We start from the raw sequence: 105419 nt of genomic DNA on the forward strand, positions 1-105419 counted from the left end.
ACCTGAGAAATATCCAGACTAAAATGATTCATAGAAGGACAGCTGTATAATTATGTGTTACAGCAAACTTTTACTATAGTGGAAAGTATATTACCAAGAATTAAAACGAAAATGGGAAATTAACAACCAACAAATTAATTTGCATGGTCGACAAGGGATGCTCACTCCTCCTTGGCACCTAATCCCACCTCTTATGTTGTTGGAGGTCCACGTTCGCGCTGCTCCCCATTTGTAATGTTTTAATTGAACTTTGAACCTAGTCTGTTTGAAATCTTCTTATCTCAGGGTAAACTTTTACAACTCCAACGCAAATAAATAAATAAATGTACATGAAATTCAATTTGTTACTTTCACCAATCTTAAGTACAATAATTGTACTTTTGCAGTACTATTAAAATTTCTGTAACACCAATAAAGTTACTGATAAAGTGTTTCAGTATTATTATTCAAATCTCTGTAACACAGTGAAAGATCCTGATCCACAGATTTACAGTTTAATCGTCTCCTTTGTCTTTTTTCATTTTTTCCTTCACGCCTGACAAGATTCCTTTTATCTGTTCTCGTCTCTGTGGAAACAAAAAATAAATAACCTTTGTTGAGACTGATTATTCCTTAATAATCATTACACAAACGTAACTTTCCTTTTATCATGAATGTACTAAATCATACTTGCTTGTATATATTCCTATATCTTGAAATTTGAATTTATTTTTCTCTTCACAGAAAACGAAATCTCTTACCCCCCACATGACAGCTCCACATCCAACGAAAGCGATGACGACGACGATGATTGTGATGATAACCCCTGTTTTGAGGTCATCGTCAGCCACTTCTGTGGGGTCCACTTTCTTGGGTTTCGCCTTGGGTCCATTTTCTTCTCCAATTATCACGGCTTTCTGGTTGACATCCGTTTTCTTGTTAGCATATATAGATTCTTCCTGAAAAATAATGATTATGACTATGCCTTTAGCATTTCTTGATTTTTAATACCTTTTTTCTAAAGCATTTGTTTTTTATTCGGCTTGCTTGTTATGATTCACAATGTGTTTTTCTAAGAACATTAATTTAATTTCATTTATTGGGGTCCAACAAACTTTAAAAAATGTTAAGGTTAATTAAATCGACCGGGATTGATTTTGACATGACATGGTGACAACAAATTATGTTGCCGAGTGCCTCTTTTAACTTTCTCCGATTTTAGGCGGAATACCCCATACTTGATTCAAACATATATAATACCAAAAAATGAGTAGAGTACTTATACATGTTATATGTATTTCTATATAACAACAATATTCTGATTTCTCTACCGTATCATTAGAGTCTTTGGTAGAAGTTCCTGCAGTGGTGACATTTTGGGGGACATCATGCTTCTTCGTGTGTCCTTCCTTGCGTTTCTTCGTGGGTTGTTCGCTGTGTTTCTTTGTGTGTTTAACGTTGTGCGTGTATGTGGGTTGTTCGCTGTGCGTCTTTCTGTGCCTTACGACTCGTCTTGCAGCCCTTTTCTGGATAACTTTTAGTTCATCATCATCATCATGTCCAACTGCGTGATATGAACAATTTAACATATACCAAGAAAGACAACCTTTGCTATATATCAAATATCCTTTTAATTTCTAGTCAAATTTCAAAAAGAAAATGTATTCAACTTACGTTTCTTAACTGCTGTTTCAATTTTCTACAAAAAATATTTTTTTATTAAGGTCATTTTAATAACGGTCATCAACAACAAAAAAGTTCATGCGTGGCTTCGTGTGCAAAATTTAGTAACTTACTGAATAATAACTTACTGAATAAAAATTACTTTTTGGTATACTAGGATTCTTTCCCACTTGAGCTATTCGAACTATTTTAGACGATGGATCTCTATCTTAGTAGCTGCTATTTTTGTAATGTCAGGGCTTAATAACCCTGTACCAATTGAAAATCTACTATTTTTTTTCCAAAAATTAAGGTAAAAAATTCTTCTCTTGTTAAAACAAACTTGAATTTTGAGATTTTATTGATTCATAAAGATGTAAATAGGAAATAAGCATTCAAAGTACCCGGTAACTCTTTATTCGTCATTTTAAAAAAGTAAATGATCTCAATATTTCCAAATTTTGCCACTATTTCGATTCAAAATTTCCAATTGGAAGGGAACAGGACCTTGTGCCAAAAAGGGTCAGTTAAGCTCTGAATGTTTCATTTCCTTAGATTTCGAATTTACTAGGCCTACCATGTCAATACCCTGGTTATTACAGTTACATGTATCTGTGTTTGTTAGTATACTGCACTGACCTGTAAAACTATTTTCTAAGTTTCTTTTGTATCTTATTTCCTGCATTAGACGAAGTATTACGTTATTATTGTCGCTACCAAGTGCTGTATGGCATACTTCCGTCTACACCGTCTACACCGGTGTCGACTGATTACACTGAACAGTGACTAAGTCCTGTCCTTTATATAGGGGTCTGCAGATATAGCGAGAATCCGAACAAAAATGGCGGACACAACCCTTTTACGAATCGTGTTCAGCTTTAAGGGATAGTTTCAATGAAGAAAATGGTTAAGCTGGAATGCTTATGCAGATTTTTTTTTAATATGAATGAAGAAGGGGTTTTGGAGGGGGCTGCAACTCTCATTTAGTAGACCTAATTAAGTCCAATTATAAAGAAGAAAATGTTTACCTGGCTCTCGGTTTCTTTACTTCCAGCAGATATATTTACGTACAAACACACAACCAATACGCAGGATATTCCTTCAAAATAAAAAAAAAATATATCTTTTCCGTTTATAATCGGAATCAAAAATCAATAAGTAATGACTGATATAGAGGGGACACAGTCTGCAGAAATCAGTCATCATTAAAATCTCCTTATCCTTAACGGTTAATGCTCTTAAAACTCAGACAAATCCGACAAATTGCCAAGATATAACGGATGTCTGATCTACCTGCAGCTTTTCTAATAATACGCTCACTGTTTCAAGGTTAAATCACAAGCAACAAAACAACACTTACCTATCAAATTGCATACTTTTATGTATGTTACCATTTCGTCTGCTCTAAGCAAATGTCAGCAACACACTGGAAGACATTCCAGTAAACTAAACGTAAACGATATACGGAAAAAGTAAAAATCCCGAAATAAGACATTTTAGGGTATAAGTGTTTTACGTAAACTTTTATAAATTATTAAGGAAAATATTTGAAATAGAAACTAAAGATCAATATCTATACAATAGAACATATTTGATTGAGTTGACTATATAAAATGGTCCTCATTTGTAAATGTCATCAGAAATTTATCTTACTTAGAGGGATATTACACCTCAAGTTAATTTAGAAACGAAGACTAATGTCCACCCATCTCCAACCCAACAAATCCTCCCAATATTTTTTTTTCAATTTTAAAAATGAGAAACTTTGTTTTTTGAAAGCTTTCTTTAAACGTAAACAAGACTGTTGACATCCTTGCTTCATCAACTTGTTGGTAAATAACTTGCCTGTGTTAAAAATCATTCGTATTAGATTAAAGCAGGTATTTATATGTACGTATCGACAATACATCGTTGATAAATCTAAATGCCGAGTTGAAGACCACAGAAATTTTTCTTCTTCTTTTTATGTAAATAAGTTTTTAAAATAAATTCTTCTTTATATAAATACAAAAATAGATATGTTAATAACGGGGCGGAATTGGTGCCCATGTGAATTCCGACAGAGTGTTGGAAGACTTGATCTCCAAAAATTACATAGATATTGTAAATCGGAAACTCTAGGTAAAACACTTGATAAGCTAGCTCCCTATATACATAGCGAGGCAGCATCAGTACCTTATAAACTGTCCACTACAATTCCTCCTCTCAGGGAACCTTTGTCCTCAAGCCAAGCATGAATTCTCTCTAAGTGCCTGAGGACTCTTCTGTAACTAGAGCCAATGCCGTCCACGAACACCAAGTCCGAATATGAACGCTAAGTCCTACCACTAGACCTTTCTGAAACAGGTCAGTGACTTTTTTTTCAGCAACCTCTCGTTCACACAAACGAAGTCTGCAAATGGACACTTAAGTCCTAGCTTCTTGGCTTCCTGAATCACGAACACATGCGGAATCCCACCACTGCAACCAATTTTGTTACATGTAGTGGTCGGTTATAACCATTGCTTAAACTTGCCTAAACTAGAGGGAGAATCTATCACAACACAGATAAGCTAGCTCGCTAGCGAAACGGTACAAGTTTCAAATATCCTGTCTGCTACACTATCAATTTGATGGGCGGTTTAACATTGTCAGTCAACTATTCCTGTTGGCTGTAAGATGGTCTTTACAGAGAAGGTCCATTAAGTCCAGATCATGCAACATTGTGGGTTCAACATTGTTTTTACATTAAAGGTCAATCAACTTCGTGAAGGAGTAATATTACCATTACAGTGAAGGTCAATGCATGATTGGATGAGAAATGTTTGAGCTATTGTAAAAAAAAATAGGTTTACAGGCAGAAAATGATACGACCCCAAAACTGATATGAACAGGTGATAACGGATAGTGATTAATTCCATCTACGATACAAATTCAGAACATGGCATGGACTGTTAGAAACTCCTGAGGTGGGATCAAGTGCCTACGATAGTAAAACATCCCCTGTTGACCAATCACACTCAATGTTAGCCCTGTGTACTGATCAGATAGAAATTTGGTATTTATGAAACGCAGACTCTGATTGTGGTTGTTTGTTGAAATCTCTGCGACATCAACGTATTTGTAAGTTGCCTGCTTTGGTTTTTTAACTGGTCATGGTTAGATGTTGCCCTTAAGTTTAGAACAACTTGAAAGACATAAACACCATATGCAGGTAAACATGGAATATAATCCTCTATAGTACAGTACGCCTGGATGGTACCTGACAGTGATTCCTTTTTGAATACATGGTGATTACGCACATGTATTTCAGAGATGAATTTAATTTTTGAAGATTCATGAGGTTATGAACTACGACGCTTCACGCCAGCATAGTTCATGAAGCGTGTTAGCGCTTCATTATAAATATGCATGCGTGAAGCGTTGTAGTTCATATACCTCATGAATCTTCAAAAATTAAATTCATTTCTTATATTTACATTTTTTTTATGACTTGCCATAAATTTACGCCATTAAACTGTCATTTTTAAAGCAAAACAGTGTGCACTATATTTTTTGACGTCAAGAGCGGTACATGCATTATGAAATTACAATGAAGATATTCATGCTTATTTGTGGTACATACGTAATGTAGTTCTTGAGAAAATGAACTGCATTTTTTTTTTGTAAAGAATCATAGGGGAAATTTATTGGAAATGGAAATATAATAAAATATATGATGTGAACGGCCCCTATCTAAATGTAATAATTGGTGGAACTACTGAGGCTCCAAAGTTCTTCATAAAGAGGCTACTTATCATCATAGTAAATATAATCCTTCCTCCAATTAGCTTAATTGAAAACAACGCATTGTCAATTTTGAAATTAATTTTTATTGCCCTTAACATACATACTGATAACTTATATATATGTACACCAATAGTAATGATGCATATGAAAAAATATATAATAAAGGCATTCATAACCTATTAAATACCAAGGGCCATAGTAAAACATTAAAAGTTACATTTCTGACAAACATAAGTCTTTAGGAGGGGGAAGCACCAATACAAAGTCCAATGCTATGAGTGATCTCCTCCTATTTAATGTTATAGTATATACTGTGAGGTTCAATGGGAGATAACCTACTCGTCTATTTCTTGAAAATGTATGATCCATGCATTTAACAAATCATGATTCTAATTTTATGATTTTGAACATCTAGTTTCACCCTTCTCCATAGATCTGTTGTTATTATTAGGTGCAAATATATAAAATCAGATGTTTTGAATCAAAAATATTATTTTACAATCCATTCAAATAAAAATACAATTTTAAAATTGGCGGCAATGGCAGCAGATTTTTCTTCAAAACGTCATTACAATGAATAACAAAATAGTTTGGAGACTAAAAACCAATCACCCAAATGATTAAAAGCCTTATTGACGTTTATATGGACTATGAAATCCTCCTCTGGCTATTAGAGATGACAAGGGGAACATGAGAGATTACTGTGTACAACAGAGCAGTGTTAACTCAATGTGTGATATTGATGTGGTAATAATTTATATTTCTTGAACACAATTCTACATCTTTAACACTGCATGGCAAGTATGTAGTTTACTGGACTTGACAATTTACAAACAAATACAAGTCATGTTTGTAAAACAGCTGACTCCAACACATCGTGTTAAAAAAATCCTTTTCTTTTTTGCTTAAAGGGAGGTGTCATTTTCTCTGATAGATGGTCTTGTGATGCAACTGAGCAAAATAAAATAATCCCAATGACTTGACAAACAGAATTCTGCTAACAGATTACAAAAGTAAAAGCTGGATATTCAATACACATTCCAATTCATTTATGGCATTGTACAGAACAGTGAATAACACACACTAAACTGGATAATTTAAATAATTACAACATGAAACAATTGGAATATCAACAAAAAAATACTTTCTTTTTTTTCTTTTAAAGGATGTACATATCACAAATTCAGCATGTTTAGTATGACTTATTTGATGATGGCTACTACTAAGGACAATTTTTCCAGATAGAGCTACATTATACAGCATTGCTTGTGTCCGTTACCGCGCTGCTTCAATCGAGATTTAGGACGGTAGTGTTCCAGGAACATTAACTGCTTGGCATTGATGGCTCCCCGTCTCTTTCTACAAGTCAAAAATCAAAGAATGTGTACTTCAATAAATCTTATTACTGTAGATCAGCTTATTTTGTGAGATGTTTGTTTTGGCTTTATAAGCCACCAAAATGTCATCAGTTTTGGGTTGTTTATATCATCTTGAGGAGTACTGATACACATACAAGTATTCAAATATGAGAATGAAAATTTCTCAAGGAAAGCCTCATAATCACATTACCTTAGGAATAAAGATCTTGCAAATGAAAAATGAGTTTACAGAATCAGTTTACGAAAGTGCATTCTTCAAAAAATTTGCATAAGGACTCCTCAATAGCATCATCAGAGGTCACAACAAAATATCATAGAGCAACTTTTCTTGTCAGTCTCTCTGTATGCATGATCAACCTTTGTGACATATGTAAGCATCTTAATTAGAGAGACACAATTTTCATTTTATAGAAAAGGAATGGCCACTTTCAGGCATGAATTCCATTACTTAATGAAAATGAATGACATTTTTATGAGGACAATCAGTGCAAATAATCAAGCTATATCTTGTTTTCCAATAATAAGAATTTTTGTTATTTTTAAAATGCATTTTCAGTCTTAGACCTTTCCTGGGCAAAGTATATTGACTTTGAGCCAAATAAAATCTATTTATGATGACAGTTTAATTGGGGACTTGGTACTCTTAAAGGCATGTTTATATTGATCTGTTTTCTATGTATACATGTGCAAAAAGATTTTTCGAAGGTTAGTACAATTAAATGATTTTTACTACTGGTATAAGCTCAACATGGGTCATTTACAAGGAGGAAATGTAAATAATATTTATTATGTCTTATCAAATTACATAAACTTTAAACTATGACCTCACACCTGTGACTTATCTTGTGGAAATAAAATAAGGCTATAAATTCATGAGGATTCTATAATTTTGTACTAGGACAGATCATTCCACATTATAGAAATATACAATCAGTTTGTCTACTAGGTATCCAAGAAAACAGAATTTTTAATAGAAAACATTAAATTTCAGTGGTTGGTCCCATACCTTTGACAAAAGAAATAGATCATTAAAGTCATTTACTCATGGGCATACCACTGATGAAAACTTGCTCATAACTTACTCTCTGATTAATTCAACTGCATCTTCATATTTCATTCCACATTCAATCAGTGCAAGGGCTACTAAGACTGGAGCCCTGCAAAAAAAAATCATAAATCAAAATCAGTCAACAAATAAACAAATTTCTAAGATGTTTTCAAGATCTTTTTCTATGAATCACAAAATACTTTTCCCCAGCCTCTTACTTTACAACACAGCTGCTTTAATTAACATTAGCCCCTCCTTTATATGTTGAGCCCCTCCTTTATATGTTGAGCCCCTCCTTTATATGTTGAGCCCCTCCTTTATATGTTAAGCCCCTCCTTTATATATTGAGCCCCTCCTTTACATGTTGAGCCCCTCTTTTATATGTTGAGCCCTTCCTTTATATGTTGAGCCCCTCCTTTATATGTTGAGCTCCTCTTTTACATGTTGAGACCCTCCTTTATATGTTATACCCCTCATTTATATGTTGAGCCCCTCTTTTATATGTTGAGCTCCTCTTTTATATATTGAGCCCATCCTTTTTATGTTGAGCCCCTCTTTATATGTTGAGCTCCTCTTTTATATGTTAAGCCCCTCTTTTATATGTTGTGCCCTTCCTTTATATGTTGTGCCCGTCTTTTATGTGTTGAACCCCTCTTTTATATGTTGAGTCCCTCCTTTGTATGTTGAGCCCCTCTTTTATATGTTGAGCCCCTCCTCTATATATTGTGCCCCTCCTTTATATGTTGAGTCCCTCCTTCATATGTTGAGCCTATCTTTATATGTTGTGCCCCTCCTTTTTATGTTGAGCCCCTCCTACGTATGTTGAGTCTATCCTTTATAAGTTGAACCCCTCCTTTATATGTTGAGTCCCTCCTTTACATGTTAAGTTCCTCCTTTATATGTTGAGCCCTTCATTTATATGTTGAGTCCCTCCTTTATATGTTGAGCCCCTCCTTTATATGTTTAGTGCCTCCTTTCTTAGCTGAGCCCCTTCTTTATATGTTGAGTCACTCCTTTTGTAGTTGAACCCCTCCTTAAAATGTTGAGTCCACCTCCTTTACATGTTGAACCCCTTCTTTATATGTTGGACCCCTCCTTTATATGTTGAACCCCTCCTATATATGTTTAGCTCCTCCTATATATGTTGATCCTATCCTTTATATGTTGAGCCCCTCCTCTATATGTTGACCCCATCCATAACATTGAGCCCCTCCTTTAAATATTGAACCACTCCTTTATATGTTGACCCACCCCCTCTTTATATGTTGAGCCCCTCCTATATATGTTGAGCCCCACTTTATATGTTGAGCCCCTCTTTTATATGTTGAGTCCCTCCCTCCTTTATATGTTGAGCCCCTCTTTTATATGTTGTGCCCTTCCCCTCCTATGTATGTTGAGCCCCTCCTATATATGTTGAGCCCCCCTTTATATGTTCAGCCCTTCCATTTTATGTTGAGCTCCTCCTTTATATGTTGAGCCCCTCCCCCTTCCATTATCATGTTCAGGCTTACCTCCCCAGACCTGCCACGCAGTGAACGGCTACACAACAGCCGGGTTCTTCCTTGAAGCGGGTCTTGAGCAGATTGAACCATTCATCCACCACTTCTCCTGGGGGCGGGTTACCGTCATCAAACTGCCAATCCTACAATCAGAGGCAAAACTGAAATTACTGCTCCCCATAGCTGTTACTGGACTATAACAATACCCCAGTACAGGTATCTCTTAATAGGACTAGAACAATACCCCAGTACACGTATCTGAAAAGAGGAACATTTACATACAGTTGAACTTTTTTCAAATACAATTTCAAATATTGATATCTTGAATATACAAAGGGTATGCCAAACTGATGTGGAAGTCCACTTTTTGTTTTTGTTTTTTTTTTCTGTATTTTAGCCTCAACATGCTTAATATCTCAAATCCTAAGATATCTCAAAGCATTTTCCAAGTCCCCTTGAGTTCGTGACACCAAGGTTGGCCTTTGTCATTTAGGATATCACATTCAAAGTTCCCCTACCATATTGAACACGAAATAGAAGTTAAGGAAATTGTCAATGACCTTGATGCATTAGTTGATCAGTTGTTCTTAACACAATTGAAATGGTTGTGCACCGGTTTTGTAGTTACTTTTTACAATTCATTACAATTGAAAGATGTAATAAAAAGAAACTCTACAGCTGTGATACTCCTATATCATGTTCTTTATGCTCCAGTCTAATGACCCAACACCAGCTCTCAGGGCATTGAACTTCTCCGCATACTATTGACTGATTTTACATGTTTTATACTTTACATTAAAGCATAAAAATAAAATACATTTACACATAACCATAGAAATTCAAACCCTGGAAGATCAATTTGCTAAGGCTCATTGCCTTCATGTTATTACCAGACAGATTTTTTGTTGGTGGGAATTTTATTTAATCAATACATTCTCTGAATCAGAATTTCTCTTTGGAATAAGCCCAGGTGTATAAGAAAGACTTACAAACAATTAAATGTCTGAGGTTAAATAGGGTAAATTAGGCCTTGTCTCTCCTTTACTAATCCTTTCCCTGCAGTCGATTTAAAGTCTGAACTTCCAATTCTTGTCAACTTGACAACCAGACTTAGCGGATTCTTGTTCACTTGTTACCTAACATCTACCACACAAAACTTTCAAAAAAGAAAGGGACTTAATCTTAAATAGAGCACTGCTCATTACGTCTGATGGCTGGACTTACATATTTTTATAACCTCTTGGTATATCATTTGAGAACTCTCTTTTTCCTGATCCTACACATTCTTTATTACCGATACTAAAATATCTAACAACTGGATATAAAATTTCAAGGTATACTTTAAACGTCTTGAAAAGACTGGCTCTCACTTACTGACTTAGCAGGGCTATATACTGCACTATCATCATAGCCATCCGTGATTGGAAGCAAATTGTAAGGGGGGAGGGGGTAAGCTTCAATTTTCAATGCATATATATGTCTATCTTAATTCTTTGCAAAAAAAAAAGTGGGGGGGGGGGGGACTTTTATTAAAGTTTGTAAAATTTTTATTGAAATATGAAAAACAAAATTTGACTTGCAGATGCATAAAAGGATCTACCATTTTTGCTCTGAAATTCAGGTGTTTGATAAGTATTTTTTTGTTTCTAATGAGTAGCCAAAGGTTTGTTCCGGGTGAAGAAAGATTAATCTGCCTAATTCCTAATCAAGGACAGGTGATTGTGTTTTAATCTCCTTGACAAGTCTGGGTGTAGCTGGCTCGTGTACCCTAGACAATCAATGCCTGCACATCCAGAGACACAGATCTGTCCTCAACAAGGAAGAGTTTAGTAAGTATGCCCTGGTTTTGTAACGTCTATTTTTATCTCTGTTAAAGTCCCAGTAACTTATTAACTTATTTTAAGTGTCCTTCTACATCTCCTTGGAGTCTTTGAAATCCCCTTGTTTTTACACAATCTAATCTACTTCCTTGGCAAACTATGCATTTAAAAACTGTGTACGTAAAATACATGTAATCACTGAGTGTCAATGACATATCAGATCAATACCAGTGTTTACGAGTCTGACACAAACACACGAGTTTGTGTATGGGATGAGGAGGATAGAAGGGAATGTACACATGTACAATGATCCAAGGGCATTCTCAGGTTTGATGAACATTGCTTTCACATTGACTAATTTGTACATACTATCTGAATATATTCTTTGCCTGACCAAAACGTATTCAAAATTTACTTTAAAAAAATATTGAGTAGTCACTGACCACTGGGGCATACTTAATACTGAAATTACACTACATCCACTGAACTTTGCTCAATATAGTCCAATAAATGAGAGTCATAAGGGTTGCTTATACAATAACAAAAATCTGAATCAATTCCCAGGTATTTGGATTCAGTTAATCCTGTAACTCTACATCTGGAAATCCAACTTATACTCACAGCTCACTTTCTAAGGATGAAATTCCTCAAAATCACATTCAGTCTTGAATATGTTAAACATTTCAGTCAACCAAGATGAATTAAATCTACCCTACCTCTACTGGATTCTTATCTTTATAAAATCCTTACAAAACATACATTGCTGGATACAGCAAATGCCCTTTCCATTATTCCTCATGTCTGTCTAAGCCATTTCTTATTTGTATGTTCTACTGTCTAAAGATTAAAAAGGCCAACTAACAATTAAGACTCCAGCTTCCCCATCATAACTTTTCCTATGCAGTATTAAGGTAATCGGCTATCACTTGCATATAGAGTTTACATATCCCACTAACTTGATACTCCTGATCAGCTTATTCCTCCGTTTCTTTGACTACAGAACATTCCATCTGCCTGTTCAATACATAGGATTCATGCTAGGTGTGACTGGACAACAGGGAATGCTTACTCCTCCTAGGCATCTGATCCCACCCTTGAAGTTTCCCGGGTCTATGTTTTATGTCCCTTACACAGATCTATGTTTTGTACATGATGTATCTTTTAAGTCGATCACGGTTCATTATCTTCACCTTTTTTCATTAATAAATCCACAGAGTAAAAGGATGTAAACCTGGGATGGCAAGGCTTTTTTTGGAAATCACAATTTCTTTACGGTCTATTCTAAGCTCCCTATGTGGTCAAAACATGAATAACACATTAGCAAAGCATGCTTTTAGTATAATCAACATGATCAGTAACCACGGTAACTCACCAATACTCGAATTCCCTCTTGCACTAGTTTCTCTGTTTTATAAGTTGGTTCACAAACTCTAACTACATCTTTAACTCTCCTCTTCTTCAGTTCCTGTAATATAAATGTTACATTAATTTATATATTACATACAAAATCTGATCTTCAGTCTTTACAACTATACATGCATAACAGGCACATGAAAAAGACTGCTATCTTGATCATATTTCACTTCCTTAGAGATGATTAGATGCAAGCAACTCCACTTCCTTACAAGCTTTAACGATATCAATTTACAAGTATAATATATTGATGCCTAAAATCAATTTCACAAATAACAACCTTGCTGTCCTTCTGTATTTTTGATTAAGCCAGTGACTCGTTCCTGTAAGCTTAAATTTACAGCTAAAAGAATTCTCACGAGATTTTCTTTAGGGAAAACATACATGAGGCATACTGAAATAATGAATATTGCTTTGAACCATATTTTTGTACCTAGATATCTTGCAACTAATGTACAATTGACAATGTATACCAATGTGACTTGAAAATGAAGACAAACCTCAATAAACTTGTCCATTGTTGCGTCAGTCGGGCGATCCATGATCAAGAAACGCATGTTCTTGAACTCGATTTCAGCGGGTTCTGGGCGCCGGGCCTTCATGGCGGTCATTTACAAATGAGATTTTACTCCAAATCGAAAAATAAATAAAAGCTGTTCAAGTGCAGCTGACAGTGCTATATAACTTTACATGCAAGAAATCTTGTGTCCAAGTCACTCGAAAACCACACAGATGTTCTGTATGGATGTGCGAGATTTAGGCAACTCCCATAATGTTCATGAATTTTTTTTTCTAGATGAAAGACAAATGGGTGGAATCCAAAGTCCCCACAGTAGCTTGCTCAATTACCCCATCAGTGTTTGACAAAACAAAAGTGATCCACAAAATAGTAAAATGATGGGCTGAAGCACCGAGAATTTGGCAGCCACTGAACGATTCCTAATCCTCCTATGAATTATACGTGTTGAGCCTGGCAATAGTCGCCACTGTTTGTGACAAACTCCATATATGTGAGACCAAATTCACTTTGGAACTGCAAGACAGAAAGAAAAAGCATTTATATATACTGAACATGAAATTTGTAAATGTACAAAGTTATTTCTCTTTGTCTTCTAACATGTTTAATCTACCAAAACTATTGTTTTGCATGTAGTCAAAGGTCTCTGTTCAGATGTAAACTCATTTATTTTTATTTCAGTATTTGAGGACAGACAGACACCACCTATGTTACAGTCTAACTCATCTTCTTAACCTTGGAGAATGTTTTAACAACATAATAACAGGGTTTATAAAAATCCTGCTGCTCTGTAATCTGTGTCATTACTAGTGAAGTAGGTGACACCCTAGTGCTAGATCCCCATTCAGGCTGTCTCTGTAATAGGCCCAGGTCTCTCACGCAGTGCAAGACTCGGATTTCACATACACTCCTTATCACTCTCCTTTGTCGACCACCTTGTATTTTACGTGTTCCCACACACTCAGTCTACACTAGACACCCTCTTATCTGTCTACAATAGCCCTGTCTTAGTCTGGCTGCTTTATTGCTTCATACCAGACTTAATTCAGTGATGGCTCTACGATGACAAGGCAGAAATATGGAATGTACCAAAGCTCCCTAATTATATTTTACTGCAAACACCAAGCTTTCTGCTGAATAATGTTTTATCTATAGAAGATTTTCATTTTTTTAAAAATTAAATTGCATGAAACACACTTCAAAAACAAGTGGCATGATTATAGCATGAAAAGTTCAAAGTAAAAGTGACCTTTCTGCACTCAGTTCAAACATTTGAATGTTACGAAAATAATAACAAGAGGCCCATGGGCCTTATAGGTCACCTGAGCGTCATGCAACAACTTTACAACGAACGACTTTGGTTCATGTTTTAAACTAGACGTCATGGCATTCACAATTTTGAAAGACGCACCATTGCTAATCATAACTAAACACTTAGCATGTTTAGTTTGGTTACTTAATACCCATAGACAGAGTAGGGGAACAAAAAAATGCATTTCGACTAATCAGTAATATTCAGCAATAATCACTATAGTGCCACTACCACACACGAACCCCTGACCCTTGGTCCACACATTTCACAAATCTGGAAAAGGCACCCTTGCTTATCAAAAATATTTGATTGATACAAAGAAGATTTCAATCAATTAATTCATTTTCAGTATATAATTAGAGCCCCCCCCCCTCCTTGTATGGTACCCCTGATCCAGGGGCCTTGAAATTCACAATTCAGGAAGAATGGCCCTTGCTCATCAAAGCTATATATAGGTAGTTCATCTGGTTAATACCCAGGAGCAGAGAAGATTTTCAAACAATTTCTGCATTTTCTCTATATAACTAATAGAGCCCTGCCCTAACCACAGAATCCCTGACCCTGCGGGCATAAAATTCACAAAGGTTTTCTTCCACATCATAACTATGTACTTAGTTAGTTTATCTAATACCCAGGAACAGAGAAGAAGATTTTTAAAGAAATAATGTATTTTCACTATATAATCAATTGAGCCCCGCCCTAACACCAGAACCCCTGACCCTGGGGCCATAAAAATTCACAATTTTGGAAGAAGCATTCTTGCTCATCATAACTATATACTTAGTTACTTTATTTAAGAGGCAGTCCACCGAAAAACTAGGCAGTATTGTATTAATAGGCGGCACATCGAATGTGAGGAATATTTGATATTTTATGAAAAACAATATCAATGTAGTCCAAAAAGAATAATGTAATTGAAGATTTATTTAAAAATTGCTTATTCATTAAAATATCCGTGTGTTTTGTGTTTTTGACTTCCCCTATATAAACCATTGAAAGTAGGTCAGAAACAAAGAACTGTAATTTCCAATACAATTTTAACAGGACTATAATTCACACTGAAATAAATCTTGAAATATTTCATCTTTTTGTTAAACAAATAAAATCATTGGGAAAAACACTTTTAATAGAAGTTTTCTGGCAAAATATATAGACGTTTTTATGAAAATTTGCGATGCAAGAGTTATCTCCCGTGGCATCAGTAAATCTGCTAAACACATTTTAATCGGAATCCTAGTGAAATATTTAGAATCGATACACTAAAGAAAATTATTAAACACAAAATAAATAATTTATTTTCAAAATATAATTCATTTTCGCCTCCAAACATAATATTTAGATTAAAATTGGCTATAAGATTCAGGTTAAATCCACGTTTCCATTGATGTATCAGTGACGTCATAATATTGCGTCACAATGAAATAGTTACAAATTTTCCAGACAAGTTTGTAAATTCTTTGCGTAAAGTGTAAAGAAAAATATTTTTTTAAAAATGATTTCTCTTTTTCTGTTAAATACTCTTCAGAGTGCATTATACTAAATGTTAAATAATATTTTAATATCAAAATGTATTTTACACAGTACATGTACACGGGCGGCGTCTCGGCAAGATGACGTTTTGATAAGTAATTTTATACATGACCGAGAACTAATTTTTTAAAATTGATTTACCAGGATATACGTTAAAATAATTAATGAAGTTTTTAAAATGATTCAGAACATTTCTTATAAATTTGGGAATCAATGATGAATGTTTTAGATTTACGCAACATTTAATTCAACGAAGTTCGTAGATGTAAAAACTAAAACTTAAATTAAATACATTTATCTATGCAATGAAATCAAAATAAATGATCTACAGTACGATTAAAAATGAAAAAAAACCTGAAAAATAAGTTATAAAAATATTACTGCTGAACTCCCGACTATAATTTGGCACTATAACGGAAGGTGGTTTAGTGAAACATTTTTTTTTTAAATTTTATTTCTTAATTTTTATTCGGCGATTGAAACAATCACACGCTCATCTTTAATATGGAGTATAAACCTGTGACTATGTTGACCAATACTAAAATGTTTTCACGTTCATGTCACCATTTTAAAAAAAATAATTATGCCATGACCCCATACCCCCCCCCCCCCTTCCGCGCTTCTTGCTTGCGATTTATCGGCTCTTGAATACTTATAATTTACATGAAAGAACTTATTTTTTTATTTATATAAAATCAAATTTTGTAAAAGATGAAAAGGCTTTACAGATGACAGGTAAGAAAAAACTTGGATAAAGTAGAGACTGTACACATAAAAATATTTCTTGCATTTAGGCAATTTTAATTTCGCTACTGATAGAATTTACTGTTTAATTCCTGAGACAAATAAAAAAGAAATTTTACTTGGAAATGAGATGAATAATGAAGCTAGAAAGTTGTCTGCTCTGGTTGTTGCATAATGCATGCAAAAATTATTTTTTTTTAAAATCCCTAGTTTCGATTAAGAAATCAATCAGATTAGATGTTTTACATGTAATCTTCATGTAAGTAAAAAGACATTGGTAATTTAAATAATATATACATTTGAATCTATGGTTACACTCATTTAAAAACAGTAAACTGACTGAAAAGAAATAACAGACTAGCATTTTTTTCTGAGAAATTAACATGAAGAGCCAAATTTAGGAATTTTTTCAAAATTTACGGGACGATTGAAATAAAAATGTCGAAAATAATGCAAAATTAATAAATTTTTCAAACTAAAGGCACCTGCCACCTATATAATATGTTAAAAAATAAATCAAGTAATTTCTTAATCATGTTACAACAAAAGAGCCAAATTTGACTTTACTATCTTAGTATTTTCTTCTTTATACAATTCCGGTCGGGATCGGTTTCATTTGTGAAAACTATAAAAAATAAGTAAATTTGACTTCTTTTATTTCTTTCAAAATACCTTTTCCCAATAATTTTATTGAATGACCCAAAAGTTTGTACTTTGTATTCATAAAAGCATAAGTAAAGAAATGTGTCCTTGTATTGTATTGGGTTTTATAACGTAATTAAAATTGGATACTGAATTTATAAACTTTTACTTGTTAAACTCAAATTTGGACCAGATAATTTTTTCTAAAGAAGTATAAATTGAAGTCTTATTCATTCATAAAATAAAAGATAAAAGTCTATTCTATAAATAATATTCATCGGCACATCCACCTCTGGAGTATCTGTTACATATAAAACAAAATAAAAATGTAGTATTTTTTTTACCCTCATGTTGACCTTTTTGCACTTAAAATTAAGCATTTACCAAAACTAGGACTAGAGGAGCACTATAAAATTTCTTGATGTTGTCATGTTGAAACACTTGCTTTAATAAGTCTACATGCAAAAAATAATTAAAATCCATGACATGCGATGTGCCGCCCATTGCCTGGTTTTTCGGTGGATAGCCTCTTAATACTCATGAGCAGAGAAGACTTTCAGAGAATTAATGTATTTTCACTATATAATCAATAAAGCCCCACCCTAACACCAGAACCCCTGATCCTGGGGCCATGAAATTCACAATTTTGGAAGAAGCATTCTTGATCATCATAACTGTATACTTAGTTAATTCATTGAATACCCAGCAGCAGAGAAGAAGATTTTCAAACAAATTCTGCATTTTCTCCATATAATCAATAGAGCCCCACCCTAACACCAGAACCCCTGACCCTGGGGCTATAAAATTCAAAATTTTGGAAGAGGCATTCTTGCTCATTATAACTATATACTTAGTAAGGTTGTTGAATACCTAGCAGCAGAGAAGAAGATTTTCAAACAAATTCTGCATTTTCTCCATATAATCAATAGAGCCCCACCCTAACACCAGAACCCCTGACCCTGGGGCCATGAAATTCACAATTTTGAAAAAGGCATTGTTCCTCATCATAACTATGCACTTAGTTAGTTTATTTAATAACCAGGAGCAGAGAAGAAGATTTTTAAAGAAATTCTGCATTTTCTCCATATAATCAATAGAGCCCCATCCTAACACCAGAACCCCTGACCCTGGGGCCATGAAATTCACAATTTTGAAAAAGGCATTGTTCCTCATCATAACTATGCACTTAGTTAGTTTATTTAATACCAAGGAGCAGAGAAGAAGATTTTTAAAGAAATAATGCATTTTCACTATATAATCAATAGAGCCCCGCACTAGCACTAGAACCCCTGACCCTGGGGCCATGAATTTCACAATTTTAGTAGAGGACTCAATGGTCATTACATTCATGCTAACAGTTTGACTGCTTGATATCCAGGAGTAAAGAAGAAGATTTTTAAAGATTGCACTAATTTTAGTGGTTTTGGCCCCACTCCTCAGGCCCCAGGGGGGCAGGGACCATGAAATTCACAATTTTTGTTCCCCTTCACCCATGGATGCTGTATACCAAATTTGGTTGAAATTGGTTCAGTGGTTGCAGAGAAGAAGCTAAAAATGTTCAAAACTCAGGATGTTTACATTACTGTTTCATAACTTCACTTGCTACAGATAAAGTAATAGATGGATGGTTAATTAGAATTTTGGAGTTTATGATTCTAGACCTACACTGCCTACCTCAGTCTGACAAATGTCTGTGGCTCTAGACCTATGCTGTCTTCCTAGTTTGAGTGCTGCAGTCAGTCAGTAGAGATGGACATAGGACAAATGTTTGTGGTTCTAGACCTATACTACCTACCTCAGTCTGAGTGCTGCAGTCGGTCAGTACAGATGGACATGGGACAAATGTTTGTGGTTCTAGACCTATACTACCTACCTCAGTCTGAGTGCTGCAGTCGGTCAGTACAGATAGGACATGGGACAAATGTTTGTGGTTCTAGACCTATGCTGTCTTCCTAGTTTGAGTGCTGCAGTCAGTCAGTAGAGATGGACTTAGGACAAATGTTTGTGGTTCTAGACCTATACTACCTACCTCAGTCTGAGTGCTGCAGTCAGTCAGTAGAGATGGACATAGGACAAATGTTTGTGGTTTTAGACCTATACTACCTACCTCAGTCTGAGTGCTGCAGTCAGTCAGTAGAGATGGACATAGGACAAATGTTTGTGGTTCTAGACCTATACTACCTACCTCAGTCTGAGTGCTGCAGTCGGTCAGTAGAGATGGACATAGGACAAATGTTTGTGGTTTTAGACCTATACTACCTACCTCAGTCTGAGTGCTGCAGTCAGTCAGTAGAGATGGACTTAGGACAAATGTTTGTGGTTCTAGACCTATACTACCTACCTCAGTCTGAGTGCTGCAGTCAGTCAGTAGAGATGGACTTAGGACAAATGTTTGTGGTTCTAGACCTACGCTGTCTTCCTCAGTTTGAGTGCTGCAGTCGGTCAGAAGAGATGGACATAGGACAAATGTTTGTGATTCTAGACCTATGCTGTCTACCTCAGTCAGTCAGTACAGATGGACATAGGACAAATGTTTGTGATTCTAGACCTATGCTGTCTACCTCAGTTTGAGTGCTGCAGTCAGTCAGTAGAGATGGACTTAGGACAAATGTTTGTGGTTTTAGACCTATACTACCTACCTCAGTCTGAGTGCTGCAGTCGGTCAGTAGAGATGGACATAGGACAAATGGTCTCACCCAGCTGCCCCTCACTTGTTCCAGTCCTCGTGGGTCTCTCATCAACTGAAAACACACAAATATTTCCTTGAAAACATTTCCCACTTCCCAAGATTCAGGCAGAGTGTCTTCTTCAATGAATACAATAGCTGCTTGTTTAAGTACACAGCTTGTTTATCTAGATCTAATTTGGCCAAAACAAGGAAGTACTGCACATAGCAAAAAATAAAATAATTTGAAAGCTGTGAACAGTGCTGAAACACAATTATACTATAATCATAAAACCAGACTATAAATATTGCATGCTTTTATTAGTAGTCAATCCAAAATAAAATATGCTTTTATTACAGAACTTTTCACACTACAAATAAAGTGAAAATTCGAGAACAGATTGGCACATCATAACTTCTCCAGATTAAAACCAAAACAGAGAGAGATATGCAGTGAGCCTCTCCCTAGTCTCTGGGAACATTACCACCCAATTCTACACAACCAGCTGATAACTAACTGAAACTACAACATTCAGCAACTCATTCTGCTTTGACCATTGGAAAAATCTGTTGTCATTCAAAATTAGTCTAAAACTTCCTAATCTTAGGTAAAAAAACAGACAAAGTTAAAAACTTTATTGCAAAAACATACTTTCTTATTTAACGCAGGTGTGACATTTAGGACTATATTTAGCCTTAATGATGTGTTCATTTAATCTATTTTCAGACTACTTCCAAATTTTTACAACCTTTATGAATGACAAGGCATGCACAATTATGACAATTTAACATGAAGAGGCATCTGAATATTTTAAATTCTAATTCCAAATGCCTTAAGTTAAACAGTGCATTTTAAGTATAGTTTCCCTGAAAACATGGTTTATGTGTTCATCTGATTTGCTTCACATTGAAATTTCACCGATTGACTAAGCATTTTTACCTTTATTTTTTAGTTTCTGTGCACTAATGTCCACTGAATATTCAGGTCATGTCAAACAAACAACAAATTACTCATTTGAACAAGTGCCTACTGTCTCATGACCTCAATGAACAAGTCAAAACATCGCACAAACTGTTTTTATAACAAGATGTCACTCACAAACCTCTTCACAACTCAGGCTAATCACTCAGCCATCATGTATGTAATAGCCCAGAAAGCTACTAGCTGACACATCTGAATACTAAATACACATCTATTTACATCAACCTACTTCTACTAACTAACTAGCCAAGCATGGAACACTGTACACTCCCTCTAGTCCCTGTGTAAGTCAGTTAACCTTGATATTTGAAGTAAAAACAAAATACACTACACTGACAGCTCAACAGAGTGTTATTATTTTGCTGCTAACTTCCTTCTTGTCAGTGGGGTAACTGTTAATGAAAATCCCATTTATACATGTTCACCGTAAATCCTGACTCACATTTACGCCCTGTAAATCAAGACTCTCCTACAGACTTCTCACCTGAAAGAGAATCCCAATCAAATCTCACTCTGCAGCTTTGCATGTACAATAACCCAGCACAATATCACCCTATGTCTGTGCAAACAATAGAATTGAAGCTCCAACCAATGGCAGATGTAAACAATTATGAAGAAGGAATGCAGATTTGTTACCCTGCTCACAAACAACAAATATCATGTTTATAGTGCATTGTCAGTCACAATAAGGAATACTGGGAGAAGTCACACTTGTGGCCCACATCCAGCTGATATAATACATGTAACAGCTCTCAGTCCAACAGAGCTCCTAACATATAATAAATTACATCTCCAATCATATCACATCAAAACACAACACTCCTTAATATTCAACAATACTTACATATAGCCGTATTCAGAATTATTATTTGTCTCTATCTAATTTACACTGCAGCAAGTTTTCCCAGACCACCACCTGACTGATTTAAATCACCACTACACAGCCTTTTAATCTTTTCGGTCTCTACAGGTCTGGTATTTAAACTCTGCATACTTAGAATTTTCAATACAATGAACTTTCAAATCATGAATGAAGCGTGTGCTACTTCGCTATCCTGCTTATAACGCTTCTAGTGAAGGGTCACTCACAAACACGTAGGTGTATTTATCTTACTCTCAACATCGGAGACTCATTTAAGTTGTATTTTGTCTTTCATCTGATCCAGAAGATACATGTATAACAGATTGTAAGAAGTGTATCCTTTAGTGTTGTCAAATCGGTTGAAACTCAGAATCGATTAATCGGTAACAACACCGACTGATCACACAATAAAATGTAACCCTTTGTATAAAATAGGCATTAGATTTTATAAAAATTAGAATTTTATTGTTAAATAATGTAAGTAAAGGTATTGTACTGAATTCTAAAAACAGTATATATGCAGTTTGATTAACGATTTCAGTAATACAGATTTTTGCATGATTAGGAATTACTTGGTCTGGGAAAAGTAAGCATTGACAGATCAGGTTTTAATTTACATGATCATCTAAAATGTATATGGAATTAATTTTTTAAACTGTTATAAGACATTTAATATTGCAAATTCCTTGTGATTCCGCATGAAGTGACAGGTTAATTGCCCCAAATACTAGTACTGAAAATTAATATATTTTATTTAAACAAGTAGTTTAGTTTCTTCAGTTTAGAAATACAAATATCATTATCTTTTGATTTATTTTAAACAGATTTTAAGTACATGTATTTTAAAATAGTAAAGGACAACTCTTGAAAGATATATATTTTGATAACAAGAGCCTGTTCTTGAAATAAAAGTGAGAAAACTGTAAGAAAGATATGTGCTGAAATATACCGATTAATCGATTTTTAAAATCTCCAATCGATTGTCTAAAATCGACAGCTTTCCGACCGATCATCGATTATAAATCGATCATCGTGACAACACTAGTATCCTTCTATCTTAACAGCCACACTAAATGTCATCATATTTACTGAATAATAACCATCAGAAAAGGCAGCCAATTCAGCAGGACTTTCCTTAATAGCACTTAGAACAATGTAACACCACTGGGATTTCATACTTAAATGTTCTGAAACCTCTCTATTGTCAAACTGGATTTTATCTTATACTTTATCAGGACATTTATTCCAAATATCCTAACTATTAATAGCAAAAGGAAATCCATTCAGTTTCACTACTGGGAAAGTCAATCTTCATGAACTGCCTCTACCATTACCAGAATTGGGTTCATTTAATGAATAATACTTGATCTAATTCTCAACAGCTTTGACCAATTGTCCAGAATATGTTATGTGATATTTATATGAACTGCAACTTTAGAAATAACTGTACAGTAAATTATATCAAATCATTGCACCATTTATATTCTATGTAAATGTGCTAGTGGGACACACAGTATACAGCTGGCAAAGTCTGAAGTAGCGAGAGTAATTAATTCACATGATCTTTCACAAACTCTCTCCCTAGACCTACTTAACTTCCTTATGCCTTATGGTGACAGTTTGGTTAACCATGACTACCAGTCTTCATCACAGCCATCTCAGAACATCTCAGTCCACACATACCGGTACATAACACACAGTCACAGGTACTGTGTAGATGTAAGTCATCAGTAGGACACAGTCATGTATAAACAGCATGTCTCTTTCTTCTTTTTTGGTCAAAAATTTTAATAAGATTTACATTTATTGTTCCTATTGAATTAGATGTTTTAATCAGCTGACAATTGAGAATGTCACAATCAAGCTTTGCTTGAGAAAACGGACACACCCAATCTGAAAACAAACCATTCCAATATATATCATCCCTATATGTACACCTAGACAGCTATCAATGTTCCGCATTGTTTACCTTCAATGAGAAGAGCTGTGACCTTCGTGATATTTGACTTTGTACAAGAGAGTACCAGGTGAAATGAAATACACCCTCATCACAAGGTGGGCAGCTGAAGGAATCAGGAGAACTGGGTCGGACTTGTTTTAAGTGCATCACGAGCATCAAACAAGAAAACATTAGATAATCAAGTTTCACAGGTAAACATCACCCCATCATTTTACACTGACCCTGTTCTTTATTATTAGAATGTTTCTGGTCATCCACAGAAATTTATTTAACCTCTGATAAAAATATTCGCACTTTCATTGGAAAATTTGGAAATATCATGGACATTTGGAGAGATGAGCAAATATCAAACTAAAGGGGGCTCTGAATCCTCATTGCATTCTTGAACAATCCATATGTCCACTGTCAAACACATGCAGACATTGGCAGGATTGAGGACAAATGCTGACCTGATCAAATCAGGATGAAGAAAAAATAAAAGTGGGGATAAATAATCGGGAAATTATTTTTATCATGGCCAAATAAAATCCACGTTGCTTTTAAGTTTCTGGGAGAAAATTGAAAATTCAGAGTGAAAGTAATTGTGAGTATGTCATGAAAAGTAATTTATTTTTAAGCCTGTATAAACACAGAGAATGCTGTAAAAATAAGGTCAAATACTACGCACACAAAATACAGAGTATCACTATGATATCCTCTCATATTATGTCTTGATGATATGAGATCCTGAACTCTGGCATATTTCTATAGGGGATTCACTTCCCTGTCATTATAGCTAAATTGAATTGTAATCAAGATATGCCTGTCAACTCTTCAACTCATTCATTGTACATATTGTATAAACAGAGAGAACTGAAAACACATCACTTATCTGACACCGACTCCACTTACTAATTAAAAATACATGTACAGGCAGTTGTGATTTTCAGTTTTTTTTTATTTGAAAGGAGACCATTCTATTTTCATCAAAGTCAAAGTTAAACTACCTTCAATCTAGATTGTCAAGTGCAATGTTCAGGTCCGGCACAATGTCTTGATTAAGCTATATAGCTTGATTTAGCTATATAGCTTTATTAAGCTATTCGGAATAGCTTAATTAAGCTATTTTATCAAAAAAAAATTTCAAATGTGTTATTTTTTCAGCATGTGCAAAAAGTCGCACCTTGGTGCAGTGGAAATATTAAACTTTGAACTCTTCTGAATACAATGCATGTAAAAATCACTCACCAAATTGTGTCTCCTTGAGAGACTTTGTACTCAAATTTTTCAAAGTTTGGGGGCTATTGATGAGTGACCACACAGTTATTTCTTGAATGAAATTATAAAGGAGGTCAGTTTTGGCCAACAGGATAATTGATTGGTAACAGTTCAACACAATGAGAAGCAATCATACTTATCCACGCCTCACCGCACTCAATAGGACACTTTCCCCTAGTACAGTTACTCAAACAATGGAAAATCATCTTTTGCTTAAAAGTATTCAACAACAGCAATGTTAGAACTTTCTAGGTTTTCTAGGTGATTTAGGTTGTTTTTTTGATAGCCCAAAGTACATATATGGATAGTCAAATACTTGCGACTTTTTGTTTATTTCTCACTAAAAACGTTTTTGTTAAAAACTGCATATAAATAGCTTTATTAAGCTATTTTAAATAGCTTAATAAAGCTATATAGCTTTTTAAAGCTATATAGCTTAATCAAGACATTGTGCTGGACCTGATGTTGGAACATGATATCTATCAACAATTTAAGATGTTAATAAAATGAGTTAAATCTGACCCTATCTTAGGCCTTACTCTAAAGCTTACAGTTATACATGTCATGAGGTGATTACATGTGTGATGAAATAAAATATTACAGAAAAGAAAAGCTGAAAGAGAGTCATAGTAAAGAATGCAGGACCTGGAGGATGGGGGGGGGGGGGTTAAAGGGAGATAACTTTCATTGTACATAATATTATTCACCCATTATAACATGGTTGAGATAATATTAAGCTAACAGACAGTATATTGTCAAGTATTATTATCTTCTTTATTTTTAAAAGCTCTATTTCCTTTTCGCCGGGAAAATTTCATACATCAAACAATGCAGTCCTTTCTTTTGTAAATGAAATTCACTGCCAATCATGGAGAATATTACACAAGTTTGTCTTTGTTTGCGTCAGTTATACATGAAGAAAATTACTAAATATATAAATTTAATACAATATTTCTTACCGGTCACTAAATCAGTAAGTATATAGACTTTCAAAACAAGAGCAAAGATGTGTTAAAAACCAAAATCGTGTCCCAATATTGGAATGTGAACTCACTGAACCTTGTGAAACAGATTTATTTCCTCTCCCGAACAATATTAGTAATTCTATAATTTAAATATAATAAAATCGTACATACCAGTACGTTGTTACACATTGAATGTACCAGTGGCTGTGCCTGCCTTTTCTGTAACGACCAGATTCAAGGATTGTTTTGCGAGACACCGCAAGTGACGACTTTTTTCACCTCAATGTGCAACACCAACATGGCGGCTTATGCGTGACGTCACATATATTTATGGGGCGCCGAAAAGGGGGAAACAGTCGTTATAAAACACAATTCTCCTGTATGGCACAAGGCTCTAGATCTAATTACTTGTTATGCCAAGCTTATATCCAAATATAAAAGTATATACATAATTTTTAAGAAAATATTGGATACTAAATTTTTGAAAAAAGAGGCCCATTGACCTCAAAGCTCACCTGAATTACTATGACCAAGATATTCCTATCAGACTTTGTAATATTAGGGGCCCACCCAACCCTTGTAATATTAGAACCCCTACCCAACCCTATCAGACTTTGTAATATTGGGGCCCCCATCCAACCACAAGGCTTCGCAATTTGAATACACTTGAATCTATACTACCTTGGGATGATTTAATGTAAATATTACTATATTTTGCTGTTCTTGAAAATTTAGAATTTTGAATTAAGATTTTTCCTCTGTAAAACTTTGGCAGCCTAGTTGCCCCACCTTTCCCCCGGGAGTCATGATTTATACAAAATTTAAGTCTATCAACTGAAGTCTTATTATGGCTAACTTGGTTCTTGAGAAGAATAACTTAATTTGAATAGACAGTACCATCCAATAGACCGTTTCACGGTAACTGCGGTACTGCTGTTTTGCAGGGCAAAATGATATAGTTTGGTGAAATATGATGTAAAAGTAATTGTCAAAGATAAGTCATTTCATTATCTGTCAACAAAAACTGCCCTGTAAAAGTGTAGTACCGCGGTTACCTTGAAGGGGCTAATTTTCACCATTAAATTATCTCCCCTTGAAAGAGGGGTCCTTCATTTCAACAAATTTGAATCTCCTTTACCCAAGGATAACTTGGTGCCAAGATCAGTTGAAAATGGCGCACTCAATGGTTTTGGAGAAGAAAATGAAAATGCGAAAAGTTAACACTAACAACAACAACACTGACATTAAGGGACAAATTTTGATCAGAAAATCTCATTTAAGCCTTTAACTCACGTGTGCTTATAAACATTACAACCATGTAAAAGCCTACAACTTTGTAATTATAATTGTTCAAATGAAGTATTTCATCTAGTCGAGATGCGAAAACCCACTGTATACAGGGTTATTTTCGCCCCATATCATTTGAAATCACCCTTTCACATTTGGAAACAAGTTTGCCCCATTTTAAATTCGCCCAGAAAGATTTTTGTTTACGATATTATACCGTTTACTTAGAATTCGCCATTTTAAATTCACCCACTTCTGACGAGGGTGAAAAGGGCCAAAATAAAATTATATACATGTATCTAAAATCAAAAGGGGATTACAGTGTTTATATTGTATAAGTCAACAAAGTCATGACACACCCATCCAAACCCACCAAATAACCTGACTATAATAGTTAGTTATTTCACAAAACTCAACATTTACTGTGTTTTCAGTCTCTGCATGCATTCATCCCCTTCAGACTCATGCAGAGGGAGTGTACATAAATAACATGATAGCTAGAAAGCAGTGGCTGTCCCCCATACTGACTGGTGACTATATTATACATCCCTGATACATACTCCTAATTAAATGAACATTGCTAATGAAAGCAGAATAGAAAGTCTTAAGATTTTTAACATCCACAGATTCTTTTTCTACATTTTGACTATTTCTTATTATCATGGACCTACATGTAAATGTATAAACAAAGATATAAAGTAAAAGGTCCTTGTACTGATTATAACATGCCATTAAAATGAATTTCAACTTTTTCTTCATTATAAATTTACCTTATGTGTGTTAAAAAAATAAACTTCCTTAGGAATATCTCTATTTTTTTTTTTTTACCTTGAGTTGTTTTGTAAGGAATTATAACTCCACCAAATTCCATTAAAAGCCCTTTGAGCGTTAAAAGTAATTGTATATCTAGGATGAGGATTGTCAGAAATAATTTACAAAACATTTCCCACTCTTTATTTTTTTCTTCAGAGTCTTGTTCTAAATACAGAAAATAGATGCAAACATTGCTAAATTACATTTCAGAACAGTCAGACATTTTGAATCGAATTAGTAAAAAAAAAGTCTTTAAATAAGCCAAAGCCTGATTTTTACATCTGTGATATGAATTTCATACAGTTGATTTAAAGATTTGAAATAAGTCTCAAAATTTAGGCTACAGAGAAAAACTGCTATTTATACATGTTTTACACAACTAATACATTGAGGTAACAATCCAGCCAATGAGGATTTATTCCACAATAAAACACACTTATAACAAAGTGCTGGAGATGGTCGATTTTAATTTGTTATATCCATTTTAGTTCACAATATATCTTACAGCCACAGGGTGTAAGGAATACTTTGATGTAAATGTAAATTTTTTTTGTTTTGTTTTGCTGCACATTGCAATTTTGTGTTCTTTTAACTGATGAAAAAGATTTATCTTCTAAATTAAAAGATTGCAAACATACTATTTTTGACAGTACAGTCTGCAATATTTTACCTTAAGGTTTAAAGGCAATATCAGAGAAAATGCAAAGTTGTGGAGTTCACATACAGGTATATATATATATATATATAATTGTACAATTCACTGGATCAAGAGATCTGCATATCAATAATAACAATGAACAAAACAAGTCTCAATTCACGCAGTCTTTGGACCCAACTCATCTATAAATAAAATCACTACAGTTTGTCTCTTTTAAAATAATTATTCAGTAATCAAATTTCAAATTTCAGTGAAATACATGTAGAAGTCTGATATCCATGACACAAATACTTAACTGATATCTCATGAGTTTGTTCTTCCATCAATATCATATAAAGATCATACACTCAAAAAGAAAATGCTAGGGGAGTAAACCTGACCTATTCAATATGCAAATTATCAAGAAAGTCCAAATAAGTTATTCTTACAATTGTAATGTAACACCAATTACAAAAATAATGAGTATCAAAGTGAAGAAACATCAGATTCTACTTCTAAATGCACATAGATACACTTTTAAACAAAAATATATATGAAGAAGAATTATAAGAATGTAGAATGTTGGTAAACCATACATGTACATATATATGTGTAATCTGTTAAAAATATGGAAAGAGTCAAAGAGATTTAAAAGATTGACAAGAGACAGCCAAACAAAACACAGCTGGATGCAGCCATGTTTTAATGGCCACTACATCAATGGATAACGTAACAAAAAGCAATATGAGTTCATGAAATGAATAATACATGTACACACATAACCTTTTTCACATAACATCTAAATTATGTTTAAATTATCTTTCATTTCATAACACACAAAACAGAACATTCAGAAGAAATTTTTTGCACTTTAAGATCTATGACGTAGATTTTTATCACAATTCATCATGAGGATCTTTCACCCCTTGAGGGGGGTCTGAGGGTTTGATAAAGATCCCCTCTGCTGCCTGCCAGTAGTTCATTTCCGAGGGTGAGGGATACCCACTGACCTCTCTCTGTCCATGAATTGGTCGACCAAAGGTGTCCCCAGCAACATGTAGGTAACTAAAAAATATTGTATACATTTGACCTCATTCTATCATGCGTATCAGTAAAAACTGGTTAACAGTACACTTTTCTCAGAAACAAAACAATATAAATGTATGTGCATGTTATGATTACTATTCTTCTGAAAGTGTTCTTAAACAAGCAAAACTGGTCTGTACTGAGTACAACTTCACGTAACTCTGCAGTAAAATGTTATGTTTAAATGAGCATTGTGACTTCAAAAGATAAGGGCCTTTTTCTCATGACAACAGTCATATCATACAACTTGAAGTAAAAGATGTAATAATAGAAGTTGTGTACTTTCTGAACAACCTCATAAATGTAAATAAATAGAGAAATATACTGTAAATGAATCAACTATCATCAAGCACAATATTTTAGTTATGAAAACAGTACTCGGAATAAAGTATACTCGAAGATAAAATCTCTCACTTACTTTTCTGTGACTACATTTTTAATTCTTATTTTTTCGTTTCTACTCCAGTATTTTCCTGAACAGGTAACAACCCAGTGATCCCCTGTCAAATAGAAAACCATCATTTTACAACATGTACAAATGCCTCTGGGCAAAGTGAGATGGGATATACAGAAAATGATTTAAACGGAAGGCCCTATTTAATTAAGATTTTCTATGGGCACTTCTGTTGTTATAATTGCTATCAACTACTGCAGGTATTAAAAAATTGTTGCTGAAGAGTGAAAAATTATAATTTAAATAAAAATAGTCTTAAATTTTTGACAACATATTAAAAACATTTCCAACTCAGCATGCCTTAAATCTGGACTTGAGGATTTTGTTCTAGTATTGAGATTTGTTTTTCAAAATCATGAAAAAAAAAATCAATTTCACAGTATTGACTAAAATTTTATAAAACAAGATCCTTTGTTGTATTTTTAATCAAAATTAATTGTGTAAAAATTTGAAGCATACAGGCTGATTATTTCCCCCCAATAAATATTTCTTGGTTATTGTCTCATTTTAAGAAATTGCAGCAAACAGACTTAATCTTTTTCCCGTGATTATTTTTGGGCCATAGCCTCATTTTGGGAGATAACTACCTTCATCCCCTTCTCCTTCTTCCCCAAAAGCACTGACTTCCAGGTTCCTTGACAGAGGAGACTGGAAATGATGGCTGTGAAGATTCCTCCGCGTCGTTACGTGAAGAAGTCGAACGGTCTGTCCACACTTAATCGGATTTCTGAAAAACATAAATTCTTGACATGTGATTTAATGTTTCATAAATACTTCAAAAAAGAAAGACTCTTGTTCATGAGACTCATGATTTACATATGCATGTATATTAATTATTATGTCAGTATTCTTCTTTTAATGGTCTTACCCTCTTGTGCATTCTGTTCCAGTTTTGGCCCTGATTTGCCAGTAGCTGTTATTGTCATCTGTAGAGTCAACTGCTGTCACAGACTGAAATCAAACAGGGATATATTACTCCATACAAAAAATCTCAATAATGACAACATACAAACTTTTCTATTAAGAAATTATAAAAATATTACAGACCTGCTATAAACCTTTCCAGTGCATATCTTGCAATGTGATAAGAAAACTTTTTTGAAATGATTTTTTTTCTTTGCAAACTACTTATATATACTTGTATCTGCAGTATGCAAATTCCTTGGAGTTTAAAAAAAAAAGTTTTTAAACATGTTAAAGGATGCCATTTATTTTCAACTAATTCAAAATTGGATATGGCCCTTCATCTGAACAAAATTGAATCCTGTACTTAATTAAAGATAGTTTGTTTCTAGTTTGGTTGATTATGGTCCAGTGGATTTTGAGAAGAAGTTGAAAATGTAAAAGTATACAGAAAGACGAATACCTATCAAAATGTGATCAGAGAAGCTAACTTGAACCCTCGCCTCAGGTGAGCTATAAACAATTCTTTTTTATGATGGAAAGGCAAGACATGATTAAACAGAGGGTGATTCAGATCTAAAAAGAGGTAGCATTGCATGCACTGTTTTACACATGGATTTAAGAAGATATATTTGTAAATATTGTCTTAAATAACCATTACAGTAATTAAACTCATATATATTGCAATTAAGTAGTCAAAAAAGTTTGACATAAATTTTACAAATATACTTATATAAATTTTTCATGCTTATAACTTTGATCAGCTGCTTACTTAAAGCCTTTTGAAGAAAACATGGCTTTGTAAAAAAAATGGTAGATTGATGAATAAATGCAGTACACTGGAGATCGTGTAAAAAAGCAGTAGACTTTTGCCTAAATCGGTAGAGTTAATATGTATGCGTGTAAGCACAGAAGAAATGTCCAAAAAGCATAAGGTTAAGCAGGTCTGGTATTATGTTATCAAATTATTAAAAATCAGGTGCGAAATAAACCTGCTGTCCACTTCCTGATCCATACTTCACATCATGTGAATGTAACCGGACCCCGTGGTAGTTGTTTTTCAGCTTCAAGGTAGATCCACATGTAACATACTCATAATCAAATCGCCCTACATAAAGATAAAATCAGATGTAGGTCCAAAAGCAGGGTATCTTCTATAGAATACCACTGGATATTAGGCAATTAAATCAATAAACATGATAAAGTGAAAAACCTATTTAAACAGGTCCAGGAAAATCACTATATTTAGCTATATAGCTTAATTTACCCATATAGCTTTATTTACCTATATAATATAGCTTTATTTAGCTATTTTGGAATAAGCTTCTGTTTTATGAAAAGCAGACAAAAAGTCGCATGTAAATTATGGATGATATTTTTTTTAAAAGTTTTGATAAAAATAACTTAGGGCATAGATAGTAAAAACATTGCCTCTTTTTAAACACTTTTTAACCAAAAAATGCATCTCTATTGTTTGGATAGCTGGAAGTGCGATGAGGCATGACTAAGTGTGATTGCCTTGCATTGTGCTCAGTTATTACCAATCAATTATCTTGTTGATCAAAACTGCTTTTCTTTGTTAAAGTAGGTGCTTACTCACAGATTAACTGTTATACATGGCCCTAAAACTTTTAGATCTTTGATTGCAATTGCACAAAAGGAGAAACATTTTTATAAGTGGATTTTTGATGAATTGTTTTCAGTACATTTCAAAGTTGAAAAGTAATATTGCCTCATTATGCAACTTTTCATAAAATAGATACTTATTTCAAAATAGCTAAATAAAGCTATATTATATAGGTAAATAAAGCTATATAGGTAGATTTAGCTATATAGCTAAATATAGTGATTTTCCTGGACCTGTTAAACATACATGTAAATCATTTATTATCAGTTCATGAATCAAAGTTGAGCAATCCATTTGTATAATTAATGAATAAATTCAGCAAAGTAGTGTTTGATTTTCTTACTAACACTTCAAAAGCAAACTGAAATGGGAGTATAGGGTGAACGTGTGTTTTCAAAACATACTTATTTTCAATGGGGAAAATATAATATACCGAGGTTTAAAAAAATCATTTTCCATGCGAAAAGGTAGGAAATAGACTTAAAACATTGCATACCCGATGTTTTATCAATCAAAATTGTCATGAAAAGGAAAATAAACGCCTTTTTCATAGCATTCCAAACCCCAACACACGAGTAGAACTCCATTTTAACCGGAAATCATTGGCGTTATCTTCAAATCACGGCAAAAATCGAAAGAGTTTCCGATTAGATATAGCTTTTATTTACCTTCTTCACAAAAGAGTTCTCACCGGCAACGTGATCAATTTTCATTGGTTACTGATTAAAATATACTTTCACTTTCAGTTTCAGAATGGCTCTTGCATGTCAACAAAACAGTTACTGTAAAGAGGTGAGCTCAATGCACGCTTATCAAACAATTTTGTCTCAGAATAACTCTAGACTAATGTAATTGGACCATTTTTTTTTAATATGAACCCCGGACTGTCTTTGAGGTAGATGCAAGGGTTTGTTTGCAAACATTAAATCAGCCACTGATTGAATCGGTGAAGAATATTAAACCAGAGTGGAATTCAACTGTTTGCAGAATATGATTTAACAACATAACTGTAACAGGAAAGGATTAAATGTATGGCTGGACTGTGAATCGAACATGGGACCCTGCATCATGAGTGTCAGAAGCTCTAACCACTGAGTTACCTTTTGATTGAATATATCTTTGCAGGCCAATATACAAAATGGCAGCCCAAACCATTACATTCCTCCCTCCTTAAATGGTCTTCACCCTCGGAGACACAACCCAAGTTTTATGAATCCCTGGTAGGAATTACACCTACAAATCGATGGGTGGTCTGAATATTCTCTTCAGAGAAGTGGACAGGCTTTTGCCTACATGGATGTAGATGTAGTGGATGTAGACGAAAGCCTGTCCAGTTCTCTAAAGAGGATAGGTGGTCAACAGCATCAAATCTGCAACATGACAGTGTTTTCCTTTTATTTCAGAGGAAAGGGTTAGAGATCAGTTGTAACAGGCTAAGGTATGAGGTTTATGAACAAAATCTCTGTGGACCTTACAACAAATTGTTATTTCAAAGTGGCATTTTTGTCAATTGAAGAGGTCAATTTGGCCGGTTGTCGCTTCTTAGGGAAAACACCGCAGAAGAGTAGAAAATGTATGCATAGCTTGACCAGGAATCAAATCCTGGACCCCTGCATCACTAGTCAAATGCTCTGTTAACTGAGTCTGATATCCATGGCTCAAACTATTACATACAGTCCCTGAAATGTTCTACTTTCCCACCTGAACGACGAACGAACGCTGAACGAATGTTGAACGAACGCAGAGCGAACGGTGAGTGAACGATGTGCGAACGGTGAACGCAACTTGGTGAACTATGTGTGAATGGTGAGTGAACGCAGAACGCGAACGGAGCGGGAACGCGAGCACAAAGTGAACGGTGAACGAACGGTGAACGAACGGTGAACGCAAGATGAACGATTTATTCGGAATGCCTTCGGTCTTTTCCTTGTATTGAAATTATTCTTTTATTCTAAAATTCAAATGTCAAAAATAAATATAAATACACAATAGATAAACAAAAGAGAAATAAATAGATAAATAAATAAGTAAAATGAATAATAAAAAAAATTCTACACATATGTATGTTTAAATCGATACTTTAATAACATGATTTTAATCGCCGTCAAACGTGAATTTGTTACCGCGTGTAGTTAAAAAAAAATTGATCTTATATTATAGTAAATAATTATGTTTATTCTTTTAACTAATAAAATAATGTGGACTTTTGAAGATAAAACTACTACTGAGATAAACAATAGATAAATAGATAAATAAATAAATAAAAACATTTTTTTTCTGCACATACTTATGTTTAAATCGATATTTTAATAACATGATTTTAATCGTCGTCAAACGTAATCTACTTATATAGTAAATAATTATGCTTATTCTTTTCACTAATAAAATAATGTGGACTTCTGAAGATAAAACAACTACTTATAAAATGAATTAATTACATTGTACGGGGTTGAAACAACCGTACATATATTTCCATGCCAAAGCGATTCTGAGTAAAATAACGGATTTTTTTTTAAATTCACAATTATCTGTTGACATTGACTGTTATCATACTGCATAAAAATTCTCATTTTATTTAAATTCTACTGCAAAATATTCTATATTTATGTGCCTTTTTATTCTTTTATGACGATTATTTTAGCTAACTTCTTCATGTATCTGTAGACATTTCCCGGCCGTGATTATACTCGGTCAGTATGTTAGAAAGAGGCATTCAAATTATTTGTAATACATGTGTAGATTAAATTTTCAAAACTAAATAAGTAATGTGTTGTCATAGTTTTTATTAAACAGAGAAATGTACGAGAGAGAGAGAGAGAGAGAGAGAGAGAGAGAGAGAGTAAGAGAGAGAGATAACCCCCTCGATTCTCAGATATATGTTGTATCAAATAAAAATTCTAATTATTTTTCCTAAATATTCCAAGCAATAAAGGTAATTTTTTTTTTTAGATTAACAAATCCATTTGACAGTAATCATTGGCTTTTATTTTCCATCATCAAGTTCACACAGTTCACAGGAAGTCCGTGCTACATTTGTAGTAGCGTGCTTGTGCTGTCAATCAAAATAATTCGACACAGTGGAGGTGTGGAAATCGCGTTTCACCGAACATGCCGAAGGCAAAGAGTCAATTAGTATTCCAAGAATTTTTCGTGTTTTTCCCAATCATTTCTAGATCTGATTTTTGCATTCCTGCAGAAAAAAAAATAATTCGAATATATACTTGGAAGGATTAAGTTTTAAATTGAATGTGAAACATATTCCCTGCCAATTTAAAATACTACTGTCGGCACAAGTTTGTACTAAAATTCTATTGTTTAATGACTGTTTGATGTTGGTTTTAAGACTGATTTTCTTGTGTTACAATACAAATTAAATATTAATTAAAATATACTGAAAAAAACTCAGTAAGAATTTTAATTCGGGAGAAAAGGCACCGGGGGAGGGGGGTCTTAATTATACTAAATAGTAAAAAACATATTTTTAAACATATGTTTAGGTACGGTGAAGGAAGGAATTTTTCTTCTCTAATAATAGACTATTTTAAACAGTTGGTCTTTTCTAAAATTTAAAACCACACCATCAATTTAATTAGCTCTAAAGATATTTAATTAACTGAATATTTGCAGTACTGTTAATAATTTTCAAACCTACAGGTAGTTTAAATACGTGTAGAAATATTTTTTTTTTATGTATTCTTGTCCTGTAAAAGACTTGGATTAATTTTTATACATCCATTAATAATTTGTCCTCTTTAAAATTACATCAAATTGATGCCGTGCGTGAAGCATTTGTACATTGCCCTTTTTTGAATTTAATATTTTAGCATCGTTCTACATACATGTAGGTACTTAATGTATTAATTATTTTCCAGGGAAAATTCATGAAATAAGTAACAGCTGAGTTATAATAATAGAAATATAAATATCATAGATAATTTTTGCAATGAAATAATTATTCTTCAAACACGATATTTAAGTTATTTAATTAAAAAACATGTAAATCCTTACCATCAAAAAGATAGGTCCTTTCACTTCGGAGTTCCGAATGACAATGAAGACTGAACGATAAGTGAACGGTGAACGCAAAGTAAACGAAACGAAGAGCGAACGGTGAACGCGAGCGCACGGTGAATGGTGAACGCAATACTGTGAACGAAGAGCGAACGGTGAACACACGCTGAACGAACGGTGAGCGAACGGAAAAATGGGAAAGTAGAACGTTTCAGGGACTGTAACATATGCCATTCAGTGGTTCAGCAAAACACCATTAAGACAATGAAAGTACATGTATATGGAACAACCTTGCATCAGGTGCTGCACAATCTCTTTAGCAAGCTTTATCAGATTGGGCACAGCCTGCTAAATAGTTGCTCATCCTCCTGTTGGTTGTCAGCTGTCCACATCAGAAAATAAGTCTAAAATGGTTTTTCTTTTTTTATTCAAATCCAATTTTTTTTTAGAAAAATAAAGCAATTGCTCATTTTGCATGGGCCTCAAATGGGGGGATTCCTCATGCAATCATAACAGTATGGTAATTTTCCATGTGAAATTTCTGATGAACTTCTTAAACAAACCTCTAGCTGTCTGTAATTACTGAATTACTTGCTTGATGAATCAAAAAAAGTATTTTTTGTGTCTACATGGTCCAGTTGAAAACAAATTCCATATTGTCTAGTGGTTTTAATATTGAGAAATTAACTTTCAACTGCTCTTTAGATTTCCATGAATATCCCATTAAAATAGATTTCCATGAATATCCCATTAAAATAACCTCCTTAAACGGTGGGCATATCTTGCTGTAATATTCATTTTTCTACATTTAAATTTGAAAGTCTCTATTTTTAATTTTCTTTTAGGTTGAAGTTGCAAATTCCATGTAACTCTTTATGTTCAGTGTGCATATCTATGATGAATTAAATATATTTCATCAATGTTTCTGTATGAAAGATGTACAGTACAGTTAGTTCCATTATTACTTGCCTATTTGTTCTGTTACATTAAAGATAGGCCACGGTACTTTTACCCATCAACGTAATTCACAAAACCTGCTTTATAAAACATTTTTGCGAAAACCCGACTAAAATCGGTACCGCCGTTTCAAAGATAATCAATGTTGAACGTCTGCATTTGCACCTGTGAAAACGATCAAAAATCCTTGACAATGTCACTTCCGGTTTAAATGCAATCAAGTTCAATGACGTCACAAGTGTGTCTCGCTTCCCTCAAGTGAGAGGTGAATAAATGACAGAAAACGCTGTTTCGGATAATTCTGATAGTCCATTAGAGAAAGAATCGCTAGAAATTTCTTGTGGATCGTCAAGTTCTGATGAGGATTCATTGCTGTGCAATAATATAAAAATTTGAGAGTAGAACCCTTTCGTTTTGAACCCTACACTAGATCTAACGATCACAAACGATGTGGAACCCCAGGAAGCAAATCGTTTGAATACTATTTACGTTCATACTATTGATTGGTATGTGAGTAAAACGATAGAAAATATTCTCAAGTAGCATTTTAAATCATTATTGTAAAAAATATATTGAATAAAAACACAATTCGACACATAACCTATTTCACACACCCCCCCCCCCCCCCAAAGGCCTAAAAAGCTAACAACATGAATAATGTTAGTCCCTACTGATTTTAATTTTGCGTTCATTTTTTTCATTTGTTGTGGTCTAATTAGTTTAATAAATATTTTTTTCATTGTCTTTCTTATGATTTGCCATGTTTTTTTTTAACAAATGACTCCAGTCCCTCCGTAAAAATTTATGCATGACTTTTTAAAATTAATTTAGAACAAAGTCGCGTTAATTCGGTAGTTGCAGTTGAATAAATTTTAAAAGATAAAAAAAATTGTATGTTTTACAATTTTGTAAAAAGAAAAAAAAAATTTTTATATTCATATCAAAATAAATTAGGAATTAAATTTGTTAAGCTCTAAAAAAAAAAAAAAAAAAAAAAAAAAAACAGGCTACGTATATATACGAGAGATCTAGACTTGATGCAACACAATCAATTCAAAGTCAGATGTTAAATTCGACTTTCAGAGTATACTAAAATTGATAAAATATGTACATGTATAATCTGTTTTTATGTGCCACCTTATTCACGTGTTTGTACGTTGTTTCATGCAATATATTATTCAATATTGAACAAGTTAAGGGGCCCGGATGACATTCTACCGGTACCTTACAGATGTCCAATCTAAACATTACGGTAAATAGAAGACAGTTGATACACAGTTACATGCATGTAAATTTTAATAAACAATTAAATTCATATTCAGTGTCAAGGAGAACAAGACAATTTAAGTAAAGATGGTGTGAAATGGGCCTTACTCCTGAAATCCAAACAATATAATTTGAACAATATTTATTCAGTGTAAACTGAGTATAGATTGGGCAACAGGCTAAGCCTATAGATACCCTCTCTATAACAGGTCAAGGTTACAATACAATGAACAGAGTGGATATTTACACGGTAGCTTGTGACTGTAAGCAAAAGTTTGAATTATTTGTGATAGACAGATCATTATGCATAATGCGCACAATCGGTAATCTTGGGCTTACTCCGCTACACTCCAGTCAAACACAGGTATACGAGCCATCCAAGGTGTTACTGTGTACGCCATACAACCCCCCACCCCCCAATAGAATTCATAAAGTCACAAATTAATGATGATTTTATGAAGAAAAAAAACGTAGTTATTTTTTTTTTTTTAATCCTATTTAATTTTTCATTTTATATTTATGACAGGGTGGGTAAATCTTAAAATAAAAATGTCGAAATTTCTTTCATTCCTGATTGAAAAAAAAATCATATGCCGTAAACAGACAGGTATAGAAAGGAACTTCATTTGTGGGAAATGGCTTTTTAAAGGTTATTTTACAGAGATAAAAAAGGAAGTCAACAGGCAATATTATTAAGAGTTCACAAGCGTAAATATACATGTAAGCAGTGATTAAATACAATCGCAGTGTAAATTGAGATACACTCTAGGTCTACGTCAACACTAAGAAACGGGGTGCACAACTTCCAAATATCAAGTTATCATGATCCTCTACAAATGCCATCTATGATTGAGAAAGTATACGGAACTAATGAGGTGTGAAGAAAATCTACATGCACCCTGCACTTAACTGATGATGTGAACTTCAAAACAATGATCCGGCACTTCATTACAATGTAATTGATCAAATATATGAGCGATGTTTTTTAGAGGGGGGGGGGGGGGAGTGCTGCTTGTACCAGCCTTTTTAAAGTTATGGTCGAACTAAAAAAGAATTTTTTAGTAAATTAAATGTGTAAAAACAAAAATGGAGAAGCAAAATCGAAACGAAAAAAAAAAATAATTAATTTTAAAAAATTTAGAGAGAATAAAGAAAAAAATCTGAATTAATTATTGAAAGGCTTCCCTTTTCGTAGTGATAAAAAACTTGCGCATCCAAAAAAAAAATGGGGGGTGTTGGATGAGGAGGAGGGGGGGGGGTAATCAAACCATTTAATTTCAATATTTATACATGTAGTCCGGAACTATATTGTTTTTGCCAGAGATGAAATTATGCGTAGCAATCAGAAAATAAAACTAGCGTACTGCCTGCATGCGTTAAAGGCGTTTGATTTTAAAATTTTACATGAACTAATGCTTGTTCGCTCTTCATTTTAGACTATACAATATGCTGCATGTCACACTTGTGACGTCACACACGTCACTTCCGGTAAACAGCTAATTTCAGTGCGAGCTCACAGGTGTAAACTAAGCTATTTTTAGTAATATCTCCAATCAGCAAGAGAGATGGTAGGTGAGCTGTATATCATTTTACTCGTATTTATAATGACTATCGAACTATGTTAAAATGTAAAACCTGCCAAGCCTTTCTTTAAATGTTGATGGCATTATCTTAGAATGATTGATAACCATCTAAATTTGTATGTTTCTCTTCACAGGTATTTCAAGAAACACAAAATTCAGAAACTTTTTAAATTGATGATTAAAGGAAATTTAATCCCTTTTTAGTTTCAGACAAAGGTGAAGAGTTGCACACCTGCAGAATTACCGGGTAAAAGTAAGAAGGAAAAGCTGAAGGGGTTCGAGGTGATTCTAGAAGATACCATACTGTTCCCAGAGGGGGGTGGACAGGTACAGACCAAGCTGAAGTCAGTCATATACGAGCCAATTTATTGATTTAAAATTGTAAAATAAATCTCATTCACACCTTTGTTCAGAGGACCAATTGACATCCTTAAAATTAAGAATTTTTTAAAGTTAATATATGTTTGTTCTTTTTCAGCCAGATGACAGAGGCACAGTAAGTAGAATTTCATTTGAACTCTCTTGGTTCATCTGTGTTGAGGCATTAAATATAAAATTATTTGCAGAGGGTTTAGCCTGGTGTATACAATTCTGATAATGTTTGTACGTAATTGTGTGGTGTGTTCAAGGATGTACAGTGTGTTAATGGTTATTTTCACTTTATTATGGGAAGATGTAAATCGTTCTACATTCTCAATATCTTAATATGATAATTATCTCACTAATGTCAGCAATTACATAGAGTACTGTAGAGGTAGTAAATGATGGAACTCATTCACAAAATACATTGAGGTGCCAGCACATTATGTAATTAATACATGTACTGTTACGTGTTTAATCCCCTCGTTTTAGATCAATGACGTGGAGGTTTTACGCATCACAAGACGAGGAGCAGATGCTGTCAATTTCGTCACTAAGGAGATACAGGCTGGTACAGAAGTATGTCTCAAAGTGGACTGGAAGAGGAGGTTTGACCACATGCAGCAACATACAGGTTACTCATACATATCATTATTTGGTGTCTGTTCAATCATTGGACATAGTTGTTGATCCACAATATTTAGATGACCAAGCTCAACTTATTGGTAAAATACATACCCTTCTCAGATATATGCATGTATTAAAATGTTGTTACACATCTTAAACATTTTTTAAACACATTTTTCAATTTATAAGTATAAAAAGTTATCGTAGGAAATTTTTGAACAATTTTCAGGACAGCACTTGATAACAGCCATAGCAGAAAGCATGTATGGATGTCCCACCACATCATGGTGAGAAGTAATTTGAATAAAAAAAATTCTAGATTTAATCACTAGTAATTTTTAAGATTTGATTGAGGATATAATTATCCAGTCAAGCAATCAAGTACAATTTATACCTTTGTAAGAAAGTGAAGCTGAAAAGCCGTATTTCACCTCAGTTTAAAAAAAGATTGCCATCTGAAGTGGTTGTAATTAAGCTGAGTTCAAAGTTCATTGAGTTGTTGATAAAAATATGTAATTCATAAGAAACTAATAAGGTGTGAGGTTCATATATTTTATTATTAAGGTGTCTCGGAGAAAACATATCGTCAATCGAGTTAGACATTCCGTCCCTGACTGACCAGCAGGTGGCAGACCTGGAGGACACAGTGAATGAGAAGATACTGGCCAGTATCCCAGTCACACCACACCTCTACCACGACAAGGAGGACCCAGAACTCCAACAGGTAAATCTTAAGTGGTACCTCTACCACAACAAGGAGGACCCAGAACTCCAACAGGTAAATCTTAAGGTGGTACCTCTACCATGATAAAGAGGACCCAGAACTCTAACAGGTTAATCTAAAACTGGTACGTCTACCACAACAAGGAGGACCCAGAACTCCAACAGGTAAATCTTAAAGTGATTCCTCTACCACATCAAGGAGGACCCAGAACTCCAACAGGTAAATCTTAAAGTGGTACCTCTTCCACAACAAGGAGGACTAGAACTCCAGAAGGTAAATCTTAAAGTGGTACCTCTACCACCATAAGGAGGACCCAGAACTCCAACAGGTAAATCTTAAGGTGATACCTCTACCACATCAAGGTGGACCCAGCACTCCAACAGGTAAATCTAAAGTGGTACCTCTTACACGCCAAGCAGGATCCAGAACTCCAACAGGTAAATCTTAAAGTGGTATCTCTACCACGACAAGGAAGACCCATAACTCCAACAGGTAAATCTTAGGTGGTACCTCTACCACAATAAGGAGGACCCAGATCTCCAACAGGTGAATCATAAAGTGGTACCCTCTACCACCACAAGGAGGATCCAGAACTCCAACAGTAAATCTTAAAGTGGTACCCTCTACCATGACAAGCAGGATGAAGAACTCCAACAGGTAAATCTTAAAGTGGAACCTCTATCACCACAAGGAGGACCCAGAACTCCAACAGGTAAACCTTAAAGTGGTACCTCTACCACGACAAGGAGGATCCAGAACTCCAACAGGTAAATCTTAAAGTGGAACCTCTACCACCACAAGGAGGACCCAGAACTCCAACAGGTAAGTCTTAAAGTGGTACCCTCTACCATGACAAGGAGGACCCAGAACTCCAGAGGGTAAATCCTAAAGTGGTACCTCTACCACGACAAGGAGGATACAGAACTCCAACAGGTAAATCATGAAGTGGTACCCTCTACCACGACAAGGAGGATCCAGAACTCCAACAGGTAAATCTTAAAGTGGTACCCTCTAACATGACAAGGAGGACCCAGAACTCCAACAGGTAAATCTTAAAATGGTACTTCTACCACCACAAGGAGGACCCAGAACTCCAACAGGTTAATCTTAAAGTGGTATCTCTACCACGACAAGGAAGACCCATAACTCCAACAGGTAAATCTTAAGGTGGTACCTCTACCATGACAAGGAGGACGCAGAACTCCAACAGGTAAATCTTAAAACTGGTACCTCTATTACAACAAGGAGGACCCAGATCTCCAACAGGTAAATCTTAAAGTGGTACCTCTACCACCACAACGAGGACCCGGAACTCCAACAGGTAAATCTTAAAGTGGTACCTCTACCATAACAAGGAGGACCCAGAACTCCAATGGGTAATTCTTTAATGGGTACCTCTACCACCACAAGTAGGACCCAGAACTCCAACAGGTAAATCTTAAAGTGGTACCCTCTACCATGACAAGCAGGATTCAGAACTCCAACAGGTAAATCTTAAAGTGGAACCTCTACCACCACAAGGAGGACCCAGAACTCCAACAGGTAAATCATAAAGTGGTACCTCTACCACGACAAGGAGGACCCAGAACTCCAACAGGTAAATCTTAAAGTGGTACCTCTACCACATCAAGGAGGACCCAGAACTCCAACAGGTAAATCTTAAAGTGGTACCTCTACCACCACAAGGAGGATCCAGAACTCCAAAATGTAAATCATAAAGTGGTTTTCATTGTCAAACTGCTTAAAAGACAAAGGTTGGTATATACCTATCAATTTTACAGCTACTTTCAATTTAAAAAATTTGTAATACAATGCACTAAAATAGTATTATATTTTCTTTATAATTTACTGATTTTTTTTATATAAAATTGATACATGCATCTTGACTAAAGTTGATTTTAATCAAATAAGGTAACCATAAAGAATTATACACATTAAAATGTAATAATATCCTGTTTGTTTTATCAGTTCCGTTGTCGGGGGCTCCCAGATGATCACGTTGGCCCTGTTCGTGTCCTACATGTAGACGGAATCGACTCGACACTCTGCTGCGGAACGCATGTCTCCAACCTCTCTCATCTTCAGGTTAGTTCCAAGACCACCGGTTCCTATAGGCAGACTTATAGACAATCAGGTCAGTTCCTAGACCTCTGGTCCTTATAGGCCACTTATAGACATTCAGGTCAGTTCCTAGACCTCTGGTCCTTATAGGCCACTTATAGACATTCAGGTCAGTTCCTGGACCTTCAGTCCTTAAAGGCAGACTTATAGACATTCAGGTCAGTTCCTAGACCTCTGGTCCTTATAGGCCACTTATAGACATTCAGGTCAGTTCCTGGACATTCTGGTCCTAATAATCAGACTTATAGACATTCAGGTCAGTTCCTAGACCTCTGGTCCTTATAGGCCACTTATAGACATTCAGGTCAGTTCCTGGACCTTTGATCCTTATAGGCAGACTTATAGACATTCAAGTCAGTTCCTTGACATTCTGGTCCTAATAATCAGACTTATAGACATTCAGGTCGGTTCCTGGACATTTTAGTCCTTTTAGGCAGACTTATAAGCATTCAGGTTAGTTTGTAGACCTCTGGTGCTTATAGGCAGACTTATAGACACTCAGTTCAGTTCCTGGACATTCTGGTCCTAAAACTTATAGACATTCAGGTCAGTTCCTGGACATTCTGGTCCTTATAGACTTATAGACATTCAGGTCAATTCCTGGACATTCTAGTCCTAATAATCAGACATATAGATATTTAGGTCAGTTCCTGGATCCCGGGTCCTTATAGACAGACTTATAACATTCAGGTCAGTTTCTGGACATTCTAGTCCTTATAGGCAGACTTATAGACACTCAGGTCAGTTCCTGGACATTCTGGTCTTAAAACTTATAGACATTCAGGTCAGTTCCTGGACCTCTGGTCCTTATAGACTTAGACATATTGGGTCAATTCCTGGACATTCTGGCCCTTAGAATCAGACTTATAGACATTCAAGTCAGTTCCTGGATCTCTTGACCTTAGAGACAGACTTATAGGCATTCAAGTCATTCCTAGAAATGGCTTATGATTTATGACAACTTGATACAATTGTGTCTTCCTTGTAAACCCAATTTTCAACAATATTGAATCCTTTTTATGTAACCATTTTATTTCAGTCTATCAAATTGTTGTGGGTAGAAAAGGCAAAGAAGAAAGACAGAACAAATCTAATGTTTGTGGCTGGAGGTCGAGTTCTTCAATATTTAGGTCGCTGTGTCAAAGTTGAAAGGTCACTGACAACATTACTCAAGTAAGCACATTAATGTTTATTTTCTTTGTACATGATATAATACCTGTGTACTAGATCAGAATTAGTCCTTTTAAGGTCACCTGAGTAAACTCAGGTGACCTATTGCTATCCGTTTTCGTCCGTCGTCGTGCGTCGTCCGTTAACATTTGAACATTTTCAGCTTCTTCTCTGCAACCACTGAACCAATTTCAACCAAATTTGGCACAAAGCATCTATGGGTGAAGGGGAACAAAAATTTTGAATTTCATGATCCCTGCCCCCCTGGGGCCTGAGGGGTGGGGCCAAAACCACTAAAATTAATGCAATCTTTAAAAATCTTCTTCTTTACTCCTGGACATCAAGCAGGCAAACTGTTTGCATGATTGTAATAAGCTTTGAGTCCTCTACCAAAATTGTGAAATTCATGGCCCCAGGGTCAGGAGTTCTAGTGCTAGGGCGGGGCTAAATAAGTATATAGTGAAAATGCATTATTTCTTTGAAAATCTTCTTCTCTGCTTCTGGGTATTAAATAAACTAACTAAGTGCATAGTTATGATGAGAAAGAGTGCCTCTACCAAAATTGTGAATTTTATGGCCCCAGGGTCAGGGGTTCTAGTGTTACACACAAGATTATATAGTGAAAATGCTTTATTTCTTTGAAAATCATCTTCTCTGCTCCTGGGTATTAAATAAACTAAACTAGTGTATAAATATGATGAGCAAGAGTGCCTCTACCAAAATTGTGAATTTAATGGCCCCAGGGTCGGGGGTTCTAGTGTTAGGGCGGGGCACACATAGATTATATAGTGAAAATGCATTATTTCTTTGAAAATCTTCTTCTCTGCTTCTGGGTATTAAATAAACTAAATAAGTGCATAGTTATGATGAGAAAGAGTGCCTCTACCAAAATTGTGATTTTTATGGCCCCAGGGTCAGGGTTTCTGGTGTTAGGGCAGGACTCTATAGATTATATAGTGAAAATACATGAATTCTTTGAAAATCTTTTTCTCTGCTCCTCAGTATTAAATAAACTAAATTAGTGCATAAATATGATGAGCAAGAGTTCACACAAATTGTGAATTTTATGGCCCCAGGGTCAGGGGTTCTAGTGTTACGGGGCAGCGCAGATTATATAGTGAAAATGCTTTATTACTTTGAAAATCATCTTCTCTGCTCCTGGGTATTAAATAAACTAACTAAGTGCATAAATATGATGAGCAAGAATGCCTCTACCAAAATTGTGAATTTTATGGCCCCAGGGTCAGGGGTTCTGGTGTAAGGGGGGGGCTCTATAGATTATATAGTGAAAATACATGAATTCTTTGAAAATCTTTTTCTCTGCTCCTCAGTATTAAATAAACTAAATTAGTGCATAAATATGATGAGCAAGAATGCCTCTACCAAAATTGTGAATTTTATGGCCCCAGGGTCAGGGGTTCTAGTGTTAGGGCGGGGCTCTATAAATTATATAGTGAAAATGCTTTATTACTTTGAAAATCATCTTCTCTGCTCCTGGGTATTAAATAAACTAAATTAGTGCATAAATATGATGAGCAAGAATGCCTCTACCAAAAATGTGAATTTTATGGCCCCAGGGTCAGGGATTCTGGTGTTAGGGCAGGGCTCTATTGATTATATAGTGAAAATACATGAATTATTTGAAAATCTTTTTCTCTGCTCCTGGGTATTAAATAAACTAACTAAGTACATAGTTATGATAAGCAAGAATGCGTCTACCAAAATTGTGAATTTTATGGCCCCAGGACCAGGGGTTCTGGTCTTAGGGCGGGGCTCTATAATGATTATGCAGTGAAAAATTACATTAAATCTTTGAAAAAATTTTTCTCTGGGTACGAAGCAGATGAATTACCTTAATATAGTTATGATGAGCAAGGGTACTAATCATCCGGAACTGTGAATTTCAAGGCTTTAGGGTCAGGGGTACCAAAGGGGGGGGGGGGCTGTATTTATGTACTAAAAATGAATGAATTGTTTGAAATCTGCTCCTTTTCAAAATTTGTCCAGTGTGTGGATCTAGGCCTAAGGATCAGGGGTACATGTGGTAAGGGCACTATTAATTACCGGTATTGCTGAATATTTTTGATAAGTTGAAATGCATTTTTTGTTCCCCTACCCTACTTATGGGTATTAAGTAACCGAGCTAAGCAACTGCTGAGTGTATTGTTATGATTATCAATGTTTCAAAATTGTGAATGCCATGCATCTGGCTTAAAACATGAATCAAATTCAATAACTGGAAAGTTGTTGCATAATGCTCAGGTGACCTATAAGGCCCATGGGCCTCTTGTTGTTTCTTGATAATCATTTCATTACGGGATGTTACTTTCATTAAAATAATATTGGAACAGATTGGCAAATACATGTACCTGTATACAAAGGTAATTGTAGTGACTGATTATAAGACATAAACTAACTATCGTGTTACCTTGTTTTAGGGGCCCGCTGGAGGATCACTATGAACTGACAGATAAAGCTGTGAAAGGATTTAAAACAACCCAGAAGGTAGTTATCTTTTAATGTCAGAAGATGAATACAATAAAATTCCTGTGCTTTATCAAAACAATTACATATGACATGATTTACCTGTATTATTTGATTATTAGACTAGGCACCAGTTTATAATATTGTGTAAAGTTTATAATCACACTCTAAAATCCCCAAAAAATGAAATTTTGGAATCTACAAAAATTACCTTTTTTGAGCATTTGATCATTCATGCATTTATCATAAACATCCAATGGAAGTTGCTTCAAGATTGAAAGTTGTGAATGCTCACACCTAATGTTGCAGGGGTCATTACAAATATTATCCTTAGATATCTTACCGGTAACTATTACAGTAAAACTAGTTTAGAGTGAACACAGATATTGCAAATTCATGGATATAGCGAAGCTATCTTGGATACCCAACTATATAAATTTAAAGAAACTTTGTAGGGATATAATAAATTATGGATATAGCAAAGTTATTTCATGAATCTAAGTGACTTCTTTATAACCGAGTTCTACACTATCTGCACTGTATCTGCACTTTAAATGTCTGTTATTTTACAGTATGTCACATCACTTTTGCGAGACCTTGCTGTCTTTGAGGGACAGAAGTTTAAAACAGACAGCAGCCCTTTCCTTAGTCTCCACAGGTTAGTCAGTCATGCCTCTGGCTTTATCATCTACTCTGAAATAATACTGTATAGTGACTGGCAGGGCTCGACATTAACGCTTGTCCGGTACCAATGAAAAAAAAATTCAGACAAGTGAATATTGCTGGGCACTTGTCCGATTGGACAAGTGATTTTTCTATGTAAAGAAGTCTTCAAATAATAATAATCATAAAAAACAACTTTTGTAAAATTTATCGAATAAAAATGGAAGCAGTACATAAACCTGAATTTCGATCCCGATATGAATCGCTATGTAAGTTCACACTTGATCGGGATCGATGTTCACTAATTGCAGCCATACTATTGCATGGCGTGGATCTTATGACGTTTGTGAGTTTAAAATATATTTGATTGATTTTACAGATTCACTTGCGAACATTTATGCTGTTGTCAGGACAGGAAATCTAGATAAAATTTTGTTTTATATGTGTTTGTCTTATTTATCAATAACAACACTTATAAATCAAGCACATTTAATTTTTTGATTGTTTTCAAGTTGACATAACAAGACATTCATTGAAAAATTTTCGGACAAGTGAAGTTGAAGTTCGGACAAGTAAATATCTTGGTCACTTGTCCGAATGGACAAGTAGGAAAAAAAGTTAATGTCTAGCCCTGACTGGTGATTTCATAACTGATTTGGGAGAAAAAGTTCAGTTGCAGGAGTTTAAAATGTGCCTTTGTTATCATATTACACTGAAAATGATTTTTTTGATTTGCCAGGAAAGAAGGAGACCTGGAGTTTATGAACATCATTGTGCAGCAAGTGAATAATTCTGTGAGTAGCTTGGTAAATATTAAGGAGGCATTGGGTGGTTTCTTGAGAATTCATTATTGTAGAAGTATTCCTGGCACACACATCAAAGTAGACTTGTGTTTTCTATATGTGTATTTAAATATGTGAAACAAATATTTAAAATAATCTAATGTGAAATAGAATTGAAAAGAAAACCTGATGACAGACACAGTGATATTCTTGGAAATTCACACGCATATCAGGCACTTGACTTTTCACTTGGCAAAATTTACTCTCAGTCGTAAATATCAATTATTTATTACACTTAACTTTTTAAAGAGCTATCAAAGAGAAAATAGTTGGAAAAATAATTAATATGTGTCCCTTACCTGAGATCTGTTCAACAGAGGGAGCGCTCATGAGCATTATTACTGGAGGAATAAGAAACTTTGGAGAGCGCTGTTGAACGTTCACTCTGTTGAACAGGCCTTGGGTATATTGTATTGTTATGTATTGTAACTGACCTTGATAATTACATGTACCACAGAACAAGATCTGCTTCCTAACAGTGGGTGATGAAAAAGGGGCGGGTCTGTTTTTGTTGTCTGGACCAGAAGACTTTATCAAGGATATGGGACCAAAGTAAGTTTCCATAGTCATGCCCTGGGAAAAAGTTTTGATTCCAGACTCAGTTGATCAAAGTTCAAGGGGAGTAAACGTGAAATCAAGAAGGAATACTTTGCACTGCAGTGCCCTTGTAACATTTACTTCAATCCATATCCAGTGCGTTATGAACATTATAGCTATAAATCTTTAAACAATCAATTTATTTTACTTGAATTAGAAAGATTTTAGACTGAAACAAATAAATGTACTGTAATCTCCATTTCATGTTTCAGAGTTGCAGAAATTCTGAATGGGAAAGGTTCCATTAACAGGGGAAACTATCAAGGAAAAGCTAATAAGCTTTCTCAAAAAGGGAAAGCTGATAAGCTGATCCAAGAATACCTGTCATCAAAGGACAATACAGAGAAATGTGCTGACAATAATATACAGGAAAAAAAAGAACCTTAAGAACATCTGTGATTTTGCCATTAATTTTACATACACCTGTGAATTTTTTTTCTATTTTCCCTTCTGTGAGATGTCAAATTAAAAGCAGTAAACAGTACCTACTATTGTTAACTATGGTCTATTCCAGTGGAAATTAATAGGTATTAGTATCTCATTTAATCAGGGTTGCCATGATAGTAACTGCAGTGTCTGCATATCAGTACTTGTTTGCTGCAAGTATTGGAGAATACATGGATGTACAGTGAATCTTATTCAATCCAGATGCTGCGAAAATCAGTATCTTGTCTAATATACGGAAAGGAAAAAGAAACGCATGACAACATAATATGCAAAAATATTTTGACTATGCTATGTGGCCAAAAAGTATGAAAATTGGTCAGATGTTTATTTTGGTTATTTTGCACAAAAATCGCTGGTCCAAACTTCTCAACCATGAAATGTATCATGTTGGGAAAGTGATAAAAAGCCAAAAACACGTGCATATTGATGATTACAGTTTTTGTAGTGCCAAACGATGCATGAGATTTATAGACATTGTTTTTGCACATTTTCAGTCAGTATAAATTTCTTGCAATCATGGTACGGCTGACGGAAGTTACATTGGGTCTAGTGATTGAATTGCAGAAGTGAATAAAAAGGCAACAACATGTTGCTGTGCAGTTTGTTTTTAACTTTTCAACAAACAAAAAAAAAAATTTTCGGTTGTCAGAGAGAAACATTAAAGTTTCCAACCAACTATGACGGTGACGTTGGCGGGTAACAAACTAACAACGTCACATCATGATAAGGCTTTTCATCATGCCACCTCGGTTATCGTCAAGGCATTATCAATGAAACCGATATTTATACAGCAGACAATCATACTCATAATTTTTTCCCAAAAACTGACAGAAACTCTGCTTTAATTTGCTCCGCGAGCTTGGCAACTTTACGTCGATTTTACTTGCACACGCGCACGTACGCGTTGTATGCGTTATGTTTGTTCCACTGGGAAAATTTAGCTAGTGTTTGACGAGACTTTCTAACAACATTAATTCACGTGTACCAAACCAGCTGGATTCTGTAAATTCTATCCTAAATCGAAAATTTGTGGGATTCATTGGGCGGGGGATTTGTTAGCTTTAGAATGTTACAGCTACTTTCAACCATTAAAACTACCGTCGGAAGGGTTGCATAATAACCCTAGGAGAAAGATAATAATGCTCTGATGAACTCAGTGCACAGGAGAATCGAGGAAGATGATAATTTTTATTTTAATTTTTGGAGGGGGTATCGACATATCAATTTCAATAACTCAGGAATTAACAGTCAAAGTCACACGAGATTTTGGTAACTTGTTGATTAAAGATGAAGTAAAATGTGTGATAACAATATTGGAAAAAATATTCGAAATAATAGTTTACTATGCGTTTTTTTTTCCTTTCAGTATAGATTGTCAATCAGAAAAGCAAACATCTTTTTAACATCCACTTCAGAGTACTTGTATGAACAATCAGGGTTTTTTTTTTACAATATAGTTTTGCAAATGGTAAGGTAAGTAAATTTACAATTTCCATTGTCTTTTTTATTCTTTTTGAAAAAGCAGCTGTCGATGATATCAAAAAGCTTGAACTTTAATTTATTGTGGGGAATAGTTGTATACGAAAGTCGAAAAATTGTGTGAGTTTTTATGTTTTTGATTGTGGTAAAATTTTGTAATTTCAAATTTTCCAAAAATTCCTTGGAATTTGTAAGTATCCACATCTGAAATATTTAAGAAATAAGATATCATTTTTTAGAGTTTCATTGATCAAATTCTATAACGCACGAAGGGCGTTATAGTAGATTTGATCACGTGTCGACTTCATGGCATACCCCAATGAAACTCTAAAAAAAAATTATAATTTATATTGTACGTTTTTATTCTTGTTACAAAGAAATACAGGCATTATTCCGACTTTGATTTTGAACTGCAACATAAAGTATCTACGACGTGATAAGACATCACCAGGCACGTAGTATCAGGGGGGGGGGGGGGGGGGCTGACCCCCCACTTTTTCTCCCGACATTACCTTTACTATAGAAAATGTATACTGAAAGGAAGGTGCCCCCCCCCCCCCCACATTTCAGCACAGTGTAGTGTTATAAAGAAAATTTACCACAAAAAGTTTGAATTGAAAGATAGTTGGTCTAAAAAAAAGTTAGCCACTCCCCCCCCCCCCCCCCCCCACGAAATAGGATTTTCGACTTTGGGCAACTTTTAATATTTGGCTTTTTGTTTTTTTTTTGTTCTTGTCAACTTTTTCAGGTAAGTAAAAAAAAATTTTCTCAGGTTGGCCCCCCCACTTTCAAAAACGATGCTACGTGCCTGATCACAGTCTGAACTTTCCAAATTGCACGTGCAGTTTTCTTTCCATACGCAAGAATGTCTGATCATGTGACCAACTGCATGTCATTGAAAAATATTTACATTCAGTGTAATCTTTATGAAATCCATTAGAAATCCACGACGTTCAATTAAGCAAATTTTTGGCTGTCTTCGGTCCTATAACACACCTGGCCGTGCCGACAAATTGAATCACAGCGCGGTATTCAATTTGCCGACACGGCCAGGTGTGTTATAGGACCGAAGACAGCCAAAAATATGAATTCAATGCTTATATTTACATTCTCTAATTTTCCTTCTTCATAATTGCTTATTTCGTTAACATTTAATGTGAATTTAGCGCCTTTCAAAACTAACGTGGTTAATAGACGTAAGAGCCGTTTGTGACGTCAGATTACGTTAAGTGATTGCAAAGTTAAATTACACAAACAAACATTGCGATTGAAAAAGTGACAAATTAATTCTCAGCGCACATTACGTTAATTTCTACGTTAATTTTTCAGGGTTGTAGTTTTTCATTAAATTGAAATAAAACATTTTACATTTTGGTGTTTCTAGAGTACTGAAAATGCATGTAGTTCCTACTGTGTATTCTAACGCGCGGTGACAAGGTTTCGCGTGTGTTATAGAAATTTGAACGTTGTGAATTTCTAATGGATTTGATAAGGAAAATTATACTGAATGTAAATATTTTTCTATAACACACGTGAAACCTTGTCACAGCGCGGTAGAATACACAGAAGGAACTACATGCATTTTCAGTATTTAGGAATACCAAAATGTATATTGTTTTGACTCAATTTCATTTTTAAAAAAGCTACCCTTTTAAAATTAACATAAAATACAGCAAATGTGCTTTGAAAACTAATTTGTCATTTTTTTTTCTCGCAATGTTTATATTATTTGCGTTATTTAACTTTTCAACGTCACAAACGGCTTTCCAACGTCACGAACGGCTATTACGTTTATTAAGCACACCAATACCGAAAGGCTCTAAATTCACATTAAACATGAAGGAAATAAACAATAATGATAAAGAAAAATTAAAGAATGTAAATATAGAATGTAAATAACGCGCGGTATTCAATTTGTCGGCACGGCCAGGTGTGTTATAGGACCGAAGACATCCCAAAATATGAATTCAATGCTTAATTGAATTTCAATTTTATTAGCATTGTTATATAAGGAAAGACATCAGCAAATGTAAATATAATGTTATAACTACAACACTTCTCGAATACAGGTATATTGTTGCAGAGTACTCCTGAAGTTTCTCCTTCACTCATCGTCGCAAACCACGACCAAAATGTACGCTCCTCTCCCATCTGGCCGTGGTTGAACGAGGAGAGAATTCTTCGTAGCTCGATCATTAAAATATTGACCAATGCGAGTAAAGCATAGTCGGATGTTGAACTTTATCGCGACCTTTCAATATCCAATCTCAGTATAGGAAATATTTCTTGTATACTGTTGACGTCACTTGTTGATTTCGATTGCGATGACCTCTGACTGAATATGACGTCACAATAGAGAGGCGTAAATATTCAAGATTACGACTCTTTTGTGATCAAGCAGCCACGGGCAGGAGAGAGCTATATACGCGGACTCCGGACCGTGGCTTGAGACGATGTTCTTCACTATATAAGTACTGTTAATATTTTAGCGAAGAATAAAGAAAGTGGCTTGATATTGTAATTTAGAGGAACTGGAATTTATTTCTACAAATGCTAATCCAAACTTATTCCCATAGCTTTCTTTCTAATAGGAAAATCTTCAAAATCATGTGTCAGTTTTGAATATTTTTAATATTTCCAACAACCAAAGGAATTTGAATGATCGTATCTATATTGAATTTCGAAGCTTCATTAAAATCCTTACAAACAGATACATAGCGGGTTCCAGGAAAATTGTTCTTTAATTAAAGAATGAACTTTACAAACGAAGACAATGTTGTTACCCGCTTTGTCAACAAGGACCATTACGTATATACTTATCATGTGATCCATCTAATTTTTTTTTCTGAATTATTGAACACAGAAATTATTTGGTTTTCATTTTAAATACATCTGAATGATACATTTAGTACAGTCTGACAACGTGTCAAGGTCTTCGATCCATCTCGATCTGACCCATCGTCTTGCGTAATCTTCCACAGAATCCATATAATACTTGTATTTATGAATTTCAGTAATCACGGTGATGAAGAAGCTAGAGGAAATTTTAAAACAATTTGGGGGAAAATAAATACCCTTGTTTTCTATTCTAAAAGATTTGTTAACACCTGACAATAGCAGGATTTGATTATAGGGCAATAAAAGCGTTTGTGTAGTAGTTGTGCAATGGGGATCCATCTTTTTCATATATACTGAATCGATAGAAAAGAGTTTGATTGTGTGGGAAATAATACCTGCCTAAATTATAAGGACTTTCCACATGTAGTTGTGGAAAGGACCCCCCTCCCCCCGATATTCCACAAGTACCTGTGTACAGTATTTAACGTGCTTTATTTTAATTTAGAGACCTATCTATTTTTAAAGATAACAGTTTGATTTTTTTTTTCAAAAGGAGTTTTGTGAAAAAGTGCCCAATATTTTGTCCCAAATGTCAATAAGTGCGAAATTCCGAAAATATAATAAAATGATTTTATAGTTAATGTATATTTAATTTTTGATTTATATATACAGAAATTTAATTTATACGTCATTCATTTGTGTAAATCAACATGATTTCTAATTTAATGCGTTAATAAACATGATGTAACTATCTAATAAGGGTCTGCCAACTTTTATTTTAATTTATATTGCCCAATATCACAATTTGCATAAAATCATAAACAATTTATGAGCTTTTTTACATTTTGACTACTTTCATTCACAGACTCTTACTGACTTACATACAGTCTCATTCTTTAGATCATGATAAATAATAACAAAATGGTTTGAAAAAATCAATAGTTCATATATCTTATTACAACTAAATACTTAAAACATATACATGTATTTAATTATAGATTTGTATTGACAAATCGATTTATTAAAAAGAAACAGTATAAAACATTTTTATAATAAGCTCGTTGAAATATGTTTTTCCACAATTAAAGACCATTCTTTTTCAAATTTATCTATGCGGAGATTTTTGATAGCTATACATTTTTCAATATTATGTTTCAATAATTTAGGTCTGTCATCTTTATCAAAAATAGCAAGGAAATGGATTAGTGTAAGTTTTTAAACTTGTTTCCGAATCCATTCTGATTTTGGTACTTCTTGCCTGCTACGTAATTGTCATTTTTCAAATAAAATATGGTTTGAACTAATTTATCAAAATTCACTTTGAAAAATAATTTATAAATGCTAAATTTCTATCTTTTTTAATTTTATTAAAATGATAGATCTCTGTAAATATTAATTAATTTTTATTCCAAATATATTTTGAAAACAAAGTCTTCCTCATATGACAATAACATTGCTTAAAAATGTCACCGGTCGGTTGAGAGACTTCGAGCCAAATGGTAGTTTATGCTTCTAATCTAGGCAAGACAAGCTTCTCAGGCTCTGGCAGCAAGATCATCACGAGTAATGATGTTTTTAAATATTTGATTGCAAAAAAAATATACCGAAATAGTTAAATATTTATGTGTAGTATTGTTATAATAAAATCCATATTAATTCTTAAAATTCGATGAAAATGCGACCAATACATAACCATCTCTCTCTCTCTCAGTGTGTGTGTTTTGAAAAAGGTGTGATTCATGACAGTGTCATTCGCACCTGTCCGCATGCGCAGTTTGCGTCCACTTCATTCACTTCCGCTTTATTTCCGTTTTACCTGTATGGTTTGAAAATAATGTAGAAAATTAAAAATTATTAATCATATACCAAAGCAAATGTGAATAGACCTCAGGACCAAGAAGGGTAAGTTGTGAACAATGTTTTTTGAGAAAATTTGAGAAGAAAATGTTGTTATAAAACAACGGCAAATCCAGGTAATCAACACATTCCGATTCCGCCTTGCATGTTGTAAACAAAAATAATTTGGAAGGTTGTTAATCATGTTATTCATGCACGTAAAATTGTTTCCTGTATTTGGCTTTAAAACAAAGTTAGTGATTTGATAGAACACTGATTATAAGTACGATATCATAAATATGATTGTTTCATTGAGGCAAATCGGTTAAATTTTTTTTTCTGATGTTTCTTTTCAACATCATAACTATAATATTAAGCATATCAAATAAGGAATAAATTGTTACATCTTCAAACTTTATCCTATTGAATTATTATTGAACACATGTCGAATGTTGATCTTTTAAGGTTTAAGAATATCTTCTCCTAACCCGTGAAGGATAAGGCCAGGTAAAATTAATCTTTAGATTCTCATCCTAATTTGCTAAAAAATTGGGGCGGGTGGGCGGATTTTATTTTTATTTTTTATAATTGTTAATTTATATATAGGCGAAAGTATCAACAAAACAATGGACGGTACACATTTTTTTTTTCATTACCTTAATGCAAATATGAATAGATTTAATTCTTTTCATATTCTTTTAAATATTTAAAGAAAAGTTTTGCTTTAAAAATTAAATATTTATTGTTAATTAACAAATTATCAAGTACACATTATACGGCACACCTTGAACAAAATGAGGTAGGGATACCAATAAATTGTGTATGCGTGACTTTTTATTTTGCAAAATCTATAAAAATGTTCTAATAATTATTCTACTGAAAAATCTAGGCCTTCTCTTAAGTCTGTCTACGATGTTGTAGATTTTTTTATTACAAAGCAAAGTCACACAGCTGGAGATCGTTATATATAACTTGACCAGGTGTCATTTTCCTCGTCTATTTTTACTTAGTTACAATCTCTCTACATACTTGCTCCTGCCAGTGATGGCATCTATATGTGTTTATGCTATTTTTTCTTCTCTGCCTTCTCTATACTGAAAAATTATCTTTTCCTTACACATTTAAACTGCTTTTATTGCCGATTTTTCTCCATTCTTCACATGGCGTTTTTGCTATAAATAGTGACACGCGACGGGAGATAACTCTTAAACTTTGAACCAAATTCTTACTGAATAAAAATACATGAAAATACCCAAAAATCAAAATAAAAAAATCGGGGCGGGACATTTTGAGAGGGGCGGGCGGGGATGAGAATCTAAAGATTAATTTTATATGGCCTAACTGTTAACTTTTTTTATTTCATTTAAAGTCTCGATCCAGCTTGAAAATAAATTCATTTTTAGAGAATTTAAATTTCTTTGTTCAGCCTTATAGATGAAAATGTTTATTAGTGTAGCAATGAAGAGAAATTAAATTCTGCCTGGACCACTCAGGAATCAAACCCGCGACCCCATAGTCAGGTGCTGTACTGGCTGAGGTACCCTGGCCCAAACCACTGCATTCCTCCCTCCTTAAATGGCCTGATTTTGTTTTTAATATGATTTTCCAGATTTCTGAACTTTAAAACAGGAAGCACTTTCTTCAAATATGTGAATTGGCATGTTGTCACAGGATTTTCCTTATTTTTGCACTTCATTATTAATTGGTTAATTGATTACAAATAAATTTTAAGAAAACATATCCTTTACTGCTGTGCTTTTGTAAAGTCATTGTTCTCTGTTCTTTTGTAGACCTCATAAAATAGCTGTCGTCATGTCGCAGTACTTGTCACCGCGGGGCTATGCCTCGGAGTCGGAGACGGGCAGTATGTATGAGCTGCGACAGTACCCGTCTTATTACTCCTCCCAGGCCTCCATCACCCCATACGGCAGCCACAAAAGTCTGCTGTCCATGTACACCCCCTCACAGGCCTCTACATTCCTCCCCATCGTACAGAAAGCCCCCAACCCAGAGAAGAGACCAGATGACCATTTCGGAATCGCTATGCTGTCCGTTTTCATCAATCCAATTTTTGGAATCATCGCAATCTTTCTTTCACGTAAGATTATTAACAACAAGATGAGTTTCAGAGTTGTCGAAAAACCTGGGTCCTGTCAGCAATTAATAAAAATTTGTCTAGACCAATATCTTACTATAAGTCCAAATGGTCCAAATGACCATTTGAAATAATCAGACTTGATGTGATTTTTAAAGTATCAGGATTGGGGTGCACAATTAAAGGTCGGAAAATAATAAAAAATAAATCATGCTATTTATGTCTTTGATTAAAGACTGTCTATCCTAATAAAAGAAACCTGAGATCAGAGGCTGTTGAAAATAATTAAGAGCATTTCATATTGGTGTAGTTGATTATTTTACTTTGGTGTAGTTCAGTGTTTACTTACTTTCTCAGTTTACAAATTATTAAGGCACATGTATCTGGTCTGACAAAATTTTGTCCCATGGAACATTTAACACGTCTGACAGTCATTTAAAAATTTTGACAACTCTAGCTGGTATCTTGTATAAATGGAACATTAGGAAGCTGATATGTTTAAGTTCTCAGGCGCGTAGCCAGCATGGAAATGAAGTGTACGCAGAAAACGGTCGGGGGTCTGGGGGCCGCCTTGAGGGGGCCCAGGGGAAAAAATAACTCCCGGATTTTACGAAATGTTTCAGTCATTTTCTCGCAAAAGAAATCACGATAATATCACTTTTCTCGAGCAAACACTTAGCTAAGTTATACTGCTTCCATTGATACTTCGGGAAGAGAACGATAATTTATCAAATTAATTTACGCATATATTGGTATTGGAAAAAAGTTTCCAAGTGTATCAAGATAAAACAGAGTAGCAATTTCAATATCGTTTTATCATTGCATGGAGTTTAAATATTTCAAAATATAAACGGGGGTGTTGTTGTCTTTTTGTTACCATCATATTTGTTAACTGAAACGATTCGAGAATGCTTCAATTATATAATTCTTTAAATTGTTAACATCAGTAAAAGAAGCCATATTATTATTTATTTTGTTCACCATGATTTAGATTGTTTAACGACATTCAACGACATTTATTCATTACCACTACGGAAATTAAAAATCTTGAATATATATAGTCTTCCAAGACATTTGTAACTTTTTTTTATGTCGATCAAAGTCCCTTAGATCGCTTCCCTTCATCAAATATTTCTCCGGATAATCAGGATTACGCGGATTAACAGTTGAAAATTTTGGTTCAACAATATTTTTTCCTCAAGAATGTTGAAAGATGTTTTTGGAATTGATTTTAAAAAGGACTAAATTTGAATGTAAAGACATGCTGAATAAAATTTGAATCGAAACAATAAGACGCAAAATAATTTGAAACACTTTTTTTATTTTTTCCCCGAATAAATTTCTCTCTTTCATTTTTTCCTTCTTTTTTTTATCCCTCTTTCTTTTCCTTTCTTTCTTTTTTTTTTTTTTGAAAATGATGTGTACGCACTTGCGTACTTGCGTATAGGCAGCTACGCGCCTGGTTCTGATGAACACCACAGGTTGTAAAAAGGTCAAAGGCCAAGGTCTCTTCCTATATATAATCTGTCACAATGCCTGTCAGATCTCACTGAAACTTCATGAGAAAAAAATTAAAATCTAGTATAATTAGACTGAATTTAATCTTTGAATTCATTTTTTAGCTCACTTGAGCCTTCGGCTCAAGTGAGCTTTTCTGATCACATTTTGTCCGTCGTCCGTCCGTCTGTCCGTCCGTCTGTAAACTTTTCACATTTTTGACTTCTTCTCAAGAACCAATGGGTCAATTTTAACCAAACTTGGTACAAAGCATCCTTGGGTGAAGGGGAGTTTAAATTGTTAAATTGAAGGGCCAAGTCCCCTTACAAGGGGAGATAATCAAGAAAAGACAAAAATAGGGTGGGGTCACTAAAAAATCTTCTTCTCAAGAACCACTGGGCCAGGAAAGCTGAAACTTATGTGGGAGCATCCTTGGGTAGTACAGATATTAAATTCTTAAAATCATGACCCCCGGGGTAGGGCGGGGCCACAATAGGGAATCCAAGTTTTACATAGAAATATATAGAACAAATCTTTAAAAATCTTCTTCTCAAGAACCACTGGGCCAGGAAAGCTGAAACTTATGTGGAAGCATCCTTTGGTAGTGTAGATATTAAATTGTTAAAATCATGACACCCGGGGGTAGGGCGGGGCCACAATAGGGAATCCAAGTTTTACATAGAAAAATATAGAACAAATCTTTAAAAATCTTCTTCTCAAGAACCACTGGGCCAGGAAAGCTGAAACTTATGTGGGAGCATCCTTGGGTAGTAGAGATATTAAATTCTTAAAATCATGACCCCCGGGGGTAGGGCGGGGCCACAATACGGAATCCAAGTTTTACATAGAAATATATAGAACAAATCTTTAAAAATCTTCTTTTCAAGAACCACTGGGCCAGGAAAGCTGAAACTTATGTGGGAGCATCCTTGGGTAGTGTAGATATTTTTAAAGTATAGTGACCCCCGGGGGTAGGGCGGGGCCACAATAGGGAATCCAAGTTTTACATAGAAATATATAGAACAAATCTTTAAAAATCTTCTTCTGAAGAACCACTGGGCCTCAAAAGATGAAACTCATATGGCAGCATCCTTGGGTAGTGTAGATATTAAATTGTTAAAACCATGACCCCCAGGGTTTGAACAGGGCCACAACAGGGAATCCAAGTTTTACATAGAAATATATAGAACAAATCTTTAAAAATTTTCTTCTCAAGAACTACTGGGCCAGTAAAACTGAAACTTATATGGAAGCATCCTTGGGTAGTGTAGATATTAAATTGTTAAAATCATGACCCCTGGGGGTAGGGTGGGGCCACAACAGGGAATTCCAAGTTTTACATAGAAAAATATAGAACAAATCTTTAAAAATCTTCTTCTCAAGAAACACTGGGCCAGGAAACAAGCTGAAACTTATGTGGAAGCATCCTTGGGTAGTGTAGATTCTAAAGTTTTAAAATAAAAAAGGGAAGGGGGTTGTTATATATGATAGGTATAGCAAGAGGGGGAATCTGAAAAAAATTAAAGATCTGCATCACCCAAGTTACTCAGGTGAGCGATGTGGCCCATGGGCCTCTCGTTATTAATATGCATGTGCTCCTTTAACAAAATCGATTTTGGTATACATGTAATTAAATTTTTTTTCCATTTAGAAATGTCCAAAGACTACTTCAACAGGTGTAAATACATAAAGGCATCAAAGTACGGATCGTACGCAAAAGGCACGGCCATGGGCGGAATCATCGTTATGGTTATTACCCTTCTCCTAATTATAGCACAAGTCCTGCACTACCAAATGAAATTCTATTATTAGGAGCTACCAGAGTTCTACACTCATCCTAGATTTCTGCTGACCGTCTATTTATACTTCAGTACATTAAATTTACTAGTCCAGATGAACATATTTGGAGATACTTTGATTTCATAATTAAGAGACTCAAATATGTACGCTGTAGAACATATCTATATGTACTTTTAGAATATTAACTTTAAAATGTTACCAGGTTGAAAATGATGTTTCTTTACACAAAAAATATATACAACCGTCAACACATGACATGGTATGTAATTAACAGTTTAAAAATGATATTGAAGACTGAATCAGAGCATTATGTAAATGTTACAAAGGTTCATATAATTTAGCTTCTCATTTAGTAAATGGTTCAGGGACAAATAATTTATATGCCTTACATTTTAACTTACTGTTATGCAAACAAGCAATTTTATACAATTCAAAGGACCTTATTCTTTTTCACAGAGATGCATTTTTCTTTTGGTTCATTTATGGATGTTTTTTTTTTTGTAAATTCATTTGTTTCATCATGTTTATACCATTTTTATTACACTCATATGTAAATGTATGCATAAAAGTCATGCTTTTATACCCAATGTGTATATATACCAGGTGACTATGATTTGATAGATTGTAATCATTGCATTTTGCTTATAATGCTAGCCAACAGATTTTTAAACTTTGTACCATTATAGGCTTTTAGAAAAAAAAAATAGATTTTATTTTCTTTTAAACAACACAGAGTAAAAAATCCTTAAACTTGAAAAAAAAATTGTTAAGTAGGATTTTCAAATATCTTATTAATTTTTTACGTTTAGATTTTTTTGTTTTATCCTATTCCCTTTTGTAATCCTATCTTTATATATATTAATTAAGCCCTCTTATTCCAATGACCAAACAAAAAAATATTAACAAAAGTGCTGTAAATTGGGACAATATATATATATAAAAGTAAAAAAAAAAAAACCAAACTGCATTATAATAGATTTATTAATTAGATACAATGTTAAATACTAAAACTAAAATCATTTCACTGTTCCAAAAATTGCACAACTTTAATTAATTTGATATGCATAACAGATTTTAATCTTGTTTTCATGCACACAAATCATAAGAGTTATGTGTGAGTAATAGATCTTTTTTATTTCTACAAATTAAATACTTTGGTTTACAGATATTAAATGTTCTGTCACTAGCTGTCCCATTTGTTCAGTAGCTGATGCACAACAGTGCTTCAATGTGATTCAGATGAAAAATAAGGGAGACAACTTTCCATTTTATTTCTATGTATAAAATGTGCCATTGTTTATGACATTAAATTATGTATATATGTATGCATGGATAAATTCAAAGTGCAAAAGTAATTCATACATTATATAATATTACATTTATGTATGTAATCCTGTATCAAGATTATATATCTTTGTACAAATCATTTTATAACAAATAAATGATAAAAATGAAATTACAAACCTTTTATTGAATTCATTTCATACTTCCCATGAGTAGATTAATTGTCATAAATATATAATTACATTCCTTAATTATATAAAAGTTTTTTATTCTGTATAATGATCACAATTTTTTGTGAAAATGTTCTCATTAACTTGCCCATTTAATAGGTTCCTGAGGAAGTGACTAGATTCTGTTTAAATCATGACCCCCAGGGGTAATCTTAATTGGGGCACAATAAGGGTTGGAAGTTTTACATGACGGTGTATAAAAAAAAAAAATACACTGTATTCAAATCTTGATCCCAAAGTATAAGGTGAGGCCACAATAAGGGATCAAATTTTAATGTTAAATGATATAATTCTGAAAAAAACCTTCCTCTAAGAAGCGTCACCTGTGTGGGGCAGTGGTTAGAATATCTACTCTAGAGTCGCGAAGTAATCCCTCTGTTGGAGGTGGAGACCGGTACTTCAGATGAGAGCATATAAACTGCGGTCCCGTGTCACAGTAGATGCTGCCACGAAAAAGATCCCATGAGATTCCTGCTTGAAGGCCCTGAATGCCGAGTATAGTTCAAAATTTGCAGTTTTCACATATCTAAAAACATGAGTGAAAAAATAAATTATTAAAACAATGAAATACAGAATTAAATGTGTAAAAGATGATATTAACCATATACTTTTGAATATAGCTTTCATGAACTTTTAGAATTGAGAAATGTCTTTTCTCAGAGCGGGCGATTGACATCGCCTTGTATGCTTCCATTCTTTCTATTTTCAGTAATCATGGTAGCTGCAGATCTGTAGAGTAATGGCTTTGTATATTTGTCTTTGACCATAAGGCTACAGATCCCGTAATGCAAAATAAGTGCAATTTATGGCACAATATTTTTTGCGCACTTTTGGGGAGAATTTCTCCACTTTCTAGCATTGGTCAATCAACTAGTACTACAGCAAAACTCGCTTAGTACGAACACGGATATTGCGAATTTACGGATATAGCGAAGTCATCTTGGATCCCCAGATATATAAATTTAGTGACTTTCCTATTCGGTTATAACGAATTACGGATATAGCGAAGTAATTTCACAGGTCCCAGTGACTTTGTTATAACCGAGTTTTACTGTACAGTACCTTTCACTCCCTAATTCTAGACACATTCTGTAGACAATATGTATATTGTATCCACCTCCCAACCGTTTATACTGTTAATTGTCTCTACAGGCAGTAAACTCGCTTGAAGTGAATTTTCAGCATTCTAATATAATTTTATTCAAACGAGTTTATCACATGTAGAGACGACTATAAAGGGTTGGGAGATGGATAAAATATATAGATTAGTTAAATAATGTGCCTAGCATTAGGGAGTGAAAGATAGTTAATTGACCGATGTTGGAAAGCGGAGAAATTCTCCTCAAAAAGTGCGCAAAAAATATTGCGCTGTAATTTGCACCTTTTTTGCATTATGGAATCTGTAGCGTTATGGTCAAAGACAAATATATAAAACCATAACGCTACAGATCTGCAGCTATAACAATGGCAACTCCATTCATTGAAATAAAAAACTGATATACAAAATAATGTATCTTCGTTTAGTCTACTTTTGTGCCAAGTTATATTGAAATCAGATCAAAACTATAGAAATAACATTTTGAAAGTAGTTTACATTAATTTCTATTTTTAGTAACTATGGCAACAAGGTTCGTTTAAATGAAAAACCCAATTCAGGGAATATTGTAGTTAATTAGTATAGTCTACCTTTGTGCAAAGTTATATTGAAATCAAACCAGAACTGTAGGAGGTCAGGAGCTAGCATTTTGAAAGTATTTCATTGAAATACTTATTTTTAGTAACCATGGCAACACCCTTCCTCGATATCAAAAATCGATACACAGAAATATATCTATCTTAGTGTAGTCTACTTGTGTGCCAAGTTATATTGAATTCAAACCAAAACTGTTTAAGGAGTAAGCTCCGAGTAGCATTTTGAAAAATTGTTGACAGACAGACAGACGGACAGATGACGGAACCTTTCTACTTGTGTGCTAAAACAAGAGGCCCATTATGCATCCCAATTGATAATAATTTTGACATTTTGAAATCTACACTACCCCAGGATCCTTCCATGTGCACATAAAGCTTTTCTGGCCTGTGAGAAGAAGATTTTCAGAGATTTTTCCTATATATTTCTATGTAAAACTTTAATTCCCAATTGTGGCCCCGCCCTTCACCCGGGGTCATGATTTCAACAATATAGAATCTACACTACCCCAGAATGCTTCCTCATAAGTTTCAGTTTTTCTGGCCCTGTGGTTCTTGAGAAGAAGATTTTCAAAGATTTTTCCTATATATTTCTATGTAAAACTTTGATTCCCCATTGTGACCCCGCCCTTCCCCTGGGGGTCATGATTTGAACAATTTAGAATCTACACTATACCAGGATGCTTCCACATAAGTTTCAGCTTTTCTGGCCCAGTGGTTCTTGAGAAGAAGATTTTCAAAGATTTTTCCTATATATTTCTATGTAAAACTTTGATTCCCTATTGTGGCCCCGCCCTTCCCCCGAGGGTCATGATTTGAACAATTTAAAATCTACACTACCCTAGAATGCTTCCACATAAGTTTCAGCTTTTCTGGCCCAGTGGTTCTTGAGAAGAAGATTTTTTAATGACCCCATCCTAATTTTGTCTTTTCTTGATTATCTCCCCTTGTAAGAGGAATTGGCCCTTTATTTTAACAATTTAAATTCCCCTTCACCCAAGGATGCTTTGTACCAAGTTTGGTCAAAATTGGCCAAGTGGTTCTTGAGAAGAAGTCGAAAATGTGAAAAGTTTACAGACGGACAGCTGCATAAGCTCTTTGTGGTCTCACTTGAGCCTTTGGCTCAGGTGAGCTAAAAATATACATGTATTATTTGATAAATATATATGTGTAATAATATCTTTTCAAGATAAGTTACACTGACTCAGATGGTCACGCCTTTTCATGCTTTTGATTGCGAAATCACGAATTAATCGGGCTCGAGATCTTGTTTTGCAGCCGCTAGGTGGTGCTTTGTTTATCTTCGCAGTCGAAACAGTAACACGCCCAAAGTTCTGAGGAATTTTGTTTTTATATGAAGAATATTCTTTAATTTGACGGATATCTTTCGTAATTTGGTAATGTATAACTTTTATTTTTTAGCTGTGTTTATTTTACGACGTCTATCATTGACAGTTCTTGTCCACTGCTTGTCTATTTTTAGAAATTTGTTTTCATTTTGTAAGTTGTTGTAAACATGGTAAATGGAGTTTTCAGAGTAGATAAGAAGATATCATCAAAGAATTTTGAAAAACACACATTTTCATTCAAATTGACAAACATCTCTAACTACGCCATGGGCCTACTTATTAGTTATATCGCGATTGAATGCCTCGCTTCGGAAAAACGAGAAACCGGTTAATAGAGTAGGGGTCTATTAAGTTTTTTAAAGGACCTTTCTGACCATGCTGACAAAAATGAATTTTGCTCCATAAATTCTGCCTGATATGTGTTTTTTTCAATTAATGAGCCAATTTTAGATCAATCCTTCTATTAATCCCTGTTGAGATTCTGCTGGGCTAGATATTTGGACTGCGACGGCATCAGTCCAAATATGTAGCCCAGCAGAATCTCAACAGGGATTATCCCTCTATCTCATTACTACAAGAACGAATTAAGGGGGCCGACTATAGTTTCCATTGCGCAATATTTCGCGCATCATAGTAAAATGAATCGTATTTACTGTTTTAATGCAACTTTTTTTGCTTAATTATTAAAATTAAACAAAATTAAGAAATTATAGTATTAAAAATGTAATTACAATTTGATATAACTGATTTTTTAACCGATTTTACAATTGATAGGTAGGTTGATGTCGTTGCAGTGTGTTTTTGACGTTATGATAATCTGTGGCTCTTAAAGAAAGGGATAATAAAAATATTATTAAGGAAAAAGTAATAAACATACGCTCTTGAAATTCAAAACATAGAAATTTGAGAATATCTCCAATATTTTTATCATGTTTTCATGTGAATCCATCATGTACGTCATATTTTGTAATGCTCTATAAAAATTGTAAAATTTGCTAATTTTTTGCATTTTGAGATGCCCCCTCTGGTAACAAGACGGTAGAATTTTGTGTATCTTACATATATTGTATAATATAGTATTACTCATCAAATATTATAGTTTGAACAAAATGTCTATTGTAGTATTTGTATAATTTGCTTTAAAGTGCTAAAACTTGGCATTTTCCTATATAATCCTATAGTAAATGTACCTATATTTTGAGACGGTCCCTCAAAAATACCTGGACAATAGATTTCCCCCAAACTTTGCATGTACACTGAAGTTAATGTAAGTTATATATGGTATAAAAATGAAGAGTTTCGCTATTGTAGTTTTCACACAAAAAAACTATAGTCGGCCCCCTTAAACAGATCAGAAATAAATGAAAAAAAAATATTTCAATTATCATTACTGAATTCATAAAAAATGAATTTCTACATCGATTCCGTATATCATGACAATTGAACTGTTTTGATGGTATTCATAATGCTAGCAGTAGGGTACAAGTAAATGGTAATTAATGTGGAAGAAATATATGGAGATAACGAACAGTATTCATGATCACATGTCCATAAAACAATACAAAATAGAAGCAGAGCAAACAAGGACCTCCAAACATCAGAGGTGCATGAGATCAGATGCCATGGAGAAGTGAGCATCCCACGCCGACCAGTCACACCCGCTGTGTGCTTCTTGTCATGATCCAATACTTGTATATGTGCTTCTCAAAATATATATGCTTTCAAATTCTGGTCACTATAGCTTTTTTAATATCAAAAAAAGGTAAAATTCTTAAATACTGTAGGAGTCTTTCATGTAGACACATGCATGATTTAACATTTATTGAAGATGAACTTTTGTAATTTGTAACTCAAATTTTTCTTATTTCTGAAAGAAGTGAGAGATATGATAATTGTCTGGATTGAGTGCTAAAGTATTATTCTTTTGAAAGAGTAATGTAAAACACACAACAGTGTCATCTGCAAAGTCTTGTATGGGATCCTACCTGCCCAGAGAAGTCATTAGTTTATAAAGGAGAGGGGGCTATTAGAGTACAGAGCTCTAACATGTCTCAGATCTGAAAATTGGTGAAAGTTTGATACAATGTAGTAAGCTTTTTCGTAAAAAAAAGTGGACAGAGAATATATTTAACTAGATGAAATCTGTATTCCCATTCATTATTATTTTATGCTTGAGTAACAAGAATCATGTAGTAATTTCTTTGACCCCCACTGTGTGACTTGGTCTAATTCTGCCCAAAGGAAGATTAAAAATTTTTATAGAGCTAGTCTTCAGGTGTGCATTTCTTTGAAGCCATCATTTTTTGTGTACCACATATGGTCTAGTCAAGATAACATTGAACTTGTTTTGAATTGATTTACTGTAGTTAGACTTAGTTATAAAGGCACTACTATTTTAGAAATGCATGGGTCTTTGATTAAGCCCTTTGATAGAAAGTTGAAATTGATTATAGTTTAAGTAAATAAATGCATAATACACAAGATAACTAATTAAATCAGACTTCTTAGATCTGTGCCGTATTCACTCTGTATAAGAAGTTATGGTTATGCATGTATCATTGTGTTTCTGTATATTTTGTAGAAACCCTGAGTCATGGCAGGCTGTTGTAATACTATAGATATGGTTATATCATTGTCTTTGTGTATTTTGTAGAAACCCTGAGACATGGCCGGTTGTTGTAATACTATAGCAAGAGGACTGCTGATTCTCTTCAACATCATCTTCTGGGTAACTGACTTATTACAAATAATAACACCAATATAGTAAAAAATATCACCAACTTAGTAAAAAATATCAACACCAACTTAAAAACAAATATCAACTCCAACAAAGTTAATAACACAAATTTACTACATTCAAAAAACAAATTTCAACACCAACCAAAATATCACTGATTGGGTAACAAATATCAAAACCAACTATTAACAACTATTAAGTAACCAGCTTCAACACTTTTGACTAAAATCAGGTCAATATGACTTGTTTAATGAAATTGAAGGAAGAAGTAAAAATAATTTCTTGATAATAAATCTACTTTTGATATATAGGGATAGACTAACCTTTAGCTGTTGAATTTGCAATTACATTATAAATATAAATATTACAAAATAGTGAGTGTTTTTATTATTTTTTTAAGCTTTCTGGAGCTGCACTGCTGGGTTTGGGAATTTGGTTCAAAGTTGACAAGAACGTTAACTCTTATTTCGATGTTGTGGACGTGGATACGGAGGATCCGTATTTTGATTATGCGGTGTACGTCCTGATCGGGTTTGGAGCGTTTATTTTCCTCGTGGGATTTTGTGGATGTTGTGGGGCCATCAGAGAAAGCAAATGTCTGCTAGGATTTGTAAGTCGCTTTCAAATAATTCATCAACTAGTGCTAAGCTCTGCTATCTTTTAGTTAGCTTCTGTAAATTATTTTCAAATCCTTTTTATTTCATTCATCCGTTGGCATAATTCTTTTTCAGAATATAAGAAGTTATTGAATGAAATTAAGTGAATTAAATGAAAGTAGGAAAAAAGTAGAAAAATAATGTTATACTCTTGTACTATGTATGTTTTATTATTTTCGCATAAACAGATTAAAACTAGAACAGGTTAGATTCATTATAGGAATCATGTTGCTGTATATTTCACAATTACCTTTAAAATGTGTGTAACCTGTACTTGTAAACAAGCAAGAGTCTTCTCAAGTATTGGGTATAGCAATTTCTTCCTTAATCAGTATGTAAAGTCAACAGAAATATGAGAATAATCAAGTCAAAACAGCAATGTCAACATCTTATAATACCAGTTAATTTAAACACAATTTGAAGATCCTCAAATATGAAAACTTATTCATTTGCTTTTTGGACATGTGATTCAACATGCTTTTATTGATAGGTTGGTACTTAATGTCGTTTCTATGTTTACTACAGCATTTCTTAGTCAGTGCTGCATTAATAGATACCATGTTGCGACAAGGAAAAATGCCGTATTTATCGTTCCTCAAATTAATTATGCTCTTATCAGTCTAAGCACTGTATTTAAAATTAACCAGAAAGGTCAGAAAACCAGCAAAGAAAGGTTTTAATTTAGATTGTAATTTTTCAAGATTTCTGTTGCTTGGCAACATTGTAACATTTGTTTGAGTAGAAACCATTTAACTGTTGTATTTGTAACTATGGCAACACATTGGGATTATTGCTATCTTTTAGAAGGGTGTGGTTTTTATATGTTGTAGAAGTTATGCCAATATGTAAGCAGTTTGACATCACACAGTATTCTATTTCAGAGAACAGATAAGCCAGATATCATAGAATCAGATTTAATGAAACAGATACTCAGTACTTAACTATATTGGTTTTATATGTCATAAAAACTGTTAATAAAAATAGATATTATCTACATAAGTAAAGTCAAAATAAATCAATCTACTTAGGCATTGATTTTTTCAGCAACTGGTTCCTGTTTTTTTTTTTAATGATGGTCAGATTAAAATGCTTAGTTGTACATATATCAGTGTTGGGTGCTGAATGTAGCTGATCATTTTATAGATCTACATCATTCTATTAATTGTCTGTGGCTGCTTCCGAGTTCAACATCGAGTCCTAAATTGTAATGCTATACTCTAATAAAGATATGAAATATTTTGTCATTAATAGATGTATAGATATAGGATCTCTCAAGGCTCAGGGATAAAAAAAAAACAAAACACAAACTTGTTAAATAAAAATTATATCCAGCTACAAATCAGGGGAGATTCTTTTTATCCCTTGTTTTATACATCGCAATTTTTTACACAGTTTCTATTGAGGAATCTACTCAATTTATTCCACAAACCCCATTGGTCATCACAGACTTGGGATATGATAAAAATATCCAGTGAGTAATATCAAAGGGATGAAGGGGTGAAGATTGGATAAAGATATACAGTGTATATGTAAGGGTTGATCGGAAAGTATTAAATTGTCACAACTACTAAATGTAATCTCCGTAAAATCCACCCATTTTTCTGAAAGCTATGGATCGACTTAAACTATAAAAATTACGAATAATTCACCATTTTCAGTATGATCGAGTATATTTAATATTTTGCTTAGCTTTTAAACACCCTGACTATAATCACTTTGTACACTGTACCTGTGTTTCTACAGAGTGCCAGAAGAATTTTATTGTTTCCTCTGACAGTTTAATTAATTTTTTTTACAGTATGTTTTCTTTTTGATCCTCATCATTGGAGGAGAAGTTGCAGCTGGTGCCCTAGGCTTCATTTATAAAGACAAGGTAAGACTTATATATGGCTTACAGGATTCAGAGGTAGATTTATTTAAAGGCATCTTATGTTGGATACAGTGAAATCTGACTTTACAACAAGTACTGGTAGATATAGACTTTATGTCAGAATGAACATGTGTAAAAACATGGAAAAGCGTAAAATGAAATAAGGGTCAGGAGCTTGCCTTTATGGGTTTTCTGATCGAAATTTGTCTGTTGTTATACGCCCGTCTTAAGACGGGACGTATTATGTTATAGGCTTCGTGTCCGTCCGTCTGTCCGTCTGTCTGTTAGCTTTTTCGTTACTGGCTCATAACTTTAATACTATTAGGCCTAGGATTATCAAACTTTGTCATCTGATGCATCTTGGGTAGGAGGTGTGTCGCACACAAAAAGTAGGTCGCTCTGACCTTTTATTAAGAAGTTATAGCCAAATATGGAAAAATCCTTTACGGCCCATAACTAGAAAACTATAAGACTAACAATCATCAAACTTGGCCAGTTTATGCATCTTAGGTAGGTCACTGTGACCTTTAATTTAAGTGAAATTAAAAAAAAAATGTCTTTTTACTATTCATTTAAGCATCCCAAATAATGTAAGAGAATTGCTCTCTTCTTATTAAAAAAGTGTTAAATCAAGAAAATACTTATTTTTTTAAGCATATACTTGACAGCAATCTATAACAAATATAATGTATGTTCGAGAAATCCTACCTCTCCCTTGAGTGTAATTATCAAGCACTGGTCAAGAAGAATTTTGATAACAGAAAATTGCATGTCAAATTAGAGAGAAATTAATGAGTTTTGAGTGTGAGGATCTAACTGATAGAACATCAGTGTTATCTACATCCCTTGGGTATTGGGCAGACGGGTAAGCCTGTTGGATTAAAAATAGCTCTTGTTGGCTAGCCTAAGTTTTAAAATGAATTTGATGAAAAGTAATTAAAACTAATTTGATATTGCATAATAGACTAATCTGATATTATATAATATTATTAATTTAAAAACTAATTTTAAGGGGTGGGGTGGAATCAGCATTTCCATATGAATTACATATTAAAACCTGTCGGACATTAAATCTCAACCAAAAAATATCGTTGAATATTTTATATGTTTAGAAAAAAATTTATGGTAGATAGTGCAGACCCATTCATCTCTTGGTAGTCATGAGTAGACAAGCATCCAGTTAAAGATTAATTAATGAGTTCAGTGTAGGAAGGCTAGCTGATCAAGCGGCTTATCTGTATCCTTTGGGGATTAGACAAAAGAAGTGCTGGTCAGTTTATAGCATATGTCATTTGATGGCCAGGCCTTTTCTTTTCAAAATTAATTTGGTGTAGATTAAGATGTTAAGACTAATTTGATATTGTTTAATATGATGGGCATTTGACAAGGTCTAAAGGCCGGTTTACACTATGCATCTTGACACATGCATCTTGGATGCATCTTGGATGCATGTGTCAAGATTCACAGTGTAAAAGCCCCTTGTGTCAAATTAAATGGGTGTTGCATCTTGAACGATGGAATAGAACTTGTTCTATTCCATGCTTCAAGATGCATGGAACTGACCAATGAAAAGAAAGGTCAGAATTAATATTGAATCATAAGTCTTATTTTTTCCATATAGTTTCAAAAATAGCTTCCCAAGATACACAAAAACAGAAAATACTGATTAAAACTACAATTAGAAAAACTTATTTGATTATTATAATATAGAGGAGTTTTTGTTTTGGAATAAATATGAATTATATCTTCCAAGAATTATCATAAAAAGGAAATTAAGAATAATTTGTTCAGCTAAAATAAATCTAGAATTGAAATTTGAAGGTATTGTTATTTTTTTAAGTAGAGAAAATTTCATCTTTCCAAAGTATTCTAAAGATGCATGCATCAAGACACATAGTGTAAATAAGAAGATGCATGAGGCAAAATTGAAGCATGAGTTTAGATGCATGTGTCAAGATGCATAGTGTAAACCGGCCAAACACAACCAGCATAGAAATCTATTAATGATGTAATATTTATTATAATTAATGCCTAGATAACAGGAAATGGATAAATATTTGAAGGAATGGAAAAATCATGGAAATCTTGGAATCAAGGTTGACGTGATTTTCTTGCACACTAAAATGTTCAAGAAAATTGTATTTCTTTTGACGGGCGTATCATGCTGTGGCGCGGCACTTCATTTGCATTGCCGTCATTGTCATAAACTTTTCACATTTCCATCTTCTTCTCCAGAACAACTGGACCATTTTCAACCAAACTTGTCACAGAGTATCCTTAGGTAAAGGGGATTCAAGTATTCAAATGAAGGGCTATATCCTCTTCTAAGGGGAGATAATTATAAATTTATGAAAAATTAATGGCATCTTTTAAAAATCTTCTTCTCAAGAAAATAGCCAGAAAATATGAAACTAATGTGGAATCATCCTCAGGTAGCATAAATTCAAGTTTGTTCAAATTGTGAGCTTTGGGGATATGGTGGGGCCACTTTGGACAATCAAATTTTACATAGAAATATTTAAAAGAAAATCATCTTTGTTAGCCAAGGGTTTCTGATCATGCTGATACACTACTCTCATCAGCCTTTGGCATATGGTGTTTAAAAAAGGTGGGATTTTTTTCTCAAGTTGTGATTGGAGTGGATCAACATTGATTGACCAGTCATGAATTGTTTTTTGTAAATGACAATATCTGCATTCGGGACATATTTTGACTCTTTACTCTCAGAAATGAAAAACGCAAGTAAACAATGATCACATGCTATTCTATGAATAGATATGGTGTCATCCAAAATTTAAAGATATGTGCAAAATATGAATTAGAATCTATATTGAAGATGTAGATTTGCACATTAAATAACAAATGAAAAATCAATACCGTCTCGTTAATTATGCTTGAAAAACTTTCATGATTTAAATATGTGATGTATTTCTGTTGATGACACAATTTGTGCATACCTGTTCAAAATTCGAGATCACTTGACGAAAACTATCCTGTTTTTTCACAGCACTGTATGCCAAGGGATGAGGAGAGTATCATATCAGAAACCCTTGGCTAGTGAAGAAGAGGAAAAATCTGTAGACTTTCTTCTTCTCAAGAACAGCAAAGCCATGATTGGTCATATTTATATGGTAGCATTCTCAGATGGTGTAGATTCAAAATTGTTCAAATCATGACCCGTGCGGCCACAATGAACAATCACAGTTTTACAAAACGAGAATACGTGTATAGGAAAAATCTTTAAAAATCTTCCCTTGAGATCAGCAAATTAAGCTATGATTGGTCTTATTTATATAGAAACATCCTCATATAGTGTAGATTTAAATCATGACCCTCATACATGCCAACTTTTGAAAATTCCCATGCATAGTTGCCAACCTCCAGTATGTAAAAATCTGGTCATGACCAGATTTGGAAAGTAAAAAATCTGGTCATAACGCATAACGACATTCACGACATATTTACCATGATTAAATTTTATACTTATATATACAAAGTATTTGTGTATTAAGAATTCTTTAATTTATTGAAAAAGGCTTTAATTTACAATGACAAAAAATTCATACATACATAATTTGATTAATAAATCTACGTTAAAAAAGAGAACTGAAGGTTTCATATTTCAGTATTGACCTGAAGTAAGTGTTTTGTTTTTTTTAAAGCCTTTTCAGTTTCTGCTAAATTTGAAAGTATATTTCAGTTTTGAAATTATTTTTCCTCTCTCTTAAGTTAAATAATTAACTACTGCAATATGTATTTAATGTGAAGTTAGGCCTACACTGTCTTCGATCACTTTATTTTATCTAGAATCCATTTTTTTCCAAGATTCCTTGATATGTACATAAATATTGTTTCTCTTTTTCTTGGTTCAATCAGACAACATGTGTTTGGTTCAATTTGTTCCTGCTGGCCCTGATAACGATCTAGTTCTATCGGAAGCCATTTTAATTGACTTCAAACATTGATTTGTCAAAACAACACCCAGTTAATTGTTTACACCTGTACTGATAATTAATCCATCGGCATTGTTTACGTAGATCTAAGCTTGGGTTGTAACTGGAAGTTAAAAGTGCAACCTAATTTACGAACCAAATCCGGAAATCGGGAGATTTTCAGGTTGCTCGGCAAAAATCGGGTGAAAAGCATGACCCGCCGGGTCATAAAAAATAATCGGGTTACGGGTTGAAAAATCGGGTGTGACCCGACGAAATCGGGTGAGTTGGCAACTATGTTCCCATGGGGGATTTAGCGCGTGACGACAATTTTCAAAGCTTTAAATTCGCGACATTTTGTAATGAAATTAAATGATTATGAAATGATCTTTTTTTTATTTATAATATTGATATCACTTATCAATACAACTTAAGGAGGCTCATTACACCACTTTTTGATGACGTACTACACAAAAAAATAAACCTCCATTGTGTCGACCAGTTTGCTCAGGGGACGAGTTGTATAGGTACCTCTATAATATGACCCTGACCTTTAAAACGCTTTAAAAATAGATGAAACATGCGGTGTTGTAAACAGTGAAAACAAAGTAGCGGATTCATTATGCATAAACCAAGAAGAATTGCTTTTAGGCAGAAACAGAAGAAAGCAACAGTCAAATCTTCGCCAAACAAGTAATGTCAATTTCATAGCTGTGCATGCAGTGAACTCTATCAATCACAGACATGTGTGTATGGAGGAAATTCGAGTTAAAATCTACAACCTTGTTGAAATTAAAATTTTATTTGATTGCGCTATTTACTGTGTTGGTGTTAATTTATATATTTGTTTTATTGATTTAAATGTATAATCTGGCAATTTAAAGCTTTATTCTGAATTTTAGATGTAATGTCAAACGTTCCATAGTGTTTTGAGTCTTGGCTAATTAGGAAAGATAACTCTTGAAAGTGGACTTTTTATACCGAATATTTTTTAAATTGGATTTTTCATTTCGTTTAAACTTTCTTCATTCAATTTGACACATGTAAGTCATTGAAATACATCCCTTGTCTCTTCAGAACACATTTTTTAAATGTTTTATGCATAGATTAAAAACATAATGACATTAATTGTTTTCTAGGAGAAAATTATTTTTTCTAATAAATTTATTATTAGGTATTATGAGGTATTTTCACTGTGTGTACTTGTCTTAAGAAAATGCCCATCATTTGACACTGAAAGTTCTGAAATTCTGTGAATAATAAACCTGAAATAAAACATTTAACTAAAATAAACAAAAACTAAAAAATTCTATAAAAAATATTTATGATATTAATACCCCCATCTGGATATTTGACATCGACATTATAAGTGGTGCTGTATTGAAATCTAAAATAAACTGTGGATGTAATGAGCCACCTTAAGGATTAATTTAACACAAAAAATGATGTTTTAATTTCTTTCCAAAATTGAAATATTTTTTCTAAAATAGGTGCCTCTCTCACTAAAGAAGGGGTATTTAGTTACATATGTAAACAACATAATTTTTCTACCAGGACACATATTTTATTTAGTGAAAAATTGAAAATTGTACAACTTTTAAATCATTTTTTTTCAAAGGCTAAAAAATATATGAGGTTTTGATACTGTAAAGTCCTGTTTCTGGAAACATTTTTGACACATTTTATTTATATTTCTATTAATTGGAAATTCTAATAAGATACTAAATTTACAGAAATTTACACCACCTATCCAAAAGAGTATTTTTTTTTACAGTCATGAAATTTGTCAGGTTTGATGGTGCCATGTGGGTATTTCCTTAAGTCATGCACATACCTAACATACAATATTACTATTGGGAGAAGGGAGGGAAAAGAAATTCTAATTGACATACACTTGATTGTTTCATCTTAATTTTTTCATAATATTTTAACTGCCAAACTTTACAATATTTTTCATTATAGGTAGATAAAATCAACAGCCATGCTTTGTAGTTTTCTACTTTCGTTTTCAAAAAAAAAAAAAAAAAAAAAAAAAACGATCTCTTTGGATTACAATTTTATGGTTTGACTAGTGTTTTATTGTCTTTAATTTAGGTTTTTAATAAAAGAACTAACAATTACCACGTTAATCTATGTGTTTCACCTTGCATACCCCTTAAAACTGACAAGATAATCCCGAATTGCCCCAAGCTATAAGCTACTTGTACCTGGACAACTGCGTGCGTTCATGCGTGAAGTGATTTCCTGTGATTTAACACCTGGTTAAATAAACAATGAAACTTTTCTGTGTGCATTGAATAAACAAGTCTGACATTGTTATCCCGATTGTCAAAATTCAGCGGTAGGAAACTTTTAAAATCGGAAATTTTGGTGATTTTTTTTTTCAAATCGGGAAATTGGGGCAATTTTTCTCTCAAGATCGGGAAAGCGGGATGAAAGGGTAAAATCGGGAGGATCCCGCCTAAATCGGGAAAGTTGGCATGTATGGACCCTGGGGGTAGGATGGGACCATAATGAAACTTCAAACTTTAGGAAAAAATCTCAGTCAAAGAAATATATAAGCATCTTTAGTAAGTGTAGATTCAATTATGTTCAGATCATTCACCCTGCCTCCCTTTTAGGGGTAGATCTTAACCACTTATGCATTAAAACTTTTCAAAGATGAACTGATTTTTGTTTTTTCCTAGCCACAGTGCTCGGGTGAGTGATGTGGCCCATGGGCCTCTTGTTCAGGTGTTATTTTACTCTATTACAGTTGCATGTACATGAGAACTTGAAAAATTGTTGTATTGAAGAAAAAAATATTTAAAATAATTGAAATGTTACAAGAAAATGCTATATCTTCCAAAAATTGGCCATAATAGTCATTACTTAAAGGTTTGAAAATCCTGTTGCAAGCTACACTTCCCTAAGCAAGTTAACATAGCATGAGGTCATAATCAAATTATCATAGCATTTGAGGTAAATGTGATCCTAGAATATACAGAACAAAATTATGTCTCGGTTATTGGGTTAATGGCGTGATGTTTACTGGTAGATAAATGATCAATATCTGTCAGGAGAAGTTTACCTCTGAATATATATTTATACGTAAAAGTAAATCTTACCTATCAAATCTGTGCATGTATACTAGTATTTATTTTTCCATATAAACCTTTTTAATTTTTTTTTTGGGGGGGGGGGGTTCATTTTCAAAAAACATGTAAAATTACATTTTTAAAAGAAAGAGTAGCTCTCCCCTGCTTTTTTTCAGCATTGTTCAGTAGTAAAGTTCTCATTACTTCATATCCTCAGAGTTTAATGATTCAGAATGCCAGAGTAGCAGTAGATGTGTCATTGAAGCTTGTTCTATATGTAAAACTGAAAAACACCAAAGAGGTTCTTAATTTTTTTGTGAACTTAGTTTTCACAAGGAATGCACCATTTGTCACGATCAAGCTGTAGGCAGTAATTATTACCTATGTAACGTACAACTTCAAACCTAAATGATAGGTTGTAACCTTTATCATGATATTGATTTAATATAGTAGGCAAATCTTGATTAAAATTCAAATGCTTCCTAGGCACCTAGAGAGAATCTCGATTACTACTCTACCAAAGCTGAAACACAAGAAGAGGTCATATTTCAGTCCATTGTTAATTACACAGGCTTGTCACGTTTTACATGAATTGTGACGCAGTATATAGATGGATATTGACTTATGATCTTATTTTTAATTCTGCAAGGCTCTATACAAAATTGGAAATTCCGCTTACTAGATGTTTAGGTACACACATTGATTTTCTGAACATCTGGGGCCAGGATTTAAATTCATTTGAAGTTTTGCTTTTTGTAGCCCTACCACATTCCTCTACTTCCTTTATGAAAGGTTGGGGTGGGGATGGGGTTGGTGGATGGTTGCCTTTAATACAAACTTGAATGCCAGACTTAATTAAGTTTTTAAAGGAAAATTTAAAAAAAGGGGGGGGGGGGGGGTAAAGATAGATTGTGGTAAGATATGACACATCATAATTCATTAGCACAGCATTTAAATAACTTTTACAATGTACATGTAAATGTATTAATGCTTTTGCATGTCTCAAAAGTGTTTCAATCATTTCATGCACTTGATTAATTGCCAGTTCCTGTTTTGGTAAAATTGTTCCTAAGTTGTTTTTAAAACCTACAGAAAATATGTCTATCTTCAGGTGGAAACAAAAGTTAATGATCTTCTTATGGAAACCATGGCCAAGTACAGAATCAGCAAGAACATCAGGACTTCCTGGGACTTTGTACAGATTGAGGTAAGTACAAAGCCAGTAAACATAAGGAATTCCTGGGACTTTGTACAGATTGATGTAAGTACAAAGCCAGTAAACATAAGGAATTCCTGGGACTTTATACAGATTGAGGTAAGTACAAAATCAGCAAGAACATCAGGACTTCCTGGGACTTTGTACAGATTGAGGTAAGTACAAAACCAGTAAACATCAGGAATTCCTGGGACTTTGTTCAGATTGAGATAAGTACAAAGCCAGTAAACAAAAGGAATTCCTTGGACTTTGTTCAGATTGAGGTAAGTACAAAACCAGTAAAGATAAGGAATTCCTGGGACTTTGTACAGATTGAGGTAAGTACAAAATCAGTATACACAAGGAATTCCTGGGACTTTGTACAAATGGAGGTAAGTACAAAACCAGTAAACATAAGGAATTCCTGGGACTTTGTTCAGATTGAGATAAGTACAAAACCAGTGAACAAAAGGAATTCCATGGACTTTGTTCAGATTGAGGTAAGTACAACTGTACAAAACCAGTAAACATAAGGAATTCCTGGGACTTTGTACAGATTGAGGTAAGTACAAAATCAGCAAGAACATAAGGAATTCCTGGGACTTTGTACAAATTGAGGTAAGTACAAAATCAGCAAGAACATCAGGACTTCCTGGGACTTTGTACAGATTGAGGTAAGTACAAAACCAGTAAACATAAGGAATTCCTGGGACTTTGTTCAGATTGAGGTAAGTACAAAACCAGTAAACATCAGGAATTCCTGGGACTTTGTACAGATTGAGGTAAGTACAAAACCAGTAAACATCAGGAATTCCTGGGACTTTGTTCAGATTGAGGTAAGTACAAAATCAGTAAACATAAGGAATTCCTGGGACTTTGTTCAGATTGAGGTAAGTACAAAATCAGTAAACATAAGGAATTCCTGGGACTTTGTTCAGATTGAGGTAAGTACAAAACCAGTAAACATAAGGAATTCCTGGGACTTTGTACAGATTAAGGTAAGTACAAAACCAGTAAACATATGGAATTCCTGGCACAGATTGAGGTAAGTACAAAACCGGTAAACATAAGGAATTCCTGGGATTTTGTACAGATTGAGGTATAATTTACTGTGTGTCCCATCATACCATATTAAATGATCATCAATCACTGCTACTTAATAGTATTGATATTCAACCTCTAATTTCATTCTCTATGATTAATTTCAGCTGGATTGTTGTGGATCAAATTCATATGAAGACTGGGACAAATTCAACATAACATATAATGCAGTGGTAAATATTTAATTAAACATCTTAGTGGTGAGGTCAACACCAGTAACTGGAATATTTATAATGCTGAAGTTAATAATTAAATGTTAGTTCAAGTACTGTAGTAAATAAATGAAAGATTATTAATAAAAAATGCTGGAGTAAACAAAAACAACAACAACAAAATACATGTACATATTACTTGTAATGCTAAGGTGGACAGTTAAGATATTCATGACATCTAATAGCTCAGAAATACCCAAATAAGTCTGTAAAATTACTTACAATGTTCTTATGTAAATCATTTAATTTTAAACTCTTAATACCATAATGCTCAACATGCACAGAAGTAAACTGTTCTTACAATGTGTATATTTATCTTGTTTAGAGGAAAGATTTTCCTGCGTCATGCTGTGTATTGGTGGACAAAGAAACAGCCATTGATAACCTGGACAGTGCAATGCCAAAAAATGCCACATTCTGTTTTAATCAAACAACTGGTTATTATCACGACAAAGCAAGTATAAACTACACATTTTATTCTTTGTGGTTTGCATATTGGGAGAGGGGAAAAAATGCTTTTTTAAATAAAAGGAGGTATTATCATGCAATGATTTACATAAAAAGAGATAAATTTTGTTATGTTCAAAACTTCAGTTTACTTCAATTTAATCTGATCTACTTTTTTATTTTTATGAAATTCTAAGACCTTGAAATAAAAAAAAAATTCATTTTCACATTAATTTAATGTATAAAATGTTTATTTCAGGGATGTGTCACAGGCTTGAAGGATCTTATATCTAAGTACAACTGGATTATATTTGGAGTGGCAATCGGAATAGCTGCTTTAGAGGTATTTATCACAAACCCACTTATGTGATTCAAGATTGATACATCTACAGCTGGTTGGGCAACAAAAAAGTCCTTTCGTGTAGAAATACAGAACATAGGAAGGTCAAGAAATCTTCTCAAGGATACATGATTGAAAACTGTCTTCATTATACATCGCAGAGTCAATTCAGGAAATGGTTCAAAAGGGCTTTTCTGATTAATATTTGTCAGTTTTTGTCTAGTCTATAACGTTCTAATTGATACACTTTGGAAGTTCATACTTCACACAAATGTCACATGTCTTGAAGGTCTGAAGGTCTGCCTTGATGTTGACCTTATGTCTTAATGGCAAGTTCAAGGTCATTTTGTAAAAAAAAATGCAAAAATTATTATTTTTTAATTGATATTTATTGGCTGTTTATATTTCACTCAACGATTACTTATCACTAGAGGATGTGTTATTTATTTTGAATAAAGGTCATTAAGGACAATTTCAAATTTACATTTACAAAATTGTGAATGGGCATTTTAAAAAGATTTCAGTACCAGGGAATATTATTCACCTACACACAATTAAGAGTACATGTTGTTTAATGAAGTCGTATTTGTAAATTGGAGAACTTAGTATACTCCGAGTAGAATAATGACACACTGACATAATACACAGAGTGAAGAACTCCGATTTTGTCTCTTTCAGGTGGTTGGAATTATTTTTGCCATCTGTGTTTGTCGAGAGATCAATAAGGACTGAGAGATTTCCGAACACCAAACCATCGTAGTATAATCATGTCCACCATTCATCACCACACAGCAGCTTTAGAAGAGCAAGGATCTGGGTATAATCTTATAAGTATTCCACACCATAGTATTGGGAGAAGCTTTAATGGTTTCACAGCCTACAAAACATTGTACTGTAGTAGGTTTTTATTTATTTAACAATGATATTGACTAATCTTATAATCTATGAGTAAATGCATTTTCTGTACTTTTTTGGTTTGAAATATGTACATGGACATGGAAAAGGCTTTTTGCAGTGATTTTAAATGTACTTAGATACTGGAGAACTTAATATGAGTTCTTTTAAGCACTCCATAAATTGAATAATTTATACTGAAAAATGTAATGCAGGCTTTTCTCCATGTTTGATATTTATAAACTTATTTTGTAAACAAACGAATGCAGTTTAAAGGTTTACTGAACATTTAATAATTTTATTCAAAGTTGTGAGATATTAGTTCATGTATTGAACGAACAGTTCATGTATTTGATATTATGTTCTTTCTTTACTCGTTTGAAATCCTTGAAAAAGTATACTGCAGTGATTTTCAAAATAGTGTACATTATCTTGTTAAAACAGGTTTAGGAACAAAGTATGTTTAGCTCACAGTCTAATAGAGGAAGTTCTGAAGTTAGTCCTGATATATAAGTACACTTGTCCTCATAGTCTTTTACATTAGCGTGTTAGCTTGCACTGAAGACATGTGTTAACAATGACTTAACATCTTATATATAGCAATATACATAACTGCACTGAATGGACATGTATATACATGTAAATGAACTGTTTTGAAAATCACTGATGTTTCAAAAGGAAATATACTTCTCTACTTATAATCTGTGTTAGTAGACTGGTGTAGATAGTTTTTTGTCTCGCCTGCGACGAATGTCGCGAAGCGAGACATAGCGACCATAGATTCCGTCGTCGTCGTCGTCGGCGTCCAACTTTTGGTTAACCCAAATGTCAAAGTTTTATAAACTGCAATAACTTTCTCAAATTTTATTCAGTCTTCTTGAAATTTGGACACAATATTCAGTATGGATAAAAATTTATATCCCAAGTATGATTTTGAAAAAAAAAATTCAAAATTTTTTCCTTAAGTTGGACTTATCATGATAATTTATGGTGAAGACCTATATAGCAACTATAAGTTATAGGGATATGATAAAGTATGGATACATCATGGGTAACTGCAGAATTAGGTCATTAACCATGAGTGACTTTGGTTAAATTTTTGGTAGTCCATATCTCAGAAATCAGGTTATAAGTAACCAACAACATCAGTACCAGAATTAGGTCATTTTGACCTACATTTTTCCGCATGAGTGACTTTGCATAAATTTATGGTGGAGGTCCATATCTCAGCAACTATAACTTATAGTGGCATGATAATTTGTCAGTGGATACATCATGGGTAACCACAAACGCCTGTACCAGACTTAGGTCATCTTGACCTACATTTTTCCGCATGAGTGACTTTGCATAAATTTAAGGAAATATACTTCTCTAACCAACAATATCAGTACCATAATTAGGTAATCTTCATAATCTGTGTTAGTAGACTGGTGTAGATAGTTTTAAAAACATCAATAATTTGTGAATTTACAGGGTATATGTATATATATATAAATGCCAATATAATTGCCAAGGGATTAGATATTGCCCTGTTCCATTTCAAAGTTATTCCCCATGGACGTTATTTCGGTGGATTTTCCTCTGAACAACCGCTTTATGAAGAACAACCTTTGCAATTATTATTTGAAATTACAAATTAAAGAATTTGTTAACAAATATTTATTTCTAAGGACAGCAGTGTTATCTACATCTGTGTGCCCAGTATAAATTTAACTTGGCTGAATAATGAAGGAATCAGGGTATGGTTACTTTCAATATGCAAGCAATGGAGATATAACTCTTGCCAAAGTGCTTCAATGGAAAATTATCTATAGCCGTTTAGTGTAGATATTAGTGCCTTTATAGAAAGTGTCATGTTTACACAGTAATTTTAGTCATCTGCATTTATAGTTATTTTTATACAAAATCTTTAAATTCTACCAGAATTTCACCCCAAATTTTCAGATCAGGAAATATATCTATAAGAACATCATGCGGTTATAAAAATTGAATGAATCAAATTTATGTCTGCGATTTTATTTTGACCAAAGAATTAAATACTATTTATATTGTGTGCTTGCAGAGCTTTAGAATGTTATTTTACTTATTAATACACTTGTAAATATATTAGTGAAGTTTTTATTGTAAAATATGCTGGAAAAGCTTTATATTTGCTGGACATTAAAGCAGATTGATGGGATATTGTAGGTTGGACATTTTGGTGATAATTGATGGACATTTTATGTGAAAATCTCAGACATGTTAGCAAAGTTTTTTAAGTACATTTAAGCAGATGAATATTTACAATTACATGTACCTCTTTTGTTCATCTGACTTAGTATGTCAACCCCTTTTCAGAAATGGGAAAAATCCAATAAAACTGTTGAGTTTTTATAGGTATATAGCTATTTTTTTCTTCTTTATAATATCCACCAAAGTTGTAGCTAAAATGTCCATTCAGACCTGTAGAAAATCAGCTTAAATGTCCAGTGCCCAGCTCTGTTGTGTTTATTATTTGTGTATATGTCAATATAAATTAGAAAAGTCAGGTTGTTTGTAAATTTTTATATATATACATACATTCTCATATGTTTTTGAGTATTAAATATATTTTATTGAATATTATTACTTATAGATTTGGATCAAAATATTAATTTGTTACAATTTGTTCTCTTTCATATGAAAATAGAGTAAAAATAAGTATTTATACCTCATTATGATATTTGATACCTTTTCTGCAAGGGAATTATTTCAAAGATGCATTTTGAAATACACCTACCTATGTCTATTTGACTCTGTACTTTTCTATTCAGAGGTGATAAAAAAAAGAATATTTACATTTATTGAAAGGATTTAGATTTGTGGAATTAATTATTGTATCCAAATTTGTATCAAGTTTTTATAAAAGTTAAAACCTGATTATGAAGAAGACATTGTTTATATAGTGTGTGCTTATTTAAAATGAAGTCGTATTCCTCCATACTGTTACATAATAATAATATCAGCACGCTTTGGCAAATTGGGGCTATAGCATTTTGGTTGGCTTTCAAGGTTTGTTATGTATGAAACTTAATGCCTAGGCTTTTGTAAAATCACAAATGTCACATTTCTATAAATGAATGATTTCTTTTATAAATTACAATGTACGGTATGTATGAAAGGGTTTCCTTGCTTTTTAACCAAAAAATTACATTTTAATGCCTTAGACCGAGTAAAAAAATTTGAGAAATGTGATTTTTTTTTTGAGTATGACTAGATATTTAACCTAACAGATAGGAAGATGGTCACAATGAATTGTTTAAGAAGCCTTAATAAAAAAACAGATTTATGTTTTTTATAACAAACAGTCAGAGTAACACTGGATAAATCATGTGCAGCCACTGACAAATGATTTTAGCTTTGTCATCTGTAACACGTGTATACCCAAAGAAATACTGTGCCAGTACCTGACACAAGGGCATTTTTTGCTTCTCTTTACATGCATCCTGGTTTACTTCTGTACATGTAAGAGAATATTTTCCTGGTACTTGTCTATAAATATAACAATCATACAGAATCTGCTGGGCAGGATTAAAGGAAAGATTAAAAGACTTGGTCCTTCATGTGACATGCTCTGTAAATAGTTCAGTTATTTAGATTATGGTCAGGATATTATGTATAAAAATAAAGTTCTCTTCACATACCACATCTAATACTAAGGAATAAAGAAAGTATTATTGTAATTTTTTTTTCTCAACCTAGTCACAGTATTTCAGATAAAATGAAATTCAAATTTGCTGATGCAAATCAAATCTAAAATGTACCTGAAGAAATTTCATTCCATGATTTACTTAAACATGTGTCTACCTCTTTCCCTCTTTAATTTCAGAAGTGTGATCAATTTTATATTTATTAGATTTCCTTGGGTATATTTTGTAAACTAGTCTTGGAGATGTATATGTTATGAGCCCGCTATGTGTCTTTGAAGATCCAGTTTGTTTCCATTTTTGAAATGAAATAGACTTGGTTCTGAGATGCAAAACAGAATAGTGTGGAGTGTACCTATTTTATTTGTGTAGTATAGTTAATAAACTTCATTTGGATATCTACGTGTACTCAGTTCGGCTAAATGAAAACAGACCATCCTCACTTGGACAAAGAGAAATGGAATTGTGTTATTTAGGCTTGATTGTATCAAGCTTTTATTTAATTTGATAATTGTTAAATACAGATGTGTCGTTTAATCAGTATATGTACCTACACATATCTGAGATTCTGAATTGTTCTACATACGTTATGCTAATCTTTTGATACTTTGAAAAATAATTGTGATACAATATCCATGACATACTAAGTACTTATAAGAAACATATATTAAACTTTAAAAAAAATGTTTTACTACTTATATGAGCCCAGAAATAAATATTTATTTTAAAATGGTAAATTAAAACATATTTTTGTATACATTGAACAAAACAGCTTGACCATTAGCAATTGAATGAAAAGGTACACAACTTAAAACTTAAAGCGTTAATTCTTCAAACGTAGCATAATTTTTACATCTTTCTTTTTGCTGAATCTGTAGTCATGATTTGAGGGATGTTGTAATTTTTTTTATGCATAATAAAGTAGAATGTGGTTCATTGATGACAAATTGCATATTTTCATTGTTGTCTTTTGGTTTTAAATAAAAAAAGGAAGAGTGTAATCTGTTCTTTGTCTCTTGTATCTACTTCACAACATAGAGATAGCCCTATATGGATACTAAGTACAGGGTTATTTTCGCCCCGTGTTAGCTGTTTCACCCTTTCATACTTGCAAACAATTTCCCCCCTTTTAAATTTGCCAAATCATAGTTTTGTTTAAGAAATTTTACCGTGTTCTTTGAATTCGCCCTGTTTTAAATTTACCCAAATGAGGGTAGGGCGAAAATATCCCTGTATACGTTAGTAACCTAGCTTGCCTGTATACCTCGCATAAAGGGACAGCGATAGCCCTCTATGGATAGTAACCTTACCCTTACACCTTGTTTAAGGGACAGCGATAGCCCTCTATGGATAGTAACCTTACCCTTACACCTTGTTTAAGGGACAGCGATAGCCCTCTATGGATAGTAACCTTACCCTTACACCTTGTTTAAGGGACAGAGATAGCCCTCTATGGATAGTAACCTTACCCTTACACCTTGTTTAAGGGACAGCGATAGCCCTCTATGGATAGTAACCTTACCCTTACACCTTGTTTAAGGGACAGCGATAACCCTCTATGGATAGTAACCTTACCCTTACACCTTGTTTAAGGGACAGCGATAGCCCTCTATGGATTACCCTTACACCTTGTTTAAGGGACAGAGATAGCCCTCTATGGATAGTAACCTTACCCTTACACCTTGTTTAAGGGACAGAGATATCCCTCTATCATGCATATAGTTACCTTGCCTTTGTACCTTGTATAAAGGGACAGAGATAGCCCTTTATGTATAGTAACCTTAACTGTATATTTTGTATAAAAGGGAAGATATACCATTATATGGTTACCTGACACACCTCAGTGATTGTTTACACAGTAACAATTATACAGTATCCTATATTGCAGTTCTCAATGACAACAATTCTATACCCATATTACACAGTCGTGGTAGCTAGTGTAATGTCTAGTGTAATGTTTTCAGGGTTCATATATGGGATTCGGCTATTCTATCTGAACTATACAATTAAGTATAATTTAAAGATCTCAATCACAGATTTGAATCAACAATATGAATCCCTCCCTATTCTCAGGAGGGCATGCACCTTCCAAGGCTTGAAGCGCATTCGCTTCTGACCTTCAGCCAAAACAGCGTAATACAGTATTTATATATTTTATATACACTAACAAAGTCCCGAAAGCTTATTGCAGGCAGTAAGACTTTTTTCAGGTATCACTACCTTGACGTTTGGCTCCATTCTTCAATGAAGTCTCCTCACAACAGCCGTCAGCTACCAACTCACTTGTCAACCCAACTGTCTCAGTATATATATACACCTTTTAGGTCAGGTGACCTACTGAGAACCGAAGGTTACTAATTAACAAAGAAACAGGAAGTTATCACAATGCAGCTTCCGAGAATCAGAGGGATAATTCGATCTTGATTAAAACTTCGCTTCAGTAGTGTAATGGTTATTTTCCTGATCTTGACAGATAGTATCCTTGTCTTTTAATACAAAGTGCCTTGCCAGTTACCCCTCAATGTTAACTCGCCAGCTTACCCCAAATAATAATAATCTTTGATAGAACTTTTACTAGGTCATTAAGGGTCTGTAATAAAAGCAATCTCCCTCAAAGTAACCAAGTCAACTCCTTGAATTTATTTTGTTCTAATGTATAGCTTCTTGTCATAGGTCAATGTCAAGGAATTGTGTCATTAGGGAATATTCCACAGAATTAGATACAAATGTATTTCCAGGAAGACACAGAAAATCAATTTTAAAATGCATTGCAGTCTTGCTGAATTCCTGTCCTATTTGATTACACCTGACAAAGCCCAAGTGGCAAATCTGTAGAGCTTACCGAATGACAGCTTTCTACTTTTATAGTGGTATATCTAATTCTTTACAAATTCAATATGTACTGTTTATTTCTCAAAAATAATGAAGTTGACAAGATTTTAGAATGAAGTAATATTTGTAAACTTAATTTTAAGTTAGTAAACTTGACCTTAGATTAGTGATGACAAACTATTTACTGATTTTCCCTTCAGATGAGAGTTTGGAAAAAAATCATTTTAATCTGATTCAGTCCATTTCTCTATAAAAGTACACATTTTAACCTTGCCAATCTTCTAAAAGTGGATTTATGATTTCCTGTATCTCCATTCAGTTTTAAAAGCCCAAACACAATCAGATGGTACAGATTTAAAATCCAGATTGCTTTCTTTTTAACCAGTCACATACTAAAAGTGACCAAAGTCCAATAAATGATGTTACATACATTATCTTTATTAATTTTTTTATTATAATGTTGCAATTACTTAAATGATACATCCATTTTACAGCCTGTGCCATTGTCCATTTACCAGTAATGTAATGAGTGCTAAATGAGTCTACATCCTTCATACCCAATTTATTCATTCTTTTTTTGATTAAAAACAAAACAAATAATCTTATCGATATCTTTAATCTTTATGTTTACATTTCATGATAAAACAGACCTATCAAGTCTGATAAACAATAATGATGTTCTCAATCAAATCTAAATAATGCACTTATCACAAAAACAAATGATTAGACAAAATCTCTCTGGACAGATAAAATCAAGATTTACTTGCTTACTTTTGAGCACCTATTCCACAGAACATTGACTGACAAATAAAGAGATCAAAATAAAGTAAGAGATACATGTACATTAGTTAGGCTAAGAGTTCATCGATTTCTCTCAGCAGGTCATCTTCGTCCTGAGTGATGACTTCTTCTGAATCTTCCTCCCCGAGATCTAACCAGCTGTCTGACAACAGCTGCTCCGTCCTCTTCTTCACTGGACTTCTATAATGTATGAAGGAAAAGTTTTCTAATAGACTGAGTCATTAAAACAAATTCATACATGGCTAATCCATTACTTAAATTACTCACTACCAATAATTAAATGCACAGAATATTTAAATGTACATGGTACACATTAATTGCACATTGACAAAAATCTATCACTTACATCTCTTCCTTTTCAGATGTATTCCCTCCCGTCTCAGAATTTTGTCTTTTTGTTTTGAGTAGAACAGGTTCCGTAGATTCTGAGGCATGCTGGGAACTGACAAGATTGGAATTCTGGGAGTCCTCTGAGATGGCCGTGTCACATGACTTGGTGGTGTCCTGAGTGGACTCGTCCACGCTGTCCGTGTGTTTGTTTTCTTTGGAGTCCTTTTTCTCTTTCGAGGCCTTGTGTTTCTTCCTCCACTTGGACTTCTTTTTGCTGCGGTGATGATGGGAGTCCATGGACTTGACAGGACTGGCTGACGCTCCGGTGATCATCTGCGCCATCTTCAACACATCCGCTGGGGCCTCATTGCTGTCCTCTGTGGATATTAATGATAACTATATAAACCACTCAGATTCTTAAGTTAGTTTGTGTTTCCATACTTAAAGACTATTGTGAACAACATGCACATGACTGTATAATATTTAGTGTCAGTACTAAAACTCATTTGTCCAGTCTGTCGTTTTGTATCTCTACCTGTGTTTTCCTGAGGGAATTCCTCCACTGAGTTCTTTCTGGCTGACTTCTTTTCTGACAATCGTTTTTGTCTCTGACTTTTGGCTGCCATGATTTCAGAGAAAGTCTTCACTTCGATGTCATTAGAGTCCTCCTCTATCAGGCCTGACTCACTCTGTAGATTACAACAGTAGAATATAGATATAATTAAAGATAGAAATGTCAAGATTCTGTGAAAATCACTTATCTTTGTTGGGGTTTACATTCATTATTTTCAAGGCATGAAGATCGAGACCAACAAATTTATGCCCACCACAAAATGTAAAACGTCAAATATGTAACTACTCAGTAATTCTTCATCCACCAAATCCAATACTTGATTATGCTATTAATTCATTGTGAACATAAGGGCAGTGTACCCTGGACTAAGCATAAAACAAACCCATGGAAAATATTTTCCATATATTTTTAGCATTTCACCTGACCAAATATCTAAAATCAATGTAGTCTTAAACATCTAAAAATACATGGACATTAGATATCATAATTGAAAGAACATGTATGTTTCTGGAAAATCTCTGGAAAATTGCAACAAAAATATGTTACTCAATCAAACAACAAAGAATAAACACTTCAGAACTACTTGTTCTTCACAAACAAAAAGAGAAAATATCTGTGTAATTTTTCAACATACTTACCGGTACATAGAAAATACCATGAAACTCAATCTGTACAAACATACTGTATGTAGAAGACAACCATATGCAACATATTCATGGGTTGTCAAATATTTACAAGATTTATTTTTTCCGTAATTGAACAACTTGGTGACCTAAAAATCTAGCCCAGTTCCCGATACCTTAACCTGAAATAATTGTTACATTGATACTCATATATTTACATCCACTGAATATTTTCTCCTTTGTTTCTTAAAAAAACCCATTGCGTTAATCACTGCATGAACAACATTAGGCATGTAGCCTGTACAGATTTTTTGATCAGTGGCTGTTCCATCAATTAAATGTATAAAGACGTTTGCATCATTAATACAATAATTAATCTTTTTTATTCTACTTTAAATGATTATTTAAAAAGATATAAATATAAACAATAAAATGTCTTTCTTTGTTTGTTATTACTGGAATTAACGGTCGCAACGCTTACGCGGGTTATGTATTTTTTCTGCAACAGCTGCTTCCGTTAATTCCAGTAATAACAAACAAAGAAAGCATTTTATTGTTTAAATAACTACCTCAGTGTAATTAATTCTTCCTCTCTTGTCTCCAGAATCTAAGCCAAGTGCTCCTACAAACACAATCATAACCATCAATTTAATAACTGGTAATATAAATCTTGTGGCTTTTTTTTCAATAAGTAACAGTTTTCTTTCATTTATTTTTCAAGGTCCTAGTCAGTGACTCTGTAAAGACATCAAGACGAAACTCTAGCACATATCCCTAAATAACTAAGATTTCTCAAAATGCTGTTTAGAATCTTATTTAAACTAGAGGCCCATGGGCAACAACACACACCTGGGTCACTAATTGCCTTTCCGTTCTTCATATTTTATTCCAATTTTTTTGTTTTTTTGGCTCAAGTGAGCTTAACAGCAACAATTTTTTGCCACTTTGCCATACATATTTTTAGAATGCATAAATTCTACCTATTATAATGCACGTATTTCACATCAGGAGTTAGACATTTTATTCACGTACCAGATTTCTGTAATGCCGGGGGAACATACACCTTCCTTTCTCTAACCTCCTTCTTTGAGCCTTTTGATAATTTTTCAATTTGAGCCAGGAATTTATCTTCCTTTTTTGTTTCTCTGTTTTCCTCCTCTTTTTCTGCTAATGAAATATATAAATTTTATTAAGTTGTATTTAAACAAACTGATAAGGCTATATGTAAATTATTCATGGCACAACAGAATTAATGCATATCTTAAAATACTTACTTTTACTCATTTTGACAACCTTTCCTCCTTTTATATCAATGATGCCAATTCCTAAACTATCAAGAGTTTCACCTAATAAAAACAGACAAATAGAACCTTAAGCAAACTACAATTTAAAGTTTTAACTCGTTTTTTTATCAAGCCCTTTTGCCGTAAAATGTGTCATATATGACATTAAAATTACAAAGTCTAATCATGTTTCAAAAAACCATGTTGTTCACTAACACAAAACTTTTTTTGTTAAATAAAAAATATGGATCTCATATACACTGTTTTCAGTTTTACATGTATATTATTTGTAACATATTAAAAGTTTTCAATCTTTAAAGGAAAATCATAAAAGTACTACTTAACTAGTTAAATTCAAACACACCTACAGGTTTTGATATATGACACATACTGGTAGGTTTTGATATATGACACATACAGGTAGGTTTTGATATATGACACATACCGGTAGGTTTTGATATATGACACATACCGGTAGGTTTTGATATATGACACATACCGGTAGGTTTTGATATATGACACATACCGGTAGGTTTTGATTTTCTGTTGCTCCAGATATTGTTCCTCATTTTCTGAGTTAGTAAATTCTGGAGCTGCTCTCCTGCATCCACTACTCTTTTTTGTCTCTTCACATGAGTAATGACCTCTTCTGTCACACTTGACTTCTCTGGAGATGACCTTGTTGATAGAGGTCGGTCAGGTGTGACCGGTCGGCTGGAGTCTGTGTCTGTCCCATCCTCTGTAACCTAGGCACGTAACAGAATAATAAAACACTATTAAATACCGGTAATTCAATTCTAGGAAATGCAGACTATTGACATGATACCAAGAATTCAAAAAGTACATTGTCAACACAGACTTGTTTACATCTGCTGCAATATTACACCTTGATTTATATAAGTTCCCTAAATATCATTGTAAAGTTTTGCATGTAGCAAATACATACAAGAGAAATTAGCTTCTAAAAACTTGCAAATACATTTACACACACTTTTCTAAAAAATAAGAAAACCTTTATAACACCGATATTGACAATCACCGTATAAATCCTGTTTTACCTTGGTTATTTTTCTCCATCCTCTCTTCCTTATTGAGGCTGTATTTAAAGGTTTGTCTCCAGAGTCATCTCCCTTATTAGGAATAGACAGAGTTATCTTTTCTATATTGTCCATCTTCTTCTGTTTCAACCTTTGACGAGCGTCTAACACAACTGTGTCATCACCAGGTGTGCCAAGTCGACTTTTTATGCCTATATAGAATAAAAGACAGTCCAAACATTTTAAAAATTGCATTATCAAACATCTTTAAAACATTTGTCACATTAAAAACATTCAACAACAAGACAGTTTTTTAAACTCTGAAATCAACTGATATTACATGCACTCTTTTGTACATGTTTGAATATCATATTTCATCTTCTTATTGAAATAAACATATTCATCAGTGCCTGGAAAGGTCAAGCAACAGATGGGGGTTGGTCCCACTGTCCATAAAATTATGAGGCCATTTTGAAATTTAAGGGTCTTAGAGGAAATAACTTGGTTACAATTACCCAGAAATTGCAATTTGCGAACATTAGACAATCCCTACTTGTGACAGTTTTGATGGTGCCCTGATTTGAACTGCCCACAGTTGATGTTAGCCTCTTTTTGACTGATGGCTCTTTCTCAACTGGACTTGATTCTCTGGTGACCTCTGTAATTCTGCCTCCCAATCGCCTCTTTAAACTTGCTTTTAACACTACATTTAGTAAGAACATTCATTTTTTTTATTTATATTAGAAATATCTAGTTTCCCTGATTTGTGTTACTTTTAATTTTCAGAGTATCAATATCACATTATAATTTTTTATTCACTGACCTGGAGTCTTTGCATCTACTTCATCTTCAACAACAATTCGTCTACTTTTACTGCCTTCTGAAATTTGGAAAATAATTTTAATATGAAACAAAATACATGTTTTACTTAGAATCTTATAATAATTTTACAGAAAAAAAAATAATCAAAGGTATGCATTAGGATGTTCAAAACATACAGATATAATACTAATATTGTTTACCTTCAACTTGAGGCAGGTTAAGCGTACTGTCTGAATTTGACCCCATTTTATTTTCTACAAAGAAAGATACAGATAATGGAGCCATTTTAACACAAGAAAAATTGTTATTCTTGATGAGGGCAAAAAATGGTATAGTTTTTACCTGTAGATATAAATGTCCTAGTGTCTTCTTCTATTTCATCTGGGGCAAATAACTCTATCGGTTCCGGTTCAATAAGGTCATCCTCCTCTTCTTCTGAGATTTCTGTGGAACAAAAACATCAACCTTACAGACAAGCATTAAACAGGTAAAAGATTATTTCTTATGGCTGTTCAATCATATGTAATAAAATGAAAGCATCCAAAGGATTAAATCAAAGTCCTGAAGGGCCTGCGAGTTGACTCACTCGAGTTAATTGAGCTTTTTCATACATCTGGACGCCATACCTTAAATTTAGTTTATTTTGCATCTTAAGAGATTGAATATTATATGTCTCCATGTTCGGTTCAGAAACAAGGTGCATATTGTTTTTCCTTTATATACCGTAATTTCGGGATTATAGGTCGATGGGGTATATAGGTCGAAAGGCTCATTTTCAGCCTAAATTTTTGAAAAATCCTAAGATAGGTCGAACTTACTACATAGGACGAGGCTTTGTTTCCCGTTTTCTAAAGATTCTTACGCAGATACAACGTACCAGAACAGGTAAACCCCTAAAATTGCCGGGGTTATTCCGTGACATGAACGTATCAAGAAAACAAACAGGTATTTTAATGAGTACAGCAATTAAATAAAGTTTTTTTAAAAAAATGTAGTTAAAACTTCTTTGAATTGTGTTACTACTTATTTTTCTCTAAACTGCCTGTTCAATGCCTCCGTAGTTTCACACTGTTGTTAAATCAGAGGCATAAATAACATTTGAATACGTTATTATTTTACAGCTATAATTCGGGAAATACCCGAGACCGAAGAATAGTAATTCCGATTTCAGAACAACTTGGACACATTCCTAATAAATTTTATTCAGACATTATTTACCGGTGGACGACAATTACTTCGATGTCCGCCATTTTTATTTTTCTTCTCCAGGGATTTGCTAAAACACGCAAATGACCATTGATGTGTAACACTAATACCCTATTACAGCACGTGGGTTTGTTAATCCTGCCCCGCAGGCATTTAAAACAACACAGGTGTTAAACACCTTTGCGTACACAGTGTAAATCCCTTTATCTGTCAGACAATTAAAATTCTGTTAGAAGCCAATCTTTGTATACCGGTAATTCAATGTACTTCTTGTGTACGAAGAGGTATTATAATTAAAGTTTTAAAAAAAAAAACAGTAATGACTCGCGTTTTTTTTTTTTTGGTAATTAAATTTAGGAATGGAATGGCAACAAATTATTTCACTCATTTTACATTTAAATAAACATAAGACAATAAAAAATATTTAATATACTATTTCAATTTATCGCTACTAATAAATGGTAAAAACACTAGTTGTTATCGTGAAAAATTTCCGTATTTTAAATTTTGATACGGTTGCGGTTTTACTTTTAGTACACGATCGCGACTTCCTAACTTCACAAGATGGATACCGCATGATGTTAATGGATAATACATTGAGGAATTATTTAATAGATGAAGCAATGTTGTTTTCCTTGGTCATCAACGGATAATTAATGGAACTTATTTTGTAAGAAAGCTATAGAATAAATATTTTATTGCTTAGCGGGGCATTAATTTTTTTGCAAAAAATAATCAAAGTTACAAAAGTGGCACAAATTTGCTTTGAAATTGACGTAAATTTTACTGATTTGGGGGCATTTTTCGTAAACTCGAGCCTTAAATAGGCCGAATTCTGAATATTGGTCGACCCAAGCGGTTCTGAGAAAAAAAGTATCGACCTATATTCCGTAAATTACGGTATACAGGTTGGCACTAATGGGCTTCCGTACATATTATTGTGAAAAGCAGCACTGCAAACCTCGATTCTATAATGAATTTAAGCACACTAGCTGCAGTGGTCAGTGTTATGGAGTAATTAGTTTAAAGATTCCCACATTAAATCTAGATTCCAAAATATATTTTTAAAGCACACTAGCTGAAGCTAATGAGAGCAGCAGGTGTTTGTGTTAGGGAGTACTGTAGATCACTTATTTTTCGCAACACCTTATTTTCACGAGATAGTCATTGACTCCATATTAGCGAGACAAAATTTTCACGAATTGTGGTTATTGCTCTATATAATCTTAAGGAATACTATTATACACGAGAATTAAATTTTCGCGAGCACACTGTCTCGCGTAATTACGCGAAAATAAAGTTCTCGCAAATAAAAAGTGATTTACAGTATTCTAGGTCAATTATAAATAAACTTCAGATGGGAAGATTAGATCCACCTAACATGCTTGAACATATATTCATATGCAGTAATTGTACATCATACAGATATTTAATCAAAAATTTCTTTAAAAACATGAAGACATAAATAATGTAACAGTATGAAATTTTATACAGTTTTTACCTCCTAAGTTTATACAATCACTCAAACAAAAGCTTTTTTGCTAGAACTATCATATTTGGCTTAAGGATCACCTTGATGAATGCGTGACAAATTTTAAGCTCTGAAACGGCTGCATCAACAAGGAGTAGCTCGCTACGCGAGCCAACTCAAAAATCATTAGAGGAACAAATTCACATAAAATTTAAATATATCCTCATTTCAAGCAGGAATAATGAAAAGAAGGTATAGGAAAATGGAATGTAGCATATTCATCTATTCTTATTTACAGATCAATCATTTGATTAACTACTATTCAACTGATTAAGGCCAGTCATGTAACATGAACAAAGTCCCCTGATACCCTTTTCTTCCTCCTCCTCTGATTCATCACTTTCCTCCTCCTCTTCCTCTTTTTCCTCCTCCGATTTCTTACCGTCCTCTTTCTGATCCTTCTCCCAGTCAGCTGTGGAGCAAAAAACACAAAAGTAATCATTCTTATAGCCACTCTCACACACTGGATACATCCAACAACAATACCAGCTCTGACATAATTCAGAGTAAGACAACTCTTACCTATTTTGACAATCTTTCCACCTTTTAACTCCATAAGTCCCATAGATCTCAGGGCTTTCTCTCTCTGGATTTGTTCTAGAGATTTAACTTCTACATCACTGTTCTCATCTGTAAATGTCACAAAGTTTTATACTACCTGTATGTACTGTCATCTTCATTAGCTTCTATACTTATTTCATTAATAAATTAACTTTTTGATAAATGTAACAAATTCATGGGGGAAAAAAAGAAAATGAAGATTTAATTAACCTGAATCATCAGGTGATGATTCTTCTGAGTTTGGAGTCTGTTGTTGTTGTTGTTGTTGCTGTTGTTGACTGGTGCCCAGTCGGTTCTTCACTGATGTCTCTGCTTTGTTTACACCTAGCCTTGCTTTCACAGAGTGCTGTTGACCTGTGTTCGAGTTTCCTAGTTTTAACCTCTCCTTCACCGACTTCCTGTTTTCTGTCGGTGGATTCTGATTGGTCAGTCTGCTTCTGATATTTGATTTACTGTCTGGTACAGCTCTTTGTTTCTGTACATTGGAAATCAGTTGCTGTGTTTCAGGAGGACGTTTTGGGATCAGATTTCTTACTGGTTTGTCTAGTACAGCTGTTCTGTCCCTGATGATTGTTTTTACTGGAGACACCATTTCAACATCTGAATCTAAAATAAGGATAAAAAATCATATTTAACATGAAAATATACAAACTAAGGTATCCATCAATTTCTATCTTTTAAATTCACAACAAAGGTTGATTTTGATACAATGACAATGTTTCTGAGAGATCTGTAGCCATGTTTACCTTCAGCCAGATTCACCACAATGGGCTGTACCTCTACCGCCTCAACATCTGGAGTGGCAGGGGATTCTGTCTGAGGGACCGGAGCTGTAACAAAATAAAACAAGATTCACATGTACATGTATAGAAACATATGTTGGTTATGACGAAATAAATGTTTAATCAAAACTCATATACAAAACAAACTGGAACAAGAGATGTTTTTAAAACACTTATGCCCCCCTCCCCCCAAATTGGAATTTTTCCAAGTCCAAGGGGCAAAACTCTGTCAAAAATGGCATGATTGTACCCAAAACAGAACTTGACCTAGATATTCATCTGATAAATCTGTATACTAAATTTCATCTCAGTATGTGCAACGGTTGTAAAGAAAATGAACGGAAACTGCAAATAATTGGTATTTTTCTAAGTCCAAGGGGCATAACTCTGTCAAAAATGGCGCGATCGTATCCGAAACAGAACTTGGCCTAGATATTCATGTGATATATCTGTATACCAAATTTCATTTCAGTATGTGCAACGGTTGCGAAGAAAATGAACGGAAACTAAGTGGACCGACGGACCGACAGACAGCAGCAAAGCAATATGCCCTCCCTTCTTCGAAGGGGGGCATAAAAATGCACCAAAAGCTGACTGTTATCATTAAACACATATTTCTTGACGTTTCAAATTTCACAGAATTCACGGCACCTCATATACAGAACTTAAGAAATCCAGGAATGCAAAATAACAGGTGCATCCTTCAAAACTGAAAGCCGGCTACCCCAACTTACAGTTTAAAATAATTTGATTTCAGTTTACTTTTCATGATAACGTTTGCTCAATCCTCTCTGTTACCAGAAGCTACTCAATTGTAAATTACACTGTATAATTTACCTCAATATGTGCATGTGACATATATCAATACATGAGCTGAGTAGAAGAGGGGGACAAAATGATAAAATTAGATAATTATTATATATTTACAAACCAGAATTCCAGTGGACACTATAGGACACTATAGGAACACTATAGGAACACAGCCATCATGCTTACCTTCGACAGATGTGATAGAATCTGGCTGAGGTTTTACATGTTTGAATGGACAAGCTGCTTTGGTACAGCCGATGGGCTGTGTTTCCCAGTAGCAAGGAATCTCGGCTCTGTTTTTGGTCTGAATAAAATTGAAAAGCAAGAAACTTAAATAAATCATTTTGTTATCACTCTGATAAGAACTTATACATGTATATAAGTACACTAAGTTTTCATTAAATATAGGACTTTCTCAGAACGTCTGTATGGAGTTTAGGTTGCATTACCTGTGGGACAACCTCTGAATGTCTGTATGGACAGTTGGGTTTTATGCAGGTTTTCTGTCTCCAGAATGTACAAGTAACATCATTGGCCTTTGCTGCCTCACAATGTCTAAAAGGGCATGTATCTCCCTAAAATTATACAAGGTCTCAATTATCTTTTCTTTATCGCAATGATGAAAAGAAAAATTCTTTCATACAGTTGCTTATAAATTCTCTTTAATCTGGACAAGTTTTGTTTTTTAAATAAGTTTAACTGTTACAATAATAATATTGAAAAATTTTTCACTTCACAGCCTTGCAAGGTTTGCAGCTTGCACATATATATATCTGACCTTCAGGCAAGTTGCGTTGAAGTAAAAGTGGCAGTCGCTACCAAATGCAGACATCTCTTTTTCTGATTATACTTTGTTTTTCCTCCTGAATGCAGTCAATAAATCTGAGATGAGTATCAAGAACTTAGAAGGAATTCCACAGAGAAGTTCCAATGGACTGCCCTATGTTTATCCTCACCAACCCTAGTACTTAACCTCTGAAAATACATAACATAACTAATCATAACAAATCAAATACAAATTGAACATGCATATAAGAATGAAAATAATCACAATATTTCCAAACAAAAGGCCCAGGGGCCAATTTTAAAACTAAATGCATGATGTTTATCTTTGAGTTCTTTTTCATTTAATTTTGGCCTTTATTTTACTTCATTGAGATGCAGAACTTTAACAATGTAACATTAAACTGATACATACCTTATTTTTAATTTTGATGTTCCAACACTTCTCCTGATAAGAGAATGGATATTTCCAAATTCATCTAAACCTTACACAACCAAACTGGATTTTAATCTATTTTTGCCTCCACAAGAAAAACACAATCAACAAAATTACATATCTAAAAAGCAGTTTTTCTCTCCCATATATGGAATACACCTTTCCTTTAGCATGTTTAGAAGTACACTAAAACAGAAAGATGGAAAAAGAGCACAGACTCATACTAAACCATTGATAACAAACAGTTGTAGATGGATACAAGAGGGAACAGTTCATTGAGATTGGGAAAAGCACAGAAAAACAACAAAGGGGTATACAGAAATTTAAATTTTAAAACCACAACCATTGCCTTGGTATGAAGAGTGATATCTTGATCTATACATCTGTCCTGGTGAACAAATTAACATGTCAATAAACACTTGGTAAAAGGTTAGAGAAAAAGGAAAGCATATCAAACCATATGTCTCTGATCAAAACAGATAAATAATTGCATAGATGTACCTAGATGTTGTGATATGGATATTTTTATAAGTAAGTATTTAATGGTTTTCAATTTTCATTTCCTTAATGCATGTACCAGAATGAATGTAGAAAACTTGAGATATAAATGGATTGATTATGTGTATGTTGTTCCCATTTGAAAATTCTTCACTCATGTAGATGTCACCAATCGACAAAGGGCTTCAAATTTTGACCTTCACCCAGCACTCAGGGCCAATGAGCAGTAAGGGATCTTTATCCTGCCAATGCCTGCTGTGACACAGGACCTCAGTTTTATAAGGTCTCATCCTAAGGACCCCAAATTTCACTTCAAGTGCATGGCAAAGGAACAGTTTTTACCCATTTTTTATTGACTTAGGTCAGTTTTGACCCCAATTCAAACTCTTGACCTCCCGATCACAGAGCGAGCGTTCTACCAACTGGGCTACCATGAATGGTCAGATATGAAATGAAATCCTACAACTGCAACCTTTATCCCCAAAAACCTTCCTGGGTCATAGTCTGTAGGTGGTGTCAATAATGACAAATGTCTTATAGAGGAAGAAATGGGGAGAAACAACCTTAGTCTTTCACGATAGGAGTCAATTGCTTCATAACCTGCACACTACAATAAATGCAGTGACCTACAGCTACAATACGTTCAAATGTAGGTTAGCTTTCAATATCCCCCCCCCCCCATTTAAAAAAGATATAAAATGAGGAAACATCACTCACCAAAATATTCTTATTACAGAATTACTTTTGAAATTTTATCATCTTTCAAATTGTCGAAATAAATTAAGATATTCCAAGTTCAATATTTGAATTTGAAAAATAAAGTTAAGTTATAGCATCTCTAAAACCTATGTTAATCATGTAAAAGCTAGATTTGTTCCTTATGAATAATGAAGACTTTCCAAACAGAAATAAAACGTCTGCAATATAATAAAAATACATGTTGTGACTTTTACTCTTTTGAAAAAAGATCACAGTGTGATTATTACTGATTCAGAAATGGAAGACAAGCAATATAAATATTCATCTAGTAACATTACATCACCAAAATATTTTCACCAAATTTATGCCAAAATCTGGTTCAACAAAGATGGCCAATTTTCTCTACTTTCAGTTTACTAACTGATCCCTGATTAACTGACAATATGACAAGAAAGACGTGTACATAGAAGACAACGAAATCGTCAAAAGATGAAAATGGTTTAGGCAGATGTTTACAATAGATAAAAACAAAAATAAACTATATTCCAACTAAAGTTTCCTCACACCTTTATCCTTTGGGAAAAATATGAAGGAAATGACGTCATAAATTCATAAATATTAGGCAAATAAAATTTTCCGGATAAATGCATAATTTGTTGATTGTTTTGTTTTATTTTCTTACATTGCATTCGAATCGGTATGTATTTGTATTTAAAATCTTGACCATTTGATATATTTATTTAAAAAATATAAAAATCTAACAAGCGTTATTTAAGATGTTTTTATATTTTCGGAATTAAAAATGCTGTAAGAGGTTGGTTTCAAATAGAATCAACCAACATGGACGAAGTTGATCCTTCTTGCAACCCTGTGCAACCTTTACTAGAGGTATTTGATATTTATTAACCTTTAACTTGTACAAGACATGTTTACGCGTGAAGGGAAAGTACCAGCACATTCTTTGAAACTTGCAGATAGCTGCAATACGTGTTCAATTAATCTTTTGGAAGATGAACATAGGCAAAAATTTCGAAATCGTAAGGGTAGAGCATAGACATGATAAAGCAGTTTTGCTTTATGTCTATAGGGTAGAGCTTATTATCACTCTTCCTTTAAAAGGAAAGAAATTATATAAATAAGCAAAAGACAACAAAATATCTTCTAATACTTCTGCATATTCATTGTTTTCCTTATGAGAAGAAAGGTGCAGGTGGAGATGAGAGCCATGCTGTCAAGAGTGAACCGAGAGTGGACCTGCAGCCGGGCCAGGAGGACTACAGTACATACGATATTGTACGAGCAGTTCAGTTCGGGGTCATGGCACGGGTTTATGAACTGGTGGAAGGTGGGCAGGATGTCAACGAAATGGACCGAGAAAATGTCAGCCTGTTACACTGGGCAGCTATCAATAACAGATTAGACATTGTCAGGTGTGAAATGCCATGTCATTAAAACTATACACGTTAAAAAAATGCCATTTTTTATGTGGAAAAAATAATAATAGTGAGTGCAGCTCATAACTGTGAGCCATCACTGCAAGCTTACAAAGCAACACATTGACGAAGAGAAGATTCAGACTTTTCACATTGATCATTCCTGCAGTTACCTAATGGTTGCACCATCAATATATTATGATTTGGGAAACGATGTGCAAAAAATATCACTTTTTTACAAAATTTTACTGAATAAATAGTATTAGCATAGTTATCGAGCAAACTGCATGCATGCATTTAACATTTCTGCATTTTCATAAATATTGATGAACATTGCCTGTACACAGAAAATCATGTATGACATTTTAAATGGCAAAAATGCTTTTCACATGTCAATGAATTTTTAAGTGTATTTGCTAGTGCTGTGCGATATTACCGGTTAACCGGTGTATCCCGATTTTTTTCTTCACAATACGTATCGCGGTATTTTTTTGTGAATACCAGTTCGGGTTCAATATGCTATAAGTTGTTATAAAAAGAGTTATTTGCCCTTTTCAAGGTAAAATATGGCGGCAAGCGACGTGAAGTGTGATCAGAAATGAGAGACACATCTCTGTCAGAAACGAAAAGACAACTGTTACATGAAACCCCTTCATGTTAAAGCCGATTCTGAATATTGCAACTTGATTCGTCAAGTTGTGCCACAAAAAACAGCTTGCCACTTGACACAACGCGACAGAAAATCATGAATACATGTAACATTTTATTTGACATTGGCAAAATTTATTAAAAATTTTATATTGTGATATATTGCAATACAAAATATAATATTCAATATATGAATTTTCGCGATACCCAGCTCTAGCATTTGCAGAGGTTTTACAATTGCATTACATAAATTGATTAAAGTTTTAGTAAGATTCTTTCAACACCTCTGTGCTGTGTAATTTTGAAATTTGTAATTTTATATTGTAGATATTTAATTTCAAAAGGGGCCATTGTTGATAAATTTGGAGGTGATCTAGATTCCACACCTTTACATTGGGCAACAAGGTGAGTACAATAACAGAGATGGTGAAATGTGCTTGATTGCCAGCCATTTTCAGTACTTCATACATCTTATAGTATTACATGTCTGATAGAAGGTAAAATAGTACTTGATAATTTCTTGGAGAGGGGTGGGTGTTAAAATTATTTTATTAATAAAATGATTTTAATAAAATTTATTCTATTTATTAAAATCATCCCGGAAACCATAAGTTAGATTAATATTCATTTTTTAATTGTCAATTAGGATATTGAAGTTGATTTTTTTAACACTATTTATGACATTAGAAAGCTATACATAATAATATTATTTCTTCTTTCCGTTGTAAGACAAGGACATATATCTATGGTTGTTCTCCTTCTGGGATTTGGCGCAGATCCAACTTTACGTGATGGACAAGGTACGCTATGGAACAGATCTAAACCCTTAATTTTCTATTGTACA

At 33.8% G+C, this 105419-nt stretch overlaps 8 protein-coding genes across 15 annotated transcripts; 4 read left to right on the forward strand and 4 right to left on the reverse strand.

Moving 5' to 3' along the window:
- Positions 1–426: 426 nt before the first annotated feature.
- On the reverse strand, positions 427–3088 carry LOC134270468 (uncharacterized). Its single transcript, XM_062752683.1, has 6 exons — positions 3002–3088; positions 2670–2740; positions 1654–1678; positions 1311–1543; positions 741–938; positions 427–566 (listed from the first exon to the last, which is right to left on the reverse strand). Exons 1-6 carry the CDS (start codon positions 3033–3035, stop codon positions 495–497), a joined length of 633 nt encoding a protein of 210 aa, XP_062608667.1. The 5' UTR covers positions 3036–3088; the 3' UTR covers positions 427–494.
- A 2381-nt stretch (positions 3089–5469) lies between these two features.
- Positions 5470–26333, reverse strand: LOC134270470 (protein tyrosine phosphatase type IVA 2-like). Of its 7 annotated transcripts, none has more exons than XM_062752685.1 (7): positions 26176–26333; positions 19953–20054; positions 13069–13601; positions 12528–12620; positions 9348–9478; positions 7871–7945; positions 5470–6768 (listed from the first exon to the last, which is right to left on the reverse strand). In XM_062752685.1, the coding sequence occupies exons 3-7, from the start codon at positions 13177–13179 to the stop codon at positions 6657–6659; spliced, it is 522 nt and encodes a 173-aa protein (XP_062608669.1). In that variant the 5' UTR covers positions 13180–13601; positions 19953–20054; positions 26176–26333; the 3' UTR covers positions 5470–6656. The 7 variants fall into 7 exon arrangements, with proteins under 7 accessions (XP_062608669.1, XP_062608673.1, XP_062608671.1 ...); XM_062752689.1 differs by lacking the exon at positions 26176–26333 and adding an exon at positions 21805–21944; XM_062752687.1 differs by lacking the exon at positions 26176–26333 and adding an exon at positions 21445–21639.
- A 1896-nt stretch (positions 26334–28229) lies between these two features.
- LOC134270473 (stromal cell-derived factor 2-like) lies at positions 28230–33464 on the reverse strand. The gene is made up of 6 exons (XM_062752694.1): positions 33308–33464; positions 32177–32292; positions 31150–31232; positions 30869–31008; positions 30246–30327; positions 28230–29806 (listed from the first exon to the last, which is right to left on the reverse strand). The coding sequence occupies exons 1-6, from the start codon at positions 33396–33398 to the stop codon at positions 29638–29640; spliced, it is 681 nt and encodes a 226-aa protein (XP_062608678.1). The 5' UTR covers positions 33399–33464; the 3' UTR covers positions 28230–29637.
- A 10-nt stretch (positions 33465–33474) lies between these two features.
- Positions 33475–50961, forward strand: LOC134270472 (alanyl-tRNA editing protein Aarsd1-like). Its single transcript, XM_062752693.1, has 13 exons — positions 33475–33603; positions 40833–40955; positions 41107–41124; positions 41481–41622; positions 41845–41902; positions 42180–42339; positions 44308–44424; positions 45500–45633; positions 48069–48135; positions 48687–48772; positions 49517–49571; positions 50077–50171; positions 50429–50961. The coding sequence occupies exons 1-13, from the start codon at positions 33565–33567 to the stop codon at positions 50601–50603; spliced, it is 1269 nt and encodes a 422-aa protein (XP_062608677.1). The 5' UTR covers positions 33475–33564; the 3' UTR covers positions 50604–50961.
- A 5794-nt stretch (positions 50962–56755) lies between these two features.
- LOC134270474 (uncharacterized) lies at positions 56756–63659 on the forward strand. Its single transcript, XM_062752695.1, has 3 exons — positions 56756–56882; positions 58607–58914; positions 62060–63659. The coding sequence occupies exons 2-3, from the start codon at positions 58629–58631 to the stop codon at positions 62218–62220; spliced, it is 447 nt and encodes a 148-aa protein (XP_062608679.1). The 5' UTR covers positions 56756–56882; positions 58607–58628; the 3' UTR covers positions 62221–63659.
- Positions 63660–66659: 3000 nt separating this feature from the next.
- LOC134270469 (CD82 antigen-like) lies at positions 66660–83528 on the forward strand. The gene is made up of 9 exons (XM_062752684.1): positions 66660–66808; positions 69414–69488; positions 69898–70107; positions 71952–72026; positions 80144–80239; positions 81436–81501; positions 81866–81994; positions 82247–82330; positions 83006–83528. Exons 2-9 carry the CDS (start codon positions 69426–69428, stop codon positions 83057–83059), a joined length of 777 nt encoding a protein of 258 aa, XP_062608668.1. The 5' UTR covers positions 66660–66808; positions 69414–69425; the 3' UTR covers positions 83060–83528.
- A 6789-nt stretch (positions 83529–90317) lies between these two features.
- Positions 90318–101478, reverse strand: LOC134270476 (zinc finger CCCH domain-containing protein 11A-like). Of its 2 annotated transcripts, none has more exons than XM_062752697.1 (20): positions 101277–101478; positions 100857–101053; positions 100528–100653; positions 100265–100382; positions 99233–99316; positions 98697–99092; positions 98448–98555; positions 98236–98337; positions 95531–95632; positions 95389–95442; positions 95190–95246; positions 94920–95069; positions 94388–94578; positions 93856–94075; positions 93321–93392; positions 93079–93210; positions 92616–92668; positions 91385–91538; positions 90866–91226; positions 90318–90699 (listed from the first exon to the last, which is right to left on the reverse strand). In XM_062752697.1, the coding sequence occupies exons 2-20, from the start codon at positions 100908–100910 to the stop codon at positions 90567–90569; spliced, it is 2667 nt and encodes an 888-aa protein (XP_062608681.1). In that variant the 5' UTR covers positions 100911–101053; positions 101277–101478; the 3' UTR covers positions 90318–90566. The 2 variants fall into 2 exon arrangements, with proteins under 2 accessions (XP_062608681.1, XP_062608680.1); XM_062752696.1 differs by having other exon boundaries at positions 93079–93213.
- A 1851-nt stretch (positions 101479–103329) lies between these two features.
- LOC134270477 (palmitoyltransferase ZDHHC17-like) lies at positions 103330–105375 on the forward strand (the record flags this gene model as incomplete). Its single annotated transcript, XM_062752698.1, has 4 exons — positions 103330–103382; positions 103695–103924; positions 104903–104980; positions 105305–105375. Coding segments are annotated over exons 1-4 (427 nt in total), but the record flags the coding sequence as incomplete, so codon positions are not given.
- Between the last annotated feature and the right edge of the window lie 44 nt (positions 105376–105419).

This window comes from Saccostrea cucullata, unplaced genomic scaffold (genome assembly GCF_032062105.1).
Source record: "Saccostrea cucullata isolate Sc308-1 unplaced genomic scaffold, CSIRO_AGI_Scuc_v1 ctg1210, whole genome shotgun sequence".
NCBI lineage: Eukaryota > Metazoa > Mollusca > Bivalvia > Ostreida > Ostreidae > Saccostrea > Saccostrea cuccullata.

Coding starts and splice junctions, on each gene's coding strand:
- LOC134270468 (XM_062752683.1), bottom strand. CDS start 3,035: ATGGTAACATACATAAAAGTATGCAATTTGATAG. Junction 1,679..2,669: donor GTAAAGAAACCGAGAGCCAG/GTAAACATTTTC, acceptor TATTTTTTGTAG/AAAATTGAAACAGCAGTTAA. Junction 1,544..1,653: donor TGAAACAGCAGTTAAGAAAC/GTAAGTTGAATA, acceptor CATATCACGCAG/TTGGACATGATGATGATGAT.
- LOC134270470 (XM_062752685.1), bottom strand. CDS start 13,179: ATGACCGCCATGAAGGCCCGGCGCCCAGAACCCGCTGAAATCGAGTTC. Junction 9,479..12,527: donor AAGAGGGAATTCGAGTATTG/GTGAGTTACCGT, acceptor CTCTGATTGTAG/GATTGGCAGTTTGATGACGG. Junction 6,769..7,870: donor GCAGTTGAATTAATCAGAGA/GTAAGTTATGAG, acceptor TTTGACTTGTAG/AAAGAGACGGGGAGCCATCA.
- LOC134270473 (XM_062752694.1), bottom strand. CDS start 33,398: ATGGAGTTCTACTCGTGTGTTGGGGTTTGGAATGCTATGAAAAAGGCG. Junction 32,293..33,307: donor TTTGATTGATAAAACATCGG/GTATGCAATGTT, acceptor ATCTTTATGTAG/GGCGATTTGATTATGAGTAT. Junction 31,233..32,176: donor GATCAGGAAGTGGACAGCAG/GTTTATTTCGCA, acceptor GTTTGATTTCAG/TCTGTGACAGCAGTTGACTC.
- LOC134270472 (XM_062752693.1), top strand. CDS start 33,565: ATGGCTCTTGCATGTCAACAAAACAGTTACTGTAAAGAG. Junction 48,136..48,686: donor GATTTAAAACAACCCAGAAG/GTAGTTATCTTT, acceptor GTTATTTTACAG/TATGTCACATCACTTTTGCG. Junction 48,773..49,516: donor CCTTTCCTTAGTCTCCACAG/GTTAGTCAGTCA, acceptor TTGATTTGCCAG/GAAAGAAGGAGACCTGGAGT.
- LOC134270474 (XM_062752695.1), top strand. CDS start 58,629: ATGTCGCAGTACTTGTCACCGCGGGGCTATGCCTCGGAGTCGGAGACG. Junction 58,915..62,059: donor CATCGCAATCTTTCTTTCAC/GTAAGATTATTA, acceptor TTTTCCATTTAG/AAATGTCCAAAGACTACTTC.
- LOC134270469 (XM_062752684.1), top strand. CDS start 69,426: ATGGCCGGTTGTTGTAATACTATAGCAAGAGGACTGCTGATTCTCTTC. Junction 69,489..69,897: donor TCTTCAACATCATCTTCTGG/GTAACTGACTTA, acceptor TATTTTTTTAAG/CTTTCTGGAGCTGCACTGCT. Junction 81,502..81,865: donor ACATAACATATAATGCAGTG/GTAAATATTTAA, acceptor TATCTTGTTTAG/AGGAAAGATTTTCCTGCGTC.
- LOC134270476 (XM_062752696.1), bottom strand. CDS start 100,910: ATGTCTGCATTTGGTAGCGACTGCCACTTTTACTTCAACGCAACTTGC. Junction 95,633..98,235: donor AGAGGAGGAGGAAGAAAAGG/GTATCAGGGGAC, acceptor TTTGTTCCACAG/AAATCTCAGAAGAAGAGGAG. Junction 91,227..91,384: donor ATTCCCTCAGGAAAACACAG/GTAGAGATACAA, acceptor TAATATCCACAG/AGGACAGCAATGAGGCCCCA.